This window comes from Oncorhynchus keta, chromosome 12 (assembly GCF_023373465.1).
Source record: "Oncorhynchus keta strain PuntledgeMale-10-30-2019 chromosome 12, Oket_V2, whole genome shotgun sequence".
Classification (NCBI taxonomy): Eukaryota; Metazoa; Chordata; class Actinopteri; order Salmoniformes; family Salmonidae; genus Oncorhynchus; species Oncorhynchus keta.
The window spans coordinates 18,628,202-18,771,109 of NC_068432.1; the positions used below are offsets into that span (position 1 = coordinate 18,628,202).

The window sequence follows — 142,908 nt, forward strand, 5'->3', positions numbered from 1 at the left end:
ATTACTGGAATTTTGTTGTCCTAGTTTGACAAAACCCATTGGAAATTTTGGGACGTCACAAAATTCAACTTCTGTGTGACATGTCGTAATATTATACCTCCGCTTCTACACTTTGATCTCAGCCCTCTTCTGTATCTGTAGTGCACTTATCCCACTCACTCCCTCCAGAGAGACCCTACTCATTTGTTCAGAATAATGGGGCACAGTTGGCGACAGGGACTTCAAGGTATTCCATTACTGTTATTGGCATCGGTGGTGCAGCTTATTATGCCTCTCACAGAGTGGTTTGATGTTGTCGGAGGCTCAACTGGATTGGAGCCAAAGGGGCAGCTTTCAGATCTCCAGCCCCCAGCACTTTATGTTCAAAGATTACATGGGCGTAGGCCTTGCTCACGACTCCCCTGTGATTGACATAACTTAATTTAGCAGACCCCGAATGCTGTAGAATGCCAGGATAGGCTTTTTCATCATCTGTCCACCCCAGAGTTTTTTTTTTTTTTTTTTTTACATTTGTCTCGTCCTGTTACAGATCTGTGTTGTCACCATGACAGAACCTGATCGCTTCAAAATATGTTTGGGACATATTTTCCTTCCTGAAATCCAATAGTTTCCCATTTAGTTCTATTAGTAGTTATGTCTGAAAGATGTCCTTAAACCCACTTAGTGTGCCTGAACGGTCACCTTCCACTGCAGTACTTGTTTTTCCTTTCTGTACACTCATCTCACCCCCCATTTAACACATCGGTAGTCAGTGGGGGGCCTCAGTTAACCAGGGGAGCTGCATTATCTTCATAGCAATGTTACAGTAATGCACTCTCAAACTAGAAAGGCAGCAAATCACTATTGTTGCTTCACTACTTAAATTGCCTCCTTTTGTCATTGTAATCATTTTTGTGGAAAAGCTACACAAAAATGTACGGTAGTGTGAAACAATCTTGAGTCTGAATATACGCAAGGTTGGGTAGGTTACTTACTAAATGTAATCCGTTACAGTTACTAGTTGCCTGTACAAAATTGTAATCAGTAACTTTACGAATACCCAGTAACGTAGTCTGGTTACATTCCGTTACTTTTGGATTACTTTCCCCTTAACTACAATGTTTTTAAAGAAAGTAAAAAGGATAGCTAAATGTTTACCAGGAAAAATGCTTCATATAACACAAGCATTAATTGAGAGTCAGGTGAACTACTGTTCGGTGGTCTGGGGAAATGCATCATCTAGTGAAGTTAGGAGGCTGCAGAATGCACAGAATAAAGCAGCAAGGATTGTTTTAAGGTGGAGATATGGTTCTTCTGTTGCAGTCATGGGTTGTTTTAAGGTGGAGATATGGTTCTTCTGTTGCAGTCATGGGTTGTTTTAAGGTGGAGATATGGTTCTTCTGTTGCAGAGTTGTTGGTTGGTCATCAATCGACAAGATAATTGGAAAAAAACATGCTTATTTTATTTTATAATATACACTGCTCAAAAAAATAAAGGGAATACTAAAATAACACATCCTAGATCTGAATGAATGAAATATTCTTATTAAATACTTTTTTCTTTAGATAGTTGAATGTGCTGACAACAAAATCACACAAAAATGATCAATGGAAATCAAATGTATCAACCCATGGAGGTCTGGATTTGGAGTCACACTCAAAATTAAAGTGGAAAACCACACTAAAGGCTGATCCAACTTTGATGTAATGTCCTTAAAACAAGTCAAAATGAGGCTCAGTAGTGTGTGTGTGGCCTCCACGTGCCTGTATGACCTCCCTACAACGCCTGGGCATGCTCCTGATGAGGTACCGGATTGTCTCCTGAGGGATCTCCTCCCAGACCTGGACTAAAGCATCTGCCAACTCCTGGACAGTCTGTGGTGCAACGTAGCGTTGGTGGGTGGAGCGAGACATGATGTCCCAGATGTGCTCAATTGGATTCAGGTCTGGGGAACGGGCGGGCCAGTCCATAGCATCAATGCCTTCCTCTTGCAGGAACTGCAGACACACTCCAGCCACATGAGGTCTAGCATTGTCTTGCATTAGGAGGAACCCAGGGCCAACCGCACCAGCATATGGTCTCACAAGGGGTCTGAGGATCTCATCTCGGTACCTAATGGCAGTCAGGCTACCTCTGGCGAGCACATGGAGGGCTGTGCGGCCCCCTAAAGAAATCCCACACCATGACTGACCCACCGTCAAACCGGTCATGCTGGAGGATGTTGCAGGCAACAGAACGTTCTCCACGGCGTCTCCAGACTGTCACGTCTGTCACATGTGCTCAGTGTGAACCTGCTTTCATCTGTGAAGAGCACAGGGCGCCAGTGGCAAATTTGCCACTCTTGGTGTTATCTGGCAAATGCCAAACGTCCTGCACGGTGTTGGGCTGTAAAGCACAACCCCCACCTGTGGACGTCGGGCCCTCATACCACCCTCATGGAGTCTGTTTCTGACTGTTTGAGCAGACATATGCACATTTGTGGCCTGCTGGAGGTCATTTTGCAGGGCTCTGGCAGTGCTCCTCCTGCTCCTCCTTGCACAAAGGCGGAGGTAGTGGTCCTGCTGCTGGGTTGTTGCCCTCCTATGGCCTCCTCCACGTCTCCTGATGTACTGGCCAGTCTCCTGGTAGCGCCTCCATGCTCTGGACACTACGCTGACAGACACAGCAAACCTTCTTGCCACAGCTCGCATTGATGTGTCATCCTGGATGAGCTGCACTACCTGAGCCACTTGTGTGGGTTGTAGACTCCGTCTCATGCTACCACTAGAGTGTAAGCACTGCCAGCATTCAAAAGTGACCAAAACATCAGCCAGGAAGCATAGGAACTGAGAAGTGGTCTGTGGTTATCACCTGCAGAACCACTCCTTTATTGGGGGTGTCTTGCTAATTGCCTATAATTTCCACCTGTTTTCTATTCCATTTGCACAACAGCATGTGAAATTTATAGTCAATCAGTGTTGCTTCCTAAGTGGACAGTTTGATTTCACAGAAGTGTGATTGACTTGGAGTTACATTGTGTTGTTTAAGTGTTCCCTTTATTTGTTTGAGCAGTGTACATCATTTAAAACGGCCAAGTTCTATTCACAATGGTATTCAGTTGGTAAGAGACAGACATTCCGTAAATACTAGGAATAGATTGTCCACCATCTATGCGTTATCCAGACAGAAAAGAGAAATAGGCAAAAGAACATTTTGATTTAGAGCAATAAAGAAATTGAATAAATAAACTGAGCAAACTAGAAACATTTCGATATATAAATTTAAACATTATTTTAAAACTATTTAAATATAGTATATAGAAATGTTGTGGGACTATAGTAGATGAAGAATCAATCTTTTTTTAGATTGAGTATTTATTGGGTCATTATGCTAGTATATTATGTATGTTTGTAATAGTGTGTTATATGTGAAAGTGTGTTTGTATTATAAATTGTATTTTAATGTTAAGGACTTGGAAGATTAGTCCAAATGGGGACTAAAAGAGATCCTAATCAAATCAAATGTAAACAAACATTATAAAGGTGGGAGACGCCTTGTTATTATTTCGCCTGCTGATTGCCATATATTCAGGGCTGGGGAGTAACGGATTATATATATCATGGATGGATTACAAGTAATCCGTTACATGTAAGGGATTACAACAACAAAAAAGGTACCTGTTAATCCGTTACCAGCTAAAATATTGTAATCAGATTACAGATACTCCTGACAAAACTAGATGATTACCTAGAGGATTACTTTTAAATACAAAAAGGATTTTGCAACAAAAAAAACGGGCACTTCTGTTTTCTCAATGACATCCAAATCAGCATTGAACAAAGGCATAACTTTAAGTTTGTTCCACGTGAGCGAGTCTGACCACAAGTCAGAGACCACTATGATGACACACCAAATGTGTTTGATGGATCGCAGGAAAAGAGCATGAATAAACGTTTGTAGGCTACAGTCCAAGTCTTCCAATAGTGTGACAGCTGTCGGCATCCAAAGATTATCCAACATGAATAAACGCTTGGAGGTAAGGATGACAGCAGTGTTGTAGTCTACTTGCAGCAGCTGCATAGTGAAGATCCCAGCCTATGGAATCAAAGTGGGGCTTTTATTGCGCAATCTAATTCATGTAGATACAATATTTTTTCCATAGGCCTCATGGACACATGCTCAAACTCGCACACTTTTGATAGACTTAAAGGGGCAATTTGTAGTTGCTACATCCATTTTTTGACTTCTAAATTATATATATATATATGTATATATATATATATGTATATATCCATTGATTCTGGAAGAATATAATTTATAAATGCCTCATGAGTTTAGTTCAACTTTCACACTCCATGAGAACCCAAAATATAAGATTGTTTTTCTCCAATGTTTGTAAACATTATAAATGTAAACAAAACCCTGCCTCATAACATGGTTAAAACAATGTTGATATCATGGATGGTCAGTCTATTAATCTGAGAGTGGTTCCATTTCTCCAGGCCCATCCCTCATCTTTTTACCCAAACAGAGGCGGAACGACCGTTTTCTTATTGTCTCATCTGTGGATTTGCACTTTAAACAGCTGCATATTATCAAGATATCAAAGTGTCACCAACCAAATTCTTAATTTGGCCTATAAGAAATGCTGCATATGGAATTCATTTTTCACATATAAATAGCCAATTTCAGTACTGCTCAAAGCATGCCATTCCATGAGAGCAGCATTTATTTTTCAACTCGAATCAATGAGTCCGATCAGTCCTCTAATAACAACAAAATCATAAACAGAGTAGGGCTGGCTAATAAGTCCTTAGTTTTGTGGTTATGCTCAGGTAAAACCATTTGGCTATTCTATACTTCCATATTTCCAAGTCCTATTCGTTAAGATCAATGGGTATTACATTTATTAGAATGACTGGAATTCTGATAGACTATTTGGTTAATGTAAAGATAATTTAATCGTATAATCTGCGATGGGTTAGAAGAAGCCTACATAACCAACCCATGAAGTAAAATGTAACATCCATATATGGCCAGCTACGTAAACTTTAACACTGATTTATCCTGCAATAGATGTTGTTCAATTGGTAACATACATGTTTGTTTTCTTCCAATGCCTCTTATATTGGGTTCTGATGGGGTATGACGGTTGAGCGAAGTTCTTGAGGCATTTATATTCAAGAATCAGTGGGTATGTATCATTAATGTATACAGTGCCTTCAGAAAGTATTCATACCCCTTGACTTATTCCACATTTTGTTGTTACAGCCTGAATTTAAATTGGATTCCATTAGTTTTTTCTCACCCATCTACACACAACACCCCATAATGACAAAGTGGAAACACGTTTTTAGACATTTTTGCAAATGTATTGGAAAATGAAATACAGTTATCTCACTCATTTACATAGGTATTCACACCCCTGGGGTCAATACTTTGTAAAATGACATTTGGATATGTTGTGGAAATTCTTACACAGGGACACTCAAAGTCAATCTTAAATGAATCATTGTTCATTTGTCAGCGTGCTGGAGAGGTTCCAACCAACTTAATGCACCATAGTGAACGTCTGTCAGGAGCTCTGCCTGGGCAGTCCCAGCAGTTGTCTTATATACAGCTATGCACAGACAAGTTATATTTGCATCATTTAACATAATTCATTAATCATTACCATTTTGTTTCATTCATGTGACAGACCAATACTGGTTCATAACATGTGACAAACCAATACCTCACGAGGCTTCTTCTCTCTAAACTGAGACCTTCAAACTGAGATATCTTTCGTTCAAAACAAAGGTCTGGGCATACTGCCAAATTGCAGCTACTGATAGTGAGGATTTGTTCAGTCAGTCACTTGCATGAACACAGAAATTGGTTTATAGAACAGCACGTATAACATTTTCATCACAGAGGCGATTACAGCTTTGAGTTGTCTTGGGTATGTCTATCAGCTGTGCACTTCTGGATTTAGTGTTATTTTCTCCCATTCTTCCTCGCAGATTTTCTCAAACTCTTAAGTTAGATGGGGAGCGGTGGTGAACAGCAATTTTCAAGTCTTTCTGCAGATTTTCAATGGGATTCAAGTCTGGGCCACTGAAGGATTTTCACATTTTTGTTCTGAAGCCATTCCAGTGTTGCTTTGGCTGTATGCTTGGGATCATTGTCCTGTTGGGATGTAAAATCTTCACCCCAGTCTAAGGTCGTTTGCACTCTGAAGCAGATTCTCATCAAGGATTTGCCTGCATTTGGCTCCATTCAGTGTTCCCTTACCAGTCTACCAGTCCCTGCTGCTGAAAACCAACCCCATATTATGATGCTGCCACCACCACCCTTCACGATAGGGATGGTGTTAGACAGGTGATGAGCTGTACCTGGTTTTCTCCAGACATAGTACTTTGCATTCAGACCAAAAATGTAATTTTTTGTCTCATCAGACCACAGAATCTTTTGCATTTTCACGTGTCTTTTTGCAAAGTCCAGGTGTGCTGTCATGAGCTTTTTTTTCTCAGGAGTGGCTTCTGTCTAGCCACTCTCCCATCAAGCCTAGATTGGTGAAGTGCTGTAGAGACTGTTGTCCTTCTGGCAGGTTCTCCCATCTCAGCCAAGGAACTCTGTAGTTCTGTCAGAGTGGTTCTTGGTCACCTCCCTGACCAAGGTCCTTCTTGCCCGATTGCTCAGCTCTAGGCAGTCTGGCCGTCCATTTCCCAATGATGGAGACCACTGTGCTCTTGCAAACTTTCAAAACTCTAGAAATGGTTTAATACCCTTCCCCAGATAGATGCCTCATCACCAATGTTCCCTCTAAATTGCACACCCAGGCAGTAGACCGAGACTCTGCCACACAGAAATATCAGCCCACAGAGAGAAACACGAGATTGAACTTCACTCAACTTTCTAGAGCAGTGGTCACAGACTGGTCAATCTCCAAACATTTATTTTTAAAAACTCAACGATAAAGCCTCGTGTAACAATTTTGTTTTATTTTTCTTGGACGGTAGATTCAGCTGCCCAGCACGCCGGGTAGGCAAACTGTTGCCATTTTTAACCATTTCATGTATCTGAAAGTACAAACTCTGCCTTCCCGACAGGCCCAGAGAGCAAATCAAGTGCACTATAGGCCTACCGCTGACCAATCGGATGGCTCAGATGCCCGTGTCTGCAGTAACGTAGCATATTTTTTTATTTGACCTTTATTTTACTAGGCAAGTCAGTTAAGAACAAATTCTTATTTTCAATGACGGCCTAGGAACAGTGGGTTAACTGCCTGTTCAGGGGCAGAACGACAGATTTGTACCTTGTCAGCTCAGGGATGCAACCTTCCGGTTACTAGTCCAACGCTCTAACCACGAGGCTACCCTGCCGCCCCAAAAAAGAAAGCTACAGCAAAGTTGATACTGTGAATTTTCTAAAAGTTTAAAACAATGACGAGAAAGAAACTCAACACAGCGAAGATATGCTGTAGAAATATCTAAGAATATTTCACTTTCTCTGTTCCTAGGAGTAACAACATGAACTTGTGCATGAGACAAAAATAATGTGGCGCGACTCGAGTTTCGCCATCAGCTGGAAGACTGTGTCCCTTTTTGTTCATGGTCAGTGGAGGAAAGGGAGAGAGGAGGGATGCTGAGGCGGACTTTGTCTGCTGCTGTCTCCCTCCACTGAGACTGACCATCAGATGCAGGCACCATTAGCGCAGTAAAATAAAAACGTATGATTTTAAATGTATGCTCACTCAGCTGTGCTTCACAAGTAATAAAACAATGGATCTATTACCGGTGTGATCATATAGCCTACCTCAAATTCTGAAATACATATTTTTTAAATGGCCTGATCAACAATGCATTGGCAGGGCAATTCAAGCAAAGCCAATATGCGGTGATAATGGTCGTGGCTAGCATTTTGTCTCAAGGTGATCTTGACTCAAAAGGTTGGTGACCACTGTTCTAGAGTTTTCCCTATTAACACTATCAACGTTTCCCTTTACTGTGGCAATTGTGATTGAATCAACCTAATATTTGCCACTTTCAATGCAGCATACTGAAACAAAACAAACTATGCAAGAGACTTTGTTGTTGGCATAACGCATCGGAGTAGGATTCTATTGCATTGACATGCACGAATCAGCCCGTACTCTACACAGACCTGTGCGGCATAAACAAACCGAACTGCAGTAGGCCTATATGCAAATAGACCATTGCCATATATGGATCCGTGCCATTTACTTTGACCTGGACTGTGTTTACAGCATGAGTGGTCGTGAGTAGGTACGCTTGTTTTGAGATCAAAGCTAGATCTGCATGTAGTCACGTGCACATTTTGTTCATATCCTTTGCTAGTTAGTGAGTTTTTAACCCAGTTATAGATCATTAGTATTCAGCAATAGGTGACTGATTGCTTCCATCAAGAGCACAAAATGTGTACATTTCCAGACATCTTTGAAAAGCAAGTCAGGTAAAGAGCTTATTTGTTTTACTTTAAAGGGGCAGTGTTGTATTTTGAGACAGGCTTGAATAAGCTAAGTAACCAATAGGCAGGGGTTAGCATAATTTGTCTTCTTCTCTAAAAATGGTATGGGAATAATAATGCATTTTATTTTGTGAAGTGGTCTCTTGCATCAAACAACACAACATTTTTAGCCTTGGATTTCATGGTATAGTTTATTCACTGTCAACTGTGGGACCTTATATAGACAGGTGTGTTTCTTTCTAAATCATGTCCAATCAATTGAGTTGGCCACAGGTGGACTCCAATCAGTTTGTAGTGACATCTCAAGGATGATCAAAGGAAATTGGATGCACCGGAGTTCAATGTGGAGTGTCATAGCAAAGGGAGTGTGAATACTTATGTAAATGAGATTTCTGTATATCATTTTCAATGAATGTGCTAAAAGGTCTAAAAACAAGTTTTCACTTTGTCATTATTCAGGCTGTAACACAACAAAATGTAGAATAAGTCAAGGGGTATGAATACTTTCGGAAGGCACTGTAAATCCACAAATTGATGCAGCAACTGCAGATTGCAGAGACCTAGATATTGCAAAGCCGTAAATCCCCATTCCAATGCAGTCTGAGGGATTTCTACAGCAAAAGACTAGAAGGCGTAACGTTTTGATGCCACCCACTTATGAGAAGCGTATCTGGCTCTTGCCCTTAGAAAAATATGGCTTGAAGTCTGTCCCGAACTTTGGAAATGAAGCAGATGGCCTTTTTGCGGCGTTGTCGTTGACTCCCCGTTTTGCCGTGCTCAGAGTGAGTGAGTGATCCAGGGAAGACTGCATTACCGGGTTTTAGCGCAGAGTCCTCTGCCTGTCCTTTCCAACTAAATCTACATAATTAGAGAGAGGGAAATTGAGACTGAAGAAGACGGAGCAGCGAAGTGAGTTTCTCCCGCAATGACCTTATCAAACTTAGCCGGAGCAGCAAACAGTCGGGGGCCCCGCTCACTGCAGTGACAAATGGAGCTGATGAAGTTTGTGTGCGAGGGGGATGGAGGGAACCAGTTCCTTAAATTTGCAGCTGTCTGTGCCCACAGTCATCCATCAGTGCTATGGTGTTTGCTTATGAAGTGCCCTCTCCACTCACCTAACCAGCCAGCCACAGCCAACTGCCTCTTGGACGGACCTTTTGATTACAGTAAAATCGTTGCCCCATTTTGTTCAACTTTTTCCATCCTCATCTTACTTCCTTTATGAGCAAAGTACATACTTGATCCACTGATATGGCTGACAGACCATAGCCCTCAAGCTCCTCTTTGGTCACTTACAGTGCCTTCAGAAGGTATTCATACCCCTTGACTTATTCCACATTTTGTTGCATTACAGTATGAATTCAAAATGGATAAAATATTTTTTGTATCACCCATCTACACACAGTACCCCATAATGACATAAGTGAAAACATGTTTTTATACATTTTTGCAAATGGATTGAAAATGAAATACAGATATCTAATTTACCTAGGTGTTCACACCCCCTACTTTGTAGAAGCACCTTTGGCAGTGATTACAGCTTTGTGTCATCTTGGGTGTGTCTGTATCAGCTTTGCGTCATCTCGGGTGTGTCTGTATCAGCTTTGCGTCGTCTTGAGTGTGTCTGTATCAGCTTTGCGTCGTCTCGGGTGTGTCTGTATCAGCTTTGCGTCGTCTTGAGTGTGTCTGTATCAGCTTTGCGTCGTCTTGAGTGTGTCTGTATCAGCTTTGCGTCGTCTCGGGTGTGTCTGTATCAGCTTTGTGTCGTCTCGGGTGTGTCTGTATCAGCTTTGCGTCGTCTCGAGTGTGTCTGTATCAGCTTTGCGTCGTCTCGGGTGTGTCTGTATCAGCTTTGCGTCGTCTCGGGTGTGTCTGTATCAGCTTTGCGTCGTCTCGGGTGTGTCTGTATCAGCTTTGCGTCGTCTCGGGTGTGTCTGTATCAGCTTTGCGTCGTCTCGGGTGTGTCTGTATCAGCTTTGCGTCGTCTCGGGTGTGTCTGTATCAGCTTTGCGTCGTCTCGGGTGTGTCTGTATCAGCTTTGCGTCGTCTCGGGTGTGTCTGTATCAGCTTTGCGTCGTCTCGGGTGTGTCTGTATCAGCTTTGCGTCGTCTCGGGTGTGTCTGTATCAGCTTTGCGTCGGGTGTGTCTGTATCAGCTTTGCGTCGGTGTGTCTGTATCGGTGTGTCTGTATCAGCTTTGCGTCGTCTCGGGTGTGTCTGTATCAGCTTTGCGTCGTCTCGGGTGTGTCTGTATCAGCTTTGCGTCGTCTCGGGTGTGTCTGTATCAGCTTTGCGTCGTCTCGGGTGTGTCTGTATCAGCTTTGCGTCGTCTCGGGTGTGTCTGTATCAGCTTTGCACATTTGGATTTGTGGATTTTCTCCCTTTCTTCCTTGTAGATTTTTTCAAGCTCTTAATTTAGATGGGGAGCGGTGGTGAAGAAGACTTTCCACAGATTTTCATTGGGATTCAGGTCTGGGTTTTAGCTGGGCCACTCAAAGACTTTCACATTCTTGTCCTGAAGCCATTACAGAGTGGCTTTGGCTGTATACTTGGGATCATTGACCTGTTGGAACGTGAATCTTCGCCCCCCCAGTCAGGTCATTTTCACTCTGAAGCAGATTCTCATCAATGATTTGCCTGTATTTGGCTCCATTCATTGTTCCCTCTATCCTTACCAGTTTCCCAGTCCCTGCTGCTGAAAAGCATCCCCATAGAAAGATGCTTCACGTTAGGGATGGTGTTAGACGGGTGATGAGCTGTGCCTGGTTTTATCCAGACATAGCGCTTTGCATTCAGGGCAAATAGTTACATTTTTGTCTCATCAGACCACAGAATCTTTTGCCTTATGTTCTCAGAGTCTTTCACAATGCCTTTTTGCAAACTCCAGGCATGCTGTTGTTCCTTTTTCTCAGGAGTGGCTTCCGTCTGGCCACTTTCCCATCAAGCCCAGATTGGTGAAGTGCTCTAGAGACTTGTCTTTCTGGCAGGTTCTCCCATCTCAGCCAAGGAACTCTGTAATTCTGTCAGATTGGTCATTGGGTTCTTGGTCACCTCCCTGACCAAGGTCCTTCTTGCCCAGTTGCTCAGTTTGGTCGGACAACGAGCTTTAGGCAGTCTGGGTAGTTCTATATTTTTCCAATTTCCCATTGTGCTCTTGAAAACTTTCAACACTCTCTATAAATTGTTTGATACCTTTCCCCAGATATGTGCCTCATAGTTTCTGCTCTGGCATGCATTGTCAACTGTGGGACCTTCAAATCAAGAATGCGAGGCGACCATCTCTGTCGGCGCCATTGCATGAGGGAATCTGTAACTCCTTATATAGACATGCGTGTTTCTTTCTAAATCATGTCCAAACAATCCAAGTTGTTGTGACATCTCAAGGATGATCAAAGGAAGTTGGATGCACCTGAGCTCAATTTGGCATGTCATAGCAAAGGGGTGTGAGTACTAATGTATAAATTAGATTTCATTTGAAATAAATAAGCAAACATTTCTAAAAACACGTTTTCACTGTCATTATGGGGTATTGTGTGTAGATGGGTGAAAACTGTATTAACATGTTTTCAATGTCAGTATGGAGTATTGTGTGTAGATGGGTGAAAACTGTATTAACATGTTTTCACTGTCATTATGGGGTATTGTGTGTAGATGGGTGAAAACTGTATTAACATGTTTTCAATGTCAGTATGGAGTATTGTGTGTAGATGGGTGAAAACTGTATTAACATGTTTTCACTGTCATTATGGGGTATTGTGTGTAGATGGGTGAAAACTGTATTAACATGTTTTCACTGTCAGTATGGGGTATTGTGTGTAGATGGGTGAAAACTGTATTAACATGTTTTCACTGTCATTATGGGGTATTGTGTGTAGATGGGTGAAAACTGTATTAACATGTTTTCACTGTCAGTATGGGGTATTGTGTGTAGATGGGTGAAAACTGTATTAACATGTTTTCACTGTCAGTATGGAGTATTGTGTGTAGATGGGTGAAAACTGTATTAACATGTTTTCAATGTCAGTATGGGGTATTGTGTGTAGATGGGTGAAAACTGTATTAACATGTTTTCAATGTCAGTATGGGGTATTGTGTGTAGATGGGTGAAAACTGTATTAACATGTTTTCACTGTCATTATGGGGTATTGTGTGTAGATGGGTGAAAACTGTATTAACATGTTTTCACTGTCAGTATGGGGTATTGTGTGTAGATGGGTGAAAACTGTATTAACATGTTTTCACTGTCAGTATGGAGTATTGTGTGTAGATGGGTGAAAACTGTATTAACATGTTTTCAATGTCAGTGTGGGGTATTGTGTGTAGATGGGTGAAAACTGTATTAACATGTTTTCCACCATTTTGAATTCAGGCTGTCACACAAAATGTGGAATGAGTAAAGGGGTATGAGTAACTTTCTGAAGACACTGTATCATCAACGTCTCTTTGTCTCAGTAGAACCATTGCATCTCAACTGGCCTTTGTAAAGGCGTAGAGCGGTAGAAAATAACCGTGCCTCCATATATCATTGGCATAGCATATCATCACATTGCCATAGCATATCATCACATTGCCATAGCATATCATCACATTGCCATAGCATATCATCACATTGGCATAGCATATCATCACATTGGCATAGCATATCATCACATTGCCATAGCATATCATCACATTGCCATAGCATATCATCACATTGCCATAGCATATCATCACATTGCCATAGCATATCATCACATTGCCATAGCATATCATCACATTGGCATAGCATATCATCACATTGCCATAGCATATCATCACATTGCCATAGCATATCATCACATTGCCATAGCATATCATCACATTGGCATAGCATATCATCACATTGCCATAGCATATCATCACATTGCCATAGCATATCATCACATTGGCATAGCATATCATCACATTGGCATAGCATATCATCACATTGCCATAGCATATCATCACATTGCCATAGCATATCATCACATTGGCATAGCATATCATCACATTGCCATAGCATATCATCACATTGCCATAGCATATCATAAATAAAATAAACATTGCCATTTAGCAGCTTTTATCGACTTACAGTCATGTGTGCATACCACATTGGCATAGCATATCATCACATTGCCATAGCATATCATCACATTGCCATAGCATATCATCACATTGACATAGCATATCATCACATTGACATAGCATATCATCACATTGCCATAGCATATCATCACATTGGCATAGCATATCATCACATTGCCATAGCATATCATCACATTGCCATAGCATATCATCACATTGCCATAGCATATCATCACATTGGCATAGCATATCATCACATTGGCATAGCATATCATCACATTGGCATAGCATATCATCACATTGGCATAGCATATCATCACATTGCCATAGCATATCATCACATTGGCATAGCATATCATCACATTGGCATAGCACATCATCACATTGCCATAGCATATCATCACATTGCCATAGCATATCATCACATTGCCATAGCATATCATCACATTGCCATAGCATATCATCACATTGCCATAGCATATCATCACATTGCCATAGCATTGAGTAGACTGTTCCATTTGTAGACTTTTGTTTTCCTAATTACCTTGTTGATGTTATTATGAGGTCTGGTTTGTTATCCTGAGGGTGCACAGTAATGACATTTACAGCTCATGTTAATGTAATGTTGTTCTCTGTGGCTTCTCTAGAGTTTATTCATAGGAGTAAAGGGGCAATCCGCAGCTAAAACAAAGTGTATCCTGTATCCACTGTTTAGGTAAAAAGATGAGGGATGGACAAATGTAACCAGTATTTCTATTTCGACCTCAGAACATGGTTTAGGGAGGATACTCTTGTTCTAATGTCTGCCTTTGCTGTTGGCCAAGTCTAGTATTTTGCAATGGGTCATGTAGGCCTACCTACTGATGTACCTGGCTGTGTCAAATTGAGCCAGTCACCTCTCTCGACAAGGAAATGCTGCTTTAGCCTACTACAAATACAGTCCAGTGATTACTGTATTGTCACGCAATAGGATACTTCATGTTGATTTATGATGTGAAGAGATTGATTTAGAGGTTGTCCAGCTTTCTCCCTCATTATGAATGTCAATAATCTCGTATCAATTCCTTTGACACCAGCTTTGTTTTTAGCCAACCTGCATCACCGTGGCAGTCCGAATGCATTTATATAAGGTCACCTTATAGGGGCAATCAAAAGTTGAAACAATAACAAAGGCAATTCCCTGTCCTTGTTTTGACAAAAAGCAGAGGGTCGCTCTGGATAAGAGCGTCTGCTAAATGACTTAAATGTAAATGTAATGGATGGGGCTGGAGAAATGCAACTACTCTCAAATTCATAGACAGAGCTATGGATGTAAGGACTGACCATCCATGATATCACAATTATAGTTTTAACCATGTTTTGAGGTTGTATAGTGTTTTTGTTTAGATTAACTTTAACATTGAAGTTATATATATATATATATATATATATATATATATATATATATATATATATATATATATATATATATATAAAAAAAACTTAGTCAAAAACAACAACACAGAGTTACACATTGGATAAATAAACGTACAGTCAATAACACTATATATCTGTATATATATTTGTGGTTCTGATGGGGTTAGACAGTTAAACTAAGCTCATGATGCATTTATGTTCTATTCTTCAAGAATCAATACAGTATCTTCTATTTATAACTCCAAAAAATAAATGTAGCAACTGCAGATTGTGACTTTAAGGTCAAAAGCATTATTTTAGCAATTTAAGCGCATGATCGTGTGAACTAATAGTGCGCGAAATTAAATGACAGGTTGTCCTAAATCGACTGACTATGGTCATGACGCCGTGCAGATGATTTCAGCACCACGAGCGCAGGAAGAGCTCCACACTATTTTACATGCTAGTGCTTAAGTGCGTGCACGCGTGTGATGACTAATAGAAAGTAAGTAGGGATTCAAGGCGCATATAGGTACTGTATGTGGACTCAGTTTTTCGCCTAAATATATTATCCAAAATTGTTCCGTTTATTGTTCGCGTATCTGTTGGTATACCCTTTATGTTCTACTGTAGACGTTTTAATTTCATCTACGCCTTTCAGAAGCAGAGGAGCCTGTAGGAGGCGATGTAGACTCCAGTGAGGAATGTGGAACACAGATGTGCATCCAGTGTGTGTGTGTGTGAGAGAGAACCATAGACTGTAAAAAGAACAGAGTACAGCTTTTGCATTGTGTGCTAGGCTACGTCATTGTGATCCCCGAGAATTCTCTCTGCTCCCCACATCGTCACTCCGACCGGTCCTCGACTCTGAAACGGCTTCGACTAGATAGTATCACCAGGTAAGAGATTAAAACATATATTTCCCCCTCAAACACTCAAACTGAAATAGATACGTTCATATTGTTCTCTTAAATGTCTGTCTCTTGGAATTACCCTACATCAAGGAAATGCTATAAGTATTGTAGTAGTCTATGATATAAGCCAATCTCAATGATCTCGTATTGATACCTATTCACATGGGAACTTTTGCGGTAAATTTATTGGAATTGAATGATGTCTCTATCGTTCAAATACAATAATAATTCTGATTTCTGTTCATTGGAGCCATGAATGTGTTATCTCAAAACTGATGCGCAATTACGCACGGCTAATAGTCCTTTCAATTATTTAAATAATTTAATCGGGCGTGCCATGAATGGTGAGCCTATACACGGAGGGCATATATGCTACTGTATCCCCCCCTGCTCAATGTCATTGGCGTATTGTATAGTAACATTTTGCTACTGATCTCAAAGGGGTTTTAATTTCCATTTAGGTCAATCTAATGGGACAATTGAGGCGTTTGATTCCATTTGCCTCGTTGCACTGAGGTTGGAGAGAAGGACATTAGCCTACCACCGCGAAGTGAAAATCAAACCCCAACGAAATGACAACCAAGGAGTCAGAGAATGTGGGTCTCTCCATACCACTGTGCATCTACAACGGGGCTTCCCAAACCAATGGCACCTGCATGGACCAAATGGACCGCTTCTTCCAGCCGTTCTCCTCTACCTTTGCGCTCATGGTGCTGGTGGCCATGATCATTGGGATAATATTGGTTTCCCTGGCAGCATTTCACTTTAACAAGAGGAGGATGAAGAAGAGGAAGATCCAGCGTGCCCAGGAGGAATACGAGCGTGACAACCGCAGCCCCTCCACCAAGACGAAGAGAGAACCCACGAGACCATCCATTATTGTCCGACCGTCGCCTCCAGATAGTGAACACCGGCCACACTCCGTTCTCCAAAATACCAGTTGTCACATTCAGGAGGACCCTGGTACCTTACCCATTGCAAATAAAGAGTCAGAATTGGATATGGCACACATTGAGAAAGGAAATGGACAAGTCCTGGAAACGGTAATCTTGTCTTGATAACGCTGCAGTTGAAAATGTTGGGACTTTGTAAATAGACAACATATCCACGTTATAGTTCAGGTGTAACTGACTGAAAGAAACTCTTAACATCAATTTGGGATTAACTGGGATAAGCAATATGGCACAAAAACAAACACTGACCTCAAGGAACTATGGTTGCCATTTCATCATAAATCACACTGAGTGGATTAATATCTGTGCCACGTGTATAAAAGTAGAATAATTCAGTATATTATAATACATTTGTGGGATAATTTCAGCAAATGACCATTTGGTAAAGTATTCTACATTGAAGACAGGCTATGTGTGAAGGATAATGATGCCCACTAGAAAGAGCACTGTCCATGGTGCTGAAATGTATATTCATGTGCTGCTAGCACATTTCCTTGTGTAGATGTAAATTGCTAGTCGTCCTTAAAGTATTATAAAGTATTTATTTCTACAACTACTATTCTACTCCTGGACTTGCAAATTTTAGAATTAGATTTCTAACAAAAGGCATTTTCCCTAAAAGTTCATTCAACCTTTTTAAAAGTAACTGTCCAGTGAAAATCTCACTTTTAAAAGTTCATATTCTGTTATCTCATACCCAAATAATGTTGTTGACTCATCCTATACACCAATGCAACCAATGCATAAAAATAAACCTCAAACTTGTTTCTCAAACAGACCATTTCGAAAATGCTTGCTGTTTCCTCACAGAGGATTATGTCATCCTCCTGAGGAGAATGAGCTGGCCAATCAACAGTCTACCCGCATTCATATTTTTCAGTGATATGCGCACAATTCTGTTGTTGGGATACACCCACACCATTCCAACATATAAAAACATAGTTAATTAACCTTTTTTGGAAGGAATACTATTTCAATCATATATAATAGAAATCTGGAAACACTGGACAGTTACTTTAAAATCAGTACCACATAACACGATTGACTTTATACATCATTCAGTAGCTACTGTCAGGCTTGAAATGGGTGACATAGCACATTTTCTGGTGACCATGCATTCCTCTTAGTGTTAATCCATTTTATTTTATTTCGACAATGCTTTCAAAAGAAGAGCAAGTAGATGTCGGAAGATGCCTTGAGAGGAACTAGACTCGGATTGGCATGTGCTATGTATGGCACCGTTTTCCAAAGTTTTACAGGAGCTATCAAATAAAGCTTTTAAGTCATGTTTGAAAAGGTTTCACAATCCTACTTCAGGCTTTTGGCTTTGTTAAAAGTGTGGCAAGAGGCTTAAGTTGTAATTTGTTGCAATTAGTTAGTGCAGACTGCATATAAAAAATAGACTCATCATTATTTTCAGAGTTACATAGTTTCATTTAAATGACGTATTTTTATTGGTAGTTGATCATCTGCGTTTAGTTTGTAATAAGGCACTCTTACAGATGTCATGAACTTTCATGTGCCAGGTGGTAGCTGTGGGTCTTAATATAGCACTTTCACTATTTATAATGTATCCTCTGAAATGTAATAAATTGGGAATCATAAACAAATATTTATTTTCGCTTTTTGTCTTTGTAATGCAAGTGACATTTAGTCTATTTTTCTTCCTCAAAACAAACCGAATATTTTTTAAATATGTAGCCTGTAACATAATTTAACATTGTGACGCTGGAAAACCCCTATGTGTTCTGAGCTTCACTTTTGAGTGAATCCTCTCAAAAAACCTTGGCTCTACCCATAACGACAGACCTACCCTTGACTTAAAGCCACGTCCACCTCTCTTCTGATTGGCTGGCTCATTGGGGAGTTGAGTGAGTTGAGTGCTTTGACAGGTTCTCCTCTAAGAGGGGTCTATGGCGGCGGGCCAGGAGCAGTCACTCCCAGTGAGACTTGGGCCCATGGCCAGGTGCCAGGAGGGCATGTTCCTAATTGTCTCCTCAAAGACAAGCCCTGGGTCTCTCATCCCTGGCTGGGCTCCAGCTCCTATTGGACATACTGCTGCTGGGAGTCTCTCAGCGGAGCTGTCCCCAGACTAATCTCCTTGGGGAGTGTGGGGACAAATAGATCACTGCTATTTACTCTTTGTGATTGAATTTGCATTACAAGGTTATAAGGAAAGCGAAAACTCAAAACGAGCTGCATATTTAGTTGATGACGTTTTGGGGCTGATATGTGTATGGACAAGTTTGAGCTCAATGGTTTGGACAAAGGAGATGACCTCAAACGGAAGTCTGTCCAATTTTACATGAAGAAAGATGATCGGTTTAAAAATGCACTTTTCTAGGTGTTTAAAGCATACTGTACATTGTCTGGAGTGGATACCCACCCTGTCCATTACCACCTACCTGGTGGGTTGAATGCTAAAGCTTCTATATAGTCTGTTCCAGCATGTTGCATACCATATTCCTCTGTCAAAAGCCCTGCTGCTCATCCTTAGGGGATGCTCATTCAAGAATGTTCAGTGATATACTATTCACCTGCCCTTCACAGGCAAAGCCCAGGGAATGATTTATGAGCGAAGCCCTCAGTGAAGCGGTAAAATAAAAAAAGAGGGCTCGATAGCACGACACTCAAAGATAAAACTGAGATCAGTCCTTGCCAGGCAATTTAACAGCCGTGCTAAGTGAAGCCTTGGTGTGGAGAAAAACATCCATCCAGTGTGAAGGCAACATGAGTCAGGTAGGCTGAGATTCTGGAAAGACATTGCCTGGGGGACAGAGGTATCACTCCTGACACTTGTGGGAGTAGAGTGCCTGTCGGGCAGACGCTGTCCTGCCTGTGAGCCCAGCTACGTGCAGTGACGTGAGCCGCCTCCCCAGCGAATGGGTAGCCAGGGAGGGCAACTGCCCCCTTACAGGGCCCAATGTATATAAAACCCTGGGAGTCTGTATGCCTGTGACTATAGCACTCCGAGCTTGGACACCCCAGCTTTGAGGCTGCTGCTGCTGCTAAAATGTCAGAGACTAACCTGAGAATCAGTGGGGGGGCGGTGAGGTTTGGGGCGACCTATGGGGGCAACAGGCTCTTCTCTGGGGGCAGGAGCGGTGGAGGTGGCGGCGGAGGGGCTGGAATGGCCCTCTCCAGGTCTCTTGGAATGGGCGGGGGTGGAAGAGCAGGACTCGGTATGAGAGGAGGGATGGGGCTAGGCATGGGGATGGGAATGGGTGGAGGCCTTGGGATGGGAGGAGGCCTGGGGATGGGAGGAGGCCTGGGGATGGGAATGGGTGGAGGCTTTGGGATGGGGGGAGGCCTGGGGATGGGGGGCGGAGGAGGTCTTGGGATGGGAATGGGTGGACGTGCCCTGGCTCTAGGAGCCGGCGGTGGAGGGGTCAGTGCAGCAGGATTCAGGGCTGGCGTGGCCCCACTCAGGGCTCGCTTGGGTGGCCGGGTCTTCAAGATCGGAGGCTATGGCTTCAACCCGTCTTTCCTGAGCTCCACCACTGCAGTGGGTGGTGACGTGGGTGTCAGCCCTGTGCCAAGCATCGATCCCTCGCTACCCTCGCTCGACACAGTCCAGGTGACCCGCCTAAAGGAGAAGGAGGAGCTGCAGGTCCTCAATGACAAGTTTGCCACCTTCATTGACAAGGTATGTAATGAAAATATTACTCTTCATACAGGCAGTATCTTTAATGTCTATAATGAATAATCAGTGAAAATTGATGTTGGTATTTAGCCACTATGCTTCATTCATTTGAATCCATCTCAGTAATATTTTAAGTGCACTTTAAGAATACAGTAATTAGCTATGCTTCTTATTCATGCATAAATATGGTCCCATGTGTAAACTCAATATTTGTACAGGTGCTTAAACAACCAAATTAATTAAACTATGTACTACTGCTTGAACAAATTAATTAACATTATGTTGATCAGTATCCTCTACCCATCAACATCCTCTGAGGGTGTGACATTTTATAGCCTAGGTGGATTTCTCTTACAGATGTGGATTGACCTATGCATAATTTATGTTTGTGCGTAAACCAGTTGAGGATAGTCTTAGATTGTCCTGGTTTTGAAATTGATAGCAATGCTCATGTAGGCAGTCAACATTGTTATCATGCAAAAACATTATGCATGTATTGGTTCTACACCGAGTGTACAAAACATTAGGAACACCTTCGTAATATTGAGTTGCACCCCCTTTGCCCTCAGAACACCCTCAATTTGTTAGGGGATGGACTCTACAAGGTGTTGAAAGCGTTCCACTGGGATGCTGGCCCATGTTAAACCCAATGCTTCCCACAGTTGTGTCAAATTTGCATGAGGTTCTTTGGGTGGTGGACCATTCTTGATTCGGATGGGAAACTGTTGAGCGTGAAAAACCCAGCAACGTTGCAGTTCTTGACACACTCAAACCGGTGTGCAGGGCACCTACTACCGTACCCCATTCAAAGGCACAGAAATGTTTCAGGCTTAAAAATTATTCTTTACCCGTCTCCTCCCTGTCATCTACACTGATTGAAGTGGATTTAACAAGCGACATCAATAAGGGATCATAGCTTTCACCTGGTCAGTCTGTCATGGAAAGATCAGTGTTCCTAATGTTTTGATCTAAATAAAATAAAAAAGAACAGCCCATTAGAATGTTCTGAACATCAATATCAATCAAGCTCATTGAAATTCAGACCCATTCTTGGAGAGGAACAACAGACTGTATTTCTATGTTGTAAACCCAATAGAAATCTATTTGTGTAGTGTATTCATCGATCTGGCCTCTCTCGTTCTCTCTCATGGTCTGTGGTCCCCAGGCTCGCTCTCTGGAGCAGACCAACGCTGTGTTGAGGGCCAAGATCGCCATGTTCACCAACCCGGACCAGAGCGGCCCTGCCAACACCTCCATCCTGCTCACCTCTGCCATCGGTACCTACAAGATCCAGATTGATGGCCTGTCTGCCACCAAGGAGGCCATTGTTGCTGAGATTGAGCACTACAAGAGCATCATCGAAGATGTCCAGAGCAGGTGGGTGGGGTTAGGGTAGATTACCTCACAAAAGTGGCACCATAATGAAATAAACATTGACCCTATAATACGCAATACAGTAAAGTTAAGTTTCCCCCCAATACCTTACAGTGAATCCACAACACATTACAGTGAATCTACAACACAGTATCATAAAGTGTGGGTCTAGTGTTAGTCACTAATCTGTCTGCTGCACCAGGCCTGAAGAGAGAAAGCTCTCAGCCTCGTGTAGATGTGGTGACTTTGCTTTATAATTACCTCAGCAGATCAATGCATTTAATGCTCAGTTGGAGCAAAATCCAGCAGCAGATTCTTGAGCCTTTGATCTGAAGAGAATCTGCATCCTACCAACACACAGCTTGACATTCAATTGATGCTGCGAAAAAATAATAACAAATACCCACATTTGTTTCACCCGAGTACACAATATATTACCCTTTAAAAACTCACGAAGCAGAATTGTAGACATCGATGATATGAAAGCTGATGCATACATTTGACAAAACCTTCTATTGGTTTTATATTGAAAGGTTTGAGGAGGAGACTGTCCAAACCAAGTCATTAGAGATGGACTGGACCACATTAAAAGAGGTATGGATACATCATAGTGTTATCAAACTACCAAAGGATTATTCAAACTATTGAAATAATGAATAACATTCTGTTATGGCTACCAAAACCACCACTCCCATGCTTTAACAGGAGGTAGACAATCTCTACATGAGCATTTTTGAGCTTCAAACCAACATTGGCGGACTGGAAGATCAGATTGGTCTCTCAAAGCAGGTGTATGATGCTGTGAGTACATGATGACAAAGTCTTTTACTGGAAAATTCTTGCTGAACTTGCGGGGAGGGGTTGAACCAAGGGGAGAGGTGTTCAGTGCACATTTAGGCTCTATAAAATGAGCAAACATGAAAAATTGTAAACGTCCCCCCCCTTGGTTCACATTTGTATTAGAATTGTACATATGCACTGTTCCTTGTCTGCTCCTGTACTCCACCAGTAAAAGCCTTCCTCCCTGAACCCTCTGGAGATGATCCCTTGCCCAGGCGCTGCATTAAAATGTCTCCCCATCAATTATGGAGATTCAGACAAGCTGACAGTCAGCACTCAACACTAAGCACTACTGCTTCTCTCTCTCTCGCTCACTAAAATCACCCAGATGATCACTGCTGCAGAACCAGACCTTTCATAAGTGTTCACAACATTATGGATTCACATTACACATCCTGTGACTCTCTCAGTATCGTAAATTGCATAATTGGAACACAGGAGGGACAATGTGGGCCTATTATTCTAACAACACGGTTGCAGTAGATTATAGTATATATGGGGATCAAAGAGTAGGGTACATTTACCAAAGCGCTATTGGAAAGTGTTCAAATAGAGGCAACATGCCCAACAGATGTTGTGTTTTCAGAGTTTTCAGAGTTCAATTGTGAGTCTCAACACAGTACTACGCATATTTTAAAAGCTGTATTATGTTGCCATAGCTACAAGGAAGACTAAAACAATTGGACATTAGACATAACACATTTGCTTTGTGTTGTAGAAAGTGAAGGAGGTGAGGAACATCATGACGGGCAGTGTGAGGTCAGCCTTCTCCATCTCGGTGGACAACGCAGCCCAAGCCCAGGACCTGACCTCTGCCCTGTCGGACGTCAAGTCCCACTATGAAGCCCTGGCCCAGCGCAGCAAGCAGGACGCCCTTGTTTCTGTGCAGGACAGTGTATGTACCCTTCAGCGACCGACAGTATCTAGTCTGCATTTTGTCAACCAGTCTATTTTTTATTTTTTTATTTCACCTTTATTTAACCAGGTAGGCTAGTTGAGAACAAGTTCTCATTTGCAACTGCGACCTGGCCAAGATAAAGCATAGCAGTGTGAACAGACAACACAGAGTTACACATGGAGTAAACAATTTAGCAAGTCAATAACACAGTAGAAAAAATGGGCAGTCTATATACAATGTGTGCAAAAGGCATGAGGAGGTAGGCGAATAATACAATTTTGCAGATTAACACTGGTGATAAATGATCAGATGGGCATGTACAGGTAGAGATGTTGGTGTGCAAAAGAGCAGAAAAGTAAATAAATAAAAACAGTATAAAAACAGTATGGGAATGAGGTAGGTGAAAAAGGGTGAGCTATTTACCAATAGACTATGTACAGCTGCAGCGATCGGTTAGCTGCTCGGATAGCTGATGTTTGAAGTTGGTGAGGGAGATAAAAGTCTCCAATCAGCGATTTTTTTGCAATTCGTTCCAGTCACAGGCAGCAGAGTACTGGAACGAAAGGCGGCCAAATGAGGTGTTGGCTTTAGGGATGATCAGTGAGATACACCTGCTGGAGCGCGTGCCACGGATGGGTGTTGCCATCGTGACCAGTGAACTGAGATAAGGCGGAGCTTTACCTAGCATGGACTTGTAGATGACCTGGAGCCAGTGGGTCTAACGAATATGTAGTGAGGGCCAGCCGACTAGAGCATACAAGTCGCAGTGGTGGGTGGTATAAGGTGCTTTAGTGACAAAACGGATGGCACTGTGATAGACTGCATCCAGTTTGCTGAGTAGAGTGTTGGAAGCCATTTTGTAGATTCGCCGAAGTCGAGGATCGGTAGGATAGTCAGTTTTACTAGGGTAAGCTTGGCAGCGTGAGTGAAGGAGGCTTTGTTGCGGAATAGAAAGCCGACTCTGGATTTGATTTTTGATTGGAGATGTTTGATGTGAGTCTGGAAGGAGAGTTTGCAGTCTAGCCAGACACCTAGGTACTTATAGATGTCCACATATTCAAGGTTGGAACCATCCAGGGTGGTGATGCTAGTCGGGCATGCGGGTGCAGGCAGCGATCGGTTGAAAAGCATGCATTTGGTTTTACTCGCGTTTAGGAGCAGTTGGAGGCCACGGAAGGAGTGCTGTATGGCATTGAAGCTCGTTTGGAGGTTGGATAGCACAGTGTCCAATGACGGGCCGAAAGTATATAGAATGGTGTCGTCTGCGTAGAGGTGGATCAGGGAATCGCCCGCAGCAAGAGCAACATCATTGATATATACAGAGAAAAGAGTCGGCCCGAGAATTGAACCCTGTGGCACCCCCATAGAGACTGCCAGAGGACCGGACAGCATGCCCTCCGATTTGACACACTGAACTCTGTCTGCAAAGTAATTGTGAACCAGGCAAGGCAGTCATCCGAAAAACCGAGGCTGTTGAGTCTGCCGATAAGAATTTGGTGATTGACAGAGTCGAAAGCCTTGGCGAGGTCGATGAAGACGGCTGCACAGTACTGTCTTTTATCGATGGCGGTTATGATATCATTTAGTACCTTGAGTGTGGCTGAGGTGCACCCGTGACCGGCTCGGAAACCAGATTGCACAGCGGAGAAGGTACGGTGGGATTCGAGATGGTCAGTGACCTGTTTGTTGACTTGGCTTTCAAAGACCTTAGATAGGCAGGGCAGGATGGATATAGGTCTATAGCAGTTTGGGTCCAGGGTGTCTCCCCCTTTGAAGAGGGGATGACTGCGGCAGCTTTTCAATCCTTGGGGATCTCAGACGATATGAAAGAGAGGTTGAACAGGCTGGTAATAGGGGTTGCGACAATGGCGGCAGATAGTTTCAGAAATAGCGGGTCCAGATTATCAAGCCCAGCTGATTTGTACGGGTCCAGGTTTTGCAGCTCTTTCAGAACATCTGCTATCTGGATTTGGGTAAAGGAGAACCTGGAGAGGCTTGGGTGAGGAACTACGGGGCGGAGCTGTTGGCCGAGGTTGGAGTAGCCAGGCGGAAGGCATGGCCAGCCGTTGAGAAGTGCTTATTGAAGTTTTCGATAATCATGGATTTATCGGTGGAGACCGTGTTTCCTAGCCTCAGTGCAGTGGGCAGCTGGGAGGAGGTGCTCTTGTTCTCCATGGACTTCACAGTGTCCCAGAACTTTTGGAGTTGGAGTTACAGGATGCAAACTTCTGCCTGAAGAAGCTGGCCTTAGCTTTCCTGACTGGTCCATCAACTTTATATTGCATTAACATAATAATAATCTCAAGTCTGTCAGGCATTATCTAACGATAACTAGTTGCAAAAATGATGACCTGTTTTGCAAACACCATTGGAACCAGTACAACATTCATTATCTCTCATTCCTATCTGTGTTGCAGTCTCCCCCAAGTGGATGTTCTTAGCATTGCACTCAGAATACACTATTTTAGCCTACATTGCCTTCCAGCATCCAACCCCAAATCTTATGTTTATTTCTCAAGTTTGCGTAGACTAAGACTAGTGAAGGCACCATGAAAATGTAACCTTTTTCTTATTTCAAACCCCAGCTCTCCATGATGTCCATGACGTCCCAGCCCAGTACCCAGACTCTGACCCAAACCAAAGAGGAGCTGCGCATGTACAAACTGCAGATCGACTCAGTACAGAGGGAGATCGACAGACTCAAGACCCTGGTAGGAACATGACCTTGTCTACCCTGAAATTATACAGCCTCAAAGAAAATGTTTCATTGATTTCATAAATGACAGTATGAGGGTAAGTATCCCAGTCCTATCTCCTGACAACCTAATGCTCGCCACAGTGTTTTAATACGCAGGACTGATCTCTCCCGTTGTAGAACATCCAGATGGAATCTCAGGTGGATGAGGCAGAGTCCCACTCCAGCTCCCACACAGAGACCTATCAGGAGCAGGTGCTGACCCTCAAGTTGCAGCTGGATGACATCAGAAAGGTAAGGATGGGGTACAGAGTCCTCCACAAGTATACACCAGTAAAAAATACAACTCCTATGAGCCACTTTCACGTGCAGTTTCTAGGTGCAGCATAACCCATGAATCATGCTCTTCTTACAGCAAATAACACACTATGGTCAAGAGTACCAGGAACTCCTGGCCAGTAAAATGTCTCTAGATGTTGAGATCACTGCATACAAGAAGCTTCTGGACAGCGAGGAGAGCAGGTAAGAGAGTAGGGTCTCATACATCATCCAGATGTTCACCCATATAAGTGCTGATTGACGCTCTCTGAAGTTCTACGCCCGTCTCTATGATAGTCATGTATTTGTGATGAATATGGTTTCAGACTGAGGTCAGGAGGCGGCGTGACCGTGCACATGTCTAAGACTGCCATTGGAGGGGGAGGTGGGGCTGGCCTGGCCCTGGCCCTGGGAGGAGGCGGCGGCGGCATGGGTCTGGGAGGAGGAGGCGGCGGCATGGGTCTGGGAGGAGGAGGAGGAGGAGGCGGCGGCATGGGTCTGGGAGGAGGAGGAGGAGGCGGCGGCGGCGGCATGGGTCTGGGCGGTGGCTACAGAATGGGCGGAGGCCTAGGAGGTGGCTTTGGAGGGGGTCTGGGCAGTGGCTTTGGAGGTTTTGGAGGAGGTCTGGGGTTAGGAGGAGGTGGAGGGTCTTTCGGAGGTGGGGGATCCTACGGAGGCGGGGGGTCCTTCGGCGGCGGGAGCAGCTACATGTCATCCAGCCTGAGCAGCAGTGGACGTGAGTACAGCTCCCATCTCTATGAACTAGTTTTACTTTTATCTGTAATGCCTCCTTTAAAACAATACTATTACTGGCGCCATCTTAAAGGAATATCACACTCCCAAGATAAGTCCATGTCACAGGCCATCCACAAGCTAAAATGAATGGAAAAGCACCATGGTATTTCCAGATTTGTTGTACGTGTCTTTGAATTTCTTTGGGTTGGGGCGGCAGGTAGCCTAGTGGTTTGAGTGGAGGGGCGGCAGGTAGCCTAGTGGTTTGAGTGGAGGGGCGGCAGGTAGCCTAGTGGTTTGAGTGGAGGGCGGCAGGTAGCCTAGTGGTTTGAGTGGAGGGGCGGCAGGTAGCCTAGTGGTTTGAGTGGAGGGGCGGCAGGTAGCCTAGTGGTTTGAGTGGAGGGGCGGCAGGTAGCTAGTGGTTTGAGTGGAGGGGCGGCAGGTAGCCTAGTGGTTTGAGTGGAGGGCGGCAGGTAGCCTAGTGGTTTGAGTGGAGGGGCGGCAGGTAGCCTAGTGGTTTGAGTGGAGGGGCGGGGGCGGCAGGTAGCCTAGTGGTTTGAGTGGAGGGGCGGCAGGTAGCCTAGTGGTTTGAGTGGAGGGGCGGCAGGTAGCCTAGTGGTTTGAGTGGAGGGGCGGCAGGTAGCCTAGTGGTTTGAGTGGAGGGACGGCAGGTAGCCTAGTGGTTTGAGTGGAGGGGCGGCAGGTAGTCTAGTGGTTTGAGTGGAGGGGCGGCAGGTAGCCTAGTGGTTTGAGTGGAGGGGCGGCAGGTAGCCTAGTGGTTTGAGTGGAGGGGCGGCAGGTAGCCTAGTGGTTTGAGTGGAGGGCGGCAGGTAGCCTAGTGGTTTGAGTGGAGGGGCGGCAGGTAGCCTAGTGGTTTGAGTGGAGGGGCGGCAGGTAGCCTAGTGGTTTGAGTGGAGGGGCGGCAGGTAGCCTAGTGGTTTGAGTGGAGGGGCGGCAGGTAGCCTAGTGGTTTGAGCGTTGGACGAGTAACCGAAAGGTGGCAAGATAAAAATCTGTCGTTCTGCCCCTGAACAAGGCAGTTAACCCATCATTGAAAATAAGAATTTATTCTTAACTGACTTGCTTAGTTAAATAAAGGTTAAAATAATACATTAAATAGCAGGGTCTACACAACTTATTGCTTGGGACATGGACTCATCAGAGAGGTCTAAAAAGAAGTTAAACTTGGGAGTGTATTGTCCCTTTACCTTCTGAGATTCAACCATAGATAATGGGACTTCCAACTTCATTGGCGGAGGGCTCAGCCAATCGTGCTATTTTAAAATGGATTGCCTCAATGGTGTTGGCAGTTGCCTTAGGTCATGTATTTTTAATCCCGTGGCCTTTTGGTAGGCTGTCATTGTAAGTAAGAATTTGTTCTTAACCGGCTTGCCAAGGTAAAGGTTATATTTAAAAAAAGACTAATGGGACAGATGAGTTTCTCTGTGGGTGCAACGCAGACAATTCCTCATTGGACCACTCTTTTCCTTCCAGTCTCTTCAACAGTGTACTGAGGACAAACCGGACCAACCAGAGAATCTCCATCTGCCTACATTGAGATGGAACCCTGTTTTGGCAGAATTACTAAGAAAGATCAACAGTCTCAGATTCTGTTGTGTGACGTGCCATAATGTAACATGTTTAATATCAATAAAAGCAGTGTTATTTCACCATGTGCAACACATTCAATAGGCTTGAGGTCTACTAGCATAATCCCCAAGGCCTGGATTCAAGCCGACTATGCTCCCTTGTTCACAGAGAACGCATGCAAGGAAAATGGCGCATAGACAAAGCAATGACCAATTATTATTTGACTACTTATCAGTTCAGAGGCTTATGAACACTCCAGAATTTTGCATAAGATTCACACTGGTGTGTTGGGACGCAAAGGGAACATACAGCCTAAGGCCACAAACAAACCTCACCCTTCCTTTGTATGAAAAGGATATCAATAGGAGCTCTTCGTAGAGCAAAGTTACAAAACCAGAGCATGAGACCCCATCTTCACAACCACAGGCTCTCTCTCTGGCCTAAGTACACACATATAGTCCACTTTATTCTCCTCTGCCTCCCTTCTTCTGTTTGCCTTCAGGCTGTGTCGTCTTGGCCTTCTTGGTCAGACCCTGTCCAGGTGTCTCTCCTCCTCCTGGTAGTTTCCTCTTGATTTTGTTTCTTTTCTTCTTTCCTCCCTCTGGTTTCCCCAAGGGGACTGAGTTGGCATCTGCTGCCCCCTGCTCAGAGACAGGCAGTTGCTTCTTGCGGTTCTTTCTCTTCTTGGTCTCGGGCAGGAATCCTTTCTTCTTCTTTGGAGCGGTCAGCTCAGCCTGGTCTTTGGTTTTCCTGGTTCTGTCCCTTTTGGGCTTTCTGTTAAAGGTGGAGCCACAAAACATGGTATTAAAGCAGGTATTTTCAAAGTGGTGTCCACCTCTAAATATATAGAATGTAATCTCTTTAATGAATATTACTAACAGATTAAACATTGTCTGTGGATCTGTGGAATAGAGTACAATATTATTAATATACAGTTTGTGTTCCTAACCATGGTCTGCCTGGGAGGCACACAGGGATATTGGTATCAATAGGTCTGTAATTCCCCCAAAATGTTTATTTTTTAACATAAATCACAGTGCATTTAAAATGGCAAAGTTCTCTCGCTGCCTCATGGCAGGATACTTGCTTTAAAGCTGAACAGAATCTCTTCCCCATGACAAAACATGTAGAACTGCAGGAAATTAGCTTAATCTGCAACATTCTCTCCGATGCCAAGAGCCGGGCTTTTAAAATGTTTCTTCCCAGGGCCCGAGACTTGGTTTGTCTGACCATGCACTGCCGAAGTAGTACAACTCCTTGTATCTCACTCCAGTTGTGTTTTAATTATGAGGGAGTCCTTTATGAATTGGGTCTCCGGCCCCAAACAGGTTGAGAACCACTAGCCAAGCTGCTCTGTTGGCATACTGGCACAGCAGTTCTCTTACCAATTATCTGAAATAGTGGAAATGCTCTAAGTTTCAACAGTACTCATCCCCCCCAAAATAGCTGACATATTCAGTAGGTCTCAATGATATGAGTGTTGTTGGTACAATTATTTCCCAATGACATGACACTGTAACAGTAAGCATGTGGCAGAGTTACTCACGTGACTCCAAAATGTTTCATAACAGCCCAGTAGGTGTCCTCCATCTGTCCAGTCTTCCTGAAGCCCAGAACCTCTCTCATGGACTGAAGAACCTTTTTGAGGGGCTCCAGATCCACAGACAGCTTCTGTAAAACACAGGAGACAAAAGTAGGTTAAAGAATCTGGAAAGACAAATGATGGGGGGGTATTAAAGGGATAAATTGCTTTACCTGCTGGTTGACAGTTTTGACCAGGAAGAGACCGAGCTCCAGGGCTTTGACCAACTTCTCCTGGACCACCTTGTTCTTACCAGTCTCAACTACAGTCTCCAGACTCTGAGGAGAACATCCACAACCATATCAGTAACAAATCAGCAGCTCCAGGGAGAGATGGGTAATGTACAGTATCATCCAAGTCAAACCTAGAGGTTAAAGTTGATCCGTTTTTAATGTAACATGCTTTTGAAGAGTTTGGGGTCGTACGCACATCCCAGGCGGCACCTTAATTGGGGAGGACGGGCTCATAGTAATGGCATCAATGGAATGGTATCAAACATGTTTTCAATGTGTTTGATAGCACGCCATTATTATGAGCTGTCCTCCCCTCAGCAGCCTCCTGTGATGCACATCCTAAAATAATAATGGAAAAGAACAGGGAGGGCCCCACACACTATGGTCCCAATTTACCACAATATGATTTTTCCCATGCTTTTGCAGTAATGATGTGATATAGAGATTGATTCCTGTGGTGTCTCACACAGTGACATGTTCTCTGATGTCTAAGCTTGGGTGAGGTGTTTGATGCCTACCGCTGCCACATGGCCCACCGCCTGCTGAAGCAGCCCTGCCCAGGGGTTGCCTGCTAACAGCTGCTGTACCTCCCTGCTCTGCAGCCCCCGCAGCACCATGGCACTGGCCTGGCTCTGTGGAACACACACGCATACAAAATGAAACACTCAATAGGAAGATGATTTTGTGCAGATCAGTGGTATTTACCGTCAGTCTGAAAGGATCATTGGCTGGGAAGAGTGTGGTCCGTCATCACTGTATTAAAACTAGAGTTGGTAGAAGTTGAACCTAACTACTGGTCCAGGGTCAGATGCTTCTTTTTACTGGTAATTGTTGAGGTGGAGCCTGCTAGTCTCACCTGTTGGTGTTCTCTGACTCCTGTTGTGATGTGTTCCACTGCGGTCACCAACAGGTTCACACACAGAACCTACACACAACACAAGATAATCAACCTCCAACAGCATCATGTTACACCAGCCAACAGACTTCTTAACACTAGTTGTGGGGATTCTAGAAAGCACAGAGCAACAAGAGGAAACAACAACGTATTTATGCAGTAATTTGAATCAATAGAGAGCAGTGTGGATGCAGTTGTTGTTAACTCACAGGGAAGCGGGTGAAGAGGTCGACAAACATTAGGCCTGACAGAGGGCTTTTCCTGCGCGTCATGAAGGAGCAGAGGGCCCCGTTAAAGATGGCCGACACCCTCTCCACGTCCACGTTACCCATGAACCTCAGCTGCAACGCCGAGATTTCAGCAGGTTGGTTTCATATAAAAGATGCACTAATAGTAAATACTTGGCGTACATTAAGGTTGAATGCTAAGGGTTGGTTAAGGAACAATTGTCACTGTAGTCAACTCTGAAAGGTAAAGAGGCTTACCTCAGTAGAAGGTGTTGTCTTGCCATCTGCTGAGGCCACGGGCGCCCCCCCTCTCAGCACCTTGACCAGGTACAGAGATGCACTGAAGAAGTAGAGTGACACTGAGGAGTCAGACAGCTTCTGGGTTTTGGTCATGAGTTTCTCCAGCAGGTCGTGGAGCTCCCCCTGTCTGTCGCCTACGGTCTTACAGTACTGCTTGGCCCGGCACAGCTGGTTCCTGGGAGTAGGAGAGGACGAGGGTGACGTTGACTGATCAGTGTGGCAGAACAATACTGGAAACTGTTGACATAACATGATAATCTGTCTCCCCAGAAAGAATGCACCTGCATATGACAAGTTGTTCTTTCGAGGTGCATAAAGAGAAGTAAAGCACAAATCCTGTCTCACATCTCTAATACATTGCGAGGTGTTTTCAGTATTAAAGGAAAACTCCACCCCAAAATGTTAGCAATCAAGTTTTCAAGAGTACATGTGTTCCTAAATTGAAAAATGTGGAACAAAACACATTTGGGAGCACAATGAAAGTATTTGAGGAAGGAGGTTGCCGTGGCAACAGCGGAGAGCTCCCCCAATGTTTTTGGCATGGAGAGATGATAGAGCCGTCATGACACATTGGGCTGGGCGATATCGTCTTTTAAGGTATTCCGTTATGGATTTTTACAATACCGTTGAGAAAAAGGTATTTTGATACAGTACTACATAAATAAAAAGTTTTACAAATTGCCCTACTTCACTGTCAGTTTTGTCCTAGTATGGTTGAATATAAATCAAATCAGAATGGAGAAATACCACTTAGAATGTATTTGTTGCCATCCTAGGGTCATGGCCTACTCATAAAACATACCAGTCAAAAGTTTGGACACACCTACTCATTTAAGGGTTTTTCTTTATTTTTACTATTTTCTACGTTGTAGAATAATAGTGAAGACATCAAAACTATGAAATCATGCAGTAACCAAAAAAAGTGTTAAATCAAAATATATTTACGATTATTCAAAGTAGCCACCCTTTGCCTTGATAGCTTTGTTGTTTGTCACTGGCCTACACACAATATCCCATAATGTCAAAGTGGAATAATTCTGTTTTTCAAAATGTTTACAAATTAATAAAAAGCTGAAATGTCTTGAGTAATCAACCCCTTTGTTATGGCAAGCCTGAAGTTCAGGAGTGCAAACCACATGGACTTACTCTGTATGCAATAAGTGTTTAACATGATTTTTTTTAAATTAAAAAACTACCTAATTTCTGTACCCTACACATAATTGTACGGTCCCTCAGTTGAGCAGTGAATTTCAAACACAGATTCAAAGACCAGGGAGTTTTCCCCAATGCCTCGCAAAGAACGGAATCTATTGGTTGATAGGTTAAAAAAAAGCAGACAATTAATACCCATTTGAGCATGGTAATGTTATTAATTACACTTTGGATGGTGTATCAATACACCCAGTCACGACAAAGAAACAGACGTCCTTCCTAACTCAGTTGCCGGTGAGGAAGGAAATCACTCAGGGATTTCACCATGAGGCCAATGGTGATTTTAAAACAGTTAGAGAGTGTAATGTCTGTGTAACTGTTCAAAGGGCCTGGAAAGCTGTGTAGTCGCTGCCAAAGGCGACTCTAACGTATTCGAATGTATTGACTCGGGGTGAATACTGATCTAATCAAGATATATTAGTGTGTTATTTTTCATAAATGTTTTAACAAACGTTCAAATTTTTCTTCCACTTTGACAGAGTATTTTGTGTAGATTGTTGACAACAAAAAATAATTAAATCCCATTTTTTAACAACAAAAACATCAAGGGGTGTGTATACTTTCTGAAGGTAGTGGGTATGTTTCTGAGCCTGTCTGTCTCTAAAGGCACTAGCATGACGTACTTGAAGATGTCTGCGGCCTTGCGGAGGAAGTCCTGCTCCTGCTGGTCGCTCTCGGAGCTCATGCCGCTCTCGATGACGCTGAGCAGGGGCTCCACCATGCCCAGCACCAGAGGGCTGCTGCCCTGCCTGGCCAGGAACACCTCCACCAGGTCCAGCACCTAGAACACAGCATAAGACCAGGGTCAGCACCCCATGAACATAGGGGGACCATCACCAGAAGAACAAGAGAGGCAGTGTTAGAAATAGCACTGCCAGAGTACAGTGTTTCACCTATATTAATTTAGCAGTGAAATCATTGCCACCACTCCATGTAAAAATAATAAATTACAAAGAAAGATAAGAGAGAGCTATAATTATTTTTTTTACAAGATCATCTTTGAGAACTAACAATCACCAAAATAAAAACTAGACAGTCGGGGAGAATTGTTTTTCTCCAAAACTGTCATTGCATGGGGTCCCCATTGATTTTGTCATGTTTAAGTCACTCAGATAGCATAACAACACAGCATAAGCCATGGCAAAATGTGCTTCAAAACAGCAACATTTTGCCACTGCGGCCAAGAAAACTTTGGGTTGGCCACGCCGACTACCACAGCTTTCACACTTACAACTCTATCCAAACAGGCGAGACGGAAATAGTCATCTTGTCATGTGAATACCTTGATCTTGAAGTCTCTGACGAGGGTCTTTTCCTTTTTTAGCTTGTCCTTCTCATCCTTCTTGGCCTGCATCTTCTTCTTCTGTTCAAGGAACAGTCCTGCGATGCTGCCGTCCAGCTTCATCATGGCTTCATCGTCCAGCTCGTCACCATCGCTGCCATCCTCTTCAGTGGCCTGTGACATGCAGCAAGAAAGACCCGGTCCAGTTAAAATGTCTAGAACAGCGCTGTGTATTAATGTCTCTGCTTTTGAACCCCCCCGATTTCAATGAAACTGCTAGAATCTTATCCAGAGCGACTTAACACAAAATGCATTTAAAAAAAAAAAAAGATCTTGAGCACTATAAGTGAAACCTTCAAAAATAAGAGTAAAGTACAATCCCAGAGCTAGAATAAAAGACCAATCACAAGACACCTACCAGAGCACCCTGGTTCTGTAGGACCTTCATCAGCTCAATGCGGAAGTTCTGATCCACCTCGCTCCCCTCCTCCATGGCCTCATCTTCACCATCATCAGAGTCGTCGTCTGATGCATCCGACTCATCCTCATTCTGGAGAAGCAAGTAATACATATGTTTACGAAGAGTAAAAATATAAGCAATAGCTGTTACTGGACACAAAACAATACCAAACTAAAATATATAGGCAACAATTTTTTGGGCTCATTCTAATTATTATTACATTCTAATGGGAGAATAAAGTGGACTTGCCTGACTAAATAAACTGGATGCGTACATGGTGATAATAAAGCCATGAATAGCGGTAGCTTCACTCTCACCATTTGAATCTCTCCATCACTGTTTTTATCATGAGAAAGCGTGCAAAAACCAGGTTCCTTTTGTAATGGGAGGATTTGTATAGAAAGCCAAGTTGATGCCAGCATTAGATGCTGTCGTCCTCATAATAACCGCACATGGTTTTACCGCAACACCTTTCAATTGAAGCGGCAGAGAATAAATGAAAGTGGGCACGTCTCACAAAAATGGAAATCGTGGATAATAAGGGGAGCAGGAGAACTTCTAGATTGGCTACAATAATTACAAGGTAGGCCTTTTCCAGTACTTGAATTCCTGAGCTCCAAATTCAAGTAGGCTACTTCAAGCCCCTTGTATTGTTTAAAATTGCAGGTGTAACATTGAAACCAAAATGTATTTGTCATGTTATTTCAATACTATATCATATTGAGAAAAAGCACACTAGGCAATGTCATTGGTTGTCATCATATCCAGAATAATTCATAGGAATAGAGTTGGGTGTTACGCAATAGTCTATCCTACACAATTGCGCACAGTAGACTTGGTGTACAATCCGAGGCACAAAAACATGAACTCATTTGATGGTTTCCCTGTTAAATCTAACGAGACCCTGCTGTAAAACATGCAGACAACAACTGATGATCAACATCAACTCGCTAGGGTTATTAGATCCAACGTGGATCCTGACAACTGTCTTCACAAACGCCTTTTTTCCAGCAATTGGGCGGTTGCGTCGCATACGTCATCACAACAGCCGATTGTCACTTGAATGTCATTCAAAAAAGTCCTTCCTGGATCAGATGATTACATGTGAAAATATCACGGTGTAATTAAACAGCTTGACACCAAATGCACATCCAACCGTCTTATGCATAATTATTGAAGCACGTTAACGACAATGTCGATTTAGGTTTTAAGTATCAAGGTAAGGTGACTCAGAAGCCTTCCATTTTGCAATAGCATACATTTTGGGGGATTTGTGTGCCCATGAAAACTGTTTCACCTCTTAACATAAGCAGACATGAAATGTTTGGTAGTTACACTGCATTTCTGAGATCTCTATACAAAAAACAGTGACGGCTAGATACAGGTTTCTTACAGGGCTCAAGTTCAATGTCTAATTTAACTGATTAATGCTTAATATATAATATGACGACAACTTACACTGCCACAAATGCAAGGACAGAAAAGTAATGTTTTATGTCACAGGATTTTGGACAAATCCGTCAAGACACCAACCAAGAGAAGGGGTCGTCTACCTATATTCAATAAAATGTCAAACCCTTATATATCTTAATGTAATGTAATGACATGGGGGAAAAATGGCTAACTATTATCAATGAGTTCTCAATAGCTGTAACATGTTGTCCAGCATAGGAAATCCTCGCTGGTACCCTAGTTTATAGAAAAACCCTGGTGTAGATTTGTGAATGTGACCAGGTGTGAAAGAACTGAACTGACCATCTCTTCGTCGTCTTCATCCTCGCCTTTCTTTTTTTTGTCTTTCTTCTTTATTTTGGCAGAGTCTTTATCATCCGTCACCACGATGGAACTGTCCTCCTCATCTTTATCTGGGTCCAGAACCTAAAAGACACAATGAGTCAAATGAATGGACATTCCTATAATATATCAACATTTACTTTCGCAAATCAACAGAAGTTTTACCTTCAGTGAACACTTATATGCAACATTTAAAAACCACAGCTCTGTAAGAGTACAGAATTCTCTAGTCTGGGAGACTTACATCCAAGATGGCGGTGAGGGCTCTGGCAGTGACGTGGGGACAGATGTTGGAGAAGACAGTCCTGCAGACGTGGCGGATGTGTCTACTGGGCTGGGACAGGAGTGAGAGCAGGATGTCCACCACCACCTCAGCCCAGTGGGGCTCCTCCTCTCCTGCTGCTGCAGAACCTGGATTAATAGGACATGTGGTTACAGAGACATCCCACCAAAGGCTACCATACTGAACATAGAGGCTGGTATTTATACTAACCTTAAGCTGGGTGTACACTACACGACTTTCAAAACCCTGACATCGCTAAACCTCACAATAAACAACCATCTTTCCTGTAGTTTTTTTTGTCACGCAAATTTAGTGGTGCGCACACTAAATGATCTGGCAGACGGGGGTCACACTACAAGATTCTTCACTTGGCGTTGAGGATTGTCGATACAAACCACGCTGTCCGGCGAAAACAATGACGTGAGTAGACGACCTGTGGCTCAAAGCAGCCTCAAACGTTTTCAGTCAGACATTCACGCTTTCCCTACAGTTGAAATATCTAGCCAACATTTTTAACATTGCTAAGAGCTGTAACGATTTGGCACTTTGGCTTTGATTAAGGTATAAACGCATTCTAGTAGTAGTCATCGCTCCTTCTTGAGTCTACACATTATGGGTAATGCGAAACAACATCATCTCACTGGCTTCTTCTCTGGCAAGCTCTCATTGGCTATTGCTCATCACCGTTCTCAAAACTTGTCGTTGCATATCTCACACTACAAGAGCATTGCAGATTGTGCCGAAAAAAACAAAAACATACTTGACATTTTTGGGACGTCTGGGACTGCTCAAAAACAAGATCGGTAGCCCTCAGATTTGAGTCTCTGACCCTCTCAGATTTAACAAGCGGCAGTGACGGCCGCATGCCTGAGTAGGCAACGATATTGGGATTTTGTCTCCGCTGTCTGGGACAGCTAAATCGGAGCCAAAATCGTGTAGCGTACACCCGGCTTTACTGTCACTGTACAACTGTGAACCAGTATGGATGGGAAATAACTAAATATATGGTTTTCAATATATGGAGAATGAGTACTTCTTTCCATGTCACAGATTAAGACTGGGGTGGTTTTGGCAAACTCAACTCTTCAGTAAGATTCGGTTGGCTCGAACACATTCTCTATGGACATGTGGTCTTACCGGTTACCGCCTTCTTCTTCTTGGACTTCTTCTCTTGGGCTTTTTCCATGCAGTTCTGCAGATCCTGCAAAAGGTCTACCAAATCCTCTGGAGCCTTTAAGGTACAAGCAAACATGTATACATAAACGTGGGATAAAAAGGACAAAGTAAAATGATGTATCTAAGAAATCTTACCATACTACGACAATCATTTTCATCCCTCATTTGTTTATCAATTGCGTACCTTGAAGAGGTGAATGCCAACCAGCAGGAAGAGTTGTTGGAAAGCAGAGGTCTCTGGAGTCTGGCCTTTCTTAGATTTCTTCATTAGAGTCCCCACTGACACCAGCATACTACATCAGAACAGGTTCACTATTGGCTTACATTTTTCTTACACCAACCTTTATCCCCCCCTCCATATGGTCTATCTAGTCAGTGTGGTCCATACCTGTCCCAGGCCTGTCTCTGCTCGGGGCTGAAGGGCTGGGTGCTCTGAGCGTACTTGGGCTGGTTGAGCAGGGTGTCAGCGTACCGCACCAGACAGAAGATCCACATGGAGCCGTCAGCCATCACACCCTGCATGTGCCTCTGGTTGCGGGCTGCCACCTCAGGGGAGTCGCCCAGCAAAGGCAGGTGGTTGATGTGCTGCAGCAATCTGGAGGGGTTGGGAGGTTAGAGAGATGTGTTAATCGGATGTGTAGTGTAGGGCAGGGGTCGACAACCGGTGACCCCTGCCCTAAAATCATATATTTTTTGGGACTTCAGTTTTTGGAAAAACAAATACTAAAATCACCAGGAATTCAGCTAAAATATGTTTAATTTAGGAAATTTGTTTCCAAATATTCCCACAAATAGAAATATATGTGATCATGTCTCAATGTAATCAAGGTATGAAAAGATTGTATTTGAAAATAATCTATTTTGGGGTTTAGTTGTGGTCAATGTGCAGTAGGGCTGGGTGATATATCAGTCATTTGAGTAATATGAATTGATGTTCTAGCGCAATGCTCCAAATGCCTTTATTGCAAGAACCTATGTTTTTATTGTGTTTGTTTTCATAAGTGTTGTGTCTTTTTGGTCTCGTCTCCGTCGCTGCTCCTGTGCAGATCCTAATAAAAACCAGAGTATCAATGTTGTAGAAAATGAATGCTCAATTTGTCACGCGCAGCATTTTAGCCACATACTTATGTGCTAGTCTGTATAAATGTGCAATGAGCCTAAAAAGACTCATGTATATAACGAATTGGCAACTCATTCTCATTCTGAGAAATATTTTTTTTATTATCCAGGTTGGCCACTTGATTTCAACATCTAAACAAAGAGGACAGGCTGTTATTCAAACAGTTGGAGACGGACAGGAGGATCTATTCATAACAGTTGAACCGTTCTCTACCTTGTTAGCAAGCAAATAGACCCAAGTTGGCTAGACTTGAAATACAGTATAAAGACTCATTAGCACGTGGGCTTGTGTTAATGAGACCCATGTTTATTTTGTAGAATGCCTGTCACAAGAAGTTGGTCATTATTAGTGGATGTGCATTGTGCAGGTTCAATTTGTAACAACAACGGCATTTTCATACAGACTTAAAAGCCAGATCAGTGATCATTGCAAAAATAAAAAATAACTGGTTAAACTATTTTGATAAAATAATTACATTATTAGTGAGTCTTATGGTGTGGAAGGCTTATATTTAGCCTAGGTATACTTTTACAAGCCCTGAATTCATTATATTATTCCTGACTGTTTGAAATGCAGTGTATTGATCTTTAATTGTGTAATAAAGCTTACGCAGAGAGAACTAGATATACAAATCTAGATATACACAAAAGTAAAAATCACTGTCTTATATCTCCCTCTCTAACTTTAAGCATCAGCTGTCAGAGCAGCTTACCGATCACTGTACCTGTAAACAGCCAATCTGTAAATAGCACACCTGACTACCTCATCCCCATATTGTTATTTATCTTCTTGCTCTTTTGCACCCCATCTCTACTTGCACATCTATCACTCCAATCTCCATAGACAAACATTGGCAGTCGAATGGCCCATACTGAAGAGCTCACCATAGAATGCCACCTTTCCAACAAATCAGTTCGTCAAATTTCTTCCCTGCTAGAGCTGCCCCGGTCAACTGTATGTGCTGCTATTGTGAAGTGGTAAAGTCTAGGACCAACAATGGCTCAGCTGCGAAGTGGTAGGCCACACAAGCTCACAGAACGGGACCGCCGCGTGCTGAAGTGCGTAGCATGTAAAAATCATCTGTCCTCAGTTGCAACACTCACTACCAAGTTCCAAACTGCCTCTGGAAGCAACATCAGCGCAAGAACTGTTCGTCGGGAGCGTCATGAAATGGGTTTCCATAGCCGAGCAGCCGCACAAAAGCCTAAGATCACCATGAGCAATGCAAAGCGTCGGCTGGAGTGGTGTAAAGCTCGCCGCCACTGGACTCTGGAGTACTGGAAATGCACTCTCTGGAGTGATGAATCAGACTGGCAGTCCGATGGAGGATCTGGGTTTGGTGGATGCCAGGAGAACGCCACCTGCCCCAATGCATAGTGCCAACTGTAAAGTTTGGTGGAGGAGGATTAATGGTCTGGGGCTGTTTTTCATGGTTAGGGCTAGGCCCCTTACTTCCAGTGAAGGGAATCTTAAAGCTACAGCATACAATGACATTTTAGATGATTCAGTGCTTCCAACTTTGTGGCAACCGTTTGGGGAAGGCTCTTTCCTGTTTCAGCATGACAATGTCCAAATGCACAAAGCAAGGTCCATAAAGAAATGGTTTGTCGAGATTGGTGGGGAAGAACATGACTGGCCTGTACAGAGCCCTGACCTAAACCCCTTCAAACACCTTTGGGATAAATTGGAACGCCGACTTCGAGCCAGACCTAATCACCCAACATCAGTGCCCGACCTCACGAATGCTCGTGGCTGGAAGCAAGTCCCCGCAGCAATGTTCCAACATCTAGTGGAAAGCCTTCCCAGAAGAGTGGAGGCTGTTATAGCAAGAAAGGGGGGACCAACTCCATATTAATGCCCATGATTTTGTTATGAGATGTTCGACGAGCACTTGTCCACATACTTTTGGCCATGTAGTGTATATCGTAAATCGGCCAGAAGTTTAAAGAAAATGTAGACGTGATTTTTAGACCATATCACCCAGCCCTAATTTGCAGTGTACAAATTATTATAATTATGTCCCGGTCTCCAGGCCATCCACTCCAACAAATATCGGCCAGTGGCTTTAACTCATGGGGATAGGGCTGTCTACTGCCCCCGCTGGAGTAATTGCGTGCCCATAGTAAACATAATTTTTTTTTGTCAAAAGTTGCTAATATATGCAAATAAAAAATATTATTGATTAGAAAACACTCTAAAGCTTCTAAAACCGTTTAAATTATGTCTGTATGTAAAGCAGAACTCTCAGGGCAGTCATTCTCCCAAACTCTCTCTTGTCATCATAAAAGTTGGCCCAACTTTGACGTCATCGCCCCCACCCTTCCCAAGCAGTTACAGATCTGGGAACAGTCTCTCTGTCTTCAGCGCGATCTCAGCTTTCAATGGGGCTTCTCATTGTGAGAATCGTGCGCTCACGAGAGTTTTGGCGGGCCGAAACCTTTCGGTCACGCGAAAAAACAGGTCACTTATGCGCGCTCTGCTCAGGTCCTGTCTTTTTTCCAAGATCGATTATACAATGCATGCGTTTCTGTTCGTCCTCACGATTGCTGTACACCTTTATAACATGTTAAAGCTTGATTATGAAGTTAGTTTGACAAGTTTAATCGACATATAATATGTAAGTTCGTCGTTTTGGTGCGCATCCACTTGACTTTTGGCTACATTTCAACCGAAATGTGTCGTGTTTGAGAACCGAAAGACACAGACTGCAAAACTAAAGGCTGTTTTTGGTAAGTATAATTCCTTCCAGGTCTTCTGATGGAAGAACAGCAAAGGTAAGGGAATATTTATGTGGTAAATTTGGGTTTATGTGGACTCCAAAATAGAGGAGCCATAATGCTACTTTTTGAGCGCCGACTCATAGTATAGCCTAGTGAACGAAACCTGTAACGTTAAAAATAAATGTAACACAGCGATTGCATTCAGAAGAAGTGTATCTAACTATATATATGTAGAACATGCATATTTAGTCAAAGTTTATGATGTGTATTCCTTGTTAGCTGACGTTATCTGCCGGAGCTATCGTCATTTCTCAGGACATTTGAGTAGCATTTTTTGAACGATGCATCATTGTAAACAGAGATTTATGGATATATATAGCATATTATTGAAAAAAACATAAATGTACTGTGTAACATGTTATATTACTGTCATCTGATGAAGATTTCAAAAGGTTAGTGCATTATTTTTCTTTTAATCCTGCGTTTGTTGATTGCATATTTTTTTCAACTTGGCTATGCAAATTAGCCGTGTCTTCGGTGGTGGTTTGACATAAATATGTGCTATGTTTTCGCCGTAAAACATTTTAGAAATCTGACTTGCTGGGTAGATAAACAAGGTGTTTATCTTTCATTTGAGCCATTGGACTTGTTAATGTGTGGAGGTTAAATATTTTTAGGAATACTTTTGCGTTCCATGCGCCACCTTCCAGCTGAACGTGGGGGGGGGGGTGTTCCAAAATTGGAACCCTAGTCCCCTTCTGGTTAATCTAGTTACCTACCCCTGGTGTAGGGCATCTAGAGTGTAACGTAAATGAACACTCACGCTATGGAGTTTCATGCAATTACCCCTTTAAAACCATTCATGTTTAAAACTTAACGGACTATTCCAGCCACCTACCATTGTAGCCATGCTCTTCATCTTTGACTACCCCACATCTTGTTTTTGAAAAATGATAAAGAGTGTAAAGTAGTCTTATCTCACCCAAAGAAGGAGTTTATGATGATGGCTCTGGTCTTCTCATCCAGGGGCACTGACAGGGTGGCTTCTGTCTCAAGTATGTCTGGGGTGGCCTTCTTAGCATTGAAGAACGCATGGAAAAAGACAAACCTGGCACAATGGAGGACAAAACAATGAGTTAGCATCTATGCTACATTATGACTATAAAGTGCCCTTCAGAATACAATAGTTATAGAAATGTTGGGAAGATTACTATGCACATCCAACTTGGCACAGGAAAAATATCACCCTTTGCTACTCCCAAAAGTGATATCACCAAGGCATAATCTAAAATCACTTGGGGGAAGCAGCAAACAGTGTGTGACATGACATTTTCCCTGCAGTGAGATCTCTCACCTGGCTACATCCATCACTAGAGCCTCCTCTCTCTTCACCTGGTTGTTCTCGGCGATGGAGGTTAGGCGTGGAATGATCCACTTCCTCAGGCGGAATATACAGTTCTCTCTCCTAAGGATAGAGAGAGTCAACAATTCAATGGGATACTTTTAGTTTAGAAGCCAGAAGGCATATATTAGTCATTCTAGGACATGCTCCAAGAGTTCTACTCACTGGATTCCGCCCTCCTGGTTCTCCTTCTGCCTGCGGGTGCTGAAGTCCAGGCAGCTGTCCAGCCGGGGGTTGAGGAACATGTCTTTGAGCCAGTCCACGTAGCTCTGCAGTGCGGTCGGCTGCAGGTGATGCACAACCCTCCAGAAGGAGGGCACCACAGGGTAGCCCTGGTTTGTGAGCAGGGAGAAGGCCACCATTACCGCCAGCTGCTTCTCTGGGTCATCGCAGCCCTGCAGGAAGTCGCCAACGTACGTCTCCATCTCGGGGGCAAACTTAAAGCGGTCTGGGAGCTGAGGGGGCGAGATGAGTGCATACTTGTAAGTCAATATATTTTAAAACATTTCCTTTTTGGATAAGTGAGCATCTTACTATATATTTTCTGTGACCAACTAAGATGCCAGCAGCTTCACTATGTATTTTCTATAATCTGGTGCAGTCATGAGTCGACAGACATTTGTAGGGAGACTGACCTGTGCAGAGACCACGTGTTCCCCGTAGGTCCTCATCACCTCTCCATTTAACACCTGTTTCAGCTGGGCCAGGGTCAACAAGGGCAAGGCACTACCCAACAGCCGGTAGCTCAGGTAACTGGGGCACAGAGAGAAGACAGCCCGATGTCACAGGAAGGCCAAAAAGATCATCAAGGACAACAACCACCCGAGCCACTGCCTGTTCACCCCGCTATCACCCAGAAGGTGAGGTCAGTACAGGTGCATCAAAGCAGGGACCGAGAGACTGAAAAACAGCTCCTATCTCAAGGCCATCAGACTGTTAAATAGCCAACACTAGCACACAGAGGCAGCTACCAATATACATTGACTTGAAATCACTGGCCACTTTAATAAATGGAACACTAGTCACTTTAATAATGTTTACTTATCTTGCATTACTCGTCTCATATGTATATACTGTATTCCATACTATTCTACTGCATCTTAGTCTATGCAGCTCGGACATTGCTCGTCCATATACTTATATATTCTTACTTCCTTTGCTTAGATTTGTGTGTATTGGGTACATGTTGTGAAATTGTTAGATATTACTGCACTGTCGGAGCTAGAAACACAAGCATTTCGCTACACCTGCAATAACATCTGCTAAACATGTGTATGTGACCAATAAAATTAGATTTGTTAGAACAGCTATGTAAATTTACAGCACAGGAAGGAAAACAGGAACATACATGGGGGGAAATGCATGCATTAAGTTAGAAAAATGACAGGGGTAAAAATTGTATTACAGGGGTCTAGGCTACAGAACTTCATCATCTACTTCAATCATCTAATATTCGGGTTCAGGGTCCAAATGTGAGTGAGGAGCCAACAGTCTTAACCCCAATGCTGTGCTTACTGTGTGGGCCCCGGCTGATCTTTCAGCATGCCGTTAATGATGGTCTCCCTCCAGAAGAGCTCAAAGTTGTCCTCCCTCAGAGAGATCAGCAGCAGGTCCAGAGCCACCGCAGGCAGCAGGCGGTCCTTCTTGACTGAGCGGGCCGCCATCTTCAGTACATCTGTCAACCTAGGGGAGAGGATGGACAGGAGACACAGGTTTGATTTTACATTCAGTAAGTGTGTGTGTGTGTGTGTCATCCTGACCATGGAAAAAAAACATAGCCCTAGTCGTAAAAAGCTGCTCACTTAGGGATATTGTCCATGGTAATGATTGTGGAGGTGCCCAGCAGCTTCTTCAGCTTCTTGGGCTTGAGCACCTGGGGGAACTTCTGCATGGCCACCAGGAGGAGCTGCAGCTGCTCAGGGGTGCTGAAGGCAGAGGACAGGTCTGTCTGCAGGGCTCCCAGCAGCACCTCCTCAAACACCTCCTCTGACGTCTGGAGAACCACACAGACCAAACAATACACATACAGTCATACCGACTGCACCCTTCAACACAAGGATTTATCACATTGAGACACCATTAGAAGAGTGCTACACTATGAAGTAGAGCTGGATGAGTCACTCACCTCAGACAGGATGTCCACCATGGTCTTCCTGGGCAGGTCCCGCAGGTGTTCTCTATACTGCGATAGGCTCTGGAGGAGCTGGACACACTCCAGCACCACCTGAGGCTCCTGTCTCACACACACACACACACACACACACACACACACACACACACACACACACACACACACACACACACACACACAGGTGAGTAAGAAAACCAAACACACACTGAAGTCTGAAAAGTAGAAACCGAGCTAGGTCTGGCAGTAACAATAAGGGGGACATATGTGCACTTCAATTCTCTGTGCAAAACATGGTATACTAGTCTTCTCTGTCAAGCCCATGGGTGATCTGGTGTCATTCTTACCTTTGGAAGGCGTGTGGACTGAGACAGGGCGAGCACACCAAAGAAGTTCCCAAAAGCAGCATTTCTGATGAGTTTCTGTCAGCATGAATATAAACGTCAACATAAGATACAGTGCAATATAGAGACATTCATTGGCTGATTACATTAAGTATATGGATGTTAGTGAAACACTCCCGAGCGGCGCAGCAGACTAAGGCACTGCATCTCAGTGCAGGAGGCGTCACTACAGTCCCTGGTTTGAATCCAGGCTGTATCACATCCGGCCGTGATTGGGAGTGCCATAGGGTGGCGCACAATTGGCCCAGCGTAGTCCAGGTTTGGCCAGAGTAGGCCGTCATTGTAAATAAGAATTTGTTCTTAACTTACTTACCTAGTTAAATAACGGTTAAATAAAAAAGGTATTATAAAATTATAAATTTACCACCCCATCTAACTTGTCACATCACATGCTTACCTTTTTCACTTTCGCCAAGTTGTGCTTCTCTTTGATTTGATCAAAGGCTGTACGCAGAGGTACCTCCTCAAACACGCTCAGTACCTGACAACCAAAACAATTACAGAAATGATGCATCAGTAACAACCTCTTATATGTTATGTAGCAACACCTTCATAACTCCTTCGTAAGACATGTACAAAGAAATAGGATGTTGGTGAGCCATTAGATGTACTATTAACATTACCTGTCCCAAAGCCAAACTGAAGCCTGGCCGGGCAGCCTCTCTAGTGTGTGCCAAGCCATCCACCAGTCTCTTCAGGGTATATGTCAACTCATCTGTCTAGAAAGGCAAGAGAAGAGAACACATACATTATAGCAAAATGTCAAGAACTCTATGGACCCATAAATGTAACATGTATATGTGTGGTGGAACATACACCTTCTAAACAGACAGTATGACAGCAACTCAAATGTATATAAGTAGAGTAGCATTCCAGCAATCAAAACTCTCAACTCAACACACGTGGCCAGGTGTGAAATAAGTTTCGTTTACATCTGTGCCAAACTTGATATGGATTACGTTAATGTTATTGCCAGTTTCTCTAAAGTCCAACACCCACCAATAGCATAAAAGTGACAATGTGCCTAGCTAACCAGCTACTGTAGTTGGTTTAGCAAGATAAGTAGGCTATGTTAGCTAACAAGCTAACTCCATAGCAGCTAACTTAGCAACTGAGAGCTGTCCCAAACACACCAACCTTTTCACTAGTCTTCAGATATTGTATGAGATTTTCAATGGCCTTCAGCCGTATCTCTTGTTCAGGTTTAGCGATATCCCAGAAGAAGTCCAGGAACTCGCGGTTCTGTTGGAGAATACCCTTGGCATCAGTAATTTTCGGTAGCACTGGTTCATTTTCTATCGCCCCCATGTCTACATGCATCTTATTCATGCCATGTGACAGTAGGGAGATAAGGGTTTTGAGTAGACGGGATACAGTTTTTGGTCAGATTTGACTTTTCTTAGCAGGTTAGGATAATTTACGTAAACGGTTAACGTTGGGGAAACGATTGGAGTTAACTAAAATATATATTTTTTTGAGTTACTTTGACAAAAGCTGTATCGCTTTTTATAACAGGAAAATGCCAAGCAAGAGGCATAACTGGGGCCAAAATATGTCTTCTCCAGCAGGTTTTTTGGCTTTTTAAAAATTGCATTCGCTCGTCAAGCGATGGGTTTTTATATGGAGACGGTGGGGTGTCGAAATTCGTTAACAACAATATAATGACGTATTTGCTACGTGTTACTTATTTGATCGAATCGAAGTTTCGTAATGATTCGGTTGTTACGATTGTATTGATATAAGTAGGACACGTGACATCCCGGTAACTTTGAGAAAAAACACGTTATAAAACCACTAGTTACCACAGCCACAAAGTCATAAACATTCTTAAAATGTTACTTTAAACCTAACCTTAACCACACGGCTAACCGTATGCCTAACGCGAAATTAAGACCCAAACCATGTTTATAATATATATACGATATAGTAAATGTTGACTTTGTGGCTGCACACATATCTGTCCTCTCATTGGCTAGAATGGCCCCACCTGATCTAGCTTCCTCCTGATTGTCTTCCATTTTTGAAGACTTTCTTTTCACTTTTAGAGCGCCAACTAGAGTATCCGATGGATCTTTTGGATTAATGGTTCCTAAAATATGTATAGTTCCGTACCCCTTCAAACATTCAACCTCCAGCTGCGTACGCCCTCTAGCACCATGGTCAGCGCACTCTCAAATGATGTTTTTTTCCATCATTGTCAGCCTGCCACACACAATATACGACATATATTTTTTCCACAACCCGGCTCGTGGGAAGTGACAAAGAGCTCTTATAGGACCAGGGCACAAATAATAATATTATAATAATCAATACTTTTTCTCTTTAGTTCGCCATCTTACATATAAAACGTATTTGTTCATTGAAAATTATGAATAACTCACCACAGGTTAATGAGAAGAGTGTGCTTGAAAGGACGCACATAACAATGTGGGGTTGTATTGGAGAGTCACACTCAAATAATTTTCCACACAGTCTGTGCCTGTATTTAGTTTTCATGCTAGTGAGGACCGAGAATCCACTCTCACATACACTACCATTCAAAAGTTTGGGGTCACTTAGAAATATCCTTGTTTTTGAAAGAAAAGCCAACAAAAATTGTCCATTAAAAATAGCATCAAATTGATCAGAAATACAGTATAGACATTGTTAATGTTGTTTATGACTATTGTAGCTGGAAACGGCAGATTTTTAATGGTATATCGACATAGGAATACGGAGGCCCATTATCAGCAACCATCACTCATGTGTTCCAATGGCACGTTGTGTTAGCTAATCCAAGTTTATAATTTTAAAAGGCTAATTGATCATAAGAAAACCCTTTTGCGATTATGTTAGCGCAGCTGAAAACTGTTGTTCTGCTTAAAGAAAACAGAAAACTGGCCTTCTTTAGACTAGTTGAGTATCTAGACCATCAGCATTTGTGGGTTCGATTACAGGCTCAAAATGGCCAAAAACAAAGACCTTTCTTCTGAAACTCGTCAGTCTATTCTATTGTTCTATTCTTGGCTATTCCATGCGAGAAATTGCCAAGAAACTGAAGTTCTCGTACAGCGCTGTGTACAACTCCCTTCACAGAATGGCGCAAAATGGCGCTAACCAGAATAGAAAGAGGGGTGGGAGGCCCAAGTGCACAACTGAGCAAGGGGACAAGTACATTAGTGTCTAGTTTGAGAAACAGACGCCTCCACAAGTCCTCAACTGGAAGCTTCATTAAATAGTACCCACAAAACGCCAGTCTCAATGTCAAGAGCGAAGAAGCAACTCCGGGATGCTGGCCTTATAGGCATAGTTGCAAAGAAAAAGCCATATCTCAGACAGGCCAATAGAAATATAGGTTAAGATGGGCAAAATAACACAGACACTGGACAGAGGAACTCTGCCTAGAAGGCCAGCATCCCAGAGTCGCCTCTTCACTGTTGATGTTGAGACTGGTGTTTTGCGAGTAACGGTTTACTCAAGTAGTATTTTACTGGGTGACTTTCACTTTTACTTGAGTCATTTTGTATTATACAAAGGTATGTGGACAACCCTTCAAATGAGTGGATTCAGCTATCTCAGCCACATCCGTTAATGACAGGTGTATACAATTTGAGCCCACAGCCATGCAATATCCATAGACAAATATTGGAAGAAGAATGGCCTTACTGAAGAGCTCAGTGACTTTCAACGTGGCACTGTCGTAGGATGCCACCTTTCCAACAAGTCAGTTCGTCAAATATCTTCCCTGCTAGAGCTGCCCCAGTCAACTGTAAGTGCTGCTATTGTGAAGTGGTAAAGTCTAGGAGCAACAAAGGCTCAGCCGCAAAGTGTTAGGCCACACAAGCTCAGATAACGACAGACAAGTGCTGAAGCACAAAGCGCATAGAAATCATCTGTCCTTGGTTGCAACATTTACTACCAAGTTCCAAACTGCTTCTGGAAGCAACGTCAGCGTTGGGAGCTTCAGGAAATTAGTTTCCATGGCCGAGCAGCCGCTCACAAGCCTAAGATCACCATGTGCAATGCCAAATGTCGGCTGGAGTGGTGTAAAACTCGCCACCATTGGGCTCTGGAGTAGTGGTTCTGCTAGTCACATTCTGTTAAAGATCCCCAAAGCACACACATCCCTGGGTTGCTCGTCTTTTCAGTTCGCCGCAGCTCGCAACTGGAATGGCCTATAACAAACACTCAAACTGGACAGTTTTATCTCAATCTCTTTATTCAAAGACTCAATCATCATCATCGACACTTACTGACAGTTGTGGCTGCTTTGCGTGATGTATTGTTGTCTCTACCTTCTTTCCATTTGTGCTGTTGTCTGTGCCCAATAATGTTTGTACCCTGTTTTGTGATGCTACCATGTTGTGTTGCTGCCATGTTGTGTTGCTGCCATGTTGTGTTGCTGCCATGTGTTGTCATGTTGTATTGCTACCATGCTATGTTGTCTTAGGTCTCTATTTAGTGTTGGGTTGTCTCTCTTTTCGTGATGTGTGTTTTGTCCTATAGTTTTATTTGATTTATTTATATTTTTAATCCAAGCCCCCAACCCCACAAGAGGCCTTTTGCCTTTGGTAGGCCGTCATTGTAAATACGAATTTGTTCTTAACTGACTTGCCTAGTTAAATAAAGGTTCAATTTTTAAAAATTAAGTGGGGGGCACAAAAGCCAGGTCCATACAGAAATGGTGGAAACACTGTACTCCTGGCAACCATGTCATTGTGCATGCACCCAGCCCACCACAGGAGTCGCTAGAGTGTGATGGGACAAGGACATCCCTGCTGGTCAAACCCTCCCCTAATCTGGACGACGCTGGGCCAATTGTGCGCCGCCCCCATGGGTCTCCTGGTTGCAGCCGGCTGCGGCAGAGCCTGGACTCGAATCAGGATCTCTAGTGGCCCAGGTAGCACTGCAATGCAGTGCCTTAGACCACTGCGCCACTCGGGAGGCCTTGACTTTTAGTCTTACCCTGTGATGTCACAGAGAAGCCGTTTTAGGAATTTTCTTCTTATCTTTTTAAAACACAGATCACAGAAATGGGCCGTTTTCACATATGTAAACACTGGTTTGGTACTGGAGACAATAATGAGGTTATGGGGTTAAAAAGTGGCAGAATTGACTTTTAATTAAGAAAGAGCCAGGGCAGAATTTCACGAACTTATTGGAGTAGGTATAGCCTATGCCAGCTGGCTTACACCTGTGTAATAATAACCTAATGACATTATAACGGCATCCATTTGGAAACATTTCTCTTTATAAAATCATGTTTTCTCCACAGACTTCTTCATACGCTACAGCAACAGGGGTTTCTCATGCTGTATGGCATTGTATAGTGTTTTTCGTCCCTGGTCCCGGAAGGCCACACAAGAGCACCTGCAATGTGAGGACCCCCTTGGATCAGTATTGAAGAACACTGAAATATGTTTACAATTACAACAAAGCAAATTACAAAGTCCATTTAAAAACCATGTTCAATGTGCATGGGAACTGTCCCTAAAGCAGCCACTGAAAGGTGTAATTTCATGCACCCTTGTTAAACCACAGTGATGTAGGGAACCTTTTAGAGGTGGTCCACTAGACTCTCCGTCCGGCCCGCGGATCGAGGCGGATGTGGTAAGGAGTTCAGTTAGAAACAGGAAGCTCTTTCTGCTCTCCCCCTTCACAGCTCTGTTACAGTAACCTGTCTGTAAGTGGAGCTGTCAGTGAGATGGTGGTGGCCTGAAGAGGCTTTACTAAAGGTGAGAACAACACAATACATGTATTTCTATTGTCTCATGTTCAAGAGTGTAGGAGCAGCTTGGTTGGGGATAGATAGACTATTTGAAGAGGTTCAATTTCAGGGACGCATCATGTTGTGTTATTGTCATCCTCATACCAAGGTGAAGACTTAATTGGAATTATATTGGCTTTCAATAATGTACCACTTCAGGAGTCTGCTTTGAAATGTCAAAAAGATCAGCCAGCAAACATGGAGTCCCCTTGTTCAGTCCGACAATTTATTTGGCATGATGAAGTTCAGCTGAGTGTGTAAAAAATGATGCTAAGGTTTGAGTTTGATGTTCAGGTTTTTTACAATTAAAACAATGTAATTAATGCTGTTGAACTGTATACTCATATATATTTCAAATCTCTTCTATTTGGTATATCAATTATAGACCGTTTCATTAATACTTTATTAGTATTTATTAGTATTAGTGATGTAGATCATAGTCACTATGTTGTTCAAGGTAAATAAACAGACAAAATGTATTCCTAAGTGTATTGTTAAGTTTGATCAATACCACATGTTATACCTCTACCCTATCTCTATGCATTTGGCTTTTATCTACCTTTAATCACAAAATCGGTTATCATTTGCCCTAACCAAACTTTGTTTTATAAAAGCGAAAGTGTTCTTATCTTCTGATGCAGATACTGTATCCCTGAACCAACAGGGGTATTCAATACGATACCAACATCATTTTTCTTTGAACGTTTCAAGTTAATATCATAAGAACATGTCACTCCTCACTGAGTGGGATCAAGGCATTACACAATTGTGTTGGCTATAGCGCTGTGATGACCACACACATCCTGTGGGTAGCTGTGGGCTCAGGTTGTTTACAGGAACACATGACCAATTTCTACCAAGTGAGGGGTTTATTTCCAACAGTTTAGTCTTTCTTTCCACTTAGTTTTGGTGCCTATAGAGATGATATGTAAGTAATCATTACACCCTTGGTCAGTATCTGATGAACTTGAGGTCTTTTCATGACAACATTGGGTGAGCAGGAGATTTGTACTGTTACAGCTGAATACGGAACAAGTTTGGCCAACACCTGTCAAAGAGAGAAGTTATTTTTAGTAAAAGTGAAAAACAGCAGTAAGCAACTATTCTTGGTGAATTAATTATACAGAAGAAAACTATGGAGGATAAAATTAGATCATTCCAAAGGCAAATGCATTGTTGTTTAATTTTCCCATAGGCATGATAGCCATCTTCAGCCTACAAGGAGCTGTCTTGGCCATTGTGTCTGCGGCATCTCTCAGTGTCTTCTCTGCTTTCTGTCTGTGGTGCAGGAGGAAAACCAGTGAGTGGCACTGCATTACAAATTATGACATTTATTACGTATTTACTAGGCTACATGTCCCACTAATCAACCTGTAAATCTATTCCAATATCATGAAATCTTAAAGTAAAAATATATTTGTCACGTAGCACTAAAGCTAAATTAAAATACTTAGTGAAATAATTTTCCAAATCAATCCGTAGTGTGTGCCATTCAATTAAAGTGTTCATCTTTTCCTTGTCTGTAGAAATAATACATGAAGAGAATCAAATTTATGACCCTCAAATATTGTAAGTATAACATTAACATAGATATTAAATAACTGATGCACTGTAAGACCAAGCATGATCTAATCGATATAGTGAAGATTATTATAGATACATAGCATAATACCCTATGTAATTCCTAATGTACAACTGAAATGTTCTATAGTTCATAAAATAGCCGTTTCTATCTTAACATAATTTTTTTACACTCATGTTGTAAAACAATTTAACCTCACTATTGGCTCCTATATGACAACATCATTTTTCATCACGTAACTCTGCCCAACTCAGCCAACGCGAAGGAAGCAGATTTGCAGTAATGAGATCTAAAACAGGTAAAATGACATTGTGATTCATCATACCCTTTGGGGCAGATTCCCGGACAGAACAAGCCTTATTCTACTTAAATTAATACAGAATCAAAAAATATCTAAAAGGAATTCACAAGTGGCTTCATTATTGTGAATTCCCTTCTCATAGTGAATGACTGAATGCATCTATTTAATATGGTGATGGTTGTTATGGCTTGTTTTTTTTTTAGTCACACGACCCAACCAGATTATAAGAGAGCTGCCTCCAACACCAGTGTAAGTAAACTACTCATACATTTAGGTAATATGCCCGTCATGCTCTTGTCTTGTTCCAACATGACTGCTGAAATTATTTTTTTTTAGTTCCTTAAAACGGGATGGGTAACAAAATATATACTTGTTTTAATATTTTACACACACGAACAAGAGTTTCTACAGTTGGAGAAAATCTAAAAGAACATTGGAGTTTAGTTTTTAGCTTCCAGCTCACACCTGTTGGTTGTCATGTGTGATGTAATGACCACAGACCCACTGAGCACACACTGGTTGAATCAATGTTGTTTCCACTAATCACAACAAAATTACGTTGAACCAACGTGGAATAGACGTTGAATTGACGCCTATGCACATATTGGCTATGGTCTGTATTTACCTTAGGTGGCCCCTCAGCACTTTATCTTTGTCTCTATATATGCTAATAACAGACAGCAGATATGCAACACTCACAATAAATACTTTAAATGTAATTTATTTTACAGGGAACAAACACCACAAGGTAGGTTTTATTTCATTCTTAATGTCCAGCAGACCTTCTCATTCACTTACATGGGGTCAGTGCCTAAAGAGTCTGTTGATAAAGCTTATAAACAAAACTGAACCAACTGGACCCAGAATTTGAACAGATTACAAACATTACAGATGTTTCAACATACAGGTAACTGCCAAAAAAAGGAAACACCAACATAAAGTGTCTTAATAGGGCGTTGGGCCCCCAGGAGCCAGATCAGCTTCAATGCACCTTGTCATAGACACAAGTGTCAGGAACTGATTGGAGGGATGCGACACTATTCTTCCACAAGAAATTCCATAATTTGGTGTGTTGTTGACGGTGGTGGAAAACGCTGTCTCAGGCGCCGCTCCAGAATCTCCCATAAGTGTTTGATTGGGTTGAGATCTGGTCACTGATGGCATATGGTTTACATCGTTTTCATGCATTGCTCATCAAACCATTCAGTGACCACTCGTGCCCTGTGGATGGGGGCATTGTCATCCTATGGGGGCATAGCCATGATAGCTAAAATAATGGGATGTTAATTGCTTAATTAACTTTGGAAGCACCTGCTTTCAATATACTTTGTATCCCTCATTTACTCGTGTTTCCATTACTTTGTTAGTTACCTGAAGGTGTTGTATGTGTATCTTTACAGTTGTGAATGAGGAGCAAGCGAAGTATCAAAATGTTGCAACAGGTAAATATTAACTGTTAGTAATTGTATTAGGTATATATGAATGCCAAACGTTTCCATTTTGGAAACACAGACCTTTCAATGTGGAAACAGTATCACTAATTCACTACAGTTTTATCCTGCACCAAATTCCTCAGCACTAACTAAGACTTTTCAATTGTGTTATATTAGCTCAGATGGGAAGTGTTGAACCAACATATGTGTAAGTATCTATCAATGCTTGGTTGCCATTTAAAACGTAATATACTGTATAGTCTACTTACAATTAATCTGAATTTTAGTTTGTGAAACTATTGTGCTTATTGTTTTTACAGAGATCCAATCCCAGTGTTAGTGTACCAGAATGTTAATGAGAGTGCTAATGCAGACACCAGAGAATCAGAAACGGGTAAGTATGATTTATCCAGTGATGTGAATACAGTATGTCTATGGTTTTATCAGATGGAATAAAATAAAATAAAAACTGGGGCGGCAGGGTAGCCTAGTGGTCAGAGCGTTGGACTAGCAACCGCAAGGTTGCAAGTTCAAACCCCTGACAAGGTATCTGTCATTCTGCCCCTGAACAGACAGTTAACCCACTGTTCCTAGGCCATCATTGAAAATAAGAATTAGTTCTTTAACTGACTTGCCTAGTTAAATAAAGGTTAAAGAAAATAAAGATGGGAGGCCCCACCATTGATACATTTTGTAGAGACCGTTACTGTAGGGTGAAATCTTCTCAGATAATGTAATCTGCTGCTGTTGAAAGTAATGTCAAGCTTCAGCTCAAACCACAACTATCAAAAAGTACAGGCGACACAGCACATGGCAGTCTACATGCAGTAACACAATCTAACATCCTCTCAAGACAAGTTTGATCATTTATTCGTATGTGTTCGGATTGTCACTTGCCTTATTTGGATGTCAGAAATGTTAAGTATCATTTGATAAAGATATTTCTACTTTCTAGATGGTGATCAATATGAGAATGTTTTTCCATCTATTGATACAATCAGCCGGGGCTCTGGTATGTACTTTAGAATGACTAAATGTAGGCCTATCCCTCCTTTGAATTTAGCCATATTTATGAAGATCATGTTTTTTTTTAGCAAAGTTCATTATCCATTTGGAGTAGATTTCATATATTTTATGTTGAACTAAGATTATTTCCCACCACCTCACAACAGATGGCTCAGATTACGAGAACTCTGAATTCCTGGAGCAAGTGAAGATGGGGTTAGAACCATTAGAGGATGGTAAGTCACCATAGTGCATTATAACGAAGACAACAATTCTGCTATGAACGTAGGATGAATGCACTCATTTTAAGTTGCTATGGATAAATTACTACAATGTAATGAACTAAGACTTGAGACTTCTAATTTCGTCACAGATGAACCGGATTACGTGAACGACACTGACTGATATGGAATCGACATGCTCTACGAGTGGATATCTATGGGAATGGACTTCTCTCTCTTTGTTGAGCTGCTTGAATAAATTATAATGATACGTATGTCAATGTGCTATACCAGAGCAATGCCATTTTAGGGTTAATGCCCAAAGTTGTAATACTTCATCAGGAATTCCCTTGAGTCAAAAAATGTGAGGAACCATGTGCAGCAGGGATGGGCAACTGGCAGCCCATGGATCAATTTCCAAAACTCAGTGAGGGTCTCAGTTTACTGTTGAGAGAATAGTAGAATACACAAGGTGCACTTTTGAAATGTGCAGTTGTGCATCAGCGGTTATGTCAGCCACTCAATCAGCCCACGCCAGCAAAATTATTTTAGATTGGTAAATTAGACTAGCGGCCAGTTATCTAAACTTGTAATCATGTTCAAATTATGGGGCCACCATTGATCATCAGAGATCATATTAACTGCTGTTTGTCTCTACCCTATGGTACAATGTGTAGAATTACAGAAAATCCACTTAACTGCTGCTACTTTCCCCCCTGTTCAGAATGCATGTATGGATGGATGTGGGTATGCAGACCCGCGAGCCACTGTGGCCCCTTATGAGGAGTTCTGATTTGTGGCCCCCACCCCCATCAATGTTGCCCATCCCTGATGTATAGTATTTTTGATTGTTTGAGTGTTACTGTAACTGTCAACATCTAGTGGTACAAAATGAATACGAGTCAGCTCCAAATGTAAAAGAAAAAAGATTGTCAATGTGTATTAATAAATAAATCCTTACTACAAAACCTTTAAATGTTCAACCTCTTTATAGACCAATGTGTTCTGTCAAGTAATAAAAAAACATAGATTTATTACAAGAAGTGATTTTCAATAGTATTTACATTAACATAAAATACAAAATGTATTTAACCCAGAAATGTTACAACATCAAACAACTCCCCAGGACTATGAGTCAGTCATTTAAGGGTGTCACGCAGATTGGTGGAATAGGGTTGTGTTCATTAGGAACGAAAGGCAAGAAACTGCACTGAAACAGGGAAGGACAACCTGGACATGCTCAATATGTAACTCTCTTATGTTTTCTGTTGCAAAATGTTTTGTTTTCATAATGAACACAACCCAGGAGAGAAAGAGACAGGTGGGGAGAGACAGTGCTGAGATGATGGGTGGGTGCGGTGTTAGCTGAGATCAGGGGCGGCCGTCTTGCTGCAGTCGAACCAGGAGGCCTGCCATCTGCAGTAGGGAGTTCACGCCCTCCGCCACCTTCATGTGGGTGTATCCTATCTCCTGAGAAAAGGGACAATACCAAGTAAACAAGGAGAGCAATGCTGAGGCGAAGTTGATTAATACTATGGTGTGGCTTACTTTCCTATGCCAAGTTTGGCACTTTTCTGCCATTTTGTTTCACCCAACCAAGATGAGGAAAACAAACAGAGATGTACATAATGTACAGTGAGCAACACAAGTATTGGGACAGTGACACGTTTTGTTGGTTTTGGCTCTATACTCCATCACTTTGGATTTGAAATGATCCGAGGTTAAAGTGGAGTCTGTCTGCTTTAATTGTAGGGTATTTTCATCCATATTGGGTGAACCGTTTAGAAATTACAGCACTTTTTTGTCCATAGACCCCTCCATTTTAGGGGACAAATTCACTAGTAGTAAAAAGTTATGCATTTGGTCCCATATTCCTAGCACGCAATGACTACATCAAGCTAGTGACTCTCCAAATTTGTTGGATGCATTTGCAGTTTGGTTTGGTTGTGTTTCAGATTATTTCTATTGTAAATAAGAACAGAATGTTTCTAAACATTTCTACATTAATGTGGATGCTACCACGATTACGGATAATCCTGAATTGTGAATGCTGAGTGAGAAAGACGCACAAATTTCATACCCCCAAGACATGCCAACTTCTCACCATTACTAAAACAGGGGAGATTAGCATTTTTTTTGAGTTCACTGTACAACTGTAAATGTTTTACCATGTCTCTTACCTTGATGAACTCCAACTTGAGATACTCGGACATCTGGAAAGTCTTACACACTCTGAAGATGTTGCCGATTATGTCCTCAGGGGAGTAACCCAGGGCCCACAGCTGCTCAATAATCTAAGGGAGAGGAACACATTAATATTAATCAGCTATATGGTCCTACTATATAATATAAACTGAGCAGTTATTGATCACTTTAATTAAGGGTTATTCATCGAGAAGAATATTATACACATTCTGTTTTGATTGTTATTGAAAAGTGGATCGCAATACCTTGTAAGCCTCATCAACGCTGGAATTGACAGTGTTCCAGCATGCTTTTCACCAACAATGGGTGTGGCTCATTGCACACCTGAACAAAAAACAACACATTTACTTGTCTTTCCTTTGAAACCCTACGCATTGTCAATTTTGCCTTCTATAATGACAAAAAAAAGACAGGTTAGGTAACAGTACCTTGAACACATTTTCACTATTGATGTAGCCAAAAACAGAATTTGTGGATTGTAGGTTATTCAACGCCTGATGATGAAAAAAAAAAAAAAAAAGCTCAAGTTATTATAGTTTCTCATGTCTCAGCCAAACTTTAATTGGCCCCCCAAAAAGTATGGCCACTACGAGGAGCCATGGATCAGGGTTTCCGTGGCACAGGACAACGTGACCGGAAATATTTGAATTTACCAACCCATTAGGGTGTGTCCACCCACAGTGTTCAGAATGACAGAAATCACATTTACATTACGGTAATTCATCTTAACAGAACATGCAACTCCTGTAATGAAGCAGACAATAACACATCCCTTTTTAAACACTTTCCAAAATGCAATTTGCAGGAAAACACCATTCTAAACAGTGCACCTGATGCAAGCGGTTCCATATGTGATAGAGATGAAAATCTCTGCTAGAAACTTAGAAAGAGGGGGACTCTAAAGATACAACAACTATGATGGGTTGTTAATATGACTACCGTACGATTGTGCCTTTGGGCTCCTGGACAACGAAAGAAAGTTATGAAAAGACAACGTGACTGGATGGGCTTGTGGAGGAAGGGGCAGAGCAACACGGAGGACAATCAGAACAGAGAAAAGACAACGTGACTGGATGGGCTCTGAGGAGGAAGGGGCAGAGCAACACGGAGGACAATCAGAACAGAGAAAAGACAACGTAACTGGATGGGCTCTGAGGAGGAAGGGGCAGAGCAACACGGAGGACAATCAGAACAGAGAAAAGACAACGTAACTGGATGGGCTCTGAGGAGGAAGGGGCAGAGCAACACGGAGGACCATCAGGACAGAGAAAAGACAACGTAACTGGATGGGCTCTGAGGAGGAAGGGGCAGAGCAACACGGAGGACAATCAGAACAGAGAAAAGACAACGTGACTGGATGGGCTCTGAGGAGGAAGGGGCAGAGCAACACGGAGGACCATCAGGACAGAGAAAAGACAACGTAACTGGATGGGCTCTGAGGAGGAAGAGGCAGAGCAACACGGAGGACAATCAGAACAGAGAAAAGACAACGTGACTGGATGGGCTCTGAGGAGGAAGGGGCAGAGCAACACGGAGGACAATCAGAACAGAGAAAAGACAACGTAACTGGATGGGCTCTGAGGAGGAAGGGGCAGAGCAACACGGAGGACAATCAGAACAGAGAAAGGACAACGTAACTGGATGGGCTCTGAGGAGGAAGGGGCAGAGCAACACGGAGGACCATCAGGACAGAGAAAAGACAACATAACTGGATGGGCTCTGAGGAGGAAGGGGCAGAGCAACACGGAGGACAATCAGAACAGAGAAAGGACAACGTAACTGGATGGGCTCTGAGGAGGAAGGGGCAGAGCAACACGGAGGGCAATCAGAACAGAGAAAGGACAACGTAACTGGATGGGCTCTGAGGAGGAAGGGGCAGAGCAACACAGAGGACAATCAGAACAGAGAAAAGACTACGTGACTGGATGGGCTCTGAGGAGGAAGGGGCAGAGCAACACGGAGGACCATCAGAACAGAGAAAAGACAACGTGACTGGATGGGCTCTGAGGAGGAAGGGGCAGAGCAACACGGAGGACAATCAGGACAGAGAAAAGACAACGTAACTGGATGGGCTCTGAGAAGGAAGGGGCAGAGCAACACGGAGGACCATCAGAACAGAGAAAAGACAACGTGACTGGATGGGCTCTGAGGAGGAAGGGGCAGAGCAAAACGGAGGACAATCAGAACAGAGAAAAGACAACGTAACTGGATGGGCTCTGAGGAGGAAGGGGCAGAGCAACACGGAGGACAATCAGAACAGAGAAAAGACAACGTGACTGGATGGGCTATGAGGAGGAAGGGGCAGAGCAACACGGAGGACAATCAGAACAGAGAAAAGACAACGTGACTGGATGGGCTCTGAGGAGGAAGGGGCAGAGCAACACGGAGGACCATCAGAACAGAGAAAAGACTACGTGACTGGATGGGCTCTGAGGAGGAAGGGGCAGAGCAACACAGAGGACCATCAGAACAGAGAAAAGACTACGTGACTGGATGGGCTCTGAGGAGGAAGGGGCAGAGCAACACGGAGGACCATCAGAACAGAGAAAAGACAACGTGACTGGATGGGCTCTGAGGAGGAAGGGGCAGAGCAACACGGAGGACAATCAGAACAGAGAAAAGACAACGTGACTGGATGGGCTCTGAGGAGGAAGGGGCAGAGCAACACGGAGGACCATCAGAACAGAGAAAAGACTACGTGACTGGATGGGCTCTGAGGAGGAAGGGGCAGAGCAACACAGAGGACCATCAGAACAGAGAAAAGACTACGTGACTGGATGGGCTCTGAGGAGGAAGGGGCAGAGCAACACGGAGGACCATCAGAACAGAGAAAAGACAACGTGACTGGATGGGCTCTGAGGAGGAAGGGGCAGAGCAACACGGAGGACAATCAGAACAGAGAAAAGACAACGTGACCTTACACTTGAGTCCCTATTCAATACAATGGCATCATTGTATCGTACGGTTAGGACCCTCACCGATGATCTTGTCGGAGGCAGTGCACGCCAAAGCGAAGCGTGTGGTTTTAGAGTAGATCATGGTCCCCCTCAAGGTCTGCTGGGCTCCGTCTGTCATGCTGGAGATAAAAGAACAGCCTTTACAGACACAGCCATTATAGGTACACTAGATCAGCTTAGCTGTCGTGACCCTCAGGGGCTCTTACCTGTCAGCCTCATCCAGGATGATGATCTTGTGTCTCCCTTTAGGGAGGGTGACTTTCTACTGGGCAAACATCTTGATCTTGTTTCGAACTACATCGATGCCTCTGAGGAAGATGCATGACAATGTGGTGGTTTAGGCTTCACTTTCTAAAGCAACATGATTTTAACCCTAAATGCAACTCCTGGACTCACTGGTTGTGCAGTTAAAGGAAAGACTCACCCATTTTTTATTTGTTATCGTATTTGTGCATCTCTATGTAAGAATGCTGTTCATCGACTATAGCTCAGCCTTCAACACCATAGTGCCCTCCAAGCTCATCACTAAACTTTGGGTCTGAAACCCGCCCTGTGCAACTGGGTCCTGGACATCCTAACGGACAGGCCGGGCCCAGGTGGTGAAGGTAGGCAACAACACTTCCACCAAGCTGATCCTCAACACGGGGGCGCGTGCTCAGCCCTCTCCTATACTCCCTGACCACCCATGACTGCGTGGCTACACGCACGTCTCCAACTCAATCATCAAGTTTGCTGACTACACAACAGTGGTAGGCCTGCCTGATTACCAACAACCAGACAGCCTACAGGGAGGTGAGGGCCTTGGTGGAGTGGTGCCAGTGAAATAACCTCTCCCTCAACGACAACAAAAGGGACAGAGCTGAATGTGGACTGCAGGAGAAAGGAGAGGGCGGGGCCTCAGTGGAGAGGGTCAAAAGCTTCATCAGTGTGCACATCACTAACGACCTATAATGGTCTCTTCACACAGATAGTGTGGTGACGGCACAACAGCACCTATTCGGCTTGGCACCTAAGACCCTCGGGAACCTCTAGCGGGGCACTATTGAGAGCATCCTGTCGGGATGCATCACCGCCTCGTACGGCAAATGCACCATCCGCAACTGCAGGGCTCTCCAGAGGGGGGTGCGGTCAGCCCAAGGCATCATCAGGGGTACACTGCCTGCCCTCCAGGACTTCTACAGCACCCGGTGTCACAGGCCAAGAAGGCCAAGAAGATTACCAAGGACCTCAGCCACCCAAGTCAAAGCCTGTTCACCCCACTAGAAAGTAGAGCGACTACAGGTGACCGAGAGGTTGATAAACAGCTTCTAACTCCAGGCCATCAGATTGTTAAACAGTCACCACTAGCCAGCAGGTTAGAGACTGCAGCCCTATGTACATAATCATTAAACACTGGTCACATTAATAATGTTTACATACTGTTCTACCCACTTTATTTGTATACTGTATTCTAGTCATGGCTCATCCTATATAACTATTGCTATGCACACACCTTTTCTATTCACATACTGTCCATACACACCATTCACATACATATACACCGAGTGCATAAAACATTAGGAACACGTTCCTAATATTGAGTTACACCCCCCTTTGCCCTCTGAACAGCCTCAATGTGTCAGGGCATGGACACTACAAGGCGTCAAAAGCGTTCCGCAGGGATGCTGGCCCATGTTAAACCCAATGCTTCCCACAGCTGGATGTCCTTTGGGTGGTGGACCATTCTTGATACAAAGGGTTAACTGTTGAGTGTGAAAAACCCAGCAGTGTTGCAGTTCTTGACACACTCAAACCAGTGTGCCTGGCACCTACTACCGTACCCCATTGAAAGACACAGAAATATTTTGTCTTGCTCATTCACCCTCTGAACGGCACACACACAATTCATGTCTCAATTGTCTTAAGGCTTAAAAAATGATTATTTAACCTGTCTCCTCCCCTTCATCAACACTGATTGAAGTGGATTTATCAAGTGACATCAATAAGGGATCATAGCTTTCACAAGGTAAGTCTGTCATGGAAAGAACAGGTGTTCCTTACGTTTTGTACACTCAGGACCGGAATCTAATTTCCTGCAATTCTATCCATTTTGCTATGGGGTTTTGTACTGTGTATTTATATACGGTATTCTCAACATAGCTCCTAATATTTCTACTACTGTACATTGCATTTTAGCTACAGCGTTTGTGCACACTGCATATTTATTGATATAGAGCAGATGTCAAGAATCCAGTATATCTACTGCTGTACATAATATTTCTACTGTATCTTGTGTAAATTCATTTGGTGTAGATACGTATAGATTGCATTTGGATTACTGTTACAGTGCTATTTGTGTTGTTAATTGGATTAGTTTCCGACGTTTAAAAAAATACTTTTGGGATTATGTGTGTATCGTTTTCTATTGCTGGGTATTTGATTTTTGATTAATACGATTTATTTAAATCCCACATGGGCTTACAAGACACTACTAGAACCAGTATTAGTACTACACTGTTGGAACTAGAAACAAGCATTTCACTGCATCTGAGAAACATCTGCAAATCTGTGTATGCAACCAATAAACTTTGATTTGACCTCTGAGCGATGTTCTATAGATTCCCGGGGTCATTTTATGGATTCATGTGTATCTAAGCTATTCAAGCAGCCAGAAATACAGCTAGTATAATGATGAAAAATGCAGCATACCGGCTGTATTTATGCCTGCTTGAACAGAGAATAGCTCAGATACACGTGAAAACATGAAATGACCCCGGGAATCTATAGAACGCCGCTCAGAGGTGCACAAATACAATATAACATTCAAAATGGGTGAATCTTTCCTTAAGTATGCCAGTGTGACATTTTTCATGACAGACATCACTTGCTCTCACCTGTCATTGGAAGCATTCAGTTCCAGGACAGAATCTTTCATGGCTGGGCCTAGAAGAGCTCACGCCAAACACAAAATGCAACAATTTCAAAGATTTTACTGAGTTACAGTTCATATAAAAGCAAATCAGTCAATTGAAATAAATTAGGCCCTAATCTATGGATTTCATATGACTGGGAATACAGATATGGATCTGTTGGTCACAGATACATAAAATAAAAAAAGAAGGTAGGAACATGGCTCACAAAACCAGTTAGTATCTGGTGTGACCACCATTTGCCTCATGCAGCGCAACACATCTCCTTTGCATAGAGTTGATCAGCCTGTTGATTGTGGCCCGTGGAACACTGTCCCACTCTTCCATGACTGTGCGAAGTTGCTGGATATTGGCGGGAACTGGAATATGCTGTCGTACACGTCGATCCAGAGCATCCCAACCATGCTCAATGGGTGACGTGTCTGGTGAGTATGCAGGCCATGGAAGAACTGGGACATTGTCAGCTTCCATACAGATCCTTGCGACAATCTTATTTCAGTCTGGGAGCGAGCTAGCATTGCGACATGGGGCTGTGCATTAATATGAAACATGAGGTGATGTATGAATGGCACGATAATGGGCCTCAGGATCTCTGTGCAATCAAATTGCTATCAATAAAATGAAATTGTGTTCGTTATCTGTAGCTTATGCCTGCCCATACCATAACCCCACCATGGGGCACTCTCTTCACAACGTTGACATCAGCAAACCGCTTGCCGACACGTCGTCGTACACGCTTGTCTGCCTGGTACAGTTGAAACCTGGGATTCATCCGTGAAGAGCACACTTCTCCAGCGTGTCAGCGGCCATCGAAGGTGAGCATTTTCCCACTGAAGAAGGCGGTTAAGTCGCCTAACTGCAGTCAGGACGATGAGCTCCCCGAAGCGGTTTCTGACAGATTTTGCAGAAATACTTCAGTTGAGCTTACCCAGTTTCATCAGCTGTCAGGGTGGCTAGTTTCAGACATTTTTTTTATTTGACCTTTATTTAACTAGGCAAGTCAGTTAAGAACAAATTCTTATTTTCAATGACGGCCTAGAAACAGTGGGTTAACTGCCTTGTTACTGCCTCCTACCTTCTCAGCTCGGGGATTTGATCTTGCAACCTTTCGGTTACTAGTCCAACGCTTTAACCACTAGGCTACCTGCCACCACAATACCACAGGTGAAGAAGCCAGATGTGGAGGTCCTGGGTTGGCGTGGTTACACGTGGTCTGCGGTTGTGAGACCAGTTGTGGACATACTGACAAATTCTCTCAAACGACATTGGAGGTGTCTTATGGTAGAAAAATGAACATTCAATCCTCTGGCAACAGCTAGGGTGGACATTCCTACAGTCAGCATGGCAATTGCACGCTCCTTCAAACTTGAGACACCTGTGGCATTGTGCTGTGTGACAACTGCACATTTTAGAGTGGCTTTTATTGTCCCCAACACAAGGTGCACCTGTGTAATGATCATGCCGTTTAATCAGCTTCTTGATATGTCACCGGTCAGGTGGGTGGATTATTTTGGCAAAGGAGAAATAATAACAGGGATGTAAACACATTTGGGCACAATATTTTAGAGAAATACGCTTTTTGTACATATGGAACATTTCTGGGATCTTTTATTTCAGCTCATGAAACATGGGACCAACAATTTACATGCTACGTTTATACTTGTGTTCAGTGTCAATAGTTAGATTACAAATAAATAAAAATGACTTATCTGATAGCAGTTTCTCGAGATGCCACCAGCTGTCTACTACCTTCGATTTGGATAATGTAATTGTCAGACGTGATCAGCAGATAATACCGTGGATATTACACGAGTTTTGATTGGTTTACAGTTTAGTATTCGGTGGCGTTTGTCTGTCCAACTAGCGAACATAAATGTAAGTATTTTGAAAAAAAATGCAAGAATTTACATTGCCAACAAACAGATGTGTTCAGAAGAAATAAATATACACAATATGTAAAAAACAGCTCTTCCCTCGACACAGCTCGATCATCTCGAAAACGAAAGAAGCTAGCTTGATACGGCTCACCACCTATCTACTCAAATGATCGATTACCACTGCTAGCTAGCCATGATGAACTAACTAGCTTGTAAACGTTACCATGGCAGCTCATATCCAATGCTAGACACTTTCGCAGTGGCCTCATATTTCTTCCATTGAACTTTGTTTGAATTTGCTCAGAATCTGCCTCATTCATCGTCACGTCCATGTTTTCGGCTGCAGTTCTTCCCGCCACGGCAGGAACCAAACAATTGTCGCTAAACTGACGTCATTTCCTTGAAGATGCTAGCTGTCCTCCATCAGTAGATTTTTAGCCAACCGGTTGTATGGCCAGACATCGAACAACACAGTGGACCAAGGCTACGCCAAAACCCTGGCTTTGAGACATCGCATGTGTGTGATTGATTCAACATTGATGCCAAACTGAACTCAGCAATACGAGATGGCTGTTACAAAGAGGATTTGCTCCGGGTCACCCAGGTAAGAAAGATCGCTTGCGCATCACTACGATCTGTCAAGCCAGTTAGAGTGAGGAATGTCAAAATCTCAGTTAGTTGTTGCATGATGTAAAATCATCACAAAATGGAGGCATACCCACTACCTATATTGTTCAAAGATGCCACCCCTAATTTTTGTCCCATGCTTTTGGCAATGATCTGGGATATCCCATTCGAAATGGCTGGGTGGAATGAAACATCATGCAGCATCAGGACCATTCCTAAAGAAACGATCACACACGCCCTTGCGTCATACACAGGGATAGTTCAATGTAGACGACGTATCTCTCTATATTGTGTAAGCACTTATGTATCTATTATTTTGGAGGGAAAAAAATCAACTGATGATGGTTTGATTTCCATTTTGCAATGTGCGCTTTAGGAGGGCTATGCTACTTACCACTGTCCAAGTTATTGTAGGCGTCACCACTACTCAGGCACATTGTAGTATAATTAAAACAACAATTGTTATAGATTGTATTAAATCAACACCCATTGTACAGTACATTTAGCCTACATCGATCCTAAGTGGGAGAGAAGTAGCCTATTGTATTTTGAAAATAGGCTAGGGAAGACAGCCAATAGGCCTGCCTATTCATTGTTGTGTTTTTAGAATATTTAATTTGAGTTTCTCTCAATAAAATGCCATGTACAACAGAATACCCCGCATTATTCATTAGATGAATGTATGACGATTTCAATACAAAATGACGCATCAATTGCCTTAAAATAATGATAGTCTACAAAAATAACAATTCTGAGCATGAAAAATGTTTATTTAATTGACTAGTTTATTTTTGCCCTGATCCACCATGACACTAATCAGAGACCACCATTTCACAATTCCTAAGCACTACTAGACAGACTAGTTTGTGACTCACAGGTGCGCTGCTACTGTACTTTTTTTTGTACAATTTCAAATACGGGGCGTGTGCTTCTTGCGAGGTTGGCAACGGGAGGCGATGATAGGCTAGGCGGGGAGTGGAAGCGCTGGGGAATGTTGCTGTGTCGGGTTCTTCCTGGAGTTTGCTGTTTCAGAAAAGTCTCTTGGTAGCCTGCATTTCTCGTAGACTTTTCTAAATAGGCCACACAACAATTTTCTGTGCGTAAGCCTACCTGTCGACAGGTAAGACTTTTCATGTAATAAACTTGTCGACAGGTTTCTTTTAGAGAGCCACGGAGTTGATACATTGTTACAGTTCAGTTGGTAAGCAACATGCAGCATTTTCATATCAGGAATAGAACTTCAAACTATTGCCAGAAACAGAAACTGCAGGCGCATCACCGTAACTTCTACCGACGTTTTAGCGTTACAATCAAATACGGCTAGTAAGGGTTGTACATAAAATCCAGGAAGTGGGATTAAGTTAACACAAGATCAATAGTATGATCTGTGATTAAGTTAGAGGCAATGGACCAACGTTTTTTTTAAATGACAACACACTGTAGGATTCAACTACAATAGCTATCGAAAACCCTTCTCCGTGTATAGTAGGGTTTTCAGCGGTTTCATTCGCCCACTGTTGGCTTCATGTGAACTACAATTCTGATATTGTGTTTTAATGTTTAGAACGATAATCATCGCGTTCAAATCGGTTTCCGAAACATGCTGATATGCCCCGTATCTTTCATATCAGCAAGAAATAATCTTTAAAATAAAAATATACTTTTTGTAGCAGTTTTGCACAGATCCACAAGCTATGTGTGCCTCCATTTGTAGAACTACTCTTCCTTCCCAGTTACACTTACACGCAGGTGTTCAGAGCAAACTAGATAGTTTATTAACACCGGTGGCTGCCTAGGCCTTCCGTCTTGTCTTTCGTAAACAAGTGAAATGACATGGATATATGGCCTTGTGGGAATCCTAACCCTATAAAGATGTGTAGTAATTTAACCTTAATAAACATTTGATTTCTCAGTAATATGAAAGATACATTCGTTATTTTTCCAAGCCTATACGTACAGTATAAAATGTAGCTATCAGCATTCACTCTCCTCACACATACGTTTTAACAGTTAAGTCTCGATTTTCTAACTTCCCCATTTGGCCCCTTTTAACTGAGGGAGAGTATCAGGCATGCATAATTCTAGCCCTGATAACAATGACACACAGCACTCTCATTGTTCCTGAACTCAGTTCGCCACCGATCTGATCATACATTTGTTCCTGTTTGCTCCTACTGTGATTCAGTCCGAGCGTTGGAGCAAATTATAGGCCATAATGCAAACAGCTCTGAATGTAGCTAAGAGTTGTTGAAATTGTGAGTTTTTTTCAGTGAATTAAAGTCCAAAGACTATCAGTTGTTTTCATTAAATTCATTTCAGGTTGTGCTTTACTTAACTTTAAATGATGGCTGAAGGTTTCTTGGCTCTGTCCTATTTGAGTACAATCATTCCCCTGCACACCACTGATAGAATCTCCGGCACTTGATTGCAGCAAAAGGAATGTAATACAAAGTCTTTATAATCTTGGGTTTGATTATATTATTTATTTAGAGCGTGAAATATTGCCCTTTCAATATTGATTGTTCCAAATAAAAACATTTCAGGTAATACAGAATGGGATTACAGTAGGTACACATCTACATAATTAATCTGAAAGCAATGCTACACTATTCTGCAATGCAATTTCCCTACTAGGCATCCTTTGTGATGTAAATCCATAGAATTAGAATTAAGATTTAAATTCCATGAGAAAGTGATGTAATTTCCTGGGTATGTATTTTGTGTGAACAGGCAGGAGCATGTGGACATCCTGTTGTAGCTGGTCCTGTTTGGAACCTACCGCCACAGTGGAAGAAAACGGCAGCTCATGGCGCCAGGCCTACACAAACTCGGGCAACAGCCAATACCCGATCTCTCCCGAACTTTTGTGCAAGGCCTGCGGAGGCCATTTTGACACCATCGCTATAAAGGTAAGAGGCACTGAACCAATGGGTAACAGCCTGATTAATATTGTAAAGGAGGGCCGGCTGGCCAGCTCTCATCTGAAATGTGGGTAGCAGAGTGTGACTTGAAACTCTGGAACAGCATAGACCCAAGAGGATTTGATACAGATGAGCTGCTACAGACTCCAAAGTAACAGATTTGCTTGTCAACAGAATTACTAGAATTTAGACTTTTATGATTCACAGATTCACTATATCAGTAACTGGGCCTGTACTAGTCAGTCTTAGAACACAGTGATGCTCACATTCTGGATTGTCAAATACAGCACTAGTCGACACTTCTACAATAGTGGCTGTATTTCTGAATCCATCAAAGCAGGAAGTTAAGGGCTGTTTAAATCACTAACAGATGTACACTACAGTTTAAAAGTTTGGGCTCACTTAGAAATATCCTTGTTTTTGAAAGAAAAGCACATTTTGTTTGTCCATTTAACATAACATCAGATTGATCAGAAATACAGTGTAGACATTGTTAATGTTGCAAATTACTTTTGTAGCTGGAAACGGCTGATATTTTTTTAATGGAATATCTACATAGGCGTGCAGAGGCCCATTATCAGCAACCATCACTCCTGTGTTCCAATGGCACATTGTGTTAGCTAATCCAAGTTTATAATTTTAAAAGGCTCATTGATCATTAGAAAACCCTTTTGCAATTGTGTTAGCACAGCTGAAAACTGTTGATCTGATTTAAAGAAGCAATAAAACTGGCCTTCTTTAGACCAGTTGAGCATCTGGAGCATCAGCATTTGTGGGTTTGATTACAGGCTACAAATGGCCAGAAACAAATAACTTTCTTCTGCAACTTTCTTCTGAAACTTGGTCTCCCGAAAGTCGTCTGTTCTTTCGACCAATCAAGTGGTCGAAATTTTGGAACGTGTATTTTTATATACATACATACATACATACATACATACATACATACATACATACATACATACATACATACATACATACATACATACATACATACATACACATATATATATATATATATATATATACACATATACATATATATACACACATGTAACGGATGTGAAACAGCTAGCTTAGTTAGCGGTGGTTCGCGCTAAATAGCGTTTCAATCGGTGACGTCACTTGCTCTGAGACCTTGAAGTAGTAGTTCCCCTTGCTCTGCAAGGGCCGCGGCATTTGTGGAGCGATGGGTAACGATGCTTCGTGGTTGACCGTTGTTGATGTGTGTAGATGGTCCCTGGTATGGGCGAGGGGACGGTCTAAATTTATACTGTTACACACACACCCTATGTTTTTTAATAAAATCAACTATATTATTGTCTGATGCTGTTTGATGAAATAAGACACAAATTACTCAAGAGGGAGCCAGAGATGAAGAGAGAAACGACTATCCTCCTCCTGCTGGCTTTCGTAGATTCTGCCATTACTCTCTTGAAGTTGCCGGTAATAGGCTACACGAGGAGTCGGCAACCTTTCTCATGTGGAATGCCAAATTTATCTTACCATTTCTGACGAACTGCTTGCCACTTATGTTTTTCATATGCACTTTTTTGTGGAACAGTTTAATTTAATTTATAACACCTTTGAATCTCAAAATCATTGTCATGTGGTTAATCAAAGTTGTAAATGACAATGATATACAAACCTAAAAGTATTGCCAATGCCAACGATGTAAAAATAGCCTACATAAAGCCAACAAATAAAAACATTGCAGCCTGCAGGTAGAAAATATCTTGATAAAAATAAATATCCTATAAATCACATTGGCTACACATGGCTTGTCTGCAACGAACTTGAAACATTGTATCAACTAGTTGTGTCCAGCCTGAAGCTCTTGCTAGCAAACTTGGAACATTGTATAAAATATTTTGGGCACTCAGAATTTACTGCACCAGTGAGCTCGGGACAGACACAGCTGTATAAGATCTCATCAGGCAGATCTGTTTTATGACGTTTCCACTCGATCAGAGCATGACCTTGTTCCCTTTCACACCAAGTGGTTATCGAAAGATTTTTCTAATACATTGAGGAAATATTGTCATTCTCAATGAATGTAAAAATAGACTTTGTTTGCTTGCTGTTTGAGGGGAAGAAAGCTCCACAGCTCATTAGTTGTGATGCGTTAAGCCAATCAGAAATACTATCAGATCCTCTAATGAGAACATTTATATGCCTACATTTGTGCGCAGGCCAGGTAGCCTATAGGCCTACTTCTATGCGTAATCAGGTGCGTGTCCTTACTCAACATTTGACCGTAGTGCTTCAAACAAAAGACAATGGACTAAATTGACAAAACTCGTAAATGGAAGGAAATAAACCAAAACTTGTTTCTCACAAGTGTAGCATAGGTTGTGGGCTCTGCAAACAACATGTCCACTCTGACAATGAGAATGGTAAAAGACTGGACTAATAATATATTGAATGCATTAACAGAAATTACCATAACCATACAAACATTGTAAATTAGGAGTTGTTGGTAAATGTAGGCTACTACTGGTTATATGTAATGGGGAATTGATAGACACTAACAATCAAGGCAAACGATTCACACAATGAGGTTATGAAACAATGAACGTGCACAAATTGGCGGGTGAGATACTTGTGTTGTGCATCTTAGCCACACTCCCCTTCTTCTTTTGGACTGTGCCATCCCTGCGGCCTCCGCAATGGATTAGTTCACTGAGATGGGCGCGAATCCGACAGGTGTCTCGTGCCATAAAATGTTTTATATATATATATATATTTGCTACTGCTTGACAAAAACAATCTCGGTCGACCAACAGCCTATCGACCAAACGATCTACCAGTCGACTAATTGGGGTCATCCCTACTTACATCACCAGTTTACATGGAGGTAAGATCTCATCTTTGCTATAAATTTGCCAAGAGCTGTGGGCCCGAGGTGACAGTTATTTTTGTGAGAAGTTTTTGAATAGCTTTAGTACAGTATAGATGCGGTAAAGAGGTAATGGAACGCAGACCGTGGGTGACAGGAGGACGCCGGATTGGCACACATTCGACAAATCTCATCTAACAGCTTTGATTTTTACATCAACATAGTATGTGTAATTCACACTGTATAACAATAGCCTAAATGTTGGCAAATTTTTTTGGAGGGGCCAATCAGAAGAATCGGGATCTTTCCCCCCCATGGCATCTTTCCTCCATGCGTTTCCATGTCATCTCTATTGATTTGGTCAAGGTCTATTGACCTCTTTACCGCATCTTTGGCGAACACTTTTGATTCAACTTCTCAACAATAAGGTTCTAGTCTAGTGCTCAGCTGGAACAAAAGGCTGTGTGGCGCACACACACACACACAGAGTGTTATTCTTTCAGTGACCGTTCATTTCTTGGTAAGAGTTTCACCCTCACCCTCTTGTCCTCCTTTCTCCCTACCCCAGCATGTCTGTGTGGACTGCAAGAAGAACTTCTGTGGCCGCTGCTCGGTGCAGCTGGAGCCGCCATGCCCGCGCCTCTGCCACACCTGTCAGCGATTTCACGGAACCCTCTTCGACCGCGCCCAGTTGATGAGACTCAAGGTGTGCTGCTTTTCTTTTTGTATTTAAAACATTTTTTGAATGGAAAATAAACAAGGACACATGCATTAGGTTAAGCTACATATATAGTAGCTAAGTCAGGTGAAAGCTAAAGCAGTAACACTTTTCATTCTTTTACTCTTATCTGTGAAATAACACTTTAATTACAATTGCCAAATTGTATTAAGTTGTTGTCATGATGTTACATGAGTACATTAGTAACTGCATTATAAACATGGTAATGTAGTTGAGTTTTTTTTCATTACACGAGGAGTAGGAAAAATATAAATAGTGTGTGTCAGATGAAATTCAACAATAACCCCAAAAATTAGGTGCGGGAGCTGCGTGACTACCTCCACCTGCACGAGGTGCCCACCCAGACGTGCCGGGAAAAGGAGGAGCTGGTTGAGCTGGTCTTGGGCCAGCAGACCCCCAGCACCAGCAGAAGCAGTGAGACCGTGTCCTCCCAGCCCGGGGCTCACAACAATGTCCCCTCCCCAGACACACCGTCCCCTCCCCAGACACAGGGCCCTACCAGCCCCGACACATTGAGCCCAGAGCAGCCAGAACAATCAGCCCCTGAGGCAGAATCAGAGCATATCTCTGATGAGGAGGAAGAAGAGGAGGAGGATGAGGATGAAGAGGTAAACACTAAGTTCAAGGTTTTGGGATTGATTAATCAGTAGCTGTTAGATGGAGGGATGCCTATGACCACCAAGAGGATAATTGATGTCAGACAGCAGTAGAGACATCCACAGACCACACAAAATGAAATGTTATTATGATTTTTTTTTAAATTCCCTGTTTTAAAATGTAGCATACCACTGTTGTTGACAAACTCAAAGATGTGGAAAAATATACACGGGCCAGACAAAAGTAAAAGAGACCAGACAAAATACACATTACTATTCTGACCCACCTCCATGGTTGTCCTGTTCCTGCAGTCATCGGACAGCGAGGAGACCCTGATGCCCGGCCGCAGAGCCTCTCTGTCTGACCTGAGCCGCGTGGAGGATATCGAGGGCCTGAGCGTGCGCCAGCTCAAGGAGATCTTGGCCCGCAACTTTGTCAACTACAAAGGCTGCTGCGAGAAGTGGGAGCTGATGGAGAGGGTCACCCGCCTCTACAACGACCAGAAGGACCTCCAGAACCTAGGTGAGCATTTCCAGGATGTGGTCATGTGTGGCTCATTTGGTAAAAGCGCTAGCAATCCCAGGGATGTGGATGCCATTTCCCGCTGGGGTCACATGTATTAAAAAATATGCACTCACTGTAGGCTACTGTAAGTGTCTACTAAATGGCATATACTGTATTATATCTGGGGATGATGTGGAATTTTATCCTGGATTTTAAAAATGTAATATCAGTTCAATTCTTTTTCTTTTTTCCAGTTTCAAATACAAAAAATGAAGAAGGTAAGGGTCTTGTTTCAAGTTCAAAAGACAAGAGAATCGGTGTAGAAAACCATTTTACTGCCAAAGGGCTGGAACACAATTTGAGGAACACTTGAAGTATATGTAAATCATACCATTGATCCATAGTAACAATTTGGTCCCACACTGCTTAAATGTAACCTGTTATGGGCAACCTGCCAAATATAAAACAATGAAAGATGACCCAAATAGAGTTATTTAGACCACGCTCAATAGAGACCTCTCCTCTTTTCCATGTCGTTGTGCCATAGACCCTGCAGCTCCCAAGAGCCAGGAAGAGAACCTCTGTCGGATCTGCATGGACTCTCCCATTGACTGTGTGCTGCTGGAGTGTGGCCACATGGTCACCTGCAGCAAGTGTGGCAAGCGCATGAGCGAGTGCCCCATCTGCAGACAGTACGTGGTACGGGCGGTGCACGTCTTCAGGTCCTGATGCATGGCCACAACGAGGGACACAGTGGATACCAAGGACAACATGGCATTGCTGCCACCACTGCTCAGAGATGGCATATTTTACAAGAATACACTCCTCTGTAATGCACACTTTCACTCATTCAATCAGTCTTCCTCTTGCCGGGATTCCAGAGAAATAACCTGCCTCCTCTTTTCTGGGTTCTCTGTTTTTCTACTCCACCTGAACCTATTGTTTCTACACTTTCAGCATTTTACAAGACCTCAATATTTCAGTACTATAACTTTATTGTTCAAAAGAGTTAGGTATCATGTATTCACATTGGTGCCAGTCAGACACCAAACTATATTGGCACTTTGCATGGGAGGGCAGCAGTACCTTTTCAAATTCTGAGGTTATTGGGTAGAGATCATGTTTATTTCAACCCCACACACAGGCAAGGTTATATTGCATTTTTCTGTCTTTGCATTTGTGTGCACAGGGAAACAACTGAGTTCCATAGCTGAGAAACACAGGGCCTTACTAGAGAGGGCATCGACTAACAAGCAAACGTATTTGTTCTAGCAATGAATGAGCGGCAGCGTAGCCTAGTGGTTAGAGTGTTGGACTAGTAATCGGAAGGTTGCGAGTTCAAACCCCCGAGCTGACAAGGTACAAATCTGTCGTTCTGCCCCTGAACAGGCAGTTAACCCACTGTTCCAAAGGCCGTCATTGAAAATAAGAATGTGTTCTTAACTGACTTGCCTGGTTAAATAAAGGTCAAATAAAAAATAAAAAACAATTAAAATGAAATGCTGAATCTTGGTAAGAGAGGGAACATGTTAGGCTACTCTGTTATGCATATCAATAGCAAAACAGAGTGGCCAGAATGGTGCTATTTGACTAGTGATTAACAACACGCGTAACAGAATGGCCAAAATGGTGCTATTTGACCAATGGAAGCAACACTCAGGGCCCCATTTTGACAGTGCAAGTAAGCGGTGTGTGTCGAGACCAAAATATCCAAAACCGTTTATTTCAAACCTTATCGCCCCAAGCAAGGCTTGGATATGAACGTGCTAATATTTGATGCATGGAATGCAGTAGTTGTGAAATTGGTGCATTAAGTGCAGCACGGAGTACTTGAAGTGGTAAGGTCTGTTTTGCGCCCTCCAGTTGTCACACTTAAAGTTCAGTACCTGCAAACCAGCTGTTCTGTTAATTGGTTTTGTGGTCCAGAGAGCTATCTTTAGGTTGCAGTGCACTTGCTAAGCATAGAACCCAGGCCTTATCTGTCTTATTGGCAATCCTTCAGACACATCTGTGTGGTGGATGAACATAGCATCTTAGGAGTGGAAACAGCCCTTTAAACACAAGAGTCTGCTTGTAGCTCACTGAAAGTACTTGAGGGTCAAGGAGGGGATAATGCTTGGCTTCATTCGCCCTTTTATGGTCAAATTACCCTTTTAACTTGCAGATATTGTATCAAAACTGGAACAGAACACGCATTGACTTGACGGTAATAGTTAATAGTTCTTTAAATGAGCCACAATGGGGATCTTTTCTGAAATGTAAACCCGACACAGTAGATTTGCAGTTTATTTTTTATTCTCTGGGGGTCATAAATTGTTTGAAGTTGGTTCCATGACCTTAGCCCAAATGAGTTTTGGGGTAAAGAGAACTGACCTCGTTAGCAGAATGTCTCCATTCCAAGGCTCTCACCACCTCTCTCTTATCAGCAAGTGCCCCAGAACAGAGTGTTCATTAACTTAGCTGACGTAGTGCACTGAATACAGTAATTTCCTAATGACGAGTTGATTAAATGTATCTACTAGTTAAAAAGAAAAAATCTGTTTTCTGCGAATTGACTTTGTTTGTGTTTTAAAAGCTAGAATTGATAATTGAAACAATAACAAAGAGCCACCCCGCCTCTGTTTCAGTATAAAGCTGAGGGATGGACATGGAGAAATGCAACCACTCTCAGATTCAGAGACAGAGCTAAGGACTGACCATCCATGATATCAAAGTTATAGTTTTAACCAGGTTTTAAGGCTATACAGTGTTTGTTTAGATTTACATAGTTTATACACATTGAAGTAAAACAAGCTTATATTTTGGATTCTCATGGGGTATGACAAGTTAATCTAAGCTCATGAGGTATTTATACGTTATAATCTTCAAGAATCAATGGGTATATATCATTCATTAAATGGATGTAGCAACTAAGGATTCGAGCTTTAAGGAGGATCTTGGTTAATTCTATTCCAACTCTAGGCAATTCAGTAAATGGATTGAGATTGAATTTATATGAAATTAGAGGCAATTTTATTACAGTGCATTTCTCAAATTGCCTGGAATTGAAATGGTTTGGCAGCCCTCTGCAACTTTTTATGGAACATGTTTTAAAATTATAGAGAAACATAATGGTTTGCATTTAAATGGTCTTTCTACTGTATATCTTGTTTTATAGCTAATGAATGTACCATAAAACTGATCATGAGGAAAATGCACTTATACTAATTAATGTGTCTGTTTTAGGGAATGCGTATCCACTGGGATAGACTCCGTTTATCCCAGATACTTGGTCTGCCTGAACTGAATGTAACTGGTTTAAGTTGTTTACAATAACAAAACCATTTCTTACTGTGACTGCCAAATTGCCAATATCGCAAATAGATTTTACACTAGTCCGTTTGATATGTCTTTTGTTAATAACTATGCTAATATCATGCAAGAACAATATGAATCATCTCATGTAGTTTGTAGAGAGCAGGTGAAACAAGATATATCAGTGTCGTGAGACTAGATCTGGATCTTTTCACAAACATCCCGTCACCCATCTTGTTTTTGTCCTGGACATCAGTTTATACAAGCCAGGCCGTCAGTCAAGTCAGTTCTCTCTGAGGAGTGTTTTCTGTGCATGTGAAAACGTGTGTATACATTTAGCGAAACCCAACCCAAGATCTAAACATTCCAAACAGTAGAATGTACCTTAACAGAACACTCTTCAACAAAGAAAGCTAATATTTTCCACATATACTATAGCCCATGTACATGTGTAATGCTCCTTGAGGACCTGATTTAAAGGCAAGGGCTGATAGAGGTTCAGTGCAGATGTGTTTGATCTCTATCAAATAATTTCCGGGTAACAATTAAGTACCTGATTGTTAAGTACTGATTGCTTTCATTTAAAATTGTCTAAAATAAATAAAAATAGCTTTTTAGCAAAGAGCAATTTCTCAAGCAAGAATTTTGCTAGGACTCTGGGAGAGGTATGAGTGGGGAGGGGAAAACTGAAAATGTTATTATTGGCAGAGGTTTGGAACTTAACTAATTTACCCCATGGTGATGACACCATGGAAGGCAAAAACTCCCACCAAAACAGGCTAAAACTTCAGGTGTTTTTTTTCAGACAGCTCTTACACTAAAAGGGTTATAATTTTCACACAGTATTATTCCAACCTCATAGTGGAAATGCGTATATATAAAACAAAGGAATATCATGTTTTTGATAATAACAGTATATGAACTGTGTAGCAGATAACTAATTAGAATATTTCAAGAAATGTCTTCTAAATATTGCCTTCTTCCTGATGGTATTTCAATGGCTTTAAAAGGCACAAGATAAAACCTTAATGTCATGTGTGTGTGGGATGTTGGTGTCCCTAGTCTGCCATGAGAGTCCTGTAGTTCTTATTGCTGTCTGAGGACCTAGATATTAATATCAATTTGTTATTGGTGACTTTAAAATGGAGGTGTTTTGGTATTTGGAAGACTAATCAATCTACTATTGTGAAATGTTGGACGTGTTTAGAAAAATCAGACAATCTATCATATCTGTGATTCTTTAACAGTGAGTTATAATTTTGGCAAATGCCTTGCTATGGAGAGTTGTGCTAAAGGTGATTAACAACACCTCCACTAGTTATTAGATAAGAACAAGGAAATGAGTCTGCACTATCCCACCCCAGGGGGAAAAAGGGTCATTATTAGTATATGAAGTTCAACTTTAATGGAAAGATTTGCATGTGTTTTTTTGGGGGGGGAAAGGAAGACTGCTCTGACAAAAGGCAGTTTGAAAACACAGAATGACTCATAACTGTATGTGTGGAGAATTATTTGTGTTTCGTATACTCTGATGATTTAACTTTGTTCAACAACTGTGAAATTGTATATAATAATCCCATGCGACAGTATCATTTTAAATATTATTGAGCGTGTTGTACATTTGTCAAATTACTAGCATGGACTATTGCCTTTGTTGTAGTTTAAATATGTATTCAGTAGTATTGGCTAAATGAGCTAAATGCTGGATCAGTTCTTAACTACAATGGAAGCTAATAGGATTTATAAATCAGAAAAACCTATATTTTTGAAAATGTATTAAACATATTGATGTTCTTGTGCATATATTTTGTTGGACATTTTTTATATTGATAAAAATATAATAAAGTACCCCAACAGACTTATAAACTCCATTTGTACATTGGGCTTTTCTATGACCATAGACTATAATTAAGCCTAAGAAAAACCTCTAAAAGAAAATTGTGCAAAAGGAGATGTCAACCGCTTAATAGGTTTCTGGTTGTGATTGAATAATGTCAAAAGGTCAGTGATCCTTGGGATGTCCCTCCCTGCACTAAATCTGTCAACTTCAATGAGGTGACATCCCAATGATTCCGTATAGCAATGCATCAGTGCACCCAAAGAGGAAATCCAGAACAAAGACGGTACAGTTTGAAGAAATCCCAGATCACACTTGTAGGCGAATTACCGCGACGTTGGCAAGCTAAATGTATGCGTAGAATCACGTCATCTGGTCTAAAAGTCTCGCACCGAACTGCATATGCAGGCCATCAAATCAACGTCACTCCATTATAAAGTTGTTTTTGACGACAACGCAAACGTGTCAGTTTGTCATTTCACGAGGTTGGAGTAAAACCACGCTCAACTACTTAGATAGGTTGTGCCATTAGATTTCAAGACAATTAACAACTAAGGAAGATTTTTTTTAAATCTCTCATTGACTTCTCAAACCCCAAAATCAAGCCTGGTCTGCTTCGCAAAAGTTCCCGGAAGTCATAGGATGTTACGCCTCTGGGTTTAGAAAATCTGTGAATCTCTGTTGCGCCTCACGTGGGGTGACCCAAATGACCCTCTGGCTACATTCGTTGTGGGAAATCTGTCCCGGCAAGCTACCCAAATTATTTATAGAGTTAAATGCTAGCACAGTGTAATTGAAATTTGCAATCATCTTTCGATTAAATGATGTCAGCGAACGGACTGTCGACCAGAATTCAGCAGTTTTTGGATCCCCACACGCTGGCACATACTCCGGTAAAGAGATGAATGGGAGGCTAGCCAGTGTCAAAATATGGCTATGGCTAGTTATCGCCAGCGAGTTAGCTACATCATGTGATCTCAACATGTTAACAGTTATTTGCTAAACTTCAACGAGCAAAGACTAGCCACATATATTGTGCTGCTGCAGCAGCCTTGCGAGCTTGGTCTCTCACGCAAATTATTTTTGCTCCATGTGCCACCTTGCAGAATTTATTTTCAACTAGCTATTTATCTAATATATAAAACGGTGTTTTGACAACTCGTTTTTTTGTGCCCCTTTTTTTAAGGGTTGAAAACAATCAACTAAGGGTCAGGGATGGTGTTCACTTTAAAACTTGTGTCTATTGTTGTCAGAGCCCTTTCCACCGCCTCGGCCAGCAGATGCAGGACATCTTGGGCGATGGAGGGATCCTGAAGGAAGTGGTCCAACCTGGAGAAGGCCCACCAGTGCCAAGAGATTCATCTGTATCAAGTACCTTCATATAATACTATTTTCTTTAGGTTCCCTTTCAACAGGGGTCTCCAAGAGGTCAATTGTGAGCTACCAGTAGCTCGCAGCCCACCTATGAGTAGCTTGCCAAACAATTCTGAAAGTATATGCAATTTGACCAGTATCAGACACTTCAAGCTACTATCTAATCCAGGAGGTTTGTCCTACACAGCTGATTCAAATAATCAAAGCTTGACAATGAGTTGGTTATTTTAATCAGCTGTGTAGTGCTTGGGCAAGAAACAAAATATACACGGGGGCGGGGCATAACATGACCGTGTTTGGGAAACCCTGATCTGATCAATGTAACATTGACATTGTCCCACCCCGGTTAGCCACTATTGGCTTAAAAAGCCAAACCAAACGTAATATCTGTCAATTAATTTCCAGCAATTATGCCCCGTCTGTCTGTGTGGTGCGCACATTTCTGTCACTGTGTGTATCCATTTGATGTGATAACCATCTTGTGGGTTGACAGAAATACTATCTCCAAAACCTTCGTAATTAAATGCATGCTAACCTGGCAGAAGTACACTACCATTCAAAAGTTTGGGGTCACTTAGAAATGTCCTTGTTTTTGAAAGAAAAGCATTTTTTTTGTCCATTAAAATAACATCACATTTATCAGGAATACAGTGTAGACATTGTTTCTTTCAAAAACACGGACATTCTAAGTGACCCCAAACTTTTGAACGGGAGTGTATATCATGAGGAAGTATATAATTTGTATCTATTATTAACTTTGCCATGAATGTCATGAAATGAGCAGCAGCAGTACCTTCTCTAGACCGGCACATTTCTCACTTGCTTGATGCACAATTAAAGGGGAATTACACTGAGAAATATATTTGTTAGTTTTATTCCAGACCTAAAAAAAGTTGTATTCTGATGTGATTTAGCAATTGACATGGACTCAGAACATTTAATTTTGTTGTTGTATCTAAAGCCTGGAAAGATACAACTGAGAGAACATAATTTGGGAAAACAGTGCAGTACATTCTCATATCAACTACTGACCTGGGGAAGAGTTGCAGGGGAGAGAAGAACAATGTGCCTCTTTGACAGCTAGAATTATTTTTCTGGCTCGCAACATGTTTAATTTTTTCAATGAATGCCTCATGCTCGAAAAGGTTGTAGACCCCTACATTACAATGTAGCCTAAAGCATATGTATTGCATATTTATTGGGACAAAATGCAATCAATCACACCTTAGGGACACACCACATGTTTTTTGTGCCGATTTGAACCTCTGCTAATATTCCTTCAGTCCATTTCTCTGGATTTTTGGAGTACTCTGACCGACCATTTGAGACCACCAGCCATCTGAAGTACCCTCGAATGATGAAGCTTGGAAGAGGTAAGCTGTAGCTTATGGCACTCGGAGATAACTGGTTTTCATATGTGGCTTCATAAACAATTAGTACACCTTACCTTACAGACGTGACTCTGTGTGGCCTTGAGCTTGGCATTCTGACCATGAGGAAGGGAGAGTTCTCTCGTTTTCTCTTCCTGCCTGAGTACGCCTATGGAGCGATGGGCTGCCCTCCACTCATTCCTCCTGTAGCCACTGTGCTCTACGAGGTGCAGGTCCTCGACTTCCTCGACTCGGCCGAAGTGGATGAGTTCTTCGCAATGAGTCCGGTGAGGACACTAGGAGCCTTTTATTTAGTCAGGGCGGTATCTCTCAAAGTTGGTGGCGATAACCTCCAGGACCAGGGGATTTTTTGTAACAGATAATGTCAACCTACCTCGTGGAAGGAGCTAAGATATGTTATTGGGTTAAATAGAGATGCAGAAACATGTTGCGGTTGTACAATTTTACTGAAGGGACTATTTCAGGTCGTGCATCTCTGCTTACTGGGGATTAGTTTTGACTTTGTTGGCTGCCGCTCCCAAACCCCTCTCTTCCGCCAGGAGGAGCAGAACACGGCTCCTCTGTCCATGCTCCTCAATGTGGTCGACACAGAGCGCAGCTTTGGCAACCGCTGCTTCAACCACAGTCGCTTCGAGGACGCCAAAGATCGCTACAAGCAGGTATCGTCAGAAAAACGCATCAGTCACGTCCTAAATGTTATGTCCTCGAATGAGCCCCTTCATTTTAGTTTCAGCATTATTTTATGATGAAGCATCACTTCAACTTTCCATGTATGTGAATGAATGAGAGGGGTGATGGTGATGCTTATGTTTTGCTTCCCTGTCATAAGTGTTGAGTTTCATAAGCACACTGCCGTGTGTGTGAAATTTGACAAGCACACTGTTGTGTGTATGAGTGCGTTTAGTGTGTACACGCACTACTGTGTCTACGTAGAAGTGTACGTGTGAATACATTTCTACGTATTGATGTATACGTACAGTTGAAGTCGGAAGTTTACTTACACCTTAGCCAAATCCATTTAAACTCAGTTTTTCACAATTCCTGGCATTTAATCCTAGTAAAAATTCAATGTCTTAGGTCAGTTAGGATCACAACTTTATTTTAAGAATGACATGTCAGAATAATAGTAGAGTGATTTATTTCAGCTTTTATTTCTTTCATCACATTCCCAGTGGGTCAGAAGTTTGCATATATTAGTATTTGGTAGCATTGCCTTTAAATTGTTTAACTTGGGTCAAATGTTTCAGGGAGCCTTCCACGAGCTTCCCACAATAAGTTGGGTGAATTTTGGCCCATTCCTCCTGACAGAGCTGGTGTAACTGAGTCAGGTTTGTAGGCCTCCTTACTCGCACACGCTTTTTCAGTTCTGCCCACAAATATTCTATAGGATTGAGGTCAGGGCTTTGTGATGGCCACTCCAATACCTTGACTTTGTTGCCCTTAAGCCTTTTTGCCACAACTTTGGAAGTATGCTTAGGGTCATTGTCCATTTGGAAGACCCATTTGCAACCAAGCTTTAACTTCCTGAATGATGTCTTGAGATGTTACTTCAATATATCCACATAATTTTCCTCCCTCATAACGCCACCTATTTTCTGAGGTGCACCAGTCCCTCCTGCAGCAAAGCACCCCCACAAATGATGCTGCCACCCCCGTGCTTCACGGTTGGGATGGTGTTCTTCGGCTTGCAAGCGTTCCCTTTTTCCTCCAAACACAACGATGGTCATTATGGCCAAACAGTTCTATTTTTGTTTCATCAGACCAGAGGAAATTTCCCCAAAAAGAACAATCTATGTCAAATGATGTCAATTAGCCTATCAGAAGCTTCTAAAGCCATGTCATAGTTTTCTGGAATTTTCGAAGCTGTTTAAAGGCACAGTAAACTTAGTGTATGTACATTTCTGACCCACTGGAATTGTGATACAGTGAAATATTCTGTCTGTAAACAATTGTTGAAAAATTACTATTGTCATGCGCACAGTAGATGTCCTAACCGACTTGCCATAACTATAGTTTGTTAACAAGAAATATGTGGAGGGGTTGAAAAATGAGTTTTAATGACTCCAACTTAAGTGTATGTAAACTTCAGACTTCAACTGTATAACCTCTCCATACCTCTCCAACCTCTCTCTGGCCAGGCGGTCACTCTGCTGGGGAATCGGAAGGCGGAGGATGAGGAGGAGAAGAGGAGCATTGTGGCGGGGAAGCTGCCCATCTACCTCAACCTGTCGTTGACCCAGCTCCGCCTGGACAGGCCCCTGAAAGCCCTGGAGTATGGCCACAAGGCCTTGAAGATCGACCCCAACAACACCAAGGCCCTGTTCCGCTGTGGTCAGGTCAGACCCTCAGGGCGGGGTGAATTTATATTCATGTGTGTGCCTACTATATATGTGATTGTTTTTGGCATCATGGTTTGGCCTTTGGATATGAAATATAGGTGAGCTGAAGGGGATCCACACAAATGTTATCTTTATTTAGTAAGAAAATAAATCTTTCAGGTGGTGCATTTAGTATGATATGTTTAATGGATAACCATTGCATTAATAGCATCTCATAATGATCCTAAAACGTATATGTTCCCTTTTTCACACATTTGAGTTTTGCATGTTTGGCGAAAGCTCACTTGTGGAAAGAATCAGTCACAGGGAAGATCTCAATTGTATTCTCCTAGCGTCCTCTCTCCTTGTCTCATTCTCAAAACTCATTCGAGGAGAAAGCCAGAGGTACCGCCCCTCTTACCTTCTCCTCCAATGGGTTTTTGAGAAGGAGACAAGGAGAGAGTACGATGGTGTATGCAATTGAGATCTTCCTACAGATGTTTCAACCAGAGGGTTTTCCTCAGGCCTATTTGGAGTTGTTTGACTTTGAGAAAGCCCAGGAATACCTCACGATGGCTCAGGCCAACAAACCTTTTGACGTCGACATCAACAATCTCCTGAGGAAGCTTGCCATGTAAGATAATAGTCCTGACATTCATTGTTTTTTTCCCCCTTGCGACGCATATGACTCAACTAAAATATTGTTATTTTTGCAGACACTACAAGGACTGTTTGGACAAAGAGAAAGAGCTGTGCTCCAAGATGTTTGCTGACTTTGTGAAGAAGTGAAGGTGACATGTTAGTTAGCGAGCGTGTCCTTTGTCATGTAAATGCTTCCATCTGTTTCCACTCTGTGGTAGTTATTCCTGTGCTAGCCGCAGGAGGGCGCTGTAGGAACAATGCAATCCAAAAGCATTGATTGATTGATTCCTACATACAGTACATATCTTACTATTGGTATCCAGTTCACATAGTTGCCCCTTTTCACTCCGTTTTAGTGAGCGATAATGTTCCATCGGTGCACATCTAAGACAACCCAATCTAGTGGGTTTTAATGTCATATTTCCATGTTCCTGACTGTATACAGTTTGTCTATTTTTAATGAAAGTAGGTGACCATTATTACAGGCTTTAGGGCAATATATTTGAATTTGATTTGTATCATTTTGAGTGATTTTCAGTAGCGTGTGTTGGTTGGTAGAAATGCCTTGGACATGCCCTGTATTTCATTGGAATTCTATCCTGATTTAGTATCTGATCATGTACGATAGATGTGTGCGTCCAAGCTGAATTACCCCGACCACAACATGAAACCCACAAACAAAAACCCTAATATGATCAATTTGATGTCTTTCAAAAACAAGCACATTTCTAAGTGACCCCAAACTTTTGAATGGTAGTATAAATATATATTTGAAAAATCTAGTGAGAAGTGAGTTAAGGGTGCTAAGAAGCGTAATGGCCATGATAGTGTGCTATGGGCTTAGAGAGCTCATGTGGAATTGGAAGATGCAACATGAGATCCACTGGCAGCTCACATAAAGAGAAATTTCAGTTATCTATACTCAACACGATGACAGACTGAATCTCGAGTGTGATTTGTCGGGAGCATGTTTTTTTCCAGAGGTACATAAATATGCATTTGTTCCAGACACTTGTACATAAAATGCCCGGCGCAGCAGAAAATGTCAGCAGTGCAGAAAGGCCTCTGCTTGCTCTTTCAGCTTCAAGTGGCAGCGCTCTCTTAAGATCAAAGGCTTCAGAGGGTAATTTGGGAATCATGTTAACTACATGCTCTGGGTGCTCCTCAAAGGGCTTGAGCACAGTCCAGTTCAGCTGAGGTATCCTCCCTGTATCACATGGTGGGATCTGCCCTGCTTGCGTTCCAGAAGTGTGTGAAAAGAGCGGTGTCTGGAGCTAAATTTTGGACTCGTTCTGTTGCAGGTGATGGTGTATGTGGAACTTAAAGTCAACACCAAAGACTCTCACAAGCCTCACTACAATATGTAGATATATTCACTTTGATTTCAACTTTTTTTGTTCATAATGTACCAAAATGTAGAAAGCTATTCTGTAGACCAAATCCAACTGCAGTTGGACACAGAGTGAAATTATAGAGTGAAAAAATGTATTTTTGTGTTCATCTTACAATATTTTCAGGGGCCATGGTTGTTTATCGAGATATATTCAAGAAGTAAAGCCTCTTTCCAAAACATACCGTTATCTTGTCTTACTTGTCTGAATAAACATATTCTCCTAGTGATTCAAGCAATTCTCAGAAAAAGGATCAATACAATGTATTCCTGGGGAAAGCTGAATTGGAGGACGTTGTTCATGGAATCCAGTTGGAATCACGTGCTGGTTTTACAAGGCAGATTTCTTCATACCATTGACAAACTCTTCAGCCACACTAGGAGTAGCTTTCAGGCATTCTTGTTCAACAAATTAAATGTTACAATTATCGATTTAGCTGTTTCATTATGCAGACATCGGCATTAAATCACCCTGGTTTTGACACTCGTAGCCAAACTCATAAAATCACATTTGGATGTTATGCCTGATTGTATTCGGCTCTCAATCATAACTCTCATGTACTCACACAAGTTAATGATGTATTTAGTGTTGGGGGCAACAAAATGTACTTCTAGAAGCTCCCATAAAGCCAGACACACATCCATATATTTTTATTAAATGAAAAGGTTCTACTATTGGTAGAACTTGTTTGCCATGGTGGCCAGTGAGTCTGTTCACTCCGCTCTGTCGGTTAACATCCAGTGCTCCCAGTATGTAAGCACTGGAAAGAATGACAACTCTGGGCATTCACCATGGCTGAGCATTATCACTTCATTCTACCAAATTAACCTGGCGGTTTCAGAAACCATAGATGAGTAATTTCTTTAACCGGACTACAGTTTACATCTGGCCCTTTTTCTAAGATCGGAGGAGGTTTTGGAAAGAGCTGTGGCGCTTGAGTTGATGGTGGTCTGGTCGTCAAGTGTCTCATTTTTTTCCCTTAATTTACACTGGTGTGAAAGAACTGGACAAGTGCATGAACATTCCTTTAGGGTATCCACTCTATTGCTTTAGCCTGTGTTTTCCGATCTGTGTAGTTGGGAGTAGGGGGGAAAAGGGAGGAAGCCACATGAGACCTGAGATTTATCCTATATGTTGACCTGTTCCGCTAGGCTGGGCGTGGGGCGGGATTGTCCGCAGAGCGCCCGGGCAATGTGGCTTCCGTCTACCGTTGTCGTTCCAAGAGCGAGCGTGCCATGTGTGTTTAGCGAGTGTGCCTCAGCAAGGATCTTTGTCGGAGACCTTCAGCAAAAAAAAAGTGTTTGGCTTTTTAACCACGTGTTAAGCAGAGAAACTCTCCCACCCAGTGTTTGTTTAAAGTGGTCGCTGTTCGTGAGATGGCTCCATCATTACAGTGGACCCAGAGGCATTCCAATTATTCTGTAATATGATTGGAAGGGAAACCATGATGTTTTTACTGCTGAAGGAGTCAAGTCAATGAAGTCTTGTCTAAAAGGCTAGAGCTGCTCATTTATTAATGTCTAGGTCTATAGTCATTGGTGCAGGTTGAAGACAACCCGTTTTATAATGTGATCAGGCATTTGAAATGGGGTGGGGAAGATCTTGTGGAGTGTCGCTCCTCTGTGGGTTAGATTGTCAACAACACTAACTAGGATGAGATCATTTAAATGTAGTTGATGCTTTGTAAATTGTGCTTTGAAAAAACTTCAGGCTAAATGTGGAATAGGTGTTGCCAGTTACATTTTCACCTTTCAACAATAGACTTCCAGCACTTTCAAATTCAATGTTTCTCTGTTGCGTAGTAGTATCATACGCAGATGGAAGACCGAGACAATGCACATCTGTCCACAATACTGTTCAGCTCATGCACAGGTATGGGCCTATCTGGGAGGACAGAAGGCCAGGGTTCAGTGCTATGCTGTTGGTTTGGTCCACATGTCTCAGGCTTGGAGCTACAAAAACTTCAACCCTTATTTCTCACTCTCTTACTGTTCAGTTCCATTTCAGGGATATACTTTGCCTGTGATTTGAGTTGTTACCCCCCCCGTGTGTCTGTCCTATTGACTTTAAAAGGATGAGTGCAGGCTTATTTGAATCAGGACTCATCCAAATTCACTTTAGCATGACTTTCAAAAGTCTTTCCAATTGCAAAGTTATGCGACTTTAAGATGTATTTATGTTAGAGAGTGAGCAACCACATTTGTTTATAATCCATTAAAGCTGTTGAGTAATGTTTACAGATTAGCCTTTAATAAATCAAAATATGACTGAGCGTTTTGAGCGTGATTCAATCAGCGTCTGAAATGCAGTGGGGTGAATCTGTCCATTTACCTTGTATGGAAAGTGCAATATTTCTAATGTACTGTATATTCCTATCAAATAATATGGCTTAGAGTAATTCTTTTGGGTTGGTCAATACTTTCTGTTTGGTGAGAATAGTCGGAGTAATGGCCAGTGGAGGACTAGTGTTGTCGAGGTAGGATTCTGGGGATTAGTTAGGTTTTGGGAAGTATAACCACTAAAATGTCCTCTGAAGTGTCTGAAAGCGCTTGTCTTTGTGTGATCAAGGGGGAACACTAGGCTTTGTACTCGGTCTTTTGGACTTAAGGCTTTGGATGTGGGTATTTTGTGCATGGTGTTTTTTTGTTCTTGTCTGTTGTGAAAATATTTGCATCCATGACATTAACCTGTGGTGGTGTGAACCCACTCTCATTTAGGTTGCTCTACAGTCATGCATAGGTTGTGATGGTGTTCGTTCTGACAAGTTCAGCAAGAGGTCAGACCATATAAGGCTGCCTTTATGAACTGTGGACACTCTTACTCACACCAGAATTGGAGGTGATCGTCAGACAAGCCCCTTTTCAGTTCCTAAAAGGCTGTTTTGCAGAGGGCTGAATGGAAAGTTTGTCTTACTCAGGGTTCTGAAGCTGAGTTGAACCAAACCCTGTTTTCCTTGGGTCGTAATTGCATTTGATTTTAAATTAAATACTGGGTATTTTAGGCTTGTTGAATGAATGGAGGGGTTTTGTTTTCTTTGTTGGCATCCTAAGAAGGTAACAAGTGTACCCCTCCACTTTCTGTGCCCTCTCAACCTGTACACATTAAAGGCATAAATAAACACCCACTATTATATCAGCAACATTCCGTATGTGTTCCTTTTCAGCTGGTTTAACTACTGATACGCTATGTCCTTACCTATATTTTCCTGTAAATACACATTCTAATTTCAGCCACACCCGTTGCTGACAGGTAAATAAAATCGAGCACACAGCCATGCAATCTCCATAGACAAAGATTGGCAGTAGAATGGCCCTACCGAAGAGCTCACTGACTTTCAACGTGGCAACGTCATAGGATACCACCTTTCAAACAAGTCAGTTTGTCAAATTTCTGCCCTGCTAGAGCTGTCCCGGTCAACTGTAAGTGCTGTTATTGTGAAGTGGAAAAGTCGAGGAGAAACAACGCCACGGCCGTGAAGTGGTAGGCCACACAAGCTCACATAACGGGACCGCTGAAGAACGTAGCGCGTAAAAATAGTCTGTCCTTGGTTGTAACACTCATTACCAAGTTCCAAACTGCCTCTGGATGCAATGTCAGCACAATAACTGTTCGTCGGGAGCTTCATGAAATGGGTTTCCGTGGCCGAGCAGCAGTACACAAGCCTAAGGCCATCTTGTGCAATGCCAAGTGTCGGCTGGAGGGGTGTAAAGCACGCCGTCATTGGACTCTGGAGCAGTGTAAACGCATTCTCTGGAGTAATGAATCACGCTTCACCCTCTGGCAGTCCGACAGGCGAATCTGGGTTTGGCGGTGTCACGGTTCATGAATCCACTGCCTCTCTCTCTCTCTCTCTCTCTCTCTCTCTCCCGTGTTTGTGTGGGCGTGGTTCCCAATCTCGGCCTGATTGTCTGCGCCAGCTGGAACCACTTATCTTCCCTTTATATGTTCTGTAACCAGTGTTTCTTGTTGTCAGATCGTTGTTACTTCCCTGAGGTTGTGTCGTGTGTCTGTGCTCTTCTCTCGCCGCCATTGTGTGGATTATCTGCTGTGCTCCTTCCTACCCTTCTGGACACACTCCCCTGGATTTCTCAGCACGCTATCATTGGAAGATGCGCCCTAGTCCCTGGGTCGGATTCCATCTGAGTACAGTCTGTCTGTCCTGTTGCTGTTGTAAACTGTATTCATTAAACCATCGTTGCTTGCATCTTGCATCCGCCTCTGTGTTGTCACAGAACGATCTGACCAGACCATGGATGCAGCGAGTTCAACGAGTCTGACCGAATTCATTTCCCGCAGTATCACGAGAATGGATCAACAAGAGGAGAACATCTCCAGCACAGATCGGGCAGTACAAGCCCTTGCGACGCAGGTATCCCAGCTGATCCAACAATTACAACATCTGAGGGGTTCCGCTGTGCCACCTACACCGGCAGTTCAACCCGCCCCGCCAGAGCCGGATTCCCAGCTAGAGCCACGGCTACCGACACCAGAGGGTTATTCAGGTGATCCTGACTATTGCAGAGCCTTTCTTACGAGATGTTCCATGCATTTCTCGTTGCAGCCACGGACCTTCAACCATGAACAGTCTAAGGTAGCATTCATACTCACACTGCTATCAGGCAAAGCGGCTCTTTGGGGAACGGCGGTGTGGGCAAACCAGGACCCATGCTGCACCTCTTTCCAGACACTCTCCGAGGAGATGAGAAGGGTCTTCGATCGGGCCGTGGCGGGTAGGGAGGCGGCCAGACTACTCGCTGACCTTCGCCAAGGAGACCGTTCAGTATCGGAATACTCCATCCAATTCCGCACTCTGTCCGCAGAGTGTCAGTGGAACGAGGAGGCGCAGTGGGACATGTTCCTGCATGGGCTGGAGGACCGGATCCAGAAGGAGATTTATGTTCTGGACCTTCCCAGGAGTTTAAATGGACTAGTGGAACTAGCCTTGAGGGTCGACGCTCGTCTGAGTCGTATTGGCCGCCGAGCATGCCCTAACAGACCGTATAACGACACGGAGGGCGGGCATGCCAGCGGCGGGAACACGGCCAGTTCAGCCTCCGCTCACGAACCCATGCAGCTGGGGAGAGCTCGCCTCTCCCGGGAAGAGAGGGAGAGGCGGAGATCCCAAGGACTCTGTCTCTACTGTGGTAGAGCGGGCCATTTATCCACTCCTGCCCGGTAAAAGATCAGGCCCGGTAGTAAACATGAGGCTACTATCGGGTGGTGTCACCACAGAGAAGACCTCATCATCTACTCTCCTCCCGGTAAGACTAAGATGGGCCACCCACACGCACGACACCCAAGCCTTACTGGACTCAGGAGCAGAGGGTAATTTCATGGACTTCAAGCTCGCTCACAAACTCCAGATTCCTATCACCTCACTCACGCACAAGATATCCGTCAACGCTCTCAATGGTCAAGAACTCCCCAACATTTCTCACACCACTGAACCTATCACACTCATCACTTCTGGCAATCACACTGAGACACTATCATTTCTACTCATGGACTCACCCCTTGCACCATTAGTTCTCGGCCACCCTTGGCTCACCAACACAACCCCAGAGTTGACTGGGGTCATAACTCTATATCCATGTGGAGTAACAAGTGTCTTGAGTCCTGTTTAGTGTCTGCCTGTTCGTCTGTGTCTGATTCTGTGTTTCTAGAGGAGGCAGTGGATTTGTCTAACGTGCCCGTTGAATACCTCGACCTGAAGGAGGTGTTCAGTAAGTCCCGTGCTGCTTCTCTTCCTCCGCATCGTCCCTATGACTGTGCAATAGAATTATTGCAAGGTGAGTCTCCGCCTAAAGGCAAGTTATATTCACTCTCTGTTCCTGAGAGGGAGGCTATGGAGAGATACATCTCTGATTCTCTGGCATCTGGATTCATTCGTCCTTCCTCTTCTCCAGCGGGGCGGGGTTCTTCTTTGTGGGAAAGAAGGACGGATCTCTGCGTCCTTGCGTTGATTACCGTGGGTTGAATAACATCACAGTGAAGAATACCTATCCCTTACCGTTGATGTCCTCAGCCTTTGAAAGGTTACAGGGAGCATCCGTGTTCACTAAGTTGGATTTACGTAATGCATATCATTTGGTTCGCATAAGGGGGGCGAATGGAAGACCGCGTTTAACACCCCCAGAGGGCACTTCGAATATTTGGTCATGCCTTTTGGGCTATCCAACTCCCCAGCGGTTTTCCAGGCACTCGTCAATGACGTGCTGAGAGATATGATTGATCAGTTCATATATGTTTACCTGGATGACATACTGATTTTTTCTTCTTCTCTCCAGGAACACGTTCAGCACGTCAGACGAGTGCTTCAGAGGTTGTTGGAGAATGGACTTTTTGTCAAGACGGAGAAATGCATTTTTCATGCACAATCCGTTCCATTCCTAGGTTACATCGTCTCGACTGAAGGTATTCGCATGGATCCTGACAAGGTTAAGGCTGTGGTGGATTGGCCAAGCCCAGATTCCCGTAAGGCCCTACAGAGGTTTCTGGGATTCGCCAATTTCTACCGGCGTTTCGTTCGCAACTTTAGTCAGATAGTCGCTCCTCTTACCGCCTTAACCTCCCCAGAGTGCCGTTCAGGTGGTCCGATACAGCCGAGGCTGCATTCGCCAAACTCAAGAGCCGCTTTGTTTCGGCTCACATCCTCATAGCTCCCGATCCCTCGCGTCAGTTCGTAGTAGAGGTGGACGCTTCAGAGGTGGGGGTAGGTGCGGTACTTTCCCAACGTTCCTCTTCTGACGACAAGATGCACCCTTGTGCGTTCCTTTCCCATCGGTTATCACCTGCGGAACGCAACTACGACATTGGCAACAGAGAGTTGTTGGCAGTGAAGTTAGCACTGGAGGAGTGGCGCCATTGGTTAGAGGGTTCGGGGGTACCTTTTATAGTTTGGACCGATCACAAAAATTTGGAATATATCAGAACCGCCAAGCGACTCAACTCCAGACAGGCGCGGTGGGCACTCTTTTTCGGACGTTTTGACTTCTCTCTCTCGTATCGCCCGGGTTCCAAGAATGTCAAACCCGATTCCCTTTCTCGCATTTTTGACCATTCCGAACGCCCATCCACTCCCGAGTGCATCCTACCCGGGACCCTAGTGGTATCCACACTCACATGGGAGGTTGAATCGAGGGTCAAAACGGCCTTAGAAGGGGTAACGCCTCCGCCCGGTTGCCCGCCTAATCGGTTGTTTGTGCCGGAGGGGTGTCGGTCCGATGTTATTCGGTGGGGGCATTGCTCCAACGTAGCGTGTCATCCAGGAGTCAGCCGCACTAGCTTTTGGTTAAGCAACGCTTTTGGTGGCCACTGATGGCTCGTGACATTCACAGTTTTGTCTTGGCTTGCTCGGTTTGTGCCACTGGGAAGACTTCTAATCGACCCCCAGATGGGTTACTCCAACCGCTGTCGGTCCCTTCGAGACCCTGGTCCCACATCGCGCTAGATTTTGTTACCGGCCTCCCGCCCTCCCAGGGCAAGACTGTGGTGTTGACCGTGGTGGACCGGTTCTCGAAGGCGGCTCATTTTATTCCCTTGCCTAAATTACCATCTGCCAAGGAGACAGCGGTAGCTGTCGTGGATCACGTCTTTCGCTTACATGGCCTGCCGATGGACGTAGTTTCTGACAGGGGGCCCCAATTTGTGTCCAAGTTTTGGCAAGAGTTTTGTAGGTTACTGGGAGCGAGTGTCAGCCTGTCTTCAGGGTTTCATCCCCAGAGCAACGGTCAAACGGAGAGGGCCAACCAAGATTTGGAGAGAGTGTTGCGATGTTTGGTTTCTAAGAATCCCTCTTCCTGGAGTCAACAACTCTCTATGGTTGAGTACGCTCACAATTCGTTGCCAGTGGCAGCTACGGGTCTCTCTCCGTTTGAGTGTAGTTTAGGTTACCAGCCACCTATCTTTCCCAGTACGGAGTCCGAGGTCACTGTTCCTTCCGCTCACGCTTTCATCCAGAGGTGCCGTCACGCATGGAGCAGAGCCCGTGAGACTCTTCTCCGGGTGGGGGCGCGCACCAAGGCTAAGGCCGATCGCCACCGGTCGAAGCCTCCGTTATACGTCGTTGGCCAAAGAGTGTGGCTTTCTACTAAGAACATTCCACTCCGATCCGTTTCGAACAAACTTGCCCCCAAATTTATCGGCCCGTTCAAAGTCACCAGGATCATTAGTCCGGTGGCGGTCCGGCTCAAGCTTCCTCCGGCGTATAGGAGAATTCATCCTACCTTTCATGTGTCTAAAATAAAACCTGTGTTTCAGGCACGCATTAACCCGCCGGTCCCGGTTCCCCCGCCGCCACGACTTGTTGATGGGGAACCCACCTTTTCTGTCAATTGTATTTTGGACTCTAGAAGGAGGGGACGCGGATTCCAGTACCTGGTGGACTGGGAGGGTTACGGCCCGGAGGAGAGAAGTTGGGTACCTGCTAGGGACATTCTGGATCACTCCCTTATCGATGATTTCAATCGACAGGTAAATTCGCCTGGGAACGCCAAGAGGCGTTCCTAGGGGGGTATTGTCACGGTTCATGAATCCACTGCCTCTCTCTCTCTCTCTCCCGTGTTTGTGTGGGCGTGGTTCCCAATCTCGGCCTGATTGTCTGCGCCAGCTGGAACCACTTATCTTCCCTTTATATGTTCTGTAACCAGTGTTTCTTGTTGTCAGATCGTTGTTACTTCCCTGAGGTTGTGTCGTGTGTCTGTGCTCTTCTCTCGCCGCCCTTGTGTGGATTATCTGCTGTGCTCCTTCCTACCCTTCTGGACACACTCCCCTGGATTTCTCAGCACGCTATCATTGGAAGATGCGCCCTAGTCCCTGGGTCGGATTCCATCTGAGTACAGTCTGTCTGTCCTGTTGCTGTTGTAAACTGTATTCATTAAACCATCGTTGCTTGCATCTTGCATCCGCCTCTGTGTTGTCACAGGCGGATGCCAGGAGAACACTACCTACACCAATGCATAGTTCATACAGAAATGGTTTGTCTAGATCGGTCTGTGGAAGAACTTGACGGGCCTGCACAAAGCCCTGACCTCAAACCCATCAAACACCTTTGGGATAAATTCGAATGCCAACTGCGAGCCAGGCCTAATCGCCCAACATCAGTGCCCAACCTCACTAATGCTCTTGTGGCTGAATGGAAGCAAGTCCCCGCAGCAATGTTCCAACATCTAGTGGAAAGCCTTCCCAGAAGATTGGAGGCTGTTATAGCAGCAAAGGGGGGACCAACTCTATATCAATGCCCATGATTCTGGAATGAGATGTTTGACAAGCAGGTGTCCACATACTTTTGGTTATGTAGTGTATATCTAACCCCTGACTAGATTCCCTTTCAAACTTTTGAGACGCTCCATCAAGTTACTAACCTATCATCCAAGGATTGTCAGTCAATAACTCCCCTAACAAGTTCCCCCTTTAAGATGAGGAACAGACTGCCATTCATATGAGTTAGATTCACAGAGGTTTTGTATGTAAAGCCCCCTTGAAAAGCTGGAGAATGCGCTGGAACTCTCACCCCATCCACATCTATCTAACTCTGCCCCAATGTGTTTAAAAAATATATATTTTGTTTTTTGCTGCCAATGGTTGGCAGCATAGAGCAGTTTGTTTTTGGCTTGATACAGTTATTCTCTCCAGGCAGACACCTTGTCAAAAAGTTGGTCTGTATATCAAGCATGTTTTATCCACTGAGTGTGCTTACATTTACTTCTAAGTTATACACTAATTACACAGGTTAGTGTGCAACTGAAGGTGTGTCTCAGTTGTCTAACTTGGATATGTCCTAGGTGAGTGTTAGATAGCAGTCTCAGGGTATAATATTAATGTGATAATCATCATTTATACGTATGGTGATGTAACTGAAACACTGTATTGGTAATGAATATCAAAATCCTTAAGTTTTTGGACCTACCACAACGCAAGTCCCTTTCATGTCTAGAAGGTGGCATTGCGCAAACAACAGGGCCCGATCAGTTTGTGTTCACAGGCCTTCGTGCAAATTCTGAACAGATAGCGCCTTCAGATGGAACAAGCCGATAAGGTCAACACAAAGGGATCAGCACGAGCTCCAGTTTGTTCCTGAGGAGGAGACAATTGAACCCAATGAGAGTCCATAGAGGAAGGCCAGCCAGATAAGTTAGCGCTGCCGTGGAGTCCGCAGAGAGGCGGAGCCAGCCAACAACATTGAAGACGCTATCAGAGACTGGGATACCATTCACTCTCTGGGTGAGGTAGACGAGCTGAGACGTGGCGTTAGGGACTTGACGCACTTGACAGTTTGTATGTGCTTCAAGATGAAAAGGATTACAGTGAGTTAAAAACACGGTCACACTATTTGGATAGTCTGGATTTTCCATCAGTATATGCTCAACAGATAGTATGACCATCTGTTGATAAGCAACTACTTGCTACGGTTAGGGTAAGGGTTAGGGTAAGGGTTAGGATAAGGATTAGGATAAGGATTAGGGTAAGGGTTAAGGTTAGGGTAAGGGTTAAGGTTAGGATAAGGATTAGGGTAAGGGTTAAGGTTAGGGTAAGGGTTAAGTTTAGGGTTAGGATAAGGATTAGGGTTAGTAGATTGTCTGTAGAGCATCAGTAACATTTCAACTATCCAAATAAAGGGTTAGCAAAAACACCCCCAAACCTACAGCAACAGCAGAAGTGATTGATGATCTATGCATTTCATGACATCCCATGGGTGCTGATGTTCTCCTGGGGTACATAGAGATAAGGTCAAAATCTCTCCGGTGACGATGGCACATGAAACGTCTAAGATTAGCTGTGTCTTGGGAGTTGGACGACCACACACTACCGCCCCTGTTCTGCTGGGTCTACTTTAATATACCAGTGGTGCTGACAGAAACGTGGCCTTTGAGATGTGTGAACTCTCATTTTTGTGTGTGTCAACCCTCACTCCCCTGGAGTGTATGAGCCAGAGAGAGCATTAGGGTTTGCGGCACTCACAGGGTGAGAGAACCAGCCAAGTCAACCCCAGCCAGTATCAGGGCCAAGAAGACAGCCACGCTATAGAGAAGCCTCCGAAACATGTCTAACCAGGCGCATAGAGAACAAGCTGATGAGAAAGTAGAAACACACCCTACTCTTATATCAACTCTGCCTGGCATTATGATTTGCGAGTAATAATTTATGAAAACACTCCTAGGCCATTTGCGTATATTCGACCACATCCTCTCAACCCCTTTTGGCGGATCAATGTCCTATTCATAACATCTGGTGGTGCCTCAATCCCCCCCATTTTTTTCAGGTTTAGGAAAAAGGTTGTTTTTCTTTTCCTCTCGCTGCTCTCCCACCTCTGATTTAAACACACTCCCTGCCACTTGGAATAGCAGAGCTCTAAATATAGAGAGGAGAGAGTGAGAAGGAGGATGGGGGTAAAAGGCGGATGTTGCCTTTCTCTTCCCCTCCAATACAGCAGCGGCTTTGTCAAGGAGCCGATTGCTTATCGCCATATCTCGGAGAATCAGTTCCTGCCGCCGCTAGCAGGGAATGAGGGCTCCTCTCTGTTGGGGTTCAGGTATATGTTGGTCTATGCGTCGAGGGGCAGAGAAACCTACAGGGGGACGTCATAAAAACAGTGGTGTTTTTGTTCAGGCCTTTTTCCTCGCATATAAAGCGGAGGGCTTTTTTTTCTCTGACTTGATAATTACTTTCAGATTTGACAGCTCAGCCCCCCAATGTTTTTCTTTAAAGATTTAAAATGGTGCTGAAGCGAGTTCTTCCAAAGTCTGCAACATTTTCACCTTGAACTCTCAATTTTTCAAATGGGTGATTGGTTTTTGGGCAGAATTCTAAAATGGGTGTCTTGTTGGCCACAGAAGGCCTTTGAAAATGATGCTGCCGGCTCTATGGTTTGATGAGCTGTATGTTCTGGTATAGCAGGGTTGGGTTGCGCAGGCAAGAAGTGATACAGTAGGAGGAGAGGGTTAATGAGATGGACAGAACAAAGAAAGTTTGATGGGCCTATCTGCAATCCCACTGTCAATTTAGAATATCACCAATAGTGTCAAGGAGTTTAATAGTTTTGTTGTTGTGAAATTGCGAACAGTGATACAATATTGTTGCGTGGGCATGTACAGTATCTTTGTCCTAAGGCTAAGTGTACTAGGTTTTAAGCAAAACAATTCATAGGGGGGATAAATGTACTCTTCGGCAGTAAAATACCATAGATGGTCCTCATCTCAACCTCCTGATTGGCCTACTGAGAGGTCATTATTCCACTTGCCAAAGCTACCCCGCACAGCTTTCCTTGGCCATCTGAGATCACTTGATGCAGCTTTTGCCTCAGTGTGGACATCTCAAAATGCAACATTTTCTCATTTGGATACGTAGCAAGCAGCATGGCGAAATATAGCCCCAGGTCTGTTTCCAATGTTTGCGGCTCAATTCTCTCTTAAATGCCCACTCTAGTCCCCAGCATTTAGGACAATTACCAGAGAAACACACGTTTCTGTTTTTACATGCCCCCTGCAGTATATATGCCCCATTTCTGCTGGCTCCAACTGAATACATGCTTTGTATTCAATAAACCTGTAAAAAGGGGCCACTTAATAAAAAGAGAAATAGTTGTTCCAATCACGTGTCCAGTTGTAGTGACCTGCAAGGCTGTGGTTTTATTTCAAATTACCTTCTTGGCATCAGTATTTTTTTAAACCTCCACACAAAGGATGACTCCTATGTCAGAGCTGTGTAAGATTTGAACTATACACAATACCTGCAGGCAAAATAATCTGTTTAGGTGTTACAGTAAATACGTTTTATATCTTTGTACCGTGTGTAGCTCGAAGCTACAATTGGATGAAACCAAGGGGGCATATTGTACTGTACCTCCTGAATTCCAATATGCATGACACTGTTGTCCATGAAGGTGCCCAATAATGGGGACAGCGATGTTGGCAATGTTTGGGAAGGGAAAGGATCTGGGTATGAGATGCCATCTTTTCTTTGATCTGAAGCAGGCCTAGCATAGTTTAGCCAAGCCAGAACTGAGGAAGGACCTATGCAGTGCTTGGGTGTGTGTCCTCAAAGCAATTGTTGCCTTTGGTGTTTCTGACTGGCAATCCAGTGTGAATGAATTGATAAACTAAGGAAGGAGGATTTTTATTTGGCAAATGAAATGACATTTTATTGGTCACATGCGCCGAATACAACGGGTGTAGACTTTACAGTGAAATGCTAACTTTCAAGCTCATTCCCAACAATGTAGAGTTAAAAAGTAAGACCAAAATGATAATAACAAGGTTATATACAAGGAGTACCAGTACCGAGTCAATGTGCAAGGGTACGAGGTAATAACCAAGGGTACAAGGCATCGATAATGGCTTGTAATAGTTTCACAGTTTTAAGTAATTTGGTGGAATTCACATTAAACTTGCTCAACAAGTTCCCAAGTTATGTAACTCAAAACCAAATACTGTAGGTATGGCCTCAATTTCAACATAACCCCCTATTTTTCTACTGCTTGTCCCACACGCTCGCCATGAAAATAGCATAATATCTGTTTAAGGCACAGCTGCCCTCAAGGTGTTCAGAAAGTCTCCAAATGTGTGTCTCGCTCTAAAACAAATGAGAAGCAAAACAATTATACTGTTAACATTATATAGGTTTAGGCCATGTAGACTCCATCCCACCACTTCATAATTCTACAGAAAGTATGGCAACAATTCCCAGGAACAAGGGGTGACATTGTATGGCCCCACAGTCCCATGCAAAAAATGGCCATAAGTTTATTTTTCTCGTTCTTCCACCTCTTTCCAACACGGAGGAGAAGAATCAAAGGTTTCTGCAAGCGAGGGCCCGGTGTTTATGCAAGAGCACCGGTAGAGGGGGAACAGGGGGGAACAGCGCATTAGGAGAGGAAGGATGGTGAGAAGAATGGACAGAGCGTTTAGGAATGGAGAAAAGGGTATGGAAAATGAGAGAGGAGGTGGGGGAGAGAAATACTTGTTTGAGTGACAGGACATTGGGAACCTGGAGCAGTGTGTTGGAGCCTTCAGCTCCAAGGTAAACACCATGAGAGCAGGGGGGATTGTGCCGAGACTCAAGTCAAAGACATCATTGAGAGGAGTACTGTAGTAGGAGTGGGAAACTACTGGTGACCGCCACTGGTTCTGCTGTACTCTTGTCTGCGTTGTACAGTGTGTGCATGTGTGTCCATCAGTCGTTCTATGTGTAGGTAGGTAAGATAAAACATTCACCCCGTTATTTGAAAGTGTTAGAATTGATAGGTTGAGTTTGATTTTTGCCTCTCACAATTTTTTCAGTTGAAAATATCAATGTACACTTACAGTTGAAGTTGGAGGTTTACATACACCTTAGCCAAGTTATTATTATTATACCTTTATTTCAACAAGGAACACAGACACAGAAATACATTTAAACTCCGTTTTTGACCATTCCTGACATGTAATCTTAGTAAAAAAGTCCCTGTCTTAGGTCAGTTAGGATCACCACTTTATTTTAAGAATGTGAAATGTCAGGAATAATAGTAGAGAGAATTATTTATTTGGGTCAGAAGTTTACACACACTCAATTAGTATTTGGTAGCATTACCTTTAAATTGTTTAACTTGGGTTTAACGTTTCTGGTAGCTTTCCACAAGCTCCCCACAATAAGTTGGGTGAATTTTGGCCCATTCCTCCTGACAGAGCTGGTGTAACTGAGTCATGTTTGTAAACCTCTTTGCTCGCACATGATTTTTCAGTTCTGCCCACAAATTTTCTATAGGATTGAGGTCAGGGCTTTATGATGGCCACTCCAATACCTTGACTTTGTTGTCCTTAAGCCATTTTGCCACAACTTTGGAAGTATGCTTGGGGTCATTGTCCATTTGGAAGACCCATTTGCAACCAAGCTTTAACTTCCTGACGGATGTCTTGAGATGTTGCTTCAATATATCCACATAATTTTCCTCCCTCATGCCATCTTTTGTGAAGTGCACCAGTCCCTCCTGCAGCCAAGCATCCCCACAACATGATGCTGCCACCCCTGTGCTTCACGGTTGGGATGGTGTTCTTCGGCTTGCAAGCCTCCCCTTTTTCCTCCAAACATAATGATGGTCATTATGGCCAAAGAGTTCTATTTTTGTTTCATCAGACCACAGGACATTTCTCCAAAAAGTACGATCTTTGTCCCATGTGTAGTCTGGCTTTTTTATGGTGATTTTGGAGCAGTGGCTTCTTCCTTGCTGAGCGGCCATTCGGATTATTTCGATATAGGACTCGTTTGACTGTGGATATAAATACTTTCGTACCGGTTTCATCCAGCATCTTCACAAGGTCCTTTGCTGTTGTTCTGTGATTGATTTGCACTTTTCGCACCAAAGTACGTTCATCTCTAGGAGACCGAACGCGTGCGTCTACTTCCTGAGCGGTATGACGGCTGCGTGGCCCCATGGTGTTTATACTTGCGTACTATTGTTTGTACGAATGGATGTGGTACCTTCAGGTGTTTGGAAATTGCTACCAAGGATGAACCAGACTTGTGGAGGTCTGCAATTGTTTTCTGAGATCTTGGCTGATTTCTTTTGATTTTCCTATGATGTCAAGCAACGAGGCACTGAGTTTGAAGGTAGGCCTTGAAATGCATCCACAGGTACACCTCCAATTGACTCAAATGATGTCAATTAGCCTATCAGAAGCTTCTTAAGCCATGACATAATTTTCTGTAATTTTCCAAGCTGAACTTAATGTATGTAAACTTCTGACTCACTGAAATTGTGATACAGTGAATTATAAGTGAAATATTCTGTCTGTAAACAATTGTTGGAAAAATTACATGTGTCATGCACATGCCAAAACTATAGTTTGTTAACAAGAAATTTGTGGAGTGGTTGAAAAACGAGTTTGAATGACTTCTGACTTTAGATGTATTTATGTTTAGCCTTTTAATTTGAATGACTGTTAGCTTGGACAACATTTTGAGATTGAGTTGATATTGGAGTATGGACTCTCTATATTGTATATGTCTCTCCCCTCTTTGTGAGAGTCTAGGTATCTACCCAGTTACCCCTCTCTCTGTCATAAATGTCAGATCCCAGTGACTGTGCGACGGGCCTGTACTTAGCCTGGCCTCAGTGACATATCTGTCCCCCGTCACCATCCACCCCCTCAGTGGGCCCTGCTGCCTGCCACGCCTTGGCCTAGCCACACTGCCAGCCACGGAGATGCCATCTGACCCCTCTGTCCGTCCACACTGTATTAATAGGACTTGTTTGGCGTGCCTGCTTTGCTGGTAACCCAAGCTGGGGAGCGGGGTGATGAGGTTAGGAGGGGATTTGAGGGGAGAAAACAGGGGAGCCAGAGCAGAGGGGGAGGGAGAGGGATGGAGAAGGAGGGCAATGTATTATAATATGCCAGTAAAAGATAGCTGCCGTACTGTCAGGCTTCTCTTTCCTTCAGCTGGGGCGAATATAGCCCCCCTGTCACCACAGCCCCTGTTTTCACATCTGCTCTCGTCTTTATCCCCCGCTGGGCGCAAGCTGAAGAACACAATGGGACTAGTGCATAATATCAATTTAGGAGTAAGGAGTTTACAGCTCTGGTTTACCGATCGTCTCAACATTGATGTTGGGAAGTGGCTTATTGTTGATTATTATAGACAAGGTTACTCTTTAGATGTGATGATAATTATAATCTCTGTTCGGTGAACTTGCACGGGCATTCTCAGTCAGCTGATCTACACAGTTTAATTTCTTTCAGGTTATTCTCAAGAACATGTTGCCGTGTACACACCACTCCAGAGCTTACAGCTCACATGTCCAGTATCTGTAGCCCCTCTATGGAGTCGACAGGCCAGGCTCTAAATGTATTCCCATGACTGTGATATAAATATCTGCTGTCTGTTCAGGCATGAGAGACGTGTGTGTGTGTGTCCTGTGAAGACACTGCCTTTGAGTAAAGAGACGGCCCCAGAGGCGGTGACGGGCGAGGCGGAGGCACCCACTCTAGGTATTTTCCCATTAATTGGACCGATTTGTCAGCTATTTATGGTTCTGACAGTGGGTGTGGGGGGGGGATTTAACGACGGACACGCTTGCTGGATTATTGCTTTTTGAGCACTCGCCCTTTCTAGGCCCATGTCAGGTCTTTTGCCTCTCAAGACGATGCTAGACATAGTCATCAATGGCTGCAGAGCTCCCCATAACTAAGATGTGTACTCTTAATATAAGCTGCAAGGGCTACAGTATTCATATAATTGATCTGTTACTGGGATGTTCTTGTTTACTGTTAGGCCTACTTGTAAGCACTTGTGATGTCTTTAAAGCTACAGTTTATGGACTGTCTGAACCAGGTGACAAACTGTAGCTCTAAATACCTCACGAGTGCTTACAAGTAGGCCTAAGAGTAAACAATAACTTCTTGTAGGCATACAGTGCCATTCAAAAGTTTGGACACACCTAATCATTCAAGGGTTTTTCTTAATTTTTTCAAACTATTTTCTACATTGTAGAATAATAGTGAAGAAATCAAAACTATGAAATAACACATATGGAATCATGTAGTAACCAAAAAAGTCTTAAACAAATCCAAATATATTTGATATTTGATATTCTGCAAAGTAGCCACCCTTTGCCTTGATGACAGCTTTGCACACTCTTGACATTCTCTCAACCAGCTTCACCTGGAATGCTTTTCCAACAATCTTGAAGGAGTTCCCACATATGCTGAGCACTTGTTGACTCTGAAAGGTCAGAGTCACCATGCCCCAAGTCAATGAACACGGCTTCCCTGTGGAGCATGTACTATCTGGGAACATGTTTCTCCTCCCGGCCAAAAAGGAAGAGCGCGGGGGGCTAACCCATGGGAGCGTCTCCAAAGACTGCCAGGCATCTTCACTATGCACTCAGTGCTGCCTTGTGCCCTCTTTGCCTCCTCTCTTTTTCTCTCCTCCCAAACCTCCCCACTGTCTGGCTGACTGCTACATAGACTTGTGCGTTTCCATCCCTCAGGTCCCGGTAGGCGATGAGACTGAGTGTGTGTTTGCTTAGAAAGCTGGGCTTCTCTAAACCAAGAGTAGAGACCCCCAACTGTGCTTGTAACAAAGCAGAAGAAGAGAAAGGCTGTATATTCCACACTGTGCTGATATCACATTTTAAGATTTTTCCCTCGCAAGTCTGATTTCTCCAGTAACAAGACGGGGACTATTTTATGGAGTCTGCTGCATCCAGACTCCTTCAGCCCATTTCTGTTTAAATTCCTCAATGTATTTGCTTTCCTTGGCATTCTGCATTCTGCTCATAGTTCTGAGGAGGCCAAAACGCATGCGGTCACTGCCAGAATGGCTCTGTTCCAGGGCAGAGGCCAGCAGAAGACCACAAGCACCATGTCGTCCTGGCCTGTGGTTGAAATGGGCACATTCACGAGTCACCCTCTCTCTAATCCATCTGCCCCCTAAAGCCATGCAGGTCACTGTGGTGCCACACCAAGTCTGATTGAGAAGGCAGGTGTGTTTTGGCAAGCTAAAGAATTGGACGCTTTTGTTGCCTGTCACTCATTAGGGAAATCGATGACTTATGTGCGAAGGGTTTGCGCGAGACGCTACACAAACTCGCTCTTAATGAAAACAAGGAGCAGGGGAAAGACACCACAAATGTTGTAAAAGGCAGGTCTGTCTGGAGACACCTTGTAAAAATATAAAGTAAGAATACCGGTATTGAGTTTTCTGAGCCAAGATGGGAACTGCCTTGTTGAAACGTGGTCTCTGTTGGGTGGACTGGCCTTCCTAAATAGGAGGGGTTCTGAACAGATTAATTAGCCAATGCCAAAGATTTCCCGTATGTCCCTGCTTTAGTAAAAAAATAAAAATAACTGTGCGAAACCTTAATCTTGTGAAACCTGGACAAAATGTGGTCAGGGCTAATTGTGCAATGCTGGCTTTGAATCTCCAACCAAGTAGTTTAATTTCACTGAAATCAGTTAAATGACTGGTCTACTCTTGGAACTCTTAATTCATATTCATGTATGTACCCATAATCTCTCATACAACAATATAGCCTTGTTGCACCAAGCTTTGGTATAGAATAGTACACTGTTCTCATGTCCCTCAACCTCATGAATCTGACCAATTACCTATCTTGTACGACTAGACAGCAGGTTCTTTGTGAGTACACTTGTGTTTTAGCGTTAGTGTATGACAGCTGGCAGATAGGTAACGGGATGGTGAAGGGATTAACCCTTGAAATCCAAGTGGCTACCATGGGTGTTGACCGATTAGATAGATTGTCACATTTCTCAAGCCTTAAAAAAAAGTTATGGTGCCAACTGCCACTCCTCAGGTTTTTTCTTCTTCCGACACTGGGTTTATGAAGTGTAGATGTAGGAATTATTTCATTTGCACTGAACAAAAATATAAACTCAACATGTAAAGTGTTGGTCCCATGTTTCATGAGCTGAAATAAAAAAATCCCAGAAATGTTCCATATGCACAAAAAGCTTAAAATTTGTGTTCAAATTTGTTACGTCCATGCTAGTGAGCATTTTTCCTTTGCCAAGATATTAATAATATAATAATAATAATATATGCCATTTAGCAGACGCTTTTATCCAAAGCGACTTGTGTGCATACATTCTACGTATGGGTGGTCCCGGGAATCGAACCCACTACCCTGGCGTTACAAGCGCCATGCTCTACCAACTGAGCTACAGAAGATATTCCATCCATCTGACAGGTGTGGCCTATGACGAAGCTGATTAAACAGAATTGTCATTACATAAGTGCACCTTGTGCTGGGGACAATAAAAGGTCACTCTAAAATGTGCAGTTTTGTCAAACAACACAATGCCACAGATGTTTCATGTTTTGAGGGAGCGTGCAATTGGCATGCTGACTGCAGGAATGTCCACCAGAGCTGTTGCCGGATAATTTAATGTTAATTTATCTACCATAAACCATCTCCAACATGATTTTAGAGAATTTGGCAGTACGTCCAACTGGCATCACAACTGCAGATGGCGTTGTGTGGGCGAGTGGTTTGCTGATGTCAACGTTATGAATAGAGTGCCCCATGGTGGAAGTGGGGTTATGGTATGGGCAGGCATACGCTACGGACAATGAACACAATTGCATTTCATCGATGGCAATTTGAATGCACAGAGATACCATGACAAGATACTTGGACCCATTGTCATGCCATTCATCCACCACCATAACCTCATTTTTCAGCATGATAATGCACGGCCCCATGTTGCAAGGATCTGTACACAATTCCTGGAAGCGGCAAATGTCCCAGTGCTTCCTTGGCCTGCATACTCACAAGACATGTCACCAATTGAGCATGTTTGGGATGCTCTGGATCAACGTGTATGACAGCATGTTCCAGTTCCCGCCAATATCCAGCAACTTCGCACAGCCATTGAAGAGGAGTGGGACAATATTCCACATGCCACAATCAACAGCCTGATCAACTCTATGCAAAGGAGGTGTGTCGCGCTGCATGAGGCAAATAGTGGTCAGTCACAAAAGATACTGATTGGTTTTCTGACCAACAGATGCATATCTGTATTTCCAGTCATGTGAAATCCATAAATTATGGCCTAATGACTTCAATTCACTGATTTCCTTATAGGAACTCTAACTCAGTCAAATCTTTGAAATTGTTGCATGTTGCGTTTATATTTTTGATCAGTATAAATTAAGCATGTCATGTAACATTGCATTTGGACATTATAAAAATAAAGAATCCTCACTTATGTATGGATTCTGCGTATCATATTACTTAACTCAACCACAATCATATAGGCAAACATACCAATTGTAACACTTCACCATAAGAATGATAGCAGTAATCACGAAACCCTGACAAACTTTTACAGATGCGCAATTGAGACCATCCTGTCGGGCTGTATCACAGCCTATCACAGGTACGGTAACTGCACCGCCCTCATCCGCAAGGCTCTCCAGAGGGTGGTGCGGTCTGCACAACGCAACACCGGGGTAAAACTACCTGCCCCCCATGACACCTAAAAGCACCCGATGTCACAGGAAGGCCAAAAAGATCATCAAGGACAACAACCACCGAGCTACTGCCTGTTCACACCGCTATCATCCAGAAGACAAGGTCAGTACAGGTACATCAAAGCTGGGACGGAGAGATTGAAAAACAGCTTCTATCTCAAGGCCATCAGACTGTTTAACAGCGATCACTTACTCAGAGGCTGCTGCCCACATTGAGATCCAATCACTGGACACTTTAATAATTGGATCACTAGTCACTTTAAACAATGCCACTTTAAATAACGCCACTTTAATAACGTTTACATATCTTACATTACTCATATCACATGTATATACTGTATTTTATACCATCTATTGCACCTTGCCTTTGCCGCTCGGCCATCGCTCATCCATATATTTATTTATATGTACATATTCTCATTCACCCCTTTAGATGTGTGTGTATTAGGTAGTTGTTAGGGAATTGTTAGATTACTTGTTAGATATTACTGCACGGTTGGAACTAGAAGCACAAGCATTTCGCTACACTTGCATTAACATCTGCAAACCATGTGTATGTGACCAATAAAATGTGATTTGATTTTGACTATACCACATCAATATTTCTGTATGTCTTAGGACAGGATATTTTGCAGCTCCAAAACTGAAAAATATACCCATAATATTAAAGTATGTAAATCGGAGCATTGAGTGAGTGGGCCAACATTACTGTAGAAAATGATTAGGTTTTGTAATTGGATAAGTATGGATCAGAGATGAATACATAGTGTCTGGCTCTAGCATCACATCAAACATTTATTTTGCGTTCTCTGCATATATAACCCAAGCTTATTTTAAACTACGTAATCATTATCTGCCACTGACGAGCATGGTAGATTATTCCTCTGAAACACACACACACTCCCTTTGTGTCAGTGCAGCAGCCTGTTAGTTTAAATAAGTTAGCTAATGGTGAAGTTCGTGGAAAAGCTCTTCCCCATCCTGATGCCTGCAATTGTATCATTGACTGATTGCCCTTGTAGCTGCGGTTTCCCTTTATTTTGTACTCATTCATCGACCGCAAAGAATAGCACCTTTCATGGAAGGCTGAAGGAGATTTGCGGAGGACGTTGAAAGCGCTGCTTAAACAGCTCTCAGCCAAAACAAAAACAGCCGCCAAAAAGAATCCCATTTCGGGGGAAAAAAACAAGAGGGGGGAACATGACCCCGTAATCTGTGGGAACGTGACAAGTGGGCCTGCTTCCTTCCCTAAGGGCCTTCTGGAACCGGGCAGTTTTTGGGGAGTCTCGCTCTGGCACTCAGAGTGCACTCTCCTATGCAAGCCTGCTTAGCATGACAATGGAGCTGGGGGATGGGCTCTGGGAAGCAGGTGCCGCTTTCGTCACCCATCCGACCCACAGTTTGGCCAAGAAGGGAATCAATATGGGTTAGCCTAATAGAGGTACCCGGCCTCGTTTAGGCCTTGGCCCGGAGATAGAGGGAAAGGTTTCACAGGGGCGCAACTTTCACTGGGGACATGTCCCCCCCACATTCTGAAATAGCATTTTTGACCCCACCAGTTTTGTCATTGGAATGTGATACAAAATGAGGCAACGGTATGCTTCAGGACCATGCGGTCGCATCCGAGCATCGTGTAGGCTGTTTGGAGTGTTTATCAACTTGATTAAAAGGCCTGAATGATCTTTTATTGTGGCGAGCTGGTCGAAATTAAAAATTAATAATCTGTAAAAAAATATATATATAGATATATATACACTGCTCAAAAAAATAAAGGGAACACTAAAATAACACATCCTAGATCTGAATGAATGAAATATTCTTATTAAATACTTTTTTCTTTACACACATATATATATATATAGTTGAATGTGCTGACAACAAAATCACACAAAAATGATCAATGGAAATCAAATTTATCAACCCATGGAGGTCTGGATTTGGAGTCACACTCAAAATTAAAGTGGAAAACCACACTACAGGCTGATCCATCTTTGATGTAATGTCCTTAAAACAAGTCAAAATGAGGCTCAGTAGTGTGTGTGGCCTCCACATGCCTGTATGACCTCCCTACAACACCTGGGCATGCTCCTGATGAGGCGGCGGTTTCCTGAGGGATCTCCTCCCAGACCTGGACTAAAGCATCCGCCAACTACTGGACAGTCTGTAATGCAACGTGGCGTTGGTGGATGGAGCGAGACATGATGTCCCAGATGTGCTCAATTGGATTCAGGTCTGGGGAATGGGCGGGCCAGTCCATAGCATCAATGCCTTCCTCTTGCAGGAACTGCTGACACACTCCAGCCACATTGTCTAGCATTGTCTTGCATTAGGAGGAACCCAGGGCCAACCGCACCAGCATATGGTCTCACAAGGGGTCTGAGGATCTCATCTCGGTACCTAATGGCAGTCAGGCTACCTCTGGCGAGCACATGGAGGGCTGTGCGCCCCCCCAAAGAAATGCCACCCCACACCATGACTGACCCACCGCCAAACCGGTCATGCTGGAGGATGTTGCAGGCAGCAGAACGTTCTCCACGGCGTCTCCAGACTGTCACGTCTGTCACATGTGCTCAGTGTTAACCTGCTTTCATCTGTGAAGAGCATAGGGCGCCAGTGGCTAATTTGCCAATCTTTGTGTTCTCTGGCAAATGCCAAACATCCTGCACGGTGTTGGGCTGTAAGCACAATCCCCACCTGTGGACGTCGGGCCCTCATACCACCCTCATGGAGTCTGTTTCTGACCGTTTGAGCCGACACATGCACATTTGTGGCCTGCTGAAGGTCATTTTGCAGGGCTCTGGCAGTGCTCCTCCTGCTCCTCCTTGCACAAAGGCGGAGGTAGCGGTCCTGCTACTGGGTTGTTGCCCTCCTACGGCCTCCTCCACGTCTCCTGATGTACTGGCCTGTCTCTTGTTAGCGCCTCCATGCTCTGGACACTACGCTGACAGACACAGCAAACCTTCTTGCCACATCTCGCATTGATGTGCCATCCTGGATGAGCTGCACTACCTGAGCCAGTTGTGTGGGTTGTAGACTCCGTCTCATGCTACCACTAGAGTGAAAGCACCGCCAGCATTCAAAAGTGACCAAAACATCAGCCAGGAAGCATAGGAACTGAGAAGTGGTCTGTGGTCCCACCTGCAGAACCACTCCTTTATTGGAGGTGTCTTGCTAAATGCCTATAATTTCCACCTGTTGTATATTCCATTTGTACAACAGCATGTGAAATGTATTGTCAATCACTGTTGCTTCCTAAGTGGACAGTTTGATTTCACAGAAGTGTGATTGACTTGGAGTTACATTGTGTTGTTTAAGTGTTCCGTTTATTTTTTGGAGCAGTGTATATATGACACGGCCAGGGCCCATGGGCCTGTTTTTGTATCAGTCAGAATAGAAACGTGGTGCCGAGAAGTTAGAGACAAAAACAAGGGCTCTTGAGGCCTACGTTACTAAATGTGTGAAATTGATCAACTTATTTGTTAAAAATTATGGTTCTGCTGGTCCAAGTGCTATGTCTGCATCTGAGAAATGATAGATCAGCTGCTGATCTGAAAACAGAGAAAGACACTCATGCACACTGACACAGATCATATAGCCTACTGCTGCCAGTTAGGCCTTATATTTGGCTGTATAGTAGGCTAATTAGGGAAGGGGGGGATTCAGGGGAACATTGGGACACCAGGCTACTTGCAATGTAGCCTAACAAGTCGTTAGATTAGCTTTTCTAACACATATACAGTGCATTTGGAAAGTTTTCAGACCCCTTGCCTTGCCTAGTGGTTAGAGTGTTGGGCCAGTAACCAAAAGGTTGTTAGATCGAATCCCCAAGCTGACAAGATGAAAAAATTGTTGTTTTGCCCCTGAACAAGGCAGTTAACCCACTTCCTTGGCCGTCATTGTAAATAATAATTTGTTCTTAACTGGCTTGCCTGGTCAATTTTTTATTTTTTTATCCCTCATCAATCTACACACACTACCCCATATTGACAAAGTGAAAACAGGTTAAACAAATAAATAAATTAATAGCTATTTACATAAGTATTCAGACCCTTTACTATGAGACTCAAAATTGAGCTCAGGTGCATCCTGTTTCCATTATTTATCCTTGAGATTTACATTTTTACATTACATTTAAGTCATTTAGCAGACGCTCTTATCCAGAGCGACTTACAAATTGGTGCATACACCTTATGACAACCAGTGGAACAGCCACTTGCATCTAAATCTTGTTGGGGGGAGAAGGGGGTGAGAAGGATTACTTACCCTATCCTAGGTATTCCTTGAAGAGGTGGGGTTTCAGGTGTCTCCGGAAGGTGGTGATTGACTCCGCTGTCCTGGCGTCGTGAGGGAGTTTGTTCCACCATTGGGGGCCAGAGCAGCGAACAGTTTTGACTGGGCTGAGGCGGGAACTGTACTCCTCCCAGTGGTAGGGAGGCGAGCAGGCCAGAGGTGGATGAACGCAGTGCCCTTGTTTGGGTGTAGGGCCTGATCAGAGCCTGGAGGTACTGAGGTGCCGTTCCCCTCACAGCTCCGTAGGCGAGCACCATGGTCTTTAGCGGATGCGAGCTTCAACTGGAAGCCAGTGGAGAGAGCGGAGGAGCGGGGTGACGTGAGAGAACTTGGGAAGGTTGAACACCAGACGGGCTGCGGCGTTCTGGATGAGTTGTAGGGTTTAATGGCACAGGCAGGGAGCCCAGCCAACAGCAGTTGCAGTAATCAAGACGGGAGATGACAAGTGCCTGGATTAGGACCTGCGCCGCTTCCTGTGTGAGGCAGGGTCGTACCTGCGGATGTTGTAGAGCATGAACCTTGATGTTAGTTGAGAACGTCAGGGTGTTGTCCAGGATCACGCCAAGGTTCTTAGCGCTCTGGGAGGAGGACACAATGGAGTTGTCAACCGTGATGGCGAGATCATGGAACGGGCAGTCCTTCCCGGGAGGAAGAGGAGCTCCGTCTTGCTGAGGTTCAGCTTGAGGTGGTGATCCGTCATCCACACTGATATGTCTGCCAGACATGCAGAGATGCGATTCGCCACCTGGTCATCAGAAGGGGGAAAGGAGAAGATTAATTGTGTGTCGTCTGCATAGCAATGATAGGAGAGACCATGTGAGGTTATGACAGAGCCAAGTGACTTGGTGTATAGCGAGAATAAGAGAGGGCCTAGAACAGAGCCCTGGGGGACACCAGTGGTGAGGTGAGGAGACAGATTCTCGCCACGCCACCTAAGCGACCTGTCAGGTAGGACGCAACCAAGCGTGGGCCGCGCCGGAGATGCCCAACTCGGAGAGGGTGGAGAGGAGGATCTTGGTTCACAGTATCGAAGGCAGCCGATAGGTCTAGAAGGATGAGAGCAGAGGAGAGAGAGTTAGCTTTAGCAGTTGATACAGAGAAGAGCAGTCTCAGTTGAATGACTAGTCTTGAAACCTGACTGATTTGGATCAAGAAGGTCATTCTGAGAGAGATAGCGGTAGAGCTGGCCAAGGACGGCACGCTCAAGAGTTTTGGAGAGAAAAGAGAGAAGGGATACTGGTCTGTAGTTGTTGACATCGGAGGGATCGAGTGTAGGTTTTTTCAGAAGGGGGTGCAACTCTCGCTCTCTTGAAGACGGGAGGGAAGCCAGTCAGGGATGAGTTGATGAGCGAGGTGAGGTAAGGGAGAAGGTCTCCGGAAATGGTCTGGAGAAGAGAGGAGGGGATAGGGTCAAGCGGGCAGGTTGTTGGGCGGCCGGCCGTCACAAGACGCGAGATTTCATCTGGAGAGAGAGGGGAGAAAGAGGTCAGAGCATAGGGTAGGGCAGTGTGAGCAGAACCAGCGGTGTCGTTTGACTTAGCAAACGAGGATCGGATGTCATCGACCTTCTTTTCAAAATGGTTGACGAAGTCATCTGCAGAGAGGGAGGAGGGGGGGGGGGGGATTCAGGAGGGAGGAGAAGGTGGCAAAGAGCTTCCTAGGGTTAGAGGCAGATGCTTGGAATTTAGAATGGTAGAAAGTGGCTTTAGCAGCAGAGACAGAGGAGGAAAATGTAGAGAGGAGGGAGTGAAAGGATGCCAGATCCGCAGGGAGACGAGTTTTCCTCCATTTCCGCTCGGCTGCCCGGAGCCCTGTTCTGTGAGCTCGCAATGAGTCGTCGAGCCACGGAGCGGGAGGGGAGGACCGAGCCGGCCTGGAGGATAGGGGACATAGGGAGTCAAAGGATGCAGTAAGGGAGGAGAGGAGGGTTGAGGAGGCAGAATCAGGAGATAGGTTGGAGAAAGTTTGAGCAGAGGGAAGAGAAGATAGGCGGGGGAGAGAGAGCGAAGGTTGGGACGGCGCGATACCATCCGAGTAGGGGCAGTGTGGGAAGTGTTGGATGAGAGCGAGAGGGAAAAGGATACAAGGTAGTGGTCGGAGACTTGGAGGGGAGTTGCAATGAGGTTAGTGGAAGAACAGCATCTAGTAAAGATGAGGTCAAGCGTATTGCCTGCCTTGTGAGTAGGGGGAGGGTGAGAGGGTGAGGTCAAAAGAGGAGAGGAGTGGAAAGAAGGAGGCAGAGAGGAATGAGTCAAAGGTAGACGTGGGGAGGTTAAAGTCGCCCAGAACTGTGAGAGGTGAGCCGTCCTCAGGAAAGGAGCTTATCAAGGCATCAAGCTCATTGATGAACTCTCCTAGGGAACCTGGAGGGCGATAAATGATAAGGATGTTAAGCTTGAAAGGGCTGGTAACTGTGACAGCATGGAATTCAAAGGAGGCAATAGACAGATGGGTAAGGGGAGAAAGAGAGAAAGACCACTTGGGAGAGATGAGGATCCCGGTGCCACCACCCGCTGACCAGAAGCTCTCGGGGTGTGCGAGAACACGTGGGCGGACGAGGAGAGAGCAGTAGGAGTAGCAGTGTTATCTGTGGTGATCCATGTTTCCGTCAGTGCCAAGAAGTCAAGGGACTGGAGGGAGGCATAGGCTGAGATGAACTCTGCCTTGTTGGCCGCAGATTGGCAGTTCCAGAGGCTACCAGAGACCTGGAACTCCACGTGGGTCGTACGCGCTGGGACCACCAGGTTAGGGTGGTCGCGGCCACGCGGTGTGGAGCGTTTGTATGGTCTGTGCAGAGGAGAGAACAGGGATAGACAGACACATAGTTGACAGGCTACAGAAAAGGCTACGCTAATGCAAGGAAATTGGAATGACAAGCGGACTACACGTCTCGAATGTTCAGAAAGTTAAGCTTACGTAGCAAGAATCTTATTGACTAAAATGATTAAAATGATACAGTACTGCTAAAGTAGGCTAGCTGGCAGTGGCTGCGTTGTTGACACTACACTAATCAAGTCGTTCCGTTGAGTGTAATAATTCTACAGTGCTGCTATTCTAGCTGGCTAGCTAGCAGTGTTGTTTACGTTACGTTGAGTTAAAAGAACGACAATAGCTGGCTAGCTAACCTAGGGAATCGGTCTAGACTACACAATTATCTTTGAGACAAAGACGGCTATGTAGCTAGCTACGATCAAACAAATCAAACCGTTGTACTGTAATGAAATGAAAATGTGAAGCTACCTGACCGGGTTGTTGAATTCAAAACAGTAGACGTTGGCTAGCTGTTAGCAGTTAGCTGTTGGCTAGCTAGCAGAGTCTCCTACGTTAAGGACGACAAATAGCTGGCTAGCGAACCTCAGTGAATTAAGATAATCACTCCAAGGCTACACACACTAAACTACACAATTATCTTGGAAACAAAGACAGCTATGTAGCTAGCTAACACTGAACTAATCAAGTCTACAGTTGAGTGAATAGCACTACAGTGATGCTAATCTGCGTTAGCAGCTCCTGGGCGAATAGCAGTGAAGGCTACGTTAGGGCGACGAAATACGATAATTATGCAATTATCTCTGATACAAGGACGGCTATGTAGCTAGCTAAGAAGAATTGCTAAGATTAGACAAATCAACCGTTGTACTATAATGAAATGTAATGAAAAAGTTATACAACCTGCAGAGCGAAGTGCGAATGCGACCGCTCGCTCCAACCGAACCGGAACCGAACCGGAGATGTTTCTACAACTTGATTGGAGTCCACATATGGTAAATTCAATTGATTGGACATGATTTGGAAAGGTACACATCTGTTTACATAAGGTCCCATAATTGACAGTACATGTCAGAGCAAAAACCAAGCTATGAGGTCGAAGGAATTCCCCGCAGTGCTCCAAGACAAGAATGTGTCGAGGCACAGATCTGGGGAAGAGTACCAAAACAATTCTGCAGCATTGAAGGTCCACAAGAAGATAGTGGCCTCCATCATTCCAGACAGAAGCCACACCTCAGTAAAAGGCACATGGCAACCCGCTTGGAGTTTGCCTAAAGGACTCTCAGACCATGAGAAACAAGATTCACTGGTCTGATGAAACAAAGATTAAACTATTTGGCCTGAATGCCAAGCGTCACGTCTGGAGGAAATCTGGCACCATCCCTACGGTGAAGCATGGTGTTGGCAGCATCATGCTGTGGGGAGGATTTTCAGAGGCAGGGACTGGGAGACTAGTCAGGAAGGAGGAAAAGATGAACGGAGCAAAGTACAGAGAGATCCTCGATGAAAACCTGCTCCGGAGTCCTCAGGACCTCAGACTGGGCAAAGGTTCACCTTCCAACAGGTCAACGACCCTAAGCACACAACCAAGACAACGGAGAAGTGGCTTCGGGACAAGTCTCTGAATGTTCTTGAGTGGCACAGCCAGAGCCCAGACTTGAACCCCATCGAACATCTCTGCAGAGACCTGAAAATAGTGGTGCAGCGACGCTCTCCATCCAGCCTGACAGAGCTTGAGAGGATCTGCAGAGGAGAATGGGAGAAACTTCCCAGATACAGGTGTGCCAAGCTTGTAATGTCAAACCCAAGCAGACTTGAGGCTGTTATCGCTGCCAAAGGTGCTTCAACAAAGTACTGAGTAAAGGGTCTGAATACTTTATGTAAATATGATAATTTTTTGCTAACATTTCTAAAAACCTATTTTTGCTTTGTCGTTATAAGGTATTGTGTGTAGATGTAATACATTTAAGAATAAGGCTGTAATGTAACAAAATGTGGAAAAAGTCAAGCGGTCTGAATACTTATTGTGAAAAACTGAGTTTCAATGTATTTGGCTAAGGTGTATGTAAACTTCCGACTTCAACTGTATGTATAAGCCAATGGTCATCTATAAGGCATTTATTCAGTGATTTTCTTCTTTGTCTAATATATATATATATATGTGTGTTCTTTCATTCACCACTAGGATGGGTAACAGCGCATGCGTGAGGTGATGTGGGCTGGTGTGGCTAAAATGCCAGGGACTCATTTTTATCCCAGTCCGCCCCTGCTGTAAGCCTCAGGGAGGAAAAGACATGAGGGAGTTCTGACTGACAACAACATTTGATTATATTTCAAGAAACAAAAAACACCATGGATTGTTCTCCATCCAACCTGATTCAGAATATACAATTTTCACTGTCAAGGCATGCTTGGTACAATAGCTATTGAGCCGAAAGGAACTAATATCCGTCCGAATATCTAATATAACACTAATTTTATATGGTGTGTAACTCAATTACTGAGCAGTGACAATATTATGGAAGGCCTGATAGGCTATTGTTCCCATCTAGTGGTCACTATCCACACAGCATCTATCCATGGTGCATTGCAGACAGGCTGTATCACATCCGGCCGTGTTTGGGAGTCACATAGGGCGGCGCACAATTGGCCCAGCATCATCCGTGTTTGGCCGGGGTAGGTCCTCATTGTAAAAATAATTTGTTCTTAAATGACTTGCCTAGTTAAATAAAGGTCAAATAAATAAATATAAGTAGAAGACCGGGAAGAGTCTGGCTTCCACTAGTCATTCCTTAATGCCTTTAGTTAACCTAACTGTAGCATAAGAGCTCTTTTGTATGAATATGTAAACATTTTGTGCTTTATTGCCATCGCATCTCTTACTTTCTCAAATGAAATGTGCAGCGGTCTAAGGCACTGCATCTTAGTGCAAGAGGCATCACTACAGTCCCTGGTTCGATTCCAGGCTGTATCACATCCGTCCGTGATTGTAAGTCCCATAGGGCGGCGCACAATTGGGCAAGTGTCGTCCGGGTTAGGCCGTCATTGTAAATAATAATTTGTTCTTAAGTTAACTGACTTGCTTAGTTAAATAAAGGTTCAATTTAAAAAAAATCTAATACTATGTGACTTGACAAACAAAAGTGTGGATTGTTCTCCATCCTCCCCTGATTCAAAATATATCATCTTCACAGTCATGGTTGGCATGCTTGGTTTAATAGCTATTGACTAGAGAACCGAATATCCAATATAAATACATTTTACCTCTGTAAGAAAAATACATTTGAGAATGAGTTAAGGCGGGGCGAAGCAAGTTCGTCATCCAACTCCCGCCCCTTTATTGAAGAGGCAGAGAGCAGAGCACAGAGAATGTTAATGCACTCAAGCGATGGAGGGAGAAGAAGACAGACAGAGCTAGACGGCTTGAGTATTTTTAAACGACCCAGTATCCCCGCGTGTGGTGCACTGGTGTGGTTACAAACAGGAGCCTACTAAAATGTGATTTTGAACAGCATATCAACTTAAAATAATTTCGGGAAATAAGGACTTTATTACGGTTCAACGAAACTGCCTGGCTTGAGATTTTAATATGCGTGATATCGATGATATACAGACTAATTGTTTACCATTCGAACGTTCACAGCATGTTGCCGTCACTTTGCTAAACATGTGAAGCGTATCGTGCTTTAACATATCCGACTGGATTTGGAACTAATTCAGATACTGTTTTCAGGGAAAACGAGACGTTTTGCGAAGGTGTGCAATTTTGACCATAGGAGAGCCATATGGTCGGGTATTAAATGAACTCACCTTGGAACTAACATATGCTTCATCAGAATTGACAGTGGGGAAATGGAAACATTTTTGGCACCATCTCATCCGTCTGGAATTGTTACAATACCTGTTCCTTTCTATTTTACTTTTCTATTCTAAAACAATAAGTAGTTTGTGATATATTAACTTTCCTGATATCAACATGTATATTTTTCATTTGAGGATTGCCATTTTACTCTGGTGCCAACTTGTTATTGCTGCATCCAGTTTGGAAATCGGAGCATATGATATAGAGAGGGGCAGACCTGCAAAATGTGAACCCATCACCATTCCCATGTGCCAGGGCATTGGCTACAATATGACAAGAATGCCCAACTTCATGAAATACGAAAGCCAAGCAGAGGCCAGCGTCAAACTGAATGAGTTTGCCCCTCTAGTGGAATACGGCTGTGACGTGCACCTGCGCTTTTTCCTCTGCTCCCTCTACGTCCCCATGTGCACTGACAAAGTGTCCACCACCATCCCTGCCTGCCGACCAATGTGTGAGCAGGCCAGGCAGAAGTGCTCTCCCATCATGGAGAAATTCAGTTTCGGCTGGCCTGACTCACTGGACTGCTCCAAGCTGCCCACTAAAAACAACCCCAACTCGCTGTGCATGGAGGCGCCTGAGAATGACACCAAGCAGGAGACCAAGAAGGGGGAGGGCATGCTACCGGTGCCCCCCAGACCCAGGCAGCCCGGCCCGGGTACCAGCGGGCGCTCGGGCAACAGCCTGGTCTCCTGCGAGAACCCAGAGAAGTTCCAGTATGTGGAGAAGAGCCAGTCGTGTGCCCCGCGCTGCTCCTCGGTGGTGGACGTGTTCTGGTCGCGGCAGGACAAGGACTTTGCCTTCATCTGGATGGCGGTGTGGTCCACACTCTGCTTCATCTCCACCGCCTTCACTGTCCTCACCTTCCTGCTGGACCCGCAGCGCTTCCAGTACCCGGAGCGGCCCATCATCTTCCTCTCCATGTGTTACAACGTCTATTCGGTGGCCTTCGTCATCCGCTCGGTGGCCGGGGCCGAGAACATAGCCTGCGACCGGGAGAATGGCGAGCTCTACATCATCCAGGAGGGGCTGGAGTCTACGGGCTGCACCATCGTCTTCCTCATCCTCTACTACTTTGGTATGGCTTCATCTATCTGGTGGGTCATCCTCACACTCACCTGGTTCCTGGCTGCTGGCAAGAAGTGGGGCCACGAGGCCATCGAGGCCCACAGCAGCTATTTCCACATGGCCGCCTGGGGCATCCCAGCCATGAAGACCATCGTCATCCTAACTATGAGGAAGGTGGCAGGGGACGAGCTGACGGGGCTGTGTTATGTGGGCAGCATGGACATTAATGCACTGACCGGCTTCGTGCTCATCCCTCTGTCCTGCTACCTGGTCATTGGCACCTCTTTCATCCTCACGGGCTTCGTGGCCCTCTTCCACATCCGAAAGATAATGAAGACGGGCGGCACCAACACAGAGAAGCTGGAGAAACTAATGGTGAAGATCGGTGTGTTCTCCATCCTGTACACGGTGCCCGCCACCTGCGTCATCATCTGCTACTTCTACGAGAGGCTCAACATGGGGTACTGGAAGTTCCAGGCGCTGGAGAACAAGTGTGTGTCGTTCCCCGGGCGCCGGCATGAGGACTGCTCCCTGGAGGAGTCAGTGCCCACCATGGCAGTGTTCATGCTGAAGATCTTCATGTCTCTGGTGGTGGGCATCACCAGCGGTGTGTGGGTTTGGAGTTCTAAGACCCTGCAGACCTGGCAGGGCCTGTGCAACAGGAAGCTGTCGGTGCGGACTAGCAGGAAGCCTTGTAGCAGCGTCAGCTGCAGCACCTCCCACTGTCACTACAAGTCTCCAGCCGTGGTGCTCCACATGGCCAAAACAGACTCTTACCTAGAGAGCCCCACACACGTCTAACATTTCAAGTGACACTTCTCACAGTGTCTTGTATTGACAATGCCAAAGGATGCTATTTTGTTATATGATCATTTGAAAAGCTCAGGTTGGTTTGCATCTAATGCTCGATTAGTAGCAATACCTGAACGTAACAGTGGTTGTGCTTTCGTTTTGGAAATAGATGATCCACATTGCTTTCAGTTAAACCACACAGTTCGGTGCACATGCAGAATCGGATATGCTTCCAAAGGAAACATTTCTTGTATTGTATGCCATAGAGTTAGGCTGTTTCTGGTTAACCAACTGAACATGAATGCAAAATAGAACTTGCATGGATGTATCAACATTTGGTTTAGTGTTCTCTCCATGTAAATGTATTTATTGTGTTGTGTATTTAATTGCAAGTTCTTCATGGTGTTTCCTAAGGTTTTGTATATTGTACATAAAAGCACATGTACTAAAGAGTTATGAGTTATGAATATAGGGCCTGTTGAGATGTATAAGTGCCTTTGCAAATGCATATTTTTCAAAACAATGGACATTAATAAAACATATTTATATATTTTCACTGATGACTTTACACTATTGATTACTTTACAATGCATGTCAAATTAAGTGTAGTGGTTATTAACATAAGCAAAGACATCTTACATTAGCCTTAACTATTTTTTGGTTTAAGAAAATATTAATTTGTGTCTGAAACATTTTGCTACAGCGCCTCTTCAAATTGACAGTCGTCATTAACTTGATGCAAGAATATATTGTATAAATTAAATGGACATCATTAGTTTCGGTGACATTTTTAAAAGTATTCATTTTGGTTTCTTTTTCATTAGACTGATTACCTTGTGGACCCACCTACAGGATGAAGCCCTCACTGGCAAATCTTGTCATATTTTCCCAAGTGACATCAGCTGTTTGTATATGCCCTTTCACGTATAACTCTGTCCTCGCATTACATCAGTGTTCTGTCACATTTGAGGAATTCAAACTGCTTGAGTAAACTGCAAACAAAAAGCTGCTTGTTCCACGCAGTTGAGCCTCGCGCCAACTTTCTGGTTGGTTGACAAAAGTGTTAATATTTTTCTAAACTGCAGCCTCAGTTGAGGTGGAAAACGGTCAGGGCCTCCAGGCCTCTCTGACTGCCCATGTTTGTGAAGCTATGCTGAACTTTCTGTTTTCCATTGAAACATCAGCTCCAGCAATAATAACTTACATGGGGTGACAGCATTCCATGGTGAGAGAAACGAGACAGAGTTTTAATAATAAGTCATGACACTGCCTTTAAGAAAAAAAAATATCTGTGTTTCCCAAATATAACACAGGCAATCAAAATGTCAGGCTTTTCATAAGTTCATTCTCTCCAAAGCTAAAGCCTACATGACTTTATCCCATTTGAATAGGTCTATCATATTTCTGCTACTGTGTTGTAGACCTATGTTATACCATTTCATATTAGACCTTTGACAATGCTGAGATTTTGGGCCGGTCCTGCCCACCAGCCTATCCTTCACTTTTTACATCCTCTCTTCCAAGTTGCTGGTGCCTGCATCCTGCCTGTGCAGACATTGTCCATAGCTTGGCAGCACATCTCCCCCTGGAGCTGAAACCACTGTTACATTTCTCCATAAAAAGCTGTGTTTGTCTTGGAGCTGCGCGCTGGGACCCCACTGTGGTGCGTAAACCACATGTACCAGTCACAATAAAGCACAATTAATGCGCGCCAGCTTTCAAGTTTATACATGGGCGACATGTATAAACACTTGGTTCTCATAACAATAACAGTCTGCTTTGCATCAGCCATTGCAGCTGATAAATCCCCTTGCTAAAGCCCCCTGCTCCTGGTAAGATGGTAAACTGTTTTGTAAGTATTTTATTTGATTTGAAATAAAAGGGGAAAGCAAAAGATCTGAATTATGTAAAAATTCATGTGATTCAAATTCACTGCAAATTGACAACAAGAATTAACAATGACATTGTAATTCACATCCTCTATGTGGAGTCTTTCAAATGTTCAATAGGACATTTGAGAAATGGCATTTGGTAATGTTTAAACTACCTCCCCAGACATGAAGTCAAATTCTCAGACCATGAATGTGGAATGGCTCTTTCCGAGGATTTGTCAAGTCAAATGTGGGTGGTTCTTAACAGCAGTCTTTATTCAACAAATCAAAAATACTGAAATGTGCCACATTCACTACGTTTTAGGCATATCTTAGCCAAATCATTCACAAAGCCAGAAACCCTTTGGGAGACACCACTGTAATAGAGATTCCTAATGGCATTGTAGGAGAGCGGACAATATAGAGTATCTGTGTAATTGTGTGCACTCTGAAAGGAAAAGGCTATGTTAGCTCATACATTTGATTAAAGGAGATAATTAAAGCATCAGGGCTTCTCCCCCATCTTTAAAAAAAAACACCAGAAGAATAGAGAAAGGGAGGTAAAAAGAGCTCCTCATTACCCCCCACCCCCAAGCAGTATCCCTTTCCTATGCTGGTTTTGATGTGTAAATGAGTCTATTGAAAATCAGCAGCCCCTCCGAAAGGGTCCCCCCCAAAAATGTGTCCCCCTGAGCCTTCTGTGCCACTGGCTCGGCCATGTCCCACCTGCTGAGCTGAGCACCCCTTGTGTTACTTGTATATGCCAACACACAATGCACCAAGACTCATGTTTTTGAAGTATGCTGTAACATTGAACATCTCTTTAAACTTAGATTAGGTGAGTGGTGTAGTGAAGCATAGACTATAGTTCCTCTACGGAGTGATTACTCAATCATTGTAACCCACCTTTCAAACAAAACAGTTACCACCTTCATCATTCATTTTGTTAGTGTATTAAGATCGTTGCTGTGGCTTCGACATTCTGATTTCCTATGCTAACCCTTATTGTTACTAGATATCACATTCGGGCTAGTCTCACGTTGCCATACGTCCAAAATCACATCATTGTCACGCCTTAGGGAAGCTTGATTCTCGTCGAGGCTCCATTCAGGCCAACAACTGTCTGTCTTTTATACTCTAATGCCACAGAGTATTTGATGTCAGACTTCTGCGTTTATTTCACTGGGGTATCTAATCCTCATTTACACTGACCAACAAAATAAACGCAACATGTAAAGTGTTGGTCCCATGTTTCATGAGCTGAAATTAAAGATCCCAGAAATTATCCATACGCACAAAAAGCTTATTTCTCTCAAATTTTGTGCACAAATTTGTTTACATCCCTGATAGTAAGCATTTTTCCTTTGCCAAGATAATCTATCCACATGACAGGTGTGGCTGATTATCCAGCATGATCATTTTCAGAAGATATCCTCCTCGCAATCTCCAAAATACAACAGTCAAAGAACAACTTTGTTTGGACGTCGTAAAGGACCATTGGCCGAAACTGAAGAGATATAGCTAGGTAACGACCTCCTTTTTCATGTGAGAAAAAAAACGGTGGACAGAGACTTGCAAGCTACGTTAGCTATCTGGGGATTTTCTACAAGGAATCTGCCTCCCAAAAAAAGCTTCTCCCAAGTGGTTGTTCAAACTACTCCTGTGCCTGCTGCACTGCTGCTTGGATTCCACCTGGCGATCTGTTCACCGGCTGCCCTGGCCTGTCTCCCCCTGTCTGGTACAGGTACCCCTGCCACACTCCCCCCTCTGTCCCGAGCTTTCGCTCGCCCCAGGACACATGCACTGTTGGGGCAGGTGACTCTGAACTTACAATGGCTAGCCCCAAGTCATTATATTTTTTTTACTGTGCATTATGCTATTTGCCTCATGACTACCCCATGGTTTGTTGACTATGAACATGCTTGTTTACCCGACCGTGGGACAGACTATGTTTGTTCCCACACTCTGGACTCTGACTCTCTAATGGTTACACAGACTTTCCCATCCTATTCTAACCACCTCTTGCCGGCTTTGTATTCATGTTACCTGATTAAATTGCTGTACAATATGATGTTGTTGCCATTTGATGCACATTTAAATGTCATAAAAATTCAACACTGCAGAGCTCTCCCTGTCCTCTGCCCCGCCCTGATTGTATTACTGCTGATGATATCTGGACATGTGCCTGTACACTCTGGCCCATCTACTGTAGCTAGCCCCAATTCTGACTTGTACTCTGATATCTGCTTCACTGATTCCTGCTCTTGTAAAAGCCTGGTTTTCTGCACGTTAACACTAGAAGCTTATTAAATTGAAAGTGTGGGTTCACAGCTCCAATCCAGATGTGTTGGTCATTACTGAGACGTGGTTAAGAAAGAGTGTTTTGAACACTGATGTTAACCTTACTGGTTATAACATGCTTAAACCACCTGACCAAGTCCTAAAGCAATGGGACTCCCTACATCTTTCTCAGATTATTACCAATCCCACAAGGTATGACTCCAAACACCCAGAAAAGGCTACTTTGCTTGATGTTATCCTAACAAATAATCCTGATATGTATCAGTCTGGTGTTTTCTGTAATGGCCTTAGTAATCACTGTGTTTGCAATGGCTGCTCAATGAAGCGACCTGTACTGATTTGTCATAGACACTTGCTAAAAAGCTTTAATGAGCAATCCTTCCTTCATGACCTGGCCTCTGTAAATTGGTATAGAATCAGCTTGATCCCCTCTGTCAAAGACTCTTGGACCTCAATATTTTCAGTGGTATTGTTAACAAACACGCCCCATAAAGAAAATAAGAATTAAAAACAGGTTCAGCCCCTGGTTCGACCGTGATCTGGCAGAGTTACTCCACCTCAAGAATTGCATTTGGCGAAAGGCTTGGCACATGCATACTCAGGCTGACTGGCTCTCGTTCATGCAAATGAGAAATGAGTGCACTCAGGCTATCTGGAAGGCCAAAGTTAGTTACTTTAAGGAGCAGTTCTCTCTCTGTAGGTCTAACCCCAAGAAGTTCTGGAATATGGTTAAAGACCTGGAGAATAAACCCTCCTTCTCACAGCTGCCATTGTCTCTTAATGTTGATGTGGTTGTTACTGACAAGGAGCACATGGCTGAGTTCTTTAATCACCACTTCATTAAGTCAGTATTCCTATTTGACTCCGCCATGCCTCCTTGCCCATCCAACATTTCCTCATCTCCCACCCCTTCCAATGCGACTAGCCCCGATGCTCCTCCCTTTTTTTCCCCCTGACCCGCTACAAAGTTTCTCCCTGCGGGCAGTCAGTAAGTCCTAAGTGCTAAAGGAGCTCCTTAAACCTGACTCCCAAAAAACTATCTGGGTCAGATGGTTTAGACCCTTGCAGCCCCTATCATTGCCAAGCCCATCTCTGACCTTTTTAACCCGTCTCTCCTCTCTGGGGAGGTTCCCATTGCTTGGAAGGCAGCCATGGTTCGTCCTTCATTTAAAGGGGAGATCAAGCTGATCCTAACTGTTATAGGCCTATTTCTATTTTGTCCTGTTAATCAAAAGTGTTGGAAAAACCTGTCAATATTCAACTGCCTGGTTTTCTTAATGTCTATAGTATTCTCTCTGGTATGCAATCTGGTTTCCGCTTAGGTTATGTATGTGTCACTGCAACCTTAAAGGTCTGAAATGATGCCACCATTGCCCTTGATTCTAACCAATGTTGTGCTGCTATTTTTATTGACTTGGAGAAAGCGTTTGATACGGTAGACCATTCCATTCTTGTGGGCCGGCTAAGGAGTATTGGTGTCTCTGAGGGGTCTTTGGCCTGGGTTGCTTTCTACCTCTCTCAAAGAGTACAGTGTATAGTCAGAACATCTGCTGTTTCAGCCACTGCCTGTCACTAAGGGAGACCCCAAGGCACCACACTCTCTGATCCTAGGCACCACACTCTTCTCAATTTACACCAACAACATAGCTCAGGCAATAGGAAGCGCTGTCATCCATTTATATGCAGATGATACGGTCTTATACTCAGCTTGCCCCTCCCCGGATGTTGTGTTAAACGCTCTACAACAAAGCTTTCTTATTGTCCAACAAGCTTTCTCTGCCCTTAGCCTTGTTCTGAACACGTCCAAAACAAAGGTCATGTGGTTTGGTAAGAAGAATGCACCTCTCCCCACAGGTGTGATTACTACATCTGAGGGTTTAGAGCTTGAGGTAGTCACCTCATACAAGTACTTGGGAGCATGGCTAGATAGTACACTGTCCTTCTCTCAGCACATATCAAAGCTGCAGACTAAGGTTAAATCTAGACTTGGTTTCCTCTATCGTAATCGCTCCTCTTTCACCCCCAGCTGCCAAACCCTGATTCAGATGACATCCTACTCATGCTAGATTACGGCGTTGTAATTTATAGATTGGCAGGTAATGGTGCTCTTAAGCGGCTAGATGTTCTTTACCATTTGGCCATCAGATTTGCCACCAATGCTCCTTATAGGACACATCACTGCACTCTATACTCCTCTGTAAACTGGTCATCTCTGTATACCTGTCGCAAGACCCACTGTTTGATGCTTATTTATAAAATCCTCTTAGGGCTCACTCCCCCTTATCTGAGATGCCTACTGCAGCCCTCATCCTGGACAACAAACACAATTGCATTTTATCAATGGCAATTTGAATGCACAAAGATACCATGATGAGATCCTGAGGCCCATTGTCCTGCCATTCATCCGCCAACATCGCCTCATGTTTCAGCATGATAATGCACGGCCTCAAGTCACAAGGATCTGTAAATAATTCCTGGAAGCTGAAAATGTCCCAGTTTTCCCATGGCCTGCAAATTCACCAGACATATCACCAATTGAGCATGTTTGGGATGCTCTGGATCGACGTGTACGACAGCGTGTACGACAGCCTGATCAACTCCATGCGAAGGTGTGTCGTGCTGCATGAGGCAAATGGTGGTCACACCAGATACAGACTGGTTTTCTGATCCACGCGAACTCAGTTGCTGGAAAGGAAGGAAACCACTCAGGGATTTCAACATGACGCCAATGGTGACTTTAAAACAGTTACAGAGTTTAATGGCTGTGATAGGAGAAAACAGAGGATGATCAGCAACATTGAAGTTACTCCAATATACTCATCTAATTAACTGAGTTAAAATAAGGAAGACTGTACAGAATCAAAATATTCCAAAACATGCATCCTGTTTGCAACAAGGCACTAAAGTAATACTGCAAAAATGTGGCTAAGCATTTTACTTTTTGCCCTGAATACACAGTGTTATGTTTGGGGCAAACCTGTATATATCCTCATTAATGTACATTTCTTGTGTTAATTTTAGATTATAATTTGTATTTATTTGTTAAATGTAGTTTATTTAGTAAATATTTTCTTCAATCTATTTCTTGAACTGCCTTGTTGGTAAAGGGCTTGTAAGTAAGCTTTTCACAGTAAGGCCTACACCTGTTGTGTTCGCCGCATGTGTCAAATAAAATTGGATTTGATATCAATGTCTGCTTTTATGTATGGAGTTCTCTTCCCGTAGTGTATCATTATCACTTTCTATGTTTAGCCTTTGAAATAGGCGACCCTGTGAGCAAACACTGTTGTCCTTCAACAGCCCTAGATAACACCCTCGTATCCATTTTTCTGTTTGTCCTCCCTGAAGTCGGACCAAATAAAACAAACAGCATTTATTCAGGCTAACCAAGGAGCACACATACAGTATTTAAGGAATCAACCAACTGAAACTTATTTGGGATAAAGACTGAATTCTCACTGAGTTTGTTTGTGGTCGGCCCCAAACAATCTTTTTTGACTCACTTGCATTGCTGAGTTGGCCTAAGTATTAATAGACAGTTATTGTATTTGTGCCCCTCTTGGCATTCTCCCCTCTTGGTGTGCAAAATGACATTCTCATTGTAAGATATGTTTTAGATTTAGGGAGAGTTGGATTTCACCAACGAGTTGTGCAATGTATAGTACAGGTAGTATACTGTACTATAGTACAGTGCTATGTACAATGGACACTGTGTAGGCATAGACCTAATGAGTGGACTGATCACTGACATGAAGTGATCAGTTGAGAGTCTGTTAGACAAAGCCTGCTGCCACTGGCCCTCCAAGTCTAGGAATGATGCCTGTAGATCCATTAGATACCATACAAGTTAGGTCTGTACCTGTTGAGTGACGTAGGAGGATGTCATATTTAATTGCCATAGAGTTCAGATAGATCCAAGGTTGTGTCCAGTGGGCTTGCTCCTCTTAGAAAGGTACTTTGTGCTTGTGGCAGCTGCCACTGGGATGTTGTTTGTGCAAATTAAGACCAATTTCAGATCATGTAGGGGCCCGAGACAAACATTGGGCTGCGCTGATCAGTTGACAGTGGTTGAGAGGCATGTGTAATTTAGGCAACCCTCAAAACCCAGAGACATCGGCTGCCCTTAACAAAGGGCCATTGCTCTTGCCTGGCCTGAGATGGGTAGCACAGAGTGGGCTTTGTACTGAGAGGGAGAAAGAGGGAGAGTGAGAAAGAAGTCCACCCGGGAAGTGAAAACCTTGAAGCTGCCAGGTCTGGCCCCTGCCCCCACTTCACTCTTTAATTACTGGGCACGTCAATGCAGGGGTGACATGTTATAACGGCCAGACAACAGGCCACTGATTATTAACCGTATGAATCTGGCTCTGGTACACACAACACACCACACCCACAAATGTGTACACAACCTTTGTAAAGAAAATAGGGTTGCAATTTACAGGAGCTGTTGTCCATTTGGAGCTGAAGTATCAGAATACAGAAGAAGTTAGCAGAAACCTATCAGCAGTTGATAACCTAACCGTGAGCCTCAGATGGGTCTTTCCCATCCACTTTAGACAGGAACCAAATAAGGTCCTGTGTCAATATATTATTAGACCCTAACAACAGCATGGAAATCTCCAACCTCATTAGAGACCATATTATTGTGTGTGTTATGTCTGGGCCTGTGTACACAAAAACACAGAACCTCGTAAACACGACTTCCCATGGGGGGGTTGTGTCAGTGTTACTCTTATTAATGAGTCCAGACCCACTGGTGTTGTAGTAAAAAAAAAAAAATCCTGCTAGGCCACATGTAGCCCATTGTCCATATGTAGCCCATTAGCCCTGCTCACGCAAAAGTGGGACCGGTTCCGCTGGCACCCAGCGTGGCATCCCCTCGAGCGCCAGGCCAGATGATGAGTCTGAGGTATGATTGTTTAAAGTGCTAACAATGTCCCGCGTGGTTTTAACTGCCCACCGCTTGGCCAGACAACTGGTTGGCTGGCATCGGTTCCAGGAAGAGGCACGTAAGGGAAATTATGGTGTCTGAATGTTAGAGCGGAAGCCATTTTGCGAGAGTTCGCCACGGTGAGATTTTCCACAGTTAGAGAGTAATGGGGCAGGTGATTAAATTGTGGATGATGTTGAGGTGTAGTCATTATCTATATTTTGTATTGTAACAGTTTCAGGGTGCTGGCTGAAAAATAGGTCCTTGAGTGTGAAAGTGGTCATAGTCAGTGTAATGTTGAGTGAGGGTAAATTCCAGCGAGATGCCAGTTAACCTTTCTATAACTAGCGAGCTAATTGGTTTGTGGGAAAAATATCCCATTTTCCTTACAAAAGTAAGCGAAACTATCAAGTACCATTTCCAAAACAGTTAATAATGTGCATTTAAGCTGGAATTGGTACTTGGTAAAACTGCCACGTCTGTTTGGGATATTACAACAACTTAGACGTTACTAAAATCAACTGACACAGTTTTTCCCCCTTTGACATCATTGCACATGTGATATAACACCAGCATATGTATTACTATTATTAGTATTTTTTTCATGCTGCCAGACGCTCCTTTCATCCAATTTCATCAACAAAACAAAAAGAATAACAAAGGCGCTGGGGCAAGCAGTGGAGCTGTTTCACAGAATCCTGTTACTACTGCCTATTTAAGTTCCCTGTACTTTATAGGGACCACAGTCAAAACTAAAGTAGTAGTATTTTCTCAGTCAATCATTTGTTGTACAAAGTTTAAAACACATTTTATGGCTGTTTAATTAGATCCAGACCTGTGTTTCTTGCTTCCTGCCCTTGTGATACTGTGGGAAAGGAGGGAGGTTACAGGGGGAATATATTGAATAGAGAGTTCTATTAAACATTTCCAAATGCATAAAAATTGGAACAGAATCAAGATGTCTGACGAATAGGCTTTTGCACATTCCAGTCAAGTATTTTACTTTAGTGCATAATCCGAAGTTAAACGTGCGTTTGTGTATTGTAACATACACCTCCGCTTTCTCTACAAACACTGTGTCAATATAAAACCAATAATGCTCAGGCAGAGAAAACACAGGATGAAAATGAAAAGACGGAATGAAATTGACGCCGCCTGGCTGAGACTGGGAGTGAGAAAGAGGTTTTTGTTTCCCCGCAGCGGAGGGTTAGAGTCGTGGGCAGAAAATGAGAGCCCCGGGGCCTTAATATAAGGGGCCACACCAGAGATGCTGATGGTGTGAAAAACTCTCCCTTGTTTTTGTTTGCATTTCTTTTCCTTCTAGCACTCGCGTCTCTCCATCTGGAGCACCTTGGGTGATAGAATGTGGCTATTGTTTTCCTTGCCCAACCCCTTGGCTCACCGCGGTCCACTCGTCACTATTACAACGCAGCTTGTGGAGACAGCAGCTCCGACACTGGTCAAACCCACATGACATCTGTGGTCTGTCATTCTGCTTCTCCAAGACATTGAGAAACGTTCTATGGACAAGCTCAGCATCTTAACTTTGTGTGGATCTGAAACCCCTAAAATCAGTCTTTATGGTGCTGTGTTATCGACCTGGATTTGCTCAACCACACCGTGTGACAGCGTACTGTAAATTAAAGACTTAGCAATCAAAACAAAACAAAGTGACTTTTCTTTATTCAAATGTCGTTTTCAGTTCACATGAATCAGTATGGTCACAGACAGGTGTGCTATAATCAGCATCAGACTTTGGATAACTTCATGCCATCTCACTTTTGTACTTATTTGTTTAAGAAGTCTCTGGATTCGCACATTAAAGTATTAATATACTGTGTGCAAAGGAAACCAGTCCTCACAGGTGCCAAAATGGCCCATCAGGAAGCATAAAGTTTAACTGGAAGAATTCAGTGCTGCTCTCATTCTCCCAGACCCAATATCAGTTCCCATAAATAGACGACCACCTCACCATGTCTGTACATCACGTACATCCATACCTGTCTGACATACAGCCTGTACAGCAGAAACAAACCGCAACCAGACCATATCAGACACGAGAGCCAATCACATTGTCTGGAACCCAAACAATCCCAAACCTGGGCTGGAACCCAAACAATCCCAAACCTGGGGTGTGCGCCAACATTTGTGGCTTCTCCTGCTCGCTCTGGCTGGCCTGTGAAGGCCGTTCGCTCAGCCCAGGAGCTAATCTTACAATGCCTCTCTCCCATCTGCGCTGCATTACCAGGCCTGACGCTCTGCCCGCCACTCAAAGGAGCCTATATGGATCTGTTTGACTGCGAGCTGCTCCCTCTCAGACTGTTTCCCATTAAGATTTCCATCGCCATCGAGGTTCTCTGTTGCATAGTTACGGACTCACACCTCCCCGAAAAACCTGCCTTCCATTTACCTCCACTGACATAGCATGTTTTCTTTTCTATAAACTGCAACAGTGAGTTGATTGAAGGCGGTGGGGTGTCATGATGTGACTTTGGCGAGGGAACTTTTCCCCCTTCGTTTCCTGCTATCGAATCGTACTGAAAGCCCAACAGTCACCTCAATGTTATGAGAGAGACGTTGTTGGTTGGGATTAGTAGTTTGTCAGAGAAATCAGTCAGGAATAGTCTCATTCTCTCTCTTGGCCTGAGGCACATTTGGTGTCCTGCCCTCGGAGGCTTGTTTTGCCTCAAATGAGAGGGTACGGTATGATGCGGCTTTTCCAATCCCATTACAACAGCAAACCCACTTCTAGTCTAGTTAATCATACATACTGTAAACGTGCACGTGTGTAAGTTGACACAAGCTTTTGTATGAGTGTGCTCTAATCATTGAGTAAGTATGTCTGACTAAGACAGTGAATGTGTTCATGTGCCTACAAGGGTATGTGCGACCATGTTTATGTGTGCATACTGTACAATATGTTTTACAGTAAATTAATACATTTACTGTTCTTTTGTATTTGCACAAATAGCAGAAGGGAAAAGTATGTAACCAGTCTAGTCCAAGCCTGGCTGGCAGCCGTGCGGGCCGGTGGAGGGACAAAGGGGGAGAGGCGATAGGACTCCCTCCCAGGTGTTGGCTCCAGGAAGAGACTAGCCAAGAGGATATGGTTTCCCCTCCAGTCCAGCCTGGCTCAACAAGAATGCTGAGTTATTGGGAAAAGTGGGACAAGGAAAAGATACAGCACGTACCCGACCTGGGCAGCAATATTTAGTGTTTTATCAGCTTAATTAGGCATACATGGTCTCAGCATATTCTGCAAAGCTGCTTTCAGGCGCTTTATACTGTTCTGCAATCAGTTTATAACTAGTGTTTATCAGGATTTACCGGCTGTTAGTTATGGCTGACAATCCTGAATCATTTAAGCCAAAGCATTAGGAAAACTGAGGTGGTCAAGTGTCAGCAAGAATCTTTGATAATGATAAACACCAGGGTTTAATATGAGCTGAGCTTGAATCTAAACTTGCCTGACGACTCAAACTGAATTCTCAAGGCTGCTCAATGTTCGCTACATACTTCAGTCTGACACTGCCGTCGTTGAAGTTATTTGTGGCGACGTCAAGATGAGGGGTGTTGTACAAAATAAGCTATCGCACACAACGGATCCAATCTTTACTTTTTGTACTCTAAAATGAGTTCTTTGGCAAACTGCTTGTAACTTTCCAGTCAATGTAGCGTTCCCTGCTCACAGGCCTGTTGTTTTACAATTGACCGGATGACCTCATTAATTCAGGTATCAGTTTGTTGATGCCGTCGTTGACCATAGACCAGACTCAGTTAATACGAGATGTCCCTCTCCGCTGCTATTTGACCTTCAACCTGCATGCTTGCACTCTTTCCAGCCTATAATCCAACCGCAGTAGGCCCCCTAGACCCCTAAGCATCCCCGCTCGCATTTCTACACGAAACAACCATCTCAATGTCAATACACACACCACCTCTCCTCCCTCACCCTCTGCCCCCCACCCTCTATCAGTTCCACACAACAACTTCAGCTTTACAATGTGGGAGAGAGTACAATGTTTCCACTTGAGCCCCCTCTGCTTTATTGCATTACCCATAATCCCGCTCGCACGCTACTGTGGCAAGGGCTACTAAGAGTTGAGTTTCCCCAGAGTTGGCATACAAGGCAGGCCCTCGCAGAGGTCCCCTCTGTCCTACAGTGAGGATAGGAGCAAATGGCACATCTCTTGGCAGCGGAACACAGAGCCTTGGAGGGCAGCAGTCTCGCCTCTGGCATTCTGCTCATTTAGCACCACTGCGGATGGTGGCGGCTGAGGGAAGAGGGGGACATTGCTCTAGGCTGGGAGGTGAACATCTCACATCTCTTGTCTGATTTTGGATTCTGTGCTAATGAAGTTGGCTCAAGAAGAAAATATGTCTAGAACGGGAATTTTGCGAAAGACTTGCACCCAGAAACTATCACATCCCCTTCTCATTGGAAGTGCCATGCAGTGTAAGTTTAGAACATATGCTAATGCTAATGCGAGTTCCTCACTGTTTATTACGTGTGAGCATGTGTTGGGCCCCAGCAGGCGCGGCCCTGGGGCCTTGGGGACCAGTCAAGAGGTGTGTGGTGGTAGCCCGACCCCCGGCCGCTTGCCTCAACACACACTCCCCGCCACCGACCCCAAGGAGATTACAAGCACACCCAGCGGGCAATAAAACGGGTTGGCGCCAGAGCCGGGGCTTGCAGTTTCACGTTATCGCATCTGTCAGCGGGAAACAGAGCTGGATTAAGGGGACTGGGCTGGGGGGGTTAAGGCGGCCATGTCTTTTTGTTTCTCTGTCATGAACCCCCCCCCGTCAGCTGTCACTGTTAAAGCAACTATTAATCCCCAAGTCGAGGCAGAGGAGGCCCTGAGGTCTTAATATCACCTCTTTATGAAGCCTTGATTGAAATGTTAGGTTGATACTCTGAGGTGCTGTTGGCCCACAGTTGTGTGAGCCATATCAATTTTAGTGGCAACTTATAGCTTGGAGGAAACTGTTTTAATACCCCCTCTAAAACTTGGCCATCCCAAATTTGTTATGTGGTCCTCGAAGTTGATAACATGGAAATCAGGTTTTAGGTACTGCACTTTCAGCATGGTTTAAAATCATGTTAACCTGCTACATCATCACATATCATCAATAGGACAACAGAACAGAACTGCCTTTCTCAGTGGATGTTCTTTTGCCTCCTACAGTCACTGTGGGAGCTTTTTCGCTCTTCATCCGCCACAATGTGTGTGTATGTGTGTGAGAGAGAGAGCAGAGGCCTGCTTTGCGTGGGGTGTTCAGTGAACTCTGCACACACATAATGGGACCAGCCTCCTGTTTGACCTTGTGTGACCTTTTTGATGTGTGTTTTGACATTCGTCTCACAACTCCTCTTGAGAAGTACATGTCAGGAAACCTTTGAGATGCACTGCCTCTTTACTATCCCATTTATAACACTTATGCATGATGTTAGATAAGATAAGAGCAACTATCATTGTTGTAACCTTCAAGATTTTCAGCAAAACACACACAAACAGACCTACAAATCTGTCCATGGTGGGGGGGCCCCAATACCAGTGTGCGTGCATGGAAGTAGTGCCAGTAGTGGTGATAAAGCAATCTGGAATCAGGAGGCTGATGCTATTCTCTCCAGAGTCAGGAAGCAACTAGCGCACAAAGTGGTGGTGGTGAGATAGGCCACAACACTGTCCCAGCCAGCTGAGGGGTGCTGAGTAAGAAGCCCCAGCAGCCCATGGCTCGACCTCAGCAACAGATTCTAGGCATCCCCGGGGAATAGCCGGGAATGCTCAGACCAGCTGTTTGGGACTAGAGCGTGGGGAGCTAATGGGGTTGGAATGGGTTCAGCACATCCCAGGGGACCCCAAAACCAGTTTAACATTTAATCAGCTGGCCATATCGTAGTAGGTAGACTGTTCCCTGCCAGTCGCTGTAGGACATTGCCTGGAGGGGGGTTGGGGGCCGGGGTGGGTGGGTGGCATTTCTGGCAGTGCCATCTCTCACAGAGCAGCCTTGTTCAACAGACAGCCCCAGTTGTCACCAGGGAGGGAAAGCTCTGTCTGTCTCACTCTGCCTTCTTCCTCACCACATGGCCCCTCACTCAGACAGCTGCTCTACTATCTGCTATTACCGAGACCCCAAGAGGGCGTAGTTAGTCCGGATGTCTTAATGCCTTTAGGTGTCGACGCAGTCAGCCCAGCCGGTAATACACTCCAGTCTCCCATGGTCGACTCGCACATAAAACATCTTCCATTCAGGCTGTGTTGACGACAACGGGACACAAGTGTATTGTCGACTGGCCACATTAAATTCGGACGTAAGATGGCGAACAACGTCAAATTAATAATAGCGTCACCTTGTGGCCGTTTGGCCATTCCCCAGCCCACAGGACAGGAGAAACGGCTTTTGAAGTCAAGTAAATCAGAACAGGAGGCAAATAGAGGGTATGTGATTCCCCCACATTTTTTTTAACCAGCACTTGCACTTGACCCCCCCCCTTCTAGCTCTGACTCTACTAATAGCTACGTTATTGCGGAAAATGTTACTTTCTATGCCTGTGATATGTGGTTGTACCACCTAGATATCTTAAGATGAACGCACTAACTGTAAGTTGCTCTGGATAAGAGCATCTGCTAAATGACTGAAATGTTAAATGTGATGTGGGCTGCCATATTGCCAGTACTGTTTATATGTTATATTGTGAAGACATGTCATATCAAGTTCACTTATGAACAGTTCATCTTGTATGACAAACTCTTATGTATGAAACTGTGAAACATTAAATCAAAGTTCGTATGGTTACCTATAGCAAATGTAACAACAGTTATGCACAAATAAAGACAATGGTCATTTTTTGTCCATTTGATTTGAATATTTTATTTTGCAGCAGGGGAGAAACAGATGTTTCAGTTTATAGACATCAGTTTCTACCTTTAGCGACATGCATCATTTTTGGCTTGCTGATTTGCTTTGATTTGATCTGCAGATTAGGTTTGTTATACGGGCTACATCGTTAGAATATCAAACTCCTTCCCACACAGTTTCCCACATACAGCACACACACACACATCACACTCACACCATGTGATTGACTGACAACTCCTATCTCTATTTTCATGTGACAAGTTGACCTGGGAGATGTCTGGAGTGGCCTGTTGGCATGTGGACAACATAGGTGACCTAAGAGACAAATAGCGAAGATACACACTGGGGAGGAAGGGATGATGTTTCAGGCATGGCAACCAGTTAGCGCCCTCTCAGACAGAGCCATAGAGCGGGATGTGTCGGGGGGGGGAGCTCGAAGTCAGGCAATGGGATGAGGGCATTACCTGGCAGTGGGCCGCCACTAATCTAATCCCCCCATGTTGGCAGACATACAGCCCCACTAACACCATCACACACATTAGTAGGCTTGTAGGCCTCTGGGACTCAATAGTGTGTGTGTGTTGTCAAAAATAGCATTAAGTCCCTCTCAGGGTCGCATGGAGTGAGCCAGTGTTTTACAAAGCATGGATCAAGGCTGGCCTTGGGGGCCCAGATAAAGGCAGGGGCCCTGAGGTGTCACTGAGAGAGAGGAGGTAGGCACCAGCCCTAACACTAATGTAACACACATGCACAGATACCTGACGAACACACACAGAATGTGAGAGGAGTGAGGCACCAGCACTGACACTAATGTAACACACACACACTTACATGCCTGACGCCAAGCCCCCGAAACACTCTCAGCCCCCAAGAACTCTTGCCAGAAAAAGCTGTCGTTATCTCTCCCAACATAGCCCCACTATCACCCCCACATCAATAATAAAGCCATACATATTTACACACTCGTCATTCCCAGTAAGAAAATATTGCAACAGAACGTTATACATACTGAACACATAACACATGCATAACCGCTCTGTCTTTGTCAGCCTGTGACTGTCTATTTGTGTGAATGTTCCAGGGCCAGCTCCACTGTTATTTAGCTATAGCACCGGCTCTCTGGGGGTGATGAGGCCTGGTTGAAGTCATTCGATGACCGCAAGTTCCACTGATAAGCAGAGGGGGATGTTTGGGATGCCGACACTTCTAACGGCTGGGGGAGAGGGGGCACTAGAACTGTGGAAGTAGACATACAGACAGGAAGACTGGGGCTACTGATAGGGAGGGTGGCAAAACAGGGGACTAATGCACTACCTGATTGTATGTGATATAGATACTGTAGGTGCGTTTTGGCATGGAGAGGTACAATTGTAACTTTCATATGATAAGAATGTGGTCACCATGATCAATAAAAGAATACTGAAGTGTTCTTTATTGAACCCAAATAATTGCATGCCATTTTTGCTAATTGAGTTGAATTTCAATAAATCTCCGGATGTGACTATAAGCAGCCTTCCTCACAGTGTCAGATTGAACGTTTTGTGCTTTTGAAAGAGACTTCTTTGGATGTTTTCAAGTGGCTGTGTTAACAATACCTCTTCTACTGTAAAGCCATGATCAGAATGATCCAAAATATTTTCACTATGGTGACAATGTGTTATCCATGAAGATAACCATAGAATACTTTCTGCAGTGGGTCGGGGGAGGGGGCCCCACATGGCAGCTGGCGAGAGAGGACTGTGTGTGCGTGTGTCTATGTGTGTGTGTGCGTGCATGGAAGTGGTGCCAGCTGGCTCTTTGCAGAGAGGGGACTAATTAAGTGGAGGTTGTGTTCTAGCTGACCTTGACCTCTGGGTCGTTAAACACTGGGCAGGTGTCCAGGACGTAGACAGGGTGATTACACACACACCTCTGGTGTCTGTTTTCCCTCGGCTTACACTGCTGCTCATTGAGGCCCATTTACGTAGAAAGTCACATTTGACTGAGAAGTTTCACTTTCACCAAACATTAATTGCAAACACAGGGCTTATCTTTCTATGATTGTGAGTTGGTGACATACTTTTTGACGATTGTTTTGGCCATTTGATTATCTAAATAGTCCGAAAATATCCTTTGTAGTCATAATTCCATTTTGGGTTGATTTTTGAAATTAATTGTTTTTTCTAATAACCCATGCAATAATGATTTTCAATCAATGGATAATTCGCTTGGATATAGATTATTTTAAAAGGCAGTCTATTCCCATAAATCCATACACAACCTACGTTCTAAAGTATAAATTCCTCCAAACCAAGAGTGACATCTACTGGTAGGCGAGCACTGATCAGCATATCTACAGAGAGGAGATTGATCATTGACCATCTTCATGCATGTATTACACCTGCCTGTAAAGAGCAGCACAGCTGAATTGTAGAGACATTAAAAGCTGATCATTAATGGCGTGTTGAAAAAGTTTGTCGAGTTAGAATAATGCTCTGGCAATTGTATTCTCATGGTTTTCCATGCTCTTGATCTGCAGTTCCACAAACGATTAATGAAATCTACTTCTATTCATTTTCCCTGGTTAGTGTTTTCGGTCATGAATCTTGTTCTGGAGGAAGCTCTGCAGTGGTCATTTGATCTCATTTGAAACCTAACCTGCTACCCATAACCTTCAATTAAGACAAAAGGAACATTTTTGTTCTCATGAATTTTTACAATTTTGAAATGTTTGACTTTGTAGCTGGCCCGTCTAGCGGAAATCGCACAGTTCTGCCTCCAGAGCAAAATACATGACAAACGTCAACGTGCTTCATTTTCATGCCACTCAAATTAAGAACAAGAGAGGATTGATGTATGCGTTAGTCTTGTCACATTCTCGAAAGACAGCAGTAGCCACAGCTCGGTTGACTGGGCAGAGCTCCAGTGAGTTGCTGTAAAATAAAGTCTTCCCACAATCCCATCTGTCATTGCTGGGAAATGTCTCCTCTGGGGACTCCCTGAAAACACCACTTCGATACAAGTTGACGGTAGGTGCACCCAATTGGAGCTCCCGAGTGGCGCAGCGGTCTAAGGCACTGCATCTCAGTGCTAGAGGCGTCACTACGGACCCTGGTTCGATTCCAGGCTGTATCACAACCGGTCGTGATTGGGTGGCGCACAATTGGCCCAGCGTCGTCCAGGTTAGGATTTGGCAGGGGTAGGCCGTCATTGTAAATAAGAATTTGTTCTTACCTGACTTGCCTAGTTAAATAAATGCTCAATTAAAACAAATTAAAACACATCAGTGGCTCCTAAGGCACTGCATCTCAATGACAGAGGTGTCACTACAGGCTATGGTTCAATTCCAGGCTGTATCGCAACCGGCTGTGATTGCGAGTCCCACAGGGTTTGGCCGGGCTAGGCCAACATTGTGAATACGAATTTGTTCTCAACTGATCTAAATAATGGTTCAATCAAATACAAATTCGGCGGTAGGTGAACTATTGCCATTTTGAACCATTTTATGTTTCTGAAGGTAAAAAGTCTGTCTTCCCGGCGGGCCCATAGAGCAAATCAAGTGCACCATAGGTTACCGCTGGCCAATCGGATGGCTCCGATTACCTTGTCTGCAGTAACGTAGCAGGCGTAAAAGAAAGCTACAGCAAAGTTGATACTGTGAGATCTCAAAACATTTAAAACCATAACTAGAGGAGACTGTCAACAAACACAGCAAAGAAATGTTGGTAAGCCCCCGTTATGATCAAATAGTCACAGTAGCCTACTTGGCCACTGTTAAAACTGTAACTTAAAGCGGGTACAGCCTCAGTGTTCACAGTAAACGCGCGCTGAAGTTGTACAGAATTCGTTCAATTTTGCGCTCCTCTACTCCGAACCCTCGTTCTCATTCAAAACATTAAATTCTTGCATATGGAAATGACAATCTGAATATTGAGTAGGCATGATTTATTGCTTATGATCAAGTTTCCACCTCTCTTCCTGGTAGGTGTTACTTTTGTGCCTACCAGCTATATAGTGTTTTGCAGAACATATAAAAACATGATATTGATTTCTGTGTTCAGTCAGTCGCCTGACCCTCAGGCAGAGGAGCCAGGGCTGGGTCGTCTCTTCCCCGTGGGCCCACGGGTCAGCCGGTAATCAGGAGACAAAGTTCAGCAGAGACTCTAATGAAGATGCCTGGCACATCTGACAGGCTGACCCCAGAGATGGAGTGTGTTTGTGTGTGCAAGCGTGTTGAGAGGTGGTGGGGGTGGGGGTAGATCTGTCAACGAGAGGGTCTACGTGAGAGTCCATGGACTGATAAAAGCGCCTCCACACCTGTTGAAAAAGAGGGAGACAGGCAGGCACTGTCTGGCTTCTTTTGCTTTTGGACTACATACCTCCAATAGGGTAAGTTTTAATTTAGCACTCTCCAAGCCACAACCATTAAATCCATGCCAAATATCATGACACAAGCACTACATTGTCTCTGATGGGATGGTAAATAGTTTTTGTGCCACTTTTAGTACCCTCGGATATTAATTTGTCCCGGGAACTACGATCGGTTTACACCTGGCTCCCGCTGTGGCTTCAGGAGAACAACAAAGCGACACCAATTTACAGAATGTAGCTGCTGTAGCAAACTGTTCTCAGTGTTACAACTGATGCAAGCATATGGCAAGTGCCATGCATTTCAGAGTCAGAGTGGGCACCAGTACACCATTCAATGCTGTTAAATGATATATGAAGAAAAAAAAAACGACAGAACATGACATCATGATACTGTTCATCTTCTGATAGCATGCTTGTCTGAGAATGAAGTGTGACATTCATCTCAAGTCCTTGAGTACACATATATATATATATATATATATATATATATATATATATATATATACACAAAAGTATGTGGACACCCCTGCACATTTGTGGATTTGGCTATTTCAGCCATACCCATTGCTGACAGGTGTGTAAAATCAAGCACACCGCCAAGCAATCTCCATAGACAAACATTGGCAGTAGAATGGCTTTACTTAAGTTCTCAATGACTTTCAACATGGCACCGTCATAGGATGCCACGTTTCCAACAAGTCAGTTCGTCAAATTTCTGCCCTGCTAGAGGTTCCCCGGTCAACTGTAAGTGCTGTTATTGTGATGTGGAAATGTCTAGGAGCAACAACGGCTCAGCCATGAAGTGGTAGGGCTCAAAAGCTCACAGAACAGGACCACTGAGTGAAGAAGTGTCCTTGGTTGCAACACTCACTGCTGAATTCCAAACTGCCTCTAGAAGCAATGTCAGGACAATAACTATTCTTTGGGATCTCTCAAGTGGTGCAGCGGTCTAAGGCACTATATCGCAGTGCTTGAGGTGTCACTAGAGACCTGGGTTTGATCCCTGGCTATGTCGAAGCTAACAGCAAGACCCATGCACAATTGGCCCAGCATTGTCCGGGTTAGGGGAGGGTTTGGCCGGCCAGGATGTCCTTGTCCCATTGCGCTCTAGCGACTCTTGGCGGGCCGGGCACATGCACGCTGACTTTGGTCGCCAGTTGTACGGTACTTCCTCTGACACATTGGTGCGGCTGGCTTCCAGGTTAAGCAGCGGCTTGGCAGGGTCATTTTTCGGGGGGATGCATGGCTCTCGACCTTTGCCTGGCGGATGCCAGGAGAACGCTACCTGCACAAATGCATAGTGCCAACTGTAAAGTTTGGTGGAAGAGGAATAATGGTTTGGGGGTGTTCTTAAAATGGTTTGGACTAGGCCCCTTATTCCAGTGAAGGGAAATCTTAACGCTACAGCATGCAATGACATTCTAGACGATTCTGTGCTTCCAACTTTGTGGCAACAGTTTGGGGAAGGCGCTTTCCTGTTTCAGCATGACAATGCCCCCGTGAATAAAGCGAGGTCCATACAGAATTTATTTGAAATTAATAGTTCCAATGGTTTAGCAAAGCTGAGTTTTATTGCAAAAGATATTCTCCAAAACCCAGACTTTTCACATGACTGGTCAGGAAATAAAATAATACTGCTGGAGGTAGCAGTGAACTTAGTGAGCAGCAGTGCTGGAAAAAGTACCCAATTGTCATACTTGAGTAAAAGTAAAGATACCTTAATAGAAAATGACTCAAGTAAAAGTGAAAGTCATCCAGTAAAATACTAGAGTGAAAGTCTAAAAGTATTTGGTTTTAAATATACTTAAGTATCAAAAGTAAAAGTATGAATCTTTTGAAAGTCCTTATATTAAGCAAACCAGACGGCACAATGTTATTTAGCCAGGGGCACACACAAACACAATTTACAAATTAACATTTGTGTTTAGTGAATCTGCCAGATCAGACGCAGTAGGGATGACCAGGGATGTTCTTTAAAAAGTGTGAATTGGACCATTTTCTGTCCTGTTAAAAAAATGTAACGAGCACTTTTGAGTGTCAGTGAAAATGTATGGAGTAAAA

The 142,908-nt window shown here is 43.6% G+C and overlaps 7 protein-coding genes and 1 pseudogene across 56 annotated transcripts; 6 read left to right on the top strand and 2 right to left on the bottom strand.

Annotated features, from left to right (window-relative positions):
- The first annotated feature begins 15,033 nt into the window (after window positions 1–15,033).
- LOC118391059 (uncharacterized protein C11orf87 homolog) lies at window positions 15,034–18,861 on the top strand. Of its 2 annotated transcripts, XM_035782036.2 has the most exons (3): window positions 15,034–15,409; window positions 15,704–15,803; window positions 16,280–18,861. In XM_035782036.2, the coding sequence occupies exon 3, from the start codon at window positions 16,391–16,393 to the stop codon at window positions 16,874–16,876; it is 486 nt and encodes a 161-aa protein (XP_035637929.1). In that variant the 5' UTR covers window positions 15,034–15,409; window positions 15,704–15,803; window positions 16,280–16,390; the 3' UTR covers window positions 16,877–18,861. The 2 variants fall into 2 exon arrangements, with proteins under 2 accessions (XP_035637929.1, XP_052313738.1); XM_052457778.1 differs by having other exon boundaries at window positions 15,034–15,803.
- Window positions 18,862–19,651: 790 nt separating this feature from the next.
- si:dkey-183i3.5 (uncharacterized protein LOC566445 homolog) lies at window positions 19,652–28,941 on the top strand. 44 transcript variants are annotated; one of them, XR_008060753.1, is made up of 14 exons: window positions 19,652–20,417; window positions 21,580–21,791; window positions 22,322–22,382; window positions 22,494–22,589; window positions 23,347–23,523; window positions 26,112–26,237; window positions 26,402–26,515; window positions 26,637–26,743; window positions 26,866–27,555; window positions 27,587–27,682; window positions 27,745–27,776; window positions 27,815–27,910; window positions 28,007–28,070; window positions 28,102–28,427. XR_008060753.1 is itself a non-coding variant. In XM_035783259.2 (10 exons), exons 1-10 carry the CDS (start codon window positions 19,785–19,787, stop codon window positions 28,783–28,785), a joined length of 1,956 nt encoding a protein of 651 aa, XP_035639152.2. In that variant the 5' UTR covers window positions 19,652–19,784; the 3' UTR covers window positions 28,786–28,941. The 44 variants fall into 44 exon arrangements, 1 of the variants encoding a protein (XP_035639152.2); XR_008060769.1 differs by having other exon boundaries at window positions 26,866–27,523; XR_008060751.1 differs by lacking the exon at window positions 27,745–27,776 and having other exon boundaries at window positions 27,587–27,713.
- Window positions 28,880–47,776, bottom strand: LOC118391058 (myb-binding protein 1A-like protein). Its single transcript, XM_035782035.1, has 26 exons — window positions 47,217–47,776; window positions 46,703–46,798; window positions 46,477–46,560; window positions 46,023–46,097; window positions 45,673–45,780; window positions 45,350–45,540; window positions 45,063–45,230; window positions 44,183–44,300; window positions 43,713–44,002; window positions 43,500–43,610; window positions 43,128–43,253; window positions 38,694–38,900; window positions 38,490–38,598; window positions 38,267–38,360; window positions 37,091–37,257; window positions 36,808–36,930; window positions 35,011–35,142; window positions 34,593–34,766; window positions 33,934–34,091; window positions 32,057–32,273; window positions 31,781–31,912; window positions 31,533–31,601; window positions 31,195–31,308; window positions 30,617–30,721; window positions 30,408–30,532; window positions 28,880–29,635 (listed from the first exon to the last, which is right to left on the bottom strand). The coding sequence occupies exons 1-26, from the start codon at window positions 47,406–47,408 to the stop codon at window positions 29,326–29,328; spliced, it is 3,795 nt and encodes a 1,264-aa protein (XP_035637928.1). The 5' UTR covers window positions 47,409–47,776; the 3' UTR covers window positions 28,880–29,325.
- Window positions 47,777–51,668: 3,892 nt separating this feature from the next.
- LOC118391061 (linker for activation of T-cells family member 2-like) lies at window positions 51,669–57,343 on the top strand. Its single transcript, XM_035782041.2, has 12 exons — window positions 51,669–51,793; window positions 53,021–53,125; window positions 53,352–53,394; window positions 53,662–53,705; window positions 53,912–53,957; window positions 54,440–54,456; window positions 55,109–55,150; window positions 55,319–55,349; window positions 55,462–55,535; window positions 56,097–56,153; window positions 56,314–56,382; window positions 56,520–57,343. The coding sequence occupies exons 2-12, from the start codon at window positions 53,023–53,025 to the stop codon at window positions 56,549–56,551; spliced, it is 558 nt and encodes a 185-aa protein (XP_035637934.1). The 5' UTR covers window positions 51,669–51,793; window positions 53,021–53,022; the 3' UTR covers window positions 56,552–57,343.
- A 37-nt stretch (window positions 57,344–57,380) lies between these two features.
- LOC118391772 (replication factor C subunit 2-like) lies at window positions 57,381–66,665 on the bottom strand (annotated as a pseudogene).
- A 105-nt stretch (window positions 66,666–66,770) lies between these two features.
- Window positions 66,771–79,634, top strand: LOC118391060 (E3 ubiquitin-protein ligase rififylin-like). 5 transcript variants are annotated; one of them, XM_035782038.2, is made up of 7 exons: window positions 66,771–66,919; window positions 69,673–69,851; window positions 73,268–73,405; window positions 73,735–74,046; window positions 74,347–74,557; window positions 74,794–74,817; window positions 75,087–79,634. In XM_035782038.2, the coding sequence occupies exons 2-7, from the start codon at window positions 69,681–69,683 to the stop codon at window positions 75,266–75,268; spliced, it is 1,038 nt and encodes a 345-aa protein (XP_035637931.1). In that variant the 5' UTR covers window positions 66,771–66,919; window positions 69,673–69,680; the 3' UTR covers window positions 75,269–79,634. The 5 variants fall into 5 exon arrangements, with proteins under 5 accessions (XP_035637931.1, XP_035637930.1, XP_035637932.1 ...); XM_035782037.2 differs by lacking the exon at window positions 66,771–66,919 and adding an exon at window positions 67,896–68,062; XM_035782040.2 differs by lacking the exon at window positions 66,771–66,919 and adding an exon at window positions 72,647–72,717 and having other exon boundaries at window positions 69,706–69,851.
- Window positions 79,635–80,129: 495 nt separating this feature from the next.
- On the top strand, window positions 80,130–86,963 carry fkbp6 (FKBP prolyl isomerase 6). Of its 2 annotated transcripts, none has more exons than XM_035782042.1 (9): window positions 80,130–80,563; window positions 80,924–81,041; window positions 82,328–82,417; window positions 82,499–82,701; window positions 82,975–83,094; window positions 84,574–84,771; window positions 85,251–85,387; window positions 85,470–85,544; window positions 86,697–86,963. In XM_035782042.1, the coding sequence occupies exons 1-8, from the start codon at window positions 80,492–80,494 to the stop codon at window positions 85,540–85,542; spliced, it is 1,011 nt and encodes a 336-aa protein (XP_035637935.1). In that variant the 5' UTR covers window positions 80,130–80,491; the 3' UTR covers window positions 85,543–85,544; window positions 86,697–86,963. The 2 variants fall into 2 exon arrangements, with proteins under 2 accessions (XP_035637935.1, XP_035637937.1); XM_035782044.2 differs by having other exon boundaries at window positions 80,135–80,563; window positions 85,278–85,387.
- Window positions 86,964–118,194: 31,231 nt separating this feature from the next.
- LOC118391063 (frizzled-9-like) lies at window positions 118,195–121,090 on the top strand. Its single transcript, XM_035782045.2, has one exon. It carries the CDS (start codon window positions 118,789–118,791, stop codon window positions 120,541–120,543), a length of 1,755 nt encoding a protein of 584 aa, XP_035637938.1. The 5' UTR covers window positions 118,195–118,788; the 3' UTR covers window positions 120,544–121,090.
- The last annotated feature ends 21,818 nt before the right edge of the window (window positions 121,091–142,908 follow it).

What these genes read in the sequence shown, in the direction of transcription:
- LOC118391060 (XM_035782038.2), top strand. Translation starts at nt 69,681, where the DNA reads ATGTGGACATCCTGTTGTAGCTGGTCCTGTTTGGAACCTACCGCCACA. An exon ending in TTGACACCATCGCTATAAAG is followed by an intron (nt 69,852 to 73,267) that starts GTAAGAGGCACT and finishes TCCCTACCCCAG; the next exon opens with CATGTCTGTGTGGACTGCAA. An exon ending in AAATACAAAAAATGAAGAAG is followed by an intron (nt 74,818 to 75,086) that starts GTAAGGGTCTTG and finishes GTTGTGCCATAG; the next exon opens with ACCCTGCAGCTCCCAAGAGC.
- LOC118391058 (XM_035782035.1), bottom strand. Translation starts at nt 47,408, where the DNA reads ATGAATAAGATGCATGTAGACATGGGGGCGATAGAAAATGAACCAGTG. An exon ending in ATCATAAACTCCTTCTTTGG is followed by an intron (nt 38,901 to 43,127) that starts GTGAGATAAGAC and finishes CAACCCCTCCAG; the next exon opens with ATTGCTGCAGCACATCAACC. An exon ending in TCAAAACTGTCAACCAGCAG is followed by an intron (nt 30,533 to 30,616) that starts GTAAAGCAATTT and finishes TGTGTTTTACAG; the next exon opens with AAGCTGTCTGTGGATCTGGA.
- si:dkey-183i3.5 (XM_035783259.2), top strand. Translation starts at nt 19,785, where the DNA reads ATGTCAGAGACTAACCTGAGAATCAGTGGGGGGGCGGTGAGGTTTGGG. An exon ending in TTGCCACCTTCATTGACAAG is followed by an intron (nt 20,418 to 21,579) that starts GTATGTAATGAA and finishes TGTGGTCCCCAG; the next exon opens with GCTCGCTCTCTGGAGCAGAC. An exon ending in CTGGACAGCGAGGAGAGCAG is followed by an intron (nt 26,744 to 26,865) that starts GTAAGAGAGTAG and finishes ATATGGTTTCAG; the next exon opens with ACTGAGGTCAGGAGGCGGCG.
- LOC118391059 (XM_052457778.1), top strand. Translation starts at nt 16,391, where the DNA reads ATGACAACCAAGGAGTCAGAGAATGTGGGTCTCTCCATACCACTGTGC.
- LOC118391061 (XM_035782041.2), top strand. Translation starts at nt 53,023, where the DNA reads ATGATAGCCATCTTCAGCCTACAAGGAGCTGTCTTGGCCATTGTGTCT. An exon ending in AGTGTTGAACCAACATATGT is followed by an intron (nt 55,350 to 55,461) that starts GTAAGTATCTAT and finishes TTGTTTTTACAG; the next exon opens with AGATCCAATCCCAGTGTTAG. An exon ending in GTTAGAACCATTAGAGGATG is followed by an intron (nt 56,383 to 56,519) that starts GTAAGTCACCAT and finishes ATTTCGTCACAG; the next exon opens with ATGAACCGGATTACGTGAAC.
- fkbp6 (XM_035782042.1), top strand. Translation starts at nt 80,492, where the DNA reads ATGATGTCAGCGAACGGACTGTCGACCAGAATTCAGCAGTTTTTGGAT. An exon ending in AAGAGATTCATCTGTATCAA is followed by an intron (nt 81,042 to 82,327) that starts GTACCTTCATAT and finishes ATATTCCTTCAG; the next exon opens with TCCATTTCTCTGGATTTTTG. An exon ending in CTCCTGAGGAAGCTTGCCAT is followed by an intron (nt 85,388 to 85,469) that starts GTAAGATAATAG and finishes TTATTTTTGCAG; the next exon opens with ACACTACAAGGACTGTTTGG.
- LOC118391063 (XM_035782045.2), top strand. Translation starts at nt 118,789, where the DNA reads ATGTATATTTTTCATTTGAGGATTGCCATTTTACTCTGGTGCCAACTT.